General features: G+C 36.0%; 2 protein-coding genes across 3 annotated transcripts; one reads left to right on the top strand and one right to left on the bottom strand.

Moving 5' to 3' along the window:
* Positions 1-30,926: 30,926 nt before the first annotated feature.
* Positions 30,927-32,099, bottom strand: Tent5d (terminal nucleotidyltransferase 5D). Its single transcript, XM_057760445.1, has one exon. The coding sequence runs from the start codon at positions 32,097-32,099 to the stop codon at positions 30,927-30,929; it is 1,173 nt and encodes a 390-aa protein (XP_057616428.1).
* A 36,116-nt stretch (positions 32,100-68,215) lies between these two features.
* On the top strand, positions 68,216-122,448 carry LOC130867802 (charged multivesicular body protein 1B2). Of its 2 annotated transcripts, XM_057759984.1 has the most exons (8): positions 68,216-68,373; positions 78,988-79,085; positions 101,958-102,104; positions 102,439-102,507; positions 102,593-102,700; positions 113,620-113,663; positions 114,882-114,954; positions 115,384-122,446. In XM_057759984.1, the coding sequence occupies exons 1-8, from the start codon at positions 68,358-68,360 to the stop codon at positions 115,426-115,428; spliced, it is 600 nt and encodes a 199-aa protein (XP_057615967.1). In that variant the 5' UTR covers positions 68,216-68,357; the 3' UTR covers positions 115,429-122,446. The 2 variants fall into 2 exon arrangements, with proteins under 2 accessions (XP_057615967.1, XP_057615968.1); XM_057759985.1 differs by lacking the exons at positions 68,216-68,373; positions 78,988-79,085 and adding an exon at positions 73,050-73,100 and having other exon boundaries at positions 115,384-122,448.
* Positions 122,449-144,179: the final 21,731 nt, after the last annotated feature.

Below are 144,179 nucleotides of genomic sequence, written 5' to 3'. Positions count from 1 at the left end.
GAAAGAAAACCATATGTGAAAGCTTTGGGGCAAAGCAAATCATCATCCATTTGTTATAGTTTGGGGCCAGAGGGTTCTCCTATGGTTTACTTGGTTCCAGCCTATGGCCTTACTGAAAGGTAACAGTTGAACCATTTAGACTTGGAGTTTTGAAGTAAATTTTCAGGACAATGAGGGTGTGCTCTTGAACTACATAGTAGGGCCTAGCCTCCTCTTCCTCTTTTTACTTTCTGAACATGAAACAAATGACTTTTTCTGCTTTATGTTTCTTTCCAGAGTAGGTCAACTCACCACAAGAGAAATAGCCAAAGCAACAACCAATCATAGATTGAAACCTTGAAAGTCATGAGTCAAATGAATCTTTACCTGGAAGGTAAAGGTGATTAGGTAGTTATAAGGTAGTTAACAGGTATTTGTTAAAGTTATGAACATAAAAAAACTTGATGGTAAGACCATATTCCTGAAGATGCTACTTATTTGAGTCAGAGAACATAAAGAAATCAACCTGGTATCCACCCAAAATCTTCCTCCATATTGATTAGATTTTGTAATGTTGAAAATTGCTATATAGGCAGCTGGTAGACAAAAATCATCAATTGCCTTTCATAGCTATCAACCTAATGATTTACAAGATACAAGAAGGTCTGGCCTGGCAAGATGTACCCACTGCTGCAACAGTGTAATGAATGCGCTGGGGGTAACCAGTTGCTTTCTGGTTGTATATAATGTCCACCCCATAAGAAAGAACTCATGGCTATTATTATAAACCTGTCTGTAAACCTGTGCTGGAAGGCTTAAAGAAGACCCTCATGCAGAAAATGAACACACTATCAAACTGAGTTGTAAATACTTATCTTTACTGAAGCTCCTATTCTTCATCAGAGAAGCTCATTTTGCAAGGGATGACAGTACAGTCAGTACATCGGTTCATAACTGATTAAAGTGCAAAAAGGTGATAGTGAAATGTTTGACCCTGATTATCTATATTGTATCACCTTCTTATATGGCTCAGGAATGCTGGGGAAGGGGTAAAAAGATTGTAAGAGCTATAGGTTAGGGAGAGTGGGTATGGAACTGTCTTCTGGGTATGACAAGGCCAATGCATTCAGGAATTCATAAAAGCTGTGATTAGCTGCACAAAGATGGCACAAAGTCAAGTGAGCTAACATTTCAGTATGAATGGGGGAGGGCATGTGAAGTTCCACCACCAGGTCAGGAATTGTTGCAAGTTGACGTAGTTGGTGGAAAGTAAGGCTTAGCATCCTTGTACACCTGTCCCTGCTCCTTGAGGGCCTTACAGAGTGTGTCACCCCTGTGTCACACCTGAGTGCAAGACAGGCAGTATCCTGTCCCTTTAAAAGATAAAACTCTGCTGACTTCTACCTCTTCTTCCTCTCCCTGCTTCTCTTCTGCCACTCCTGTCTCCAGAGGCCTGTCTCTTCCCTCCCCTCCCCTTTTTCTTTTTATTTTTTTTATTTTTTTATTCTTTTTAAATTAAAATTTCCAACTGCTCCCCGTTTCCCATTTCCCTCACCCTCCTCCCACACATTGCCCCCTCCCTCCACTCCCCTCCCCCATCCCCACTCCTCTTCTCCTCCCCCCAGTCCATTCCCCCTCCCTCTCGATACTGAAGAGCAGTCCAAATTCCCTGCCCTACAGGAAGACCAAGGTCCTCCCACTTCCATCCAGGCCCAGGAAGGTGAGCATCCAAACAGGCTAAGCTCCCACAAAGCCAGTTCATGTATTAGGATCGAAACCTAGTGCCATTGTCCTTGGCTTCTCATCAGCCTTCATGGTCCGCCATGTTCAGAGAGTCCAGTTTCAACCCATGCTTATTCAGTCCCAGTCCAGCTGGCCTTGGAGAGCTCCCAATAGAACAGTTCCACTGTCACAGTGGGTGGGTGCATGCCTCGTGGTCCTGATTTCCTTGCTCATGTTCTCCCTCCTTCTCCTCCTCATTTGGACCTTAAGAGCTCAGACCGTTGCTCCAAATTGGGTCTCTGTCTCTCTCTCGATCTATCGCCAGATGAAAGTTCCTGTGCCATTCTCCTTGGCCTCTCGTCAGCTCTCATTGTCCGCCACATAGAGAGTCCGGTTTTATCCCATGTTTTTTCAGTAGTAGTCCAGCTGGCCTTGGTGAGCTCCCAATAGATCGGCCCCACTGTCTCAGTGGTTGGGTGCACCCCTCATGGTCCTGACTTCCTTGTTCATGTTCTCTCTCCTTCTGCTCCTCATTATAACCTTGGGAGCTCAGTCCGGTGCTCCAGTGTGGGTCTCTGTCTCTATCTCCATCCATCGCTAGATGAAGGTTCTATGGCGATATGCAAGATATTCATCAGTATGATTATAGGATAGGTTCATTTCAGGTTCCCTATCCTCAGGTGCCCCAATGAACTAACTGGGGACATTGCCCTGGGCATCTGGTAGTCATTCCAAGTTCAAGTCTCTTGCCAACCCTTAGGTGGCTCCCTTACCTAAGGTATGAGTTTCCCTGCTCCCCTATCCAACCTTCCTTTATCCCCAATCACCCCGATTCCCCCAGTTCCCCTCATCTTCTCCTTCACACTTTTCTCTCCCCATCACCCCTCATCCTCATCCCACCCCACCCCCAAGATTCCAATTTTTTGCCCATCAGTCATGTCTATTTCCCATAGCTAGGAGGATATCTATATGTTTTTCCTTGGGTTTACCCTCTTGTTTAGCTTCTTTAAGATCACAAATTATAGACTCAGTGGCCCCTATCCATGGCTAGAAACCAATTATGAGTGAGTACATCCCATGTTCTTCTTTTTGGGTCTGGGTTACCTCACTCAATCAGTCACCCTCTTATACACAAAGGATATGGAAGCAGAGAGAGAAATAAGAGAATCATCACCTTTCACGATAGCCACAAACAGCATAAAATATCTTGGGGTAACTCTAACCAAGGAAGTGAAAGATCTATTTGACAAAAACTTTAAGGCATTGAAGAAAGAAACTGAAGAGGATACCAGAAAGTGGAAGGATCTCCCTTGCTCTTGGATTGGGAGAATCAACATAGTAAAAATGGCAATTCTACCAAGGGCAATTTATAGATTCAATGCAATCCCCATTAAAATCCCATCAAAATTCTTCACAGATCTTGAAAGGACAATAATCAACTTTATATGGAGAAACAAAAAACCCAGGATAGCCAAAACAATCTTATACAATAAAGGAACTTCTGGAGGCATTACCATCCCTGACTTCAAACTCTATTACAGAGCTACAGTAATGAAAACAGCGTGGTACTGGCATAAAAACAGAGAAGTCGACCAATGGAATCATATAGAAGACCCGGATTTTAACCCACAAACCTATGAACAACTAATTTTCGATAAAGGAGCTAAAAGTATACAATGGAAGAAAGAAAGCATCTTCAACAAATGGTGCTGGCACAATTGGATGTCAACCTGTAGAAGAATGAAAATAGACCCATATCTATCACCATGCACAAAACTCAAGTCCAAATGGATCAAAGACCTCAATATCAATCTGAACACACTGAACCTGACAGAACAGAAAATGGGAAGTACCCTACAACATATGGGCACAGGAGATCGCTTCCTATGTATAACCCCAGCAGCACAGACATTAAGGGCAACATTGAATAAATGGGACCTCCTGAAACTGAGAAGCTTCTGTAAAGCAAAGGACACTGTCATTAAGACAAAAAGGCAGCCTACTGACTGGGAGAAGATCTTCACCAACCCCGCAACAGACAAAGGTCTGATCTCCAAAATATATAAAGAACTCAAGAAACTAGACTTTAAAAGGATAATTAACCCAATTAAAAAATGGGGCACTGAACTGAACAGAGAATTCTCATCAGAAGAAGTTAAAATGGCCAAAAGATACTTAAGGTCATGCTCAACCTCCTTAGCGATCAGAGAAATGCAAATCAAAACAACTTTGAGATATCATCTTACACCTGTCAGAATGGCTAAAATCAAAAACACCAAGGATAGCCTTTGCTGGAGAGGTTGTGGAGAAAGGGGTACCCTCATCCATTGCTGGTGGGACTGCAAACTTGTGCAACCACTTTGGAAATCAGTGTGGCGGTTTCTCAAAAAAATTGGGATCAACCTACCCCTGGACCCAGCAATACCACTCTTGGGAATATACCCAAGAGATGCCCTATCATATGACAAAAGCATTTGTCCAACTATGTTCATAGCAGCATTATTTGTAATAGCCAGAACCTGGAAGCAACCTAGATGCCCTTCAATGGAAGAATGGATGAAGAAAGTGTGGAATATATACACATTAGAGTACTACTCTGTGGTAAAAAACAATGACTTCTCGAATTTTGCATGCAAATGGATGGAAATAGAAAATACGATCCCCTCCCCTTTTTCATTCATTTGCTCTTTTTTCTTTGTTTATATTGAGCTGTATATTTTTCTCTGATCCCATCCCTTCCTCCACCTGCACTTCTATCCTTTCCCATGATCCCCATGCTCCCATTTTACTCAAGAGATCTTGTCTTTTTCTACTTCCCATGTATATTAGATCCATGTATGTCTCTCTTAGTGTCCTCTTTGTTGTCTGGGTTCTATGGGATTGTGAACTGTAGCCTGGTTTTACTTTGCTTTATGTCTAGAAGTTACTTATGAATGAATACATTTCATATCTGTCTATCTGGGTCTGGATCACATCACTCATTATAAAACTTCCCATGTAAGCTCTATCTTCCTGGCATCTCTGTCTCTTACCCACTGTGTGGGCCCTTACCTGACAAAGTTTCTCATGCACAGAACCAAATCAGTTTGTTGCAGGGATATGGCCCCTAATAGGTTACCATGCTCCAGTGGATGGCCCTGTACTCGTGGGCATATAGCCAACACTAATGGGCACAGTGGGTTAAAAAAAAGGACAAAAAGAAGTATGATAATGGCATAAAAACTTTGATTTGAATACTAATGATATAAAATAAAACAACCAAGCATGATCACACATAACTACAGATATTTCATATTTGACAAAGATACCAGAAATAGACAATGGAAAAATACAGACAGCATCTTCAACAAATAGTGCTATGAAAACTGTATGTTCATATGTAAAAGAATGAAATTAGACTCTTACACGTTATTTTGCACAAATATTACCTCAAAATGTATAAAAGACTTTAATGTGAAACCTCAAAAACTTAAACTGCCAGAAGAAAACAGGCACCACCCTACAGTATATATATTAGGCAAACATGTTCTAAATAATAGGATCCTTTTGCTCAAGAATTAGACCAACAACTGAAAAGTGGGACCTCAAAAAATGAGCTATGGATCTGAACAAAGTTTTTTCAAAAGGAAAAATAAAAGTGGCTAAAAAATATCTAAAAATGGCTCCCTTAATTAAGATATATTCTTCCCTGCCCCCATATCTGCCCTTCCTCCATCTCAAACATCCCACTCTCTCAAGCTCTCCCCAATCCTCCCCTTCTCCCTTCTCTCTCCCCCTCTCCCCTTCCCCCCACCTACCCCCACCCCCATGCTCCCAACCTTTGCCCGGTGATTTTGTCCGCTTCCAATTTCCAGGAGGATCTATATATGTTTTCCTTTGGGTTTCACCTTCTTATTTAGCTTCTCTAGGATCACAAACTATAGGCTCAATGTCCTTTGTTTATGGCTAGAATCCACTAATGAGTGAGTACATACCGTATTCATCTTTTGGGGTCTGGGTTATCTCACTCAGTATAGTGTTTTCTATTTCCATCCATTTGCATGCAAAATTTAAGATGTCATTGTTTTTTAGCGCTGAGTAGAACTCTAATGTGTATATGTGCCACACTTTCTTTACCCATTCTTCCATTGAGGGGCACCTAGGTTGGCAAGAGACTTGGCTCTAGAGGGGTTCCCACTTGTCCAAGGGGATGTCCCCAGCTAGGTCCTTGGGCAGTAGAGGAGAGGGTGCTTGAACTGGCCTTATCCCATAGCCACACTGATGAATATCTTGAATATCACCTTAGAAACTTTGTCCGGTGATGGATGGAGATAGAGATAGAGACCCACATTGGAGCACCGGACTGAGCTAACAAGGTCCAGTTGAAGAGCAGAAAGAGGGAGAAGATGAGCAAGGATGTCAGGACCATGAGGGGTTTAGCCACCCATTGAGACGGTGTGACTGATCAAAGGGGAGCTCACCAAGGCCAGCTGAACTGGGACTGAATGAGCACGTGATCAAACCAGACTCCCTGAATGTGACAGACAATGGGGGCTGACTGAGAAGCCAATGATAATGACACTGGGATTTGATTCTACCGCATGTACTGGCTTTTTGGGATCCTAGTCTGTTTGGATGCATACCTTCTTAGGCCTGGATGGAGGAGGGAGGGCCTTGGACTTCCCACAGGGCAGGGTACTCTGCCCTCTCTTAGGACTGGAGGGGGGGAGGTGGAGGAGAGGAGTGGGAGGTAAATGGGAGGAGGGAAGGAGGTGGAAATTTTGAATGGTATTATTTATAAAGCAAAATAAAATAAAATAAAATGTTTGAAAAAAATAAATATGTAAAAATTTAATCATCCTCAACAATTAGGGAAATGCAAATCAAAGCATTTTGAGATTTTTATCTTACTCCAGACAGAATAGCTAAAATTAATAAACAATGAAAAAAATATTTTGAAATTGTAGGGAACGTGAGGGGTGAGGGGACATTATTCACTGATGGTGTGATTGCAAACTGGAAGTAAGTGTGGAGAACTCTCAAAGAGATAAAAATAAATCTACCATATGAATCATCTATACAGCTCCTTGGCATATGCCCAAAGTACTTGACCTCCTAGTTCACACATACTTGCTCAGCTATGTTCATTGCTGTTTTATTCACAATAACTAAGAAATAGAAGCATTGTACTTGTTTTTCAACTGGAAAAAATGAATAATGGGGCTTGGTACATATGCATTATAGAATTCTATTCATCTATAAAGAAAAAATGAAATTATGAAATTTGCAGGTAAATGAAAGAAACTGGATAATATTATATTGTGAGGTAACCCAGACCCATAAAGATAAACACTGCATGCTTTCTATCATCTGTGGTTTCTATCTCTAAATCTTCTGTTGTGAATGTATTACCTGGAGCAATTGTAGAAACCAGGAAAGTAAAAACGTACCATTGATGAAGTACTAGAAAGAGGAATAGTGGGATATAAGCTATGTGGAGGAAGAAATGGGAAAATCAGGGGAGATTTTAACTAGGGATAAAGAAGGAGCTCAAGAGAGAAGTACAGGGAAAGGGAAATGAAAATAGCACTAATGATTTTTTTAAAGCCATAAGTCATGCAATAGCAATTTAAAAAGAGGCCTAAAATTGAAAAAGAGTAAGAAGAGATATTTGGGAAGGGTTGAAAAGATGAAAGGGAAGGGAGAAATGTAAGTGTGATCTCAAAAATAAAAAAGTAATAAAAAGTTATAAGTAATCCAATTATTTTTTATTTGTCAAAAGTAATGATAATATGTGTGTGTATTTATACATAAACATATATAGTTGAAATGAAATTATGTCACTCGGGCTCACAGTGCTTCCCCCAAGAATTATAGATTATCTCAAAAAATGCCAATATTAGCCATGAGAAATTCCCATTTGAATTGTTGGTTAGGGGAGTCCAAAAGACTCAAAAATCAATATAGGCTATTGTTGGTGCCCTTGGATGCTTTCCAGAAGTTGAAGGGAAGTTAAGCCCCTATTGCTGAAGACAGAACTGAATGCTAGGAAGAAGGGCAGAGTGGGAGATGTCATGGATCTCCTGCCTGAGATGGACACTGGTTAGAATCTTGCCAGTAAGCCACAGTCATGTGGCAATACACAGATTAATAGAAATGGGTTAAATTAAGATGTAAAAATTAGCCAAAAAGAAATTAGAACTAATGGTCAAGCAGTGTTTTAATTAATATAGTTTCTGTGTAGTTATTTCAGGTGTAAGCTAGCCAGGTGGCTGGGACAAACAAAGGCTCCTTCTCCTTGTAATAACCCAGGAAACATCTGAAAAGTGGGGCTGAAATATTATAAAAGTTAGAGACCCAGAGAATCTTCTGTGAAATTGTGTTGTCTAGAAATGACAAGAAAGACTTACACATGACACCTAAGACATATGACTGCCTAAAGAAGACCCTAACAAGCACATCAGTAGGCATGCTAACATGGATGGGTGAATTTCATTGGGCCCCACCTTAGACAAAGAATTACAGGCAACTAAGGAATGTTGACAGCAAGATAAATAGTCTTTTCCAAGGATGAGCTCCCTAATTTGTTGTCCAATACTAAGTGGTCTGTCTTGACATCATATACATACAAGTAACACTAAATGGACTTAGCAGGTTGCACTTATGTATTTATGCACATATACATATGTGTGTGTATGTCTAACAATAACAAAGAAAGACCATTAATTTGGGATGAATCAAGGGGGCATGTCTACATGGGAGGGCTTGGAAGGAGGAAAGGGAAGGGGATAAGTGATGTAATTATATTTTAATTAAAAATAAAAATAAATGGATGACAAAGTTGAGACAGGGACAAGAGAGGAGTCTGACAGAAATCAAAGGGGGAAACGTGGGCTGCCATAATCAAAATATATTGCACACATATATCAAATTTTCAGTAATAAATAAATTAAAAATTATGTGAGAGAAACCTAAAACAACATTTGAGAATTTAAAAGGAGGGCCTTGGTAGCAGTAATTCTAAGTTTCAGACTAGGATGGAAAGCCAGACAAAGTGTCAGTCTAGAAGAACAGTCAAACTAGAAGGCATAGTAGTGGAGGGGGGGGAGGTTACGGCTTACTCTAAAGAAAACAGGAAGGCTTTGAGTTAAGGTTTACTCCAATAAATGATCAATAGAGAACCACTCTTTGGTGGAGTGGGGGGCACTTTTGGAATTTACTAAGAGCAGACAAGATGCCCCAACTCTGGCCCTATTCCTGCTCTCATAATTTAGTCTCTAGCATGCATGCACATACTATTTTCTGACCCAAAAAATATTTCCCTCTAGTGTGGAATTTCAAGCTGTCTCAACCTTGATGACATTTTATAGCCAAAGGCACATCTGGATGCTGTCATCTGGCAACTGGGGAAGAAAGAATTTTTTCTTAGAAATAGGATAGGACACAGTTTTGGAGGAAGAGAACAAGCAAGCACATGTGATTGATTTGTTGGTGTTAGAATGAAGAGTATGGAGGTGGGAACACACACTTAATCCATTTTACCATCCAAGCATCAACTGCTGGGTGTAGATGTCTATATCTGTACCTCTAAATCTCATTTGGTAGAAATTCACCATGTCAGAAATCTAAAGCACACTAAAAATGCTTTATTCTGTTGATTTACCCTGAAATGTCTATTTGTATTGATTCTGCTAAGAGTTTAAAAGTATGGAATATAAGACACAGCTTTGCTAAAGGTTTCAGGACGTAAACAGCAGACACTGCTTCGTGGCATTGAGAGAGATGTCATTGCTCAGGCACTGGGGATACTAATTGCGGAGTGTTCCAATTTTGACAGAGAACACAGGGCTTTATGTTCAATCAGTACTTTCAGGAAACTGTGGCAGTGGGTCAAAAGGAATTTGAGGCACCAACTGGGAACCTAATCTATTCAGAGATTTTAATTACTTGAATGTTTGAAAAAGCTGAGGGTGTTTTCTTCTCACCATTCCTAGAAATGTTTACTTCTTCACATAGTACTTTGGAGGTGTTATGATAAAAGAAAAAAAGAGGCAATTTCTCTTTTGAGAAGTTCTGTTCCCATCTATATATTCACTCAGGATATTCTCTTACTGAAATGAATCCTCTAAATTGTCAGAAATACAAGTGGTAAGGAGAAAGCCTAAAGAAGGACCAACAATCATAATACAACCTCACTCCTATGTTATTGCTCAGAACTTATTACTGAATCCAGCCTGTAAAAAGCATCACGTGTGTTTATACATTAGTATTCAGGTCTCAGTATCACTTTTAGAAGTCAAAAGCACAGAAATACTGCCATGGAACTGACATGTCACAGGCCCTGTGCTTTAGAATGCTTCCTTTTAAATTATTAAAATTCTTTCTCATTTCTAACTGCTGCAACATATTATCATAAAGTGAGTAGCTTAAACAACAAATACTAATTTATCATTATTATGGATCCTGGGAAGTCCAAATTCAAGGTGTTAGAAGATATGTCAGACAAGGGTTTACCTTTAGGTTTTCAAATGATGTCTTGTCTTGGTATCATTACAGTGAAGAAAGAGGCAGGAGATAGTGTCCTCATCTTGTGAAAGCATTATTCCTATATGTGACGACTGCTGTCATGAATCAATTACTTATGAAAGAACTGATCTCCAAACACCATCACACTGGACATTTGTTTCATTTTTTCCCCTTTTTTTCCTATGAAGATTAACTTACATAACCAATTTTCAACTATAAATTATTTTTTATTATAAGCACTAGAATGTATCAATTTGAGGTATCATAAACAGTCTAATGGGAAATACCTAGGCATCAAGGAAGCAGTAATGTCATCAAAAAGGTTGTCCAAAAGTCAGGCTGATCATACACACATACACACACCCCTAGGACCTAAGAATACTATCTTGAAATTTTTCTAATCCGTTTCTAATGGCTGAGTGAAAGCAGATAGATTGTTGTTGTCATTGAGGCAGTCATCCAAAGCTAGATCAAGACTTGCAGACCCTGGTCTTCTTTTCAAAATACTCTGTGGTACCAAGCTGCTCCACACATGGCATTGTACAGGTACTCAAAAGGTTCCTAGATTTCTGTTCATGAGCACTCTGAGATGTGTACTTATGGGATTCCTTGATCCCAGGATTATTCCAAAGTTCAGAGTGAATGCCTGGTGAGTTCACACTCTAGCAAGTACAGCATTTCTTTTATGGGATCCAGTGACAGCAGGACAACATAAAGGCGATAGCGCTGATTCTGAGATGGTTACTCATATCAGAAATAAGACAAACTTTAACTAGATGTAAGAATATTACATTATTCTGTGTTGCTCCCAAATTTTAGCAGTCTGAATAGTTACTTCAGTCCCTCTCTATGTCCTATATCATATGGTAGGGGATGTTCCAAGACTATTTGCTCCTATACAGGAATAAGGTTTGCCTACTGCTACCCCACTATTAAGTGAGGGATAGACATTCCTTGTACAAATAACACTGCTTTCCTTGTTTTGCTTATATACCCTTGCTAATTCTTCTTACTAGTGGCCATGTGTGACAGGTAGCATTGTGGGCCAACACACAAAAAGTCTCATTTTAGAAATATGATATCAGAAGCATTTAAGAAATTACATAGTAAACATGATGTTCTATATCTGTACAATAAAATTTCAAATTTTTCCATTTGTTAAGGCTACAGTAACAAATGATCAGTATATGAAAATATTATTACAGTTATTTAGAAAAGTGATTTTTAAAAAGTGACTAAGCTAACAAAAGATTAATGTAGTCGGAAGTTCCTGTCCTGCCTGGTCCCACAGCCGTTCAGTCCTGGCAAAACACACAGAGGCTTATATTAATTATCAAGTAACTGGTTGGTTTATTAGCTCAGGCTTATTATTAAGTGACTCTTACAACTTAAATCTACCCATAATTCTTATCTATGTTTAACCACCTGGTTTGGTATCTTTAGCATTTTCATCTTGCGTCCTCTGCATCTGGGTAGCAACTGCAGACTGAGCTGTTCCTCTTCCCAGAATTCTCCTAGTCTGGTTGCCCCATCTGTAGTTACTTCCTGGCTACTGGACAAACAGTATTTTATTAAACCAATATGAATGACAAATCGTTACAGGATACAAGTGCTTTATCCCACAGCTGATTATTATTTATATGCTAAAATATTATGCACTATGAAAATAACTTAAATGATGCTTTAAATACTTAAACATAATAAATGGAAGAGAATCAAAAAACAAAATATGAACTCAATATAAATGAGATATACTGAGAAAAAGGACTAAAAATAATTATCTAAGGGGTTAATACATATGACTTGTGGAATTATTATTGAAATTTACATTCTTTTAAATTCTGTATATTTTATATTTTAGTATTCTCTTGAAAAAAAACTGTAAGGCTGGCCTTGCTCCTTCTAAAAATATAAAATTTTGTCAAGTCCTTGCAATTAAAATTTGAGAAGGAACCTTATTACCTGTTTAGCCTTGAACAAACTATGTACCCGTCGTATTAGGGACCTTAGTTTCTTTGGTGATTACTGAGTTCTGAATTGTTATCCATTGGTGTCCAAACCTGAAATGTGAAAGGGAAGTCATTTGGAGAGAGAACATAATTAAATAAAATCTAAATGAGGTCCTTAACTTTGGCCCTTGAGACATCTGTACACAGACAGAAGTGCTTGTTTTCGTTTTCTCCCTCCATCATGTAAGAGCATAAGAGGGAGGCAGCAATTTAGAAGCCATAAAAAGGCTATCACCAGAATCCTGGTCTTGGCAGCCTGGCCACAGATTTTCAACCTTCAGAACTATGAGAAATACACGTCTGTTGTTTAAGTCAGTCTGTGATATTTTGCTATGGCAACTTGAACAGACTAATATATTTGTAAGTGTAGATATTAGCCTTTTAAGATTGTTATATGATTAAATGAAATGACATTTAAAAACAGCCTATGATAAATTTGGCATATATATATATATATATATATATATATATATATATATATATATTGTGTGTCATGGAAAGGTATCAAAATGAGAAATATGAAAAATAAACATGAGAGAGTAAAGTGTCTGCCATGAGGCTGATAGATGCTGAATTGAAAGTGAAATTGGCAGGCAATATTCAATTAGTTAGTGGTTATTAATGTGCATTGCTAAAGGTAGCCAAAAAGTCTCTCATTCTAGAATTGTAATTTCTAATAGTAATAGACGAAATAAAATAGAATACGGGATTCATAATAATGAAGTTACAGATTTCCAATGGCAAAAGACAAACATAAGCAAGCAAATGATAAAAAATGATTGTAAAGGTGCAGAAAGAATAAAACAGATACTTCGTTTAAAATAAAATCTGTATATTCATCTCTCCATCTGCCCAGAAGTTGAACTAAAATCCCTGTACAATATACATAAAACACCCCTTAGGACTTAGTTGATGGGTAAAACATCTTGGGAGGAACTTGAAACTCGAAGACAAACTTGGTGCTGACTTTCATATTCTGGTTTAATTTTCCTCCATCTTCTCCCAGTTTAGAATTAAAGTAGCTTAAATCCTGAAAATGTTGTCACATATGTACAAACTATATGTCCAAAGCCATAGAATGTCCTATATAACTTTAATGATTTACAATCATTGATTTGAACCTTAAAGTATTATTCTTGTTTTATTCTGGAGTGCTGGAGACAGAAGCCAAGGTCTTGGGTAACCTAGGCAATCCTCTCTTCCAGCTACTGCTAAAGGTAACTAAATAGCTCTATTTTTTCATGAAATGTGTTTTTACTGATTTTTTAAAACTAAATAAGTTTATTTATCATTGGATTTCAGTGTTTAAGTATAACATTGCTTTCTTTTTGCCTTGCTATTTTTATGGTTTCTTTCTCTCCATGGCTAAAGTAATTCACTTTTATGTTTGGGATAGTAATAACTACATTTTCTAAATACACTTTTAAAACATTAAAGAAATCTTTGTTCCATGTTGACTGAGTCCTCAAAGTCTGAGGATTAATCAATTACTGTCAAAATATTTTTCATGGATTCTAAAGTAAAAAAATGCATGAATTATATGCAGAAGAGGCAGCTGGAAACTGGTTTCCCAACCTTTATCTCCATATCCCACCTCTATAGTATACAATAGTTGGTCAAGAGAGATCGATGAATAATTTCTTTGAACAAAGTTGTGCCTATGGGATTTTTTTGATCATTGTTTCATCTCTCAAAATAGGCCTCATAACAGTAATTAAGAAAATTATTTTAAGAATTTGATGTATGTTCCCTTGGGCATGGAGGAAACAGAAACTAGTGCTGATTAACACTTGGAAATTCAATAGAGTGAAAAGCTCCCCCAGGAAACCAGTGTCATTGATATAAGAGCCTGTAAAGGTAGTCAAATATTTTGTTGCATGTAATCAGAAAAAATAAGAGTTTTGATTATTTTTTAGCATATATGGACCCTAAAAATGAGGATTGATCTGAGTCATTTTGGAAAGCAATCCATAAAGTAGGATTTCAAGGGACATCACTAACATACCAATGAAAGCACTTGATCTCTGACATCTATACATGCATGCACACATGAACATGTATACAAACACATGAAAACTAAAAATTAAAGCATTTTTTCTAGAGACTAGGGTAGATGTCATAGTTTCTTTTCCTATGGCTATGCCAAAGTACCCTGACAAAAGCAACTTAAGGGAGAAAGGGTTGATTCTGGCTGCCAGTTTCAGAGGGATCCAATCCATCATGACAAAGAACTCAAGGCAGCAGGAGCTTGAAGTGGCTGCTCATAGGACATCCACAACCAGGAATTGAAGACAGATGAATAATTGTACTCAGTTCATGTCTTCCCCCTTTTCTTCAGTCAAGGACCCAACCCAAGAAAAGGTACTATTCACAAAAGAGAGAGCTTTACAGTTTAATTAATCAAGGTAATCCCCCACAGACCTCCTAGAGGTTAATCTTTATCTAGAGAATGTCACAGGCATGCCCAGATGGAGGCCTGTTCCAAAGGTGATTTTAAATACCATCAGGGATTAACACCAACAATCACAACAGATTTAAATTCTGCACAATCCCAGAAAAAAATTACCAAATGCCACAATTCAGTATCCTAATAATCAAGCTTCAATTCTTACATAGTTTAGAATTTGTATGAAAAAAATATATAGTTTAGTCTATTCCAAAGACTGGAGTATTTAAAAGACTAAAATGATGAAGATTACAAATATGATTTTCAGTTAGACACATGTATTTTTCATCCAGAGATCCATCTCCCACTCCCAGGGCTGGCAATGTGGAGTCAGCTCTTTTTTTTTGTCCTTTAAATCAAATCAAATGTATTTCCAGCAAATGAAATTAGGAAGAGCACAAAGGAAGTGAAGACTTGTGAAGGATCCCATACATGTGCACACAGAGGATAAAACCCTCGGGCTCCTCACATACAGCAAGAGTGCTGGTGAACAGTATGAACAATGCAGAATTGGTTTGTTCTTGCTTCTGACCCAGGCAATAAATAAATAATACATAAATGCAAAAAATTCATCCAGAGTCAAAAAAAAAGGTGAACCATAGAGGAGATTTCAAGGAATAGTAGAAGCTTAAAAATAATACTGTTCCTTCAGCAGATACTCTATAATTTCCTATTAATTCTTTTTGTTTCCGATATTTTTCATAATAAATTACATTTTCCCTTTTATTGAAAATAGTTATCATACAGTATTTCCTAATTACAGTTCTTTCTCTCTCTCAGTTCTTCCTCACTTCTCTTTCCTGCGGATCCACTCTCTTTCTTTCTTTCTTTCATTAGGAAAGAACAGGCTTCTAAGAGATAACAACCAAATGTGACAAAATACAATACAGTAAGATAAAACAAAATCTGTCACTTTCCTGCTGCCTAACTCAAGCTTACAGTACATATTCAGGAAGTGTCTCCAGTAACAGGCTTCATATTCATATTTTTGAGTGAAAACTTTGTGAATAAAAATTTGAAAAACATTATAAATTATAGAAAAATCTCATTTCTCAATTATAGTAAATTTTTTTGAGAAACAACTCCTTGAAGTGTTAACCAGGGTTTTGTCCTATCTTTCCTTTTGTTTGGAATCAGCTGGAGCCTGATTTCCCACATCATTTGATGCATAAGCAAACTGGTTTTGGCAGCAACATTTGATCAGAGGTATTTTTTTAAAAAAAACAAACCTCCTTTACAGCAATAGTAACTAGCATAAAATATTATCTACTGGGAATGGGTATTCATCCAGACAAAAAAATGACTCTTATCTTTTTGTCTTTTATTCATAATATTATAAAAATGAAGAGTTGTTGACTCTATTCAATATAAAATGTGATACAATTAATAGGAACAATTGTTCATTTACATAAGTAGTTGAACCTTATTCAATACTATAATAGAAAAATCAATTTCACCTAGTTCCTGGAAAGTAGAAATAGGCAACATAAGAGATCAATCAACTTTTGATTTATCTATGCTGATAAAAGTTTAAATCAGATTGTAGATGGCTCTGATATCTATAGGAAAACTTAAGGTTTACAGAGGAATTTATAAATAAATACTCCCTATCATATAGCATGATGATTTGTAGGCAATTTCGTTTTGAATTAGACATTCTTTAACCAAATTTATTTTCTTCTTACCGGTTGACAAAATGTTTCTGCTGATTTGAGTCACACAGCTGAAATGTTCTTTGCTATTGTCTATAGAGGGAAAACTGAAGTGGGAGATGTATGCTGTGGGGATATCTCTGGAGTTCCTTCTAATGGAATAATGTTAAGAAGCTTGCCACTTTCCAGACAATTGAATTTTAACAAAAAATGCTTCTTGTTGCTAACAGAAGGAAGTTTCCCTTTATCCCAACATCATCCAATCTCAGACACTTCCTGAAGAGTAAGTTGCAGACTGAAAGAATGAGGGAAAAATCCTATGCTCAGTGTGACTTCTATTGGAAACTAGACATTGTCCTTTGCTTCCGTGCCTACTAGCTTTACAGGACAATTTTGCCCTGTGAGTGAACAAGGGGACTTTTGTGCTGCTGCTTTCTTAGCCAACCTGAAATCCCAACACCTCTTCTTAGGTACCAGGTGTCTAGCACCCTTTTATTTCAAACTAAATGAAGCATACTGGCCCTGAATCCAAGGGGCTTTGCCAAACTACCTTTCATCTTTGCCTTTTAACTGCGAATAGGATATGAGTTATTTATGTTCCTTTCTTACAAAATAATTTATTGTGATGTAATTGGTATATAAATTACACATACTCAGTGTGTACAATTTGTTGTGTACAAGGGAAGTTCCCATGATATAATCACCACAATCAAGGTAATAAACACATCTAACGTATTCTCATAGGTTCCTTTTGTGTCTCTTTTCATTATTGTGGGGCTTTTGTGAATTTAAGTAACATTTAACATGATAACGAATTTTTAACTGCTCATAATACTATATTGCTAACAACAAACATTGTTATATAGCAAATCTCAAGATTTCATTTATATATTTAAAGTTTTGTAATTACTAAATAAGTATTCCCTTTTCCCATCTCCCAGGTCCTGGCAGTCATTCTGTTCTCAGTTTTTGTATAAGGATGACAATTATATTGTTTTTATTGAGCTATATATTTTCTCCACTCCCTCTTCCTCTCCCCTCCCCTTCTACCTTCTCCCATAGTCTCCATTCTCCCAATTTACTCAGAAGATCCTGTCTTTTTCTGCTTTCTATGTAGATTAGATCCATATATGTCTCTCTTAGGGTCCTCTTTGTTGTCTAAGCTCTCTGGGATTGTGAATTGTAGGCTGATTTTCTTTGCTTTATGTCTAAAAGCCACTTATGAGTGAGCACACATGATAATTGTCTTTCTGGAGACAGTCCATAGAAGTAGGAGCACATCAGATTTGTTTATGAACAGATTATTTAACTTTGCACAATCTTCTCAAGGTGCATCAACTCATAAACGAGAGAAATTTCTTCATAAAGTTAAGTAACATACCATCACATTTCTATACATACTGTATTTATGAATTTGTTGATAGCCATGTGCATGGTGGTATAGGTTGCCTATCATAGATAATGCTACAGTAGACATGACAGTGTATATACCTCTTCAAGACCTTCATGTCAGCTAGTTTAAATATGTAGTGAATGTGCTCTGATGAGTCGCAGGAAAACTCTAGTTTTCAGGTTTTGCTAACTGCATTCTCTTTCCCATAGCTGTTGGTCTCTTTTACATTCCCCACCAACACTGGTCAACAGTTTCACTCTCTATATATCATTACCAAGACTTTTTTTTAAAAAAAAAATTCATTTGTTTTGAAACAGTATCAGCACTAGTTAGCCTGAAACTCACTAGGGTAGTACACGCTGGCTTACAATTTAAGATCTTGTCTTACCCTCTTGAGTGCTGGGATTACAGGTATTTGCCACCATGACTAACATTTGCTTAATTTCTAATATTTGTTTTGATAGTACAGGAAGTCCTTATGTCTTTTGAAAATTGACCCCTTATTTGGATATGTGACCCTGATATGTATTATTCCATTACATGGGGTACCTTCTTTTTGGTTGTTTTGCTGTGTGAAAACCCTGTTTTTAAATTTTTATGTAACACACTAACCCAACTTTTTGTTGCCAGCACTTCATGAGACACACTCAAGAAGCCACTGCTAAAGCCACTAACAAGTAAGTCCCCCCCGCTTTTCCTTACAGGTGTTTTGCTGTTTCAAGTTTTATGATCAAATTTTTAAACCATTTTGAGTTAATTTTTACAGATGTTGTAAGGTAAGAATAATTTTTTCTTTCGCTTATTTTTTCCCCTTGTGGAGATATGTGCAAATTTTACTAACACTACAAGTCCATGTCGTCCTGGTAATAATAATTAATTGACAGCAAGAAAAAAAAAACAGGGCTGTTGGGATGGCTTTGTGTAAAGGTGCTTTCTGCCACACTTGACTATCTGAGCTGGATTCTGGGACCCACTCAGAGGAGAGAACTGATTCCCATAAGTTGTACTATGATATTCAGCCCCTCCTCTCCACACACACACACACTAAAAAAATAGGTAAATAAATGCAATAAAAATTTTGAAAGAAAGAAAATCTGTACCATTGCTAGAGAGAATACAGGGTGGGGCACTAACCCTGTGTCACTAATGGTAAGATTGCAACAGTTCATCCTCTATAAAAATCAGCTTGAAGATTCTTCAAAAAAGAAAGGAAGGAAGGAAGGAAGGAAGGAAGGAAGGAAGGAAGGAAGGAAGGAAGGAAGGAAGGAAGGAAGGAAGGAAAGATATACAGATGGCTTAGGCCTGTCCTATGCAAGCTTCCTAGCCATCAGTCCAGAGTCTGAGCGTCTATTAGAAGAGCAGGCTAGTTGGTTCTGTGGGTTCCCTTGTGATGAACCTGACTCCCTTTCTTCAGCATGATTCCCTAAAATCGGCCTAATGTTTGGCTGTGGGTTTCTGCACATTTCAGTCAGTTATTGAATGAAGGCTCTCTGAAGACAATTGTGGTAGTCACCAATCTGACTACAGTAGATGGCAAGTTCAGGCTAACTATCCACTATTGCTAGGAGTCTTAGCTGGGGTCGTCTTTGTAAATTCGTGGCAGTTTCCCTTGTATCAGGTTTCTGCCTGACCTTGAAATGTCCCTTTTACCAAGACATCTCATTCAGTACTCTCCTACTCCATCCACCCTTCAACCATATCCTTCACGTTCTCATCCCCATCTGCCCCCAGGCTAACCAGGCGATTTCTTGATAACCATGCTATAGTCCACATCCACAAAGAGAGTACGTAATAAGGAGGGCCCAAAAGGGGATGCATGGATTTCTCTGGGAAGGTAAAATAGAAGAAAAAGCACTCTTATCAACTGTATGGAAAGTATTCTTAAAGATCAATAACATAGAAACAATTAAATTTTTTAAATAAGTAAAAGAGGTGATAAGATGCCTCACCAAAGAAGATGTACAGATGAACAATCAGCATATTAAAAGATACTCAAGTTCATAAAGCACTAGGGAATTTTAAGTTAAATCAAAAAGAATATCATTATGTTATACACACTCATAGAATGGCAAAAATTCACAAACAATAATAAACTACAGGGGATGTAAAGCAAGAAGAACTCACATTCATTCCTAGTGGAAATAAGAAAAATACAGCTACTTTTGTCATTGTAAATTCCTTTAGAAATAAACAAATACTTACCATACTGCCTAGAAATCATATTTTTAGTATTTACTCAAATGAATAGGAAATGCATGTCCCACAAAAAAACTCTTTGGAGATGTATAGAGCAGTTTTATTCAAAACTGTCCAAATTTGGATGAAATCATGCATTCAGTCAAAGAAATATTCTTCACTGAAAAGCAATCAGTTTTACCAAGCTATGAAAAATCATGGAAGAAACAACAAATTACTCATTGAAAGAAGCCAAATTGAAAAGCTGTGTAATGAATTATTCCCACTACATGAAATTCTGGAAAAGAAAAACTATGGAGATAGTAAAATAGTAATTGCCAGAGGTTAGAAGGGAAAGAGGAATGAATAGGTAGGTTCCCCCTCCCCCAGGGTATTTGGAGTATTCTGCATTATATTATAATGATGGATACATGCCATTTTAAATTTGTCAAAATCCATAAATTACACAGTAAGACCCCAAAATGATCTATGGACTTCAGGTAGCAATGAGTTGCCAATGTAGGTTTATTGAATCTGAACAAACTGATCATTCTGGTGTGTCATACTGATAGGGGATGCTGAATGTAGGAATAGATAAGAAATCTGTGCTTTCTTCCTGAATTTGCTGTGATCTAAAACGTCTGTGAAAAATGAAGCCTTATTGTAGAAGTGTCACACAGTTGGCTATTCTTACTAATAACCGTTTTTCTCCTAACATTGTTTGAGAGTTTTGAAGTCATTAATTCTAATCATGTACACATTCCCCCATTGCCAGTTATTCCAATAATTTACTTTTTGAAACCCCTTACTTTACCATATTCACTGACTTGACTTTGGCTATTTCACAGGATCTCTTAATATTTTAATATAATGATATATACAATACAAACCGAGAGATAAGAAATCACATCAAATTATCAAACACGGTCTTCTGAGTTAACAGAGCGATAGAGTCAACATTTTCCCTGTGGGTTTCCCCCAACAAGTTTGCTTAAAGATATTTCATGTAGACACTGAAGGCTTTGATAGAAACCACTTCTCTAGAAATAATAACCTTGGGGTGATTTTTTAAAGAATGTATCTTTCCAGAGCAAGAGTTGTTCAGGCGAGTTTCAGATAACCTTCAAAATGTACCCAGATATGTGAGCTCTGTAAGTTACCCTCCCATAAAACCACAAATTTCCCTCATTTTCTTTCTTTCTTTTTTTTTAGAATTTTATGCATTTAATAGGGGAAGTGTTTAGAAATGAGAAAGAATGTAAAGACAAATGGACAGGCTCAGCCTATCAGGTACAAGTACATGAGAACTTGTCTTTGGGAACCGAGAAATCAGTGTTTGCTCCTTGAATTAAATATCATCGGGTCAGTCGTTGATTTTTCCAAAATAAGTTAAGGATAGACAGATACCATATTATTCCTTAAAGACACCTCCAGGGTTGCAGTACAAAAGAAAAGGAGCAGTTAACGTAGTATGTGTCATGTACTAGAATATCAGTACCAATTTTGAAACAATGTCTGCAGAAATTAGATGAACTCTGCATCTTAGATGTAGTATTGCATTCTCAGGCAGCTACTATATACAGAATTTTAAGGTAGAGAATGTCAGTTTAAACTTCGATCACGATCAGTGCATATCCTTAGTTTTTTGAGTGTCAACGGTATTTTTGTTGTTTTTGTTGTTGTTGTTGTTATTGTTGTTCTTGTTTTTGCTCTCTTGCTTGATTCTGCTGGTACCTCATATATGAAAAGTCTCCTGGAGAGCAGGTTGATGTCAATTTCTTCTTGGCCCACTTTCTTTTAAATTTTCTTTTTTTTTTTTTTACTTATTTATTTTTATTCTTTTTTAATTAAAATTTCCACCTGCTCCCCATTTCCCATTTCCCTCCCCTCCTCCCAAATATTGCCCTCCCCCCACTTCCCTCCCCCTATCCCCACTCCTCTTCTCCTCCCCCCACTCCATTCCCCCTCCCTCTCGATACTGAAGAGCAGTCCAAATTCCCTGCCCTGCGGGAAGACCAAGGTCCTTCCATCTACGTCCAGAAAGGTGAGCGTCCAAACAGGCTAAGCTCCCACAAAGCCAGTTCATGTATAATGCTAATTAAAATTGTCAGTTCGGCTACTGTTACCTCTATCATAGTGTCCAGAAAAGTGGTTTTATTAAAACATTTTGACTTTAAGATAAGTCATTTTTCAAGTATTTATCTGTATTCAGTCTTTGAAATTGGAAAAATGATTTTCTCCATGAATGTATTTATTATACCTGCCATATTTATGTATCCTTAGAAGAGCTGATGTGGGAGTAATAAGTTAATACCACAGAGCTGAAAGAAGTGTGGGATCCATTTCACTGATATATGTATAATCTAAAGGAGGCTAGGCTTTCCATTTTGTTCATGTCATTGAAATTATAAATTTGGTGTTTTGCTGTTTCAATAGAAACTAATTAAGTGTTCAGAGATGAAGATTGTACAATGATACAGGTTAAAGAGCTATAATAAAGCAACCAGAAAGGCATACATGTATGTTTAATAGTATCTAATGTTAGGAATGATTAGAAATATTGCACTAACTCTTAATAATTTTATGTCTTTACATATAACTTTACTGGTAACTTTTTAAAACATCTGAAATCTATTTAAATTTTAATATAAAACAAAAGATAACCTTCAATAATATACTAGATAATTTTACATAATCTTGCTAAGAACCCGATTTACTTGGCAAGGTATGACAATGTATCTGAATATGTACATGTATGCTTACAAATGCATATATGTATATATACATGTATATTTTACATAATATACATGTGTGTGCTTTTATTTAAATGTTGTAAATAATGTAGAAAGAATCCAAGCATAGCAGTTATTTAGTATAATGAGAAATTAGATTTTATGTAAATAGTTTAACGGCACCATTGTCAGGTTTTAAAAGTTGATGAATCTGACTTCTATTAATGCTAAATAATGAAACAGTGATACTATGTTTGATAAAATATATAAATATGATACATTTTTATATACCAGGCACGATTTAACTAGAAGGTCATCAGCAAAATATTATAGAACCAATATATTAGGAATATATTAGAATTTATGTATATCCATTTATTACTAAATTTAAAGAGGTCTATTTTTGTAAGTATAGAAACTAGGATTCTTGCCATGTTTTAAGGATTACGTAAGTCAGAACTTATCCTTGTATATTAAAAGATTTAAAAATGAATCATTTTGCCTTTTTCTTACAATCATCTATTGATTTGAAAACTTAGTCACTTAGTAATTTACATTATGAAGAGAAGCACACTATTTTTATTAAAGTTATTTACTGCTTCTTTTTAGCCATAATTTAAATCCCTAGAAAGTAGCTAAACAGTTGCTGTGCCTACTTAAACCTCAAGCAAACTACAGTGAGTGACTTTTTTTTCCTTTATTAATTTTTTGTTTATTTTACATACCAACCACACTTTCCCCTCCCACCTCTCTTCCCATTCCCTCCTGCCCACCTCCATTTTAAACCCCATCCACTCATCCTCTGTCTCCATTCAGAAAGGGGCAGGCCTCTCATGGGAGTCAACACAGTAGGGCATATCAGGTTGAGGCAGGACAACCCCCCCCCCCCGCATCAAGGTTGGGCAAGACAACCCAGCTTGGGGATTGAGTTTCCAAAAGTCAGCTCACGTGTCAGGGACAGGTCCTGATCCCCCTGCTAGAAGTCCCACAAACAGACCAAGCTACATAGCTGTCACATATGCAGAGGTCAACCCCATGCAGGCTCCCTAGCTGTTGGTTCAGAGTCCCTGAGCTCCCTCAGGATGAGGACAGCTGTCTCTGTAGATTCCCATCATGACCTTGACCCCCCTTCCTCTGTCTCTTCAACAGGACTCCCAGAGAGCTTGCCTGTGGATCACTGTATCTGCTTCCATCACTTATTGGATGAAGGTTCTATGATGACAATTAGGGTAGTCACCAATCTGATTACAGGGGATGGCCAGTTCAGGCACCCTCTCCACTATTGCTAGCAGTCTTAGCTGGGGTCATCCTTGTGGATTCCTGGGAGTTTCCCTGGCACCAGATTTATGGTACAGCCGTTTTTTCCCTTATTCACATTATTTTTTTTACTAGTTTTCATTATTTTAATGATGGCTCTATTCAAAACCATTTTTCATTCTTTAGTCACTTATCCAAAATACCAAGTTCTGCTAAAGGTATGATGTATGTGTGTAGGGGTACAGATTCAGTATCTCTTATATTAGTGTGGCCCATTTCTCTAAATTATTTTGGTATTTAATTTCATTTTCTGTCAATTATAGGTAATTAATTTGAATGGGAGAAGATAGTAAATAAGGTTTACCAATGAAACAGTCAAATGATGCTAAGGGAAGTAAATGAATACAAATGATTTATGTACTTAGGTTTTGTGGATAGTATGTTGTATTGGATAGTGTTAATCAGTTAATTTGTCATAAATGATGAATGTAGTTCCTGATACAAAACTATAATATACTTAAGGCCAGTAGCTTCTTGTGTTCTATATTTGCCATCTTTAATGAAAGCTGTGATTCTATACAAACCCTATGGAAAAATCTCCAGGTAGTTCTTTTAAAAAGATGTCGTTGCATTTGAAATAATAGGCATTTACCCATTTTGCAGCTGATGACCTGCTGCATGTTCCATGGTCATTTTATTTCAAAACTTATTTTGGTCTAATAACAATATCTTCACTAAAATTTCCACCAACTTTACAAACACACAAAGCAAATGATACAAGTATAAGAGCTATATGGTGAACAGCAAAACATACATTTATACTATTATCAGAATCAAAAATAGTTTCCACAAAAGATACTTCATTCTTCATATATTATTTTTTGTCAAACAGCAAAATACATTTTCCAAAAAAGTAATACAAGTCTTCAAATTGTATAACAATGTAAAAACTATTCTTATTTAAACATTATTAACATTATATTAAACATTAAAGCAAATATGCACGATTCAACAAACTTTGGACATTTCAGACATCTGTTTAAATATACCACTCCTAAAATAGTCCCGAAAATTTTATTTACAGAATTATGGTAAGTTATTACAGCACTTCAAAATGTTTGCACTAAGAGACAAAAAGTGGTGATATAAAATAGAAAAATAGAAAAGGCACCTTAAACATTATAAAGCTATACTTATATTGCCCGCTTTTCTAAAACAGAACACAAACAATTCAGTGTTTAAAAGATCATTCTTCTTGATATAGTAAAGAATACTATTAGCAACCAACTTCATGTGGAGCTGGGCAACTGCAGTTAAATGTTTGTATTTCTTTTCCAAGCCTGACCATTGTTTGTGTTACTGACATTTTCTTTCATGTTAAACAATTAGGTTTAAGTCAAATGAATGCTGAAACATATCTTGTACAGGCATACTAATGGATACAGCTTGCCTAGTTTTGAAGTGAGATGCTAACTTTACTTCTTATCAGATGAATATACTGAAATTGTATTGTAATATTTTTATTGTATTCAGTAGTCATTTTGGATCCTGAATAAGAAAGTAACTCAGATTAGTCTTTCATCATTCATTATTTGTTGACATGTTTATGGTCTGGATTATCTGAGCATTTGCCTTTCTTTGTTTTGCAGGCTAAGCCATTCTCTTAACATCAAGAAGGGCTTTAAAGAAAAATGTTTTGTACTTGCTAATGCTTTTGAACCGGAAGGAAAAGTTAGTAACATTCAGTTCATGTCATCTAAACAGGGCTACGTGAAGTTTAACAAGTCACAAGCTGCCAAAGAGAACACTCCTCAGTTAAATCTAATGGCAGTGTGTAGATGTGAGATGGCAGTAGTATTCAAGGTATATGCGACCTGCTTTAACATAGCAGGAGGTCTTAATTTAAAGAGGAAGTCAGATTTCCATAGTCACCTTTAAATGGCAAATATAGCCAGAAGACAACATTCTCTATCAGCAGTGGGTTGATATCAGAAAATTTCAGCTAATGAAATGGGTTATTTCTAATCTTATTGGGATAGTTAGCTTACTGAATGAAATACATAATATGTACTGAAACAAATTATTCATTGAATGTGATATTGCGATATGATTTATGAATGCAAATTGCCTATAATTATCCTTTAATGTAATGTGCTACAGAAATTTTTATGTAATTTGTAGCCTTATGCTTCTAGATAGTGCCTTTTGATCTTAAACTTTTAGTGTTTTGACTATTAATTTTAATGCAACTACTTAAAAATTCTGCACAAGAGGTCAAGATCACAAAACATTGTGCACAATGGCTCTGAATGGGTCCTACTAAAAAAGCAGTTATCTTATAAATTATACCCATCTGGACATCAAATGACAGAAAAAGTCCAGTGATATCTTTGTCTATTGTCTAGAATTCAAGGATTCTTCAAGAATCAAAAAGTTAACATTTATTCCCAGAATCATAGCCTCTGATTTAAGATTGTTAACATGCCCTAGGCATGAAAAATATTGAAAACCAGAGAGCCTAAATTTGGGTTCTCTACAATGCACACAAGGAAGTTACTTTTCTAGAATTGAAAATCTATAATACCAATCTCATGAAATTAACAGTTCCAGATACCCTCCTTACTAGGAATTAATCTTTTGTAAAAATAAATACTAAAAAATAACCCCTAGTTTTAATTTTTCTATCCTGCCACTGAGAAAAATATAAGCGCTGTTGTAGTAAATGAGGGAAATGTGGAAGAGAAACAGGATGAATTAAAACCTTGCTTGCTCTTCAGCAGGATTACTAGAGAACACTAATGGACTGTAAATTTCTAAAAGCAAGACGACATTCCAAGTTTGCACCAAAAAGAATAGATAAGTGTTTAAGGAAATACTTGTACTAATCAGATTTAAGCATCAGCAATGTCCACATGTATCAAAACACTACATGATACTCTATTAATAAGTACATTGTCCATGTTTTATTATGTATGTTAAACACATTTTAAGTAAAGATAACATCAAAACCTTCCTCCAGCAAAATGTATAAATGCTTTTTTTTTTTTTTTTGGAAACTGTCAAGCTTACCAGGAGCTGTTTATCTTTTATACAAGTATTCCCCTTGTTTTAGTAAACAGCCACTGAAATTAATATAGTTCTATGGCTAGAATGTTTAAATACAGTCCTCGACATGACTAAGTCTTATGAGCTCATGTATATAATTTCTGTTTTGGTACCCAGATGTGGTATTTTATAGAAGGATATTTTGCTTTTGACTTTAAAGATTTATTTGAGTGCTTTTCAAAGAAGACAATTTTACTCTTAACCAGCTTAACTTAAATTCCTAACTTTCAGGGTGAATCTGAAAGATCTGTACATGATAGTGAAAATACAACCTCAGTAGTTAGTGAACAACAGGTATTGGAGTTTACTGCCTGTAAAACTATTGTGTTTTGAAGTCAGGGTACCAAAAATATTTTTTAAAGTCTTAAATCTGTAAGGAGGAGAAGTATGGAGAAATATGCATGCTCAAGAAGGGCACCCACATGGCTTAATGAAAATCACTATTCACAGTTTCTTTGTTCAAATACCTGCTAATATTGGCCGTATTGACTCTAATATTATTGGCGGGAGGCACTAAAATTGTAAAACCTTTTAAAAGTAGAAAATGTACATATCAATGATTTACTAATATTACCTTCTATTTTCAAAGAATTTGGAAGAGACTAAATATATAAGAATTTCCTTTAAATTCTGATTTTAAAATAAGGATTTGATAATATCTTTACCTTTTGTTTTGGAACTAAGCTTTAATTTTATATAGAAAACTTTAAAGTTATTCTACTATAGCAAAAATAAAGGTCTAGTAGTATATTAGTTTGTATCCTCATACTGCTCTATAATATCATTTTCACAAAGATTAGTATCCCCTACTGATTACCTCAAGTTCTTTAAAAACCTTTAAACAAGAATCCAATCCCAGGCTTCTGATTTCCAGAGTTCAGCCTAAGTAATATGCATAAATGGGTCATATCTATAATGTGTAATAGATTAATTAGAATTTTAGAGAGAATAATTTATATTTCTCCATTAGTCTAGAATTATATAAGAAATCACCAAATTAATTGAATTGACATTTAACTTATCATTTTAATTTGGCATAATTTGGAGAAGTAGCTACTCAATATACTATCTCTCTTAAGAAGGGCATTTATTCATTTACAAGGGTTAATGGTTTTATTCTGAGGCATTAAAAGGTGTGTCTATGTGGCACTCCTTTTATAGGACAAGGAGGTCTACCTGTTGGAGGGGACATATAAACCACATGCATTAAAATCATCTATAAAACATCTGTTGTTCTTTAATGGTGTACATTTATAAAAATGAATTTTGTTCTAATTCATTCAAATAATCTTACATCCTTCCATAACAAGGCAAAGTAAAAGAAAATTGGTTATGTTCAAAAATTAGTGACGTAAAATTGGTTTCTAAGTAGTGTATACTCCAGCTAGTATGAAATCACCCCAAACAAGATAATCATTTCTCTTAAAGCAGTAGATTAGTTACTATCAGAAGACTATTTCTGAATTTAAAAGTTTTACATACCCTATTAGATCTTTTGTGGATATTTGGGCACTGAATATTCTAGTTTAAGAGAATATGTGTGTGGCTGAAACCCAATTAATTTAACTAATAGAAATGCTAGAACTATGTTTTCTTTTCTTTCTTTGGTTTAGGTTAGATTACTGAGGTGAAAAATGAAAACAACTTCCAGAATAAAACTTACTACTGGATTTTACCATGGGTTAAAACAGTTAAAGGGCAATCTAGTGTGTATCTGGTAATGGGATGATGTATGCTGGAATGGGGTTTTAAAATAACTGAGTGACTTCAGGTAAAAAAAGTTGGCATCTGTTTACTTATTTTAACAAATCCCATGTATTAAACTAAGGAACAGAAGGAATTAGTACTGCTTCTTTTAAGGCAGTTACACTAGTCCTGGAGAGATGCTGACATGCCATTGAATACACAGTATTTTTCTGGTTAGTAGGCAATAAGGGAAGGCTTAGGGAAACAAAACCATAAAGAGCAGGCTAAAGCTTTCTCTTCTGTGGTATCACTCCCATTCAACATGTTTGGATTCTCTAATCTGAGAAAATATTAGGCATTTATGTTGAGTTTTTTCACAAGAGAACGTGAGCATGATCATTTTAGTTCATTCTCTCTACACTGCAGTTTAAAGCTTTAGGATAATAATATGGAAAAACTGCTTCTTAGGAAATAAAAACTTTGGACTAATACCAGTAAGAAGCAATGGGATTGCAGATGTTATAAAATACTCCAAACATCTTCACAATTCTATTACTGAACTACTATGGGAAATATGAACCTTTAGCAATGACATCACTAACACAATCGTTTTAAGTCTCAAGTAATTTCCCTGTATCTTTTAGAATTACTTTTTCCTGATAATTAAGTTCAGTTTTATGTATATGTAGTCCTACCTTCTGAAAACTAAAGTGTATATATTAAGATACAAAGAAGGATCACTATAATTTAGCCAATAGCCAATACAAGATGTAGAAAGATTTAGTGATCCAATTTCTTAATACAGTGTTCAATACTTTTTTTATTTGTTCTCCACCCAAAGGGGTAAATCCAAATATTTTAAAGCCTTGGGATTCTGTCATACAAATGTAATTATTTGAATATGTCAGTGGTCAGTGATGTATGGGTACACAAATATCAGAAATATTGGCTATTTGACAATCCCACAGAAGCTGTACTTTTGTATTCAATACTATAATGCCAAGAAGAGACTTTAACTACAATCTATAGGTACCACATTCTCAGATTCTGATTGCTGGTTCTTATTGTGATGGAAAAAAAGTAGTTAAGTTTTCTGATGGCCTCATTGACATTCATTGAGAGCAGCTTGTTGTTATCATCCCAGATAAGAGATCAATGGCTCTTTTCATCACATGAGAGAAATTCATTTTAAATCCCATTCATATATTTACTAGTGGACATCTGTTGTTATTGAATAAATATTCAGAATAATGGTAAATATAGACAATTACTGAACAAAATATGGTGTTAACTGAAATTTAACATCAAAGAACATACTAAAAATCAGGTTTTGCAATAGGAAAAGTGAAAGTGCTTCATTTGGTGGTAAGTACTTTCAATTACTAATGATGAAAATTGCCCAGATGTGTTAGAATGTTAATCAAATAAGCCAAAAATCTGAAATGTTATGACAGAATTCTTAACTTTTCGTAGTTGGTGGCAGTATTTCTCTTTTTTGTCCCCTTTAGTTTCTTCTTAGGAGATGATGATAAAATAGTTTCACATTCAGATTTGGTTATTTTTTCTTTTCAACTTATTTAAGTGCCAGAAACTCTGCATAATAAGTTCTCTTGCTGGCTATTCAGATTAAAGGTTTGTTTTCAATCCACAGATCAGCTAAATTCTTACTATATGATGCATAATTACTGTTTTCCAGCGCATTTTTTCCAGTGGTCCTTTAAACTTTAGCAGTATTTTCAACCCAACACATTCTATTGGGAAACGCAGGTTTATAATCTATTGTTTTAACGTCATTTAAATTTGTTATCATTGCAATCAGTTATTTTCAATTTAAGCACTAAAAATTCATGTAATTATTTGCTAATGAAGCAAACAGTGTAACAAGGAACTAACTGGACATAAAAATGTTGCAACATGTCTTCACTATGCATCTCCATTTTAAAACATGTGAAGTGTTCTTTTATCTTTAGCCAAAGATGCAGGCATCTTTAACATACTGGTTGCAGCGAATTTTGTCTTGTGTCAGTAAGATTAGAAAGATCACTGAAAGTATTTACTCCAAAACATTTGAAAGTTTTTGCAGTCCCAACATTTGAAGATCACTTAAAAATGAGTTTAGATTTGATACCTTATCTACTATCATAATTTAAGCTGCATTTGGTGAAAAATAGTTGGCAACTACACAAAAATAGATCTTAACTTTTACAGAATTTGGAAAATTCCTTTTCAGATGTACTGAAGTAATGCTTCTGGTATGCGTACTTCTTAGATCATATCATTTTGTACTGGAAACTGTACTCTGGGACATGGCTGGAAGTAAACAAGTGGCAGCCCAGATGCTACATAATAACTTGGGTACCCTCCCTCAAAAACTAGGTATGGAGCAGGTTGGTAAAAGCAAGTTACATTGTCTGTACTGGGTAGTATATTCTGTTCTCCAAGTACTTTTAAAGCCAAAAGGGTGATCATATTAAGAGTCTGCCTTCTTTCATAACCCATGAGGCAGACAGTGCTTTGGTTCACAACACCATGCAAGGTCATAAGGTACTCATACTTGCTTTTATCTTCACCTATGAAATGGTTGCGGAGGTATGATTCAATTTTCTTTTGCTGTTCTGCTACATCAGGAAAATCAATGAAAAATCTAGAACACATATAACGTTCTAGAGTCTTAATTTCTGTTTGACAAGCTGGTTTGAAGTCACGGACTAACAAATTGCTGTATTTCAAAAGGCCACCACCTCTGATCTCTTCAGGTTTTCTGGTTGATATAAGCTTGTATTTCAAGTGTATCATTGCTTCCTGGAAGTCTCCATACATACTTTCAGCCACCACAACAGGACAGGATTCTTTGGTTAGCTTAGCATTTGGGACACTATAGAAATCTAACATGGAATCCAAAAGAATTTGAAAAGAATCTACACTAAATTCAAATTGTCGTCTGAGTGAATTCACAAATTTTAGTTCTACATTTTTCCCAGTGTTATTTGAAAGAGAGATGAGACTCCAGCGATCATTGTTATCGCAGATTTTGACCATTTTCTGCACATATGCCTCTTTCATTGTCTTTATGGTAATCTTTTCTTTTTTAACACCTTTTGGTAAAAAGTCAAGTAGACAGCCTAAAACTGCGTCCTTAACAACATGAAATTCTTGATCACTTGGCAGATCAACACCAAAAATAATGTCCAGATCTTTATAGCTGATTCCATTATGACTTGCAAGTATGTAACTTGCTGTAGAGCCATTCAATCTGGTATCTTTAACAATAATACCCTGCTTTATTAGTTCATCTTTCACAACATGAACAATATCTTTCGGTTTTACCTCCAGCGTGGGGAAATTGCCCCTTCCATGGATTGGGATTACTTCATCTAACACGCGATCCAGTGTTATGATGTGATCCCAAGTGAGATTGCTGAATCTGATCTCTGACATTATGAAGTCAATAGATTAACTACAGGGCAAGAAGAATATTAGGAAATGTCAGCATCTTAAAACTAAGATTACACCTAAAGCATATGAAAAAATTCAAAACAGATTTACCCTCTATAAGAAACAAAGTGAATACTAGGATGTTATTAATGGATATAATCATTCTTAAATATGGAAAAATAAAAGTCACAAAGATATCAAATCTTTGGTTCATTAGTAACTTCAAACAGATTTCTCAGAGATTAACTGCAATTATGTAATTCATAAGATAAAAATGGTCTTCTTTTCTAATTTTTCCTCATATGAACACGATAATGATGGTGTGTGGTCATATAAATACTTATAGGATAATCATAGTACAACACTGAGGCAAACTGTCAATAACTTAAGTTGAGATGAGATAGCATGAACAAAGTGCAACTAATATACAATAAAGTAACTTTAATTCTATAATGATAAAATCATTCACAAAGTCCATATTGACTTTAGATAAGCATAAGATTCTTGAGTCTTAAAAACATCTAGGGTGTCTGATTTTAAATTTTAAAATTCTTCCTTAATATTCAAATTACTTTTGAAAATGGAAATTTCTATTTTATTAATTTCCTTTCTGAATATTAGTAAAAAATTCAGTGGTTTAATACTAGTCTTACAATCTGTGAGAAGAGATTGTTATTGATATACATACTTTCTTCAATATTAAGAAATATTTTCTGTATAGAAGTCCATGGGAACTTTATATGGAAATAGTCAACCAAATCAAAATTAAATGAACTAACTGCCAGAATAAATGAGCAACTGATCAAAAAGGTATCTTTCACATAAAACAAATTATTAGGATGAGATACTTAATATCCTAGATCTACACATAGATACTATAGGAGAAAGGAAGGGAAAAGCACTTTGTTTCCCAGGCAAAAGCATACTAAGATCTTCCAAAGAAAACAAAGATTAACATTTCTTTTCACTTTATGCTAGAAATGTGGTATTGAGAAACTGCTCATCAGTGTACAGCATTCTACTTTTCACTTGACACCTATGCTAATGATTCTGTCTTCTAGTACATAGACTAGCCTGAAGATGTAAGAATGTATGTGTTTATACATATGTATATTTATGTATATATATGTGTGTGTGCATAATTTATTATTAGCATTTGGTATATATAAACACATGAAGTCAATTTGCTAGGATGTGAGGAAATGCTGTAATTGATCAGTATATGTTTCAACTATCTAAATGATATTTTTAAATAACTGGTTCATATTTTTTTAGTATTCTCTTGCTACAACTAAATAAACTTCTATTTTACATAAACTTTTTATTAAATTAGCTTATTATTATTGAATGAAGAATTTTTATTTATTTTATTTAAAAAAGAAAACAAACTATCTTTTATCATTTTACATACTAATCCCAGTTCCCACTCCCTTCCCTCCTCCCATGCCCTCCACCTAACTCCCCACCCCACTCCCACCCACTCTTCAGAAAGGATAAGGCACATTGCTTTGAGGAAGGTTCAAAGTACTCCCTACTATATCTAGGCTGAGCAAGGTATCCATCCAAAGAAAATAGGTTCCAAAAAGCCAGTACAAGCAGTAGGGTTAAATCATGGTGCCACTTTTTGCCCCAGCCATACAACTGTCATCCACATTCTAACTGAAGAATTTTTTAAATTACCATTTTCTCGCCATCTGTAGTTAAATTATATGCTCAAGAAATGAGTCACAAATTTTTAAAACATCATAATTACCATAACATATCATATGTGTAATACACATATATACACATACACACACATATATACACACATACACAATATATATACACACTTATAGTCACACACTGAATTCTTAAAATATGAGGTTCCTATTAGTTCATTCCTGAAGATCTTGAGTCTCTAACTTCTTCCAATTTATTTATTTTTTACGCTAACACATTTCCTATCTATCTTAATTAATATTGGTGTGTTTATAATAAATAAGATATAATAATATATATGACTCTAGTAGACATTGAAATTGAAACTAAGTTGTTTCCATTATTTAATTGGTTGAATTAATCTGAAATACAAATAAGGCAAGTGAATTGTCGTTCTCTCACAAAGGGTCAGAAACGGTCATTTGTATAATAAATTACAATGTGTTTTCCTTACCACACATTTATTATGCTTCTGACCACAAAAATAAAAGCGAAAACTCACTAATAATTTTCCAGCTCCATTAATATTAGAAGTTATCTTCAAGGAGACAGAAGAATGACTTACAATTTACGTTGTAAAGATAACCTTCAAGAACTCTACAGGGTCAATGTGACGATTGAGTAAATATTTCAGAGAAGATATGAATTTTCATCCTACAGAGTAAAGTCATGAGGCAACCAATCTGAAAAAGAAGAAAAAAAACAAAAGAGCATTTTGATACATATTACACACAAACTGATATTCTAATCGTAATCTTACAAGCTCTATGTACACATGTATAGACAGATACACTAAAGAAATGATGGTAAAAGACTTGCTCTGAAATAGAAGTTCTTATCTTTCATGATGCATCATCACATACAGGTTTTGTGAAATACTTCTTGGTCCCATTTCCAGAGTTTCTGAATAAGCATTAAAAAGGGGAATCTGAATACATGCATTTAAACAACTTCCCAGATGGTGCTTATGCAGCTATAATTTAAGAATCCTATTACTAAAGGAAACTTGGCGCATGCCTTTAATCCCAGCACTTGGGAGGCAGAGGCAGGCGGATCTCTGTGAGTTCAAGACCAGCCTGGTCTACAAGAGCTAGTTCCAGGACAGGCTCCAAAACCACAGAGAAACCCTGTCTCGAAAAACCAAAAAAAAAAAAAAAAAAAAAAAAACAAAAACAAAAAAAAAAAAAGAAAAGAAAAAAAGAAAAAAGGAAACTTAGAAGAAATGATCAAGGACCATTACTATCAACAGGAATACCTCATGTCATGACTTGGCTACTTCCATTTCATTAAAAAACCAAAACCAAAACTAACCCTAAAAGCTGGGCTATGGCTCACTGGGAAAAGTACTGTGTAAACATGAGAATCTGGGTTTTATGTACAGCACCAATATAAGAAGCAGGCATGGCAGTACATGTTTATAACCACAGAGCTGGGAGGATGGCGACATATGAATTCTCAAAGCCTCACTAACCAGCCAGTAGAGCTGAAATGGCAAGCTCTAGATTCAGTGAGAAGATCTTTTCTCAAAAGATTAGATAGAGTGAGAAAGACACTTCATACTGACCTCTTATCACCACAAAATAAATTTTAAAAATTGCAGTGAATAAAACAGAGAATTCCAATTCAAGCAAATTTTAAAATTAGGGTTTTATAAGCATCCTAATAGTCCAATAATATTTTTCAACTAGATGTAAAGTCTAACAAAGTCTAAAACTTGTGCAATGATTCTAATACAAATGTTGCTAGTTACCTTAGTTACAGAAAATGCTTATATGTAGAAGTAGATGTCTCCTATTTTGGAAACCTTCAAGATTGGTATCCACCTGGAGTTAAATAAGGAAATGGACATTAGTTACACTATGCACAATATTTCATAGATTCAAAGAAGTATGAAGTATTATTTAATTACTAGAAAGAGATATTGCATATTTTATTTGATATACTACATCTGTTTCTATAGAGAAGATTAAGGCCTGTGAGAAATGAAACTGGTGTATTTAATTAAAGTATAGTTTATGAATAATTTAATATTATCTCTTTTAAAAATGAAATAAAAACTGAAAGTACTAACTTCAAGAAGAAATTCATATTTATATCATGATGAAAACACTGAATGATTAGGTATTGTCATGGTGTACTGAGTAAAGCAGTAAATAGAATGCCCTGGCTAACATTAATAGTAAAGAGCATCACGAACATCATGAAAATGATAATTATCTCATGGAAATCCATTTCAATGCTTCTGCTCTGCTCAAAGTAAAGGCTGACATATAACTTTAACACAGCAAACCCCAAGGGACTAAGTATATTCCCCGAAGGTAGAATGCTTGTTTGACATATGCAAGGTCATCAAATTATCTTAACCATCAGACTTGACTTTGTCTTTATCTTTAACACTGCAAACAAGCATATTGAAATTAGTATAAGTAATACATATCAAAACAATTGAGTTGTTTTAAATATGGTAAAAGTGATCCCTGTCATAGCAGAGAACTATGGTACTTCTTTAGTTGTTTGATTATAGTGGCAAATAAATTAAAGAAGTAGTCTCTATAATACTAATGTGCAGGAAATCAACAAAAATAAACATAAACCTAATTTGCCTTGTAAAAATCATTGTTATTTGAAGTGACTTTCAACACACCAAAGGTTTCTCTAGTAGCCCAGCTGAACTAAATCCAATGTAATTATCCATATTTTATTTTCTGGATAACTACTATATGACCTATATAATATCAAAGTAATGCTTACAATTCCAACAAATCATAATGTAAGTCTTTTCAAAGGCTACTTCAGATTACAATTAGATCCCTCCTTAAAATAAGATCCGGTCTGGAGCAATGGCTTATCAGTTAAGAGCAGTGGTTGCTCTTCCAGAGGACCAGTTCCATTCCCAGCATCCATATGGTGCCTCATAACTATCTGTAATTTCAGTCCCAGGAGATCTGACACACTTCTAGATTCTGTGGGTACCAGGCATGAATGTGATGCACAAAAACACAGGCAGGCAGAACACTCATACACATAAAAATAAATAAAATTTAAATAAGGAATCTTAGTTGGGACAGCATGAAAAAGACTGATTTTCTGTGGTTATTGTGGCTGTTATAATAAGTTATGATAGAGTCTAAAAACACACACACATACTCACACACACGGAATTAAGATAACTAAAGAACTAATTTTTACTTTAAATTAAATTCATTATCTCTTTGCTTTACTAATTTCAAAGCAGGTTTTGCTTACAAATGAAACAGAAATGATTTTGTGTATGTAGTTTAACTATAGATGCATTATATTTTAAGGATCTCTGTTATCAAATAATACCCTGTTGACAGTCTATACAGATGTCTATAAAAGTCATAATCACAAAGTGTTTACCATTTTTTTTACACAGATGGATATTTTATTATCTGTTCACAAATGATAAAAATGAATTCGTTCCTTCATTCTGGTATTTTTTCTATTAGCTTATTGAATTAAAAACTAATAAAAAAGTAACCCTAAATCCCTTTTTTCTGGTTAAATATAGCAAATGATAAAGATTTTTAATTAAAAATACAAGCCTTTTTAAAAGGTCATTAAGTAACATGTTCATATATTTTCTGGGCATTGTTAAATTTGGAAGTGTAATACAGATGTGCAATATTTTAAAAGTCAAATATATTTAAGTGTGAGGAACTCACAGTAAGGGAAAGACATTTCAAGGCTTATTTTAAGCTTTTAATGCTGTGTACATTAATTTTTTATATTTATTTATTTATTATGTATACAATATTCTGTCTTGTGTGTATGTCTACAGACCAGAAGAGGGCACCAGACTTCATTACAGATGGTTGTGAGCCACCATGTGGTTGCCGGGAATTGAACTCAGGACCTTTGGAAGAGCAGGCAATGCTCTTAAACACTGAGCAATCTCTCCAGCCCCTTAAATTTTTATATAATCAAGATTTCTTCTAAATCTTGAATATGTAAGTCTATAATATATATTAGTATATATTAATCTAATATATAAATCTTCTAAACCTAAGGATAGGTACATCAAAAGTCCTGTGTCTCTTATACCATAATGCCCTGTTAACGTTACAAGTCTGATTAGAGGTTCAAACAGATGTTCTCAACAGTGCTCACTTTTTTTTGCTTTAGTCATTTACAAATTTGATTCTGAAAAATGAAACACCTCACTACTAACACTAAAATAGCTTCAATTTGGCCAATCCACAAACTTACTTTATTTTCATTATGGTCCATATCCCAAAACAGTTACAATAATCTATTTGTCCTGAATTCTCTTAATGAAATGGATAGTCTTTTTCAAAATTTTTAGCTACTAACATATGTATACTAGGATAACTGTGAAGCTTGTATGAAGGGTGTTAAGTTTAAACTGCTTAGTTTTTAAGCAAGATCTTTAATTACATTGTGAATGAAGGTATTTATGCACATTTTAAACAAGTAAAAGTGACATAGTTCTCAAAGATTAAAGAGGCTTATAATAAGAGTTAGAGTCATGCTGGGCAAGGAATAATATCAATTTATTTTCTGCCAAAAAATGATGGAATTCTTAAAGGTTTTAATTCTATTTAGACATATAATAACACAGTAATGTATTTTCCATTCTAATAGTATTTGTATATTTGTCTGTACTTCATTTGTGAACATGTCTTTTCAAATATTATGCTTAAGTTCACTTCTTGGTAAAAGAATCAAAGTATTATCACTGGGTATACTTACACAAACAAACAATGTCCTTTCACTAATGTACAGAGAAGAAACCTCAAAATTTATGTAGGTGGAATAACGCTGCAAGAAGGCCTTTGAGTGGAAAGGCTTAGGCAAAAATATGTATAATAAGAATTAAGAAACATGCCAGGCACCTATTCACCTAAGAAAGGAACACCTTTGGATTTAAAGGCATGGTGCTCATAAAGGAATGCCTTTATATCAGGTTAAACCTATGCCATTAATTCTAGGAAACAAAAACCTTATAACTCCTTTTCTTGCCTAACACACATGCATGCATTTCTTCTGCTTCTTTTTTTTAAATTGTGCTTTAGTTGCTATCTGTTGCTTTAAAATGTTGAAAGTGTGCACTCTACTGAGTAAATCACCTGTGCTTTCTTTCAGGTTTAGCACAGAATCCTTTACAGTGAAAACTATAAGGAGGTGACAATATAGCATCTTTTTTCCTCTTCCTCTTCTTGTATTACCTGGTAGAGGGTGGTCACTATGAAAATTCAATAGCTACTTTTGGGATACTTTTGCTTCTGATATTACCCATTAGAGTTGTTGCCTCTGGAAATTGCTGTAAAATTTACAGAGATTAACTGATCAGATAAAACTCCCGTTTGCTATCAATGGAATTCGTGACTATAGCATTAGTGAGAAGTCTCTAAAGTGTAAAGAGCTTCCTGGACAGAAGTCAAAGCTACATAATGAGACAAAATATCATGCTCTCTGTACTGATTGCTGTTTAACTAATACGACACTCATAATAAATCCAGAAGCCCAAGAAGCAGCTACCAAATCACTTAAGATCTCTAATTCCTCTTCTGTATATGCCTGTCAGTACTCAGGGATTAAAGACTATATGAAGACGGAAGAGGACTCCAGAATTATAGTTAACACGGCATACATGCTCCACATGACGCGCAAATAGTATCTAAAGAAGTAGGAAAGTAGGAACTCACCACAGTAGTCCAAGAAAACAAAACAAAAAACCTCTTAAATGCGTAACAAAACACTCTGTCCATGACTCTCCCCAGCCCCTCTCCATACCCTCTCAGCCCTTCAAACTCACTTCACCACCTGCTGACCTCTTCACAGCGACCAGTCAAGGAGCAGCCGGAGGGAGGGAGGGGTGCTAGAGTCAGGTTTCTGAAGAAGCCTGCTGGAAAGCCCGAAAAAGAAAACGGGGCGGGGGGGGGGGGGGGGTTAAAGAGAAAAACTAAAAGAAATAAAAAAAATGTTGCAAAAGACACAGAAAAATAAGGGAAGAAGGAAGGAAGAAAGAATGAGTTTCAGGAAAAGAGCATAGAAAGCAAGCTCCTGCAAACTGCTGGCAGGGCTGCTAACTGCTGCTGTCCAAGAGCTACTAGGTGCTGAAATGACTTGCCCAACACGCCCCTCTAGTCCCACTCATCCACTCCACAGACTTCCCTTCCTCCCAGGCTCCCCCCGCCCCGTAGCGTAAAACCATTTCCATGGCAACCTGTCGTCATACAATTTAAGGTGGTCCGTACTTCCGAGTTATGTGAGTTTTTCATAGCTTAGGCAGGGCGATCTATTACTTCCAGTCTCCTTTAGCACTGAACTTTCTCTGGTATGATAATATTGCCCTTTCTCCCTCCCCAACCTGCCAATTCTCCCTTTTTTTCTTGCAAATGCTGCCTGGCTTCATGGCTTTTCTATCCACCCCCCGCCATAACCTCTCTCTCTCTCTCTCTCTCTCTCTCTCTCTCTCTCTCTCTCTCTCTCTCTCTCTCTCACACACACACACACACACACACACAAACACACAACGGGGGCGGGGGGGGGAGGCAGGAATGGAGAAGAGACTGATTTTTAGCTTCCCAGTGTTTCTTCAATCCTTACTAACACAAAGCAAACTAAAGTTCTGCCCACAGGCAGTTTTGCTGATACAATTGCCTTGTTTCATTTACAGCAGATTTCTGCATAACTTGCATTACCACAGGAAATCTCCTCCCACACTTCAACACTTTTTGCTCTCCCAGTGGCTAAAAACATTCAGGGCTTCCCTATTTTTTTTCTTTTTTTGTTATTGTTGTTGTTGTTATTGTTGTTTTTTTCCTACATCTGTAGACACAAAAAAAGTAGCACAAACATTCTTAAAAAAAAAAACAACAAAACTTAAAATCCAATCACTGAAAGCTTAAAATAAAGTTTCTTTAATGAAAGCCACTAAGTTTACTATTAATTTGATTCTTGTCTCTAATAATTAATTGCATTAAATTTCTCTGCTACAGGAAATAAATTAACTCACTTTTAAGGTACTTAAAGACTATATTAAAGAAATGACTCATGAATGTTTATTTGGAAGAAAAAAAACTCTAGGCAGGAAATTGAAAAATCTATAAAAAATGTAAATATGCATACTTGCCTATCTTAACTTTCATTCAATGAAATCTGTAGATAAAGACTTCTTGCTATCAAAAAAGAGAGCTAATAATACATTGCTACTTTTATATGCTTCAGGTAAGAAATATCTTAAGATGATTTTGATAAATTATTCACTATCAGTCTATGAACCCAATTACTTTAGGGAAATTTTAATAACTCTTTTAACCTAGAATTATGAATAAAGGAAGTTCTGGGTAATGCCAAAAACATAATTAATATATATCATATCTTCTTCATGAGGTCAGAAAATATATGCAAATAATTGCTGATGGATTTTTCAGTTAATTAATGCCTCAGTTTTTATCACAGTTATGATTATCAACATAATTATTCAGAAAACTACATTTCCCATAATATTCAATATAGAATTTAATTTCAGCTAAATAAAATACATTTTTGAATAAACCAAAAGTTAAACATCAATTTTAGTGTCTACTCACAGTAGAAATTCAAAGTCAGAGAAATGAAATTTCCTTTGTATAGAATCTTACCACAGTTTTGATAATGTACTTTATTGAGTTTGAATTTAACAACATTCCATCTCTGAAGACTAACTTCCTTCTCTAGAGTTCCCCATCAACTTATCTCCCCACAGTTTCTGCACCTCACTCTTCACAACACTATGGATACTGTTTCTAGGAGACAAAGGATATTACTATTGCACCAATAATACTTATAGCTAAAAGAAATGGATAGTCTATATTAAAGAATACTTTAATATAATTTATTCTTTAACAATTTCATAAACCCATTATTACTACCACCATTTCTCCACTTTCACAGAGTCCCCATCCCACTGCCATGTCTTTTAGTCATTTTTTTCTTAGACATAAAAACAATAAAGCTAAATGAAATCATGTAAGTACTCACAGGTTTTTAGATATTTGTGTTCTATGTTTTATAACGGCCACTGTGACTTATGAATTATAAGTTTTGAAATACAAAAATTGGAAGAGTAATGTCCACTTATTTTTTTATTAAACTTCACAAATGAATGCTGTTTAAAATATTCTTAGTCAAAATGAATTCTAATTTACATTTGCAATTTATTTTGAGTTCCAAAATGAAAAATAATGAAATAGCTAAAGACTAACTTCCAAAGGCAAAGTTCCAAATATAATGTCCTATTACCCTATAATTATCTCATAAATGTTCTAATAGGACTATAAAAATTAAAGATAGGCTACTAAGTAATAATATGAGGTAAATTATTTGAAAATGTAAATGATACATTTTGGATAACCCATTTAAAATGCGTTTTCAGTAAAATAGGTAAAGGACTGAGTATATTTTGGAATGACTGAAGATGAGTACAGATACCTGCTTATTTTTTCCTAGAACTGTAGCATACACGCCAAACAGAATAAAGCAATTGTGAATAATTTATAAGACAATAAACCCTATATATAAGGAAAGAAAATATTCATAGGAAAATTGTAAAGAAAAATATGTTTCTAAGTAAAAATATGGGAAATAGTAAAAATATGGGAAATACATTTTATATGTAATATTGAGTAAAGATTTTCAATTTTACATATTTTTAACATATGTTTAAATAATAACTATAATTTTGTTACATATATTCAATACTATAATTCATGTAATTTTCACTCAAAAGAATTTAATCAAAAGAACTCATAAACCAGGTAGAAAAAATAAAATATATAAAGCAATCCATAAATAGAAAACATAAAATAACTAAAAATGAGCTGAGTTAAATAGATAGTCATAGAGTGAAAGAGAAATTTTAAGTAGAATAAAACATCAGGTATTTTGAGTTGTCACTTAATATATAAGGAAAATTGTGCAAAAATCCTAAATTATTACAAAAAGCTTTCATTGGTCAGTAATAACCAATTCAAAAAACTAATATAAAATATCTATCAGGTGTTGCTCAGACATTCATCTATTTTGTTAAAATGGTTTTAATTTTTTCAGTGTATGAATGTGATAACAACATATTAGCATAATATAGTGTAATGTCATTAAAAGCTCAGTAGGAAACTTGGTAGAAGACAAAACAAGTGAACAACAGCTATCACTAAATAGATGCTTAGCAATCTAAATATTTGGCCTCACATCCATCCATTCCAATTTTACTTGATTATCAGTACTGCAAGTCTTTGGATTAAGTACATACATGCACATTAATGTGTTTGTTATTGGCACTCAACCTAAAACACCATACACTCTATAAAATATCTTATTACTGATCTATACCTTCATCTCTCTTTTAACTAAGTTATGATCTACTCTAAAATACAACTTAAGATCATTCTTCAAACAAGAATCATATTAAATTCACTGAGCAACCTCTCACATCTTAGGAAAGAACACTGAATTCCTCTAAGTTGTGAGAAAACAGTAGAGCAATTGTTCTCTGGGGAGTCAGAAAGGTAGAAATCAGGCCAATCAATTGCAAATTAACGTAGACAATGGGAAACCTTGCTAAATGGGTTTCTGATGCTACCAGTAGAGAAAAGAGTTAACTATTTGCATTACAGATTGGATATATACTTGACCAGTAACATCTACTAAACATGACTTGCATTCTCAACTATCTATTTATAGTAGTATTTATTGTTTCACTGGCATAAAAAATCTAAAACAAATAGTAGCAACTGCTTGTCATTACATATCGCTTCATATACGAGTCATAACATACATTTACTGATGGGATAAGTGGAGTGAAGAAAGTGGTGTGTGTGAAAGAAAGAAAACATGGTAGGTGATAGATAAAGGAGTTACAAACATAAATATGTAGAAGGTAGTTTATATCCATAAACATGTGCTGTTCTTATCCTTGCTCAGAGAAGCTTCTTGTGGCAGAGGGTAGTGGATAAGAGAGACTCATAATTGTTCATAATGCTGAGAATAAACAGCTGTGAGTGCTCAGCCAGAGATGGAATATCAATATAAACCTGCCCTCACAATTAGGGCTTTGTGGACCATCTCTGAAGAAGCAGTAGGAAAAATATGACAGCCAGAGGTAGAAAGGAGTGCTACGAGCCGCTGTCTTCCAGACGTGACATAGCACACATGAACTCACAGCACTCGTGCTTGTCTGCATGAGATCCCACAAGATCAAGTTCCTCAGCATTACAGCATGAAGGGGGAGGGGCTCAACAGCATCTACTTCTGAGGAGCCACTGACAGTTGGTTCTCCTAGGGGAGGGGGATTCAATTTTCTTTAAGGGAGTGGCCCCTGGTAGCTCAACTACTATGTTCCATTCATTGGCCCCACACCCATCAATATATGAACAGCATTATAATATAAAAGAAGATACAACATTTTGGGGCTGCAGGGGCAGGGTCTAGAAGTGAGTGGTGAATGTGATTAAAATAACATTGTAAGCATGTATAGGATTCTCAAAAAATAAAAATACTAAATGAGGAGGGATTACTAAATCTCCATCCTTAGCTAAGGAGCTATTGGCAGTTGATGGCTGCTGGTTGCATGACCGTTGTTTTCCTTGACATGAAGGAGGTGGTCAACATTATATTGAGCATGCACCAGTAGATGATCCCACACCCATGTGCAAATGGGTAGTACTAATTAGACTAAGGGATAGTCATTAGAAACAAAAGAAAAGGAAGGAAATGAAAATGGGAGAGAGGCATGGTGCAGAGGGGGAGTTGGAGGAAGGGTATGGTGGATGAACCTGATAAAAATATATTTTATAAATATATGACATTTTCAACGAACAAATAAAATGTTAGAAAAATAATTTTCTAAAAGCAGTAAATATCAAATCATAGTTGTAAAAACTCAAACAACACAAAATACAAAACACATATCTAGACAGATCATGTTCCACCAATTAATTGGATGTTGAATTATTTACAAAGAATCAAAATATTTCTCTTAAATGCTTGCCTCCTTGACTGAGTTTCTTATGGAGTTAGTTACAGATTATCATATTTAATGAATCCCTTTAAAAAACATTCATGCAACTGTAGGAAGCAGAATACAAATTTGGTTTGATGAAGGATAATAAGACAAGTTCTATGTCACCTAAATGATGTGCACCACTGAAATTTTAATTATACTGTAGGATAAAGAAAGAAGCTTTATGATGAGAGCAGTTGCTGAGACCCACAGCCAAACGTTAGGTGGAAAGAGAGCCCAAATTAAAGATCTCCACCAGATCCGGACCTCAGATTCCTCCCCCTTGGAGCTCAAGGAACTGTGGCAGAGGAGAAGAAGAACTGTAGGAGCCAGAGGGTTGAGAACAGTAGGAGAACTTGACCCACAGAATCAACTCAGCAGGACTCAGAGAGGCTCACAGAGCCTGAAGCAACAAACACAGACCCTGTATGTATGGGTCTGAGCTAGGCCTTCTGCATATATTCTGTGGTTGGGTACCTTGGTGATTTTGTGGGACTTCTAACAGTAGGAGTGGGGATTTCTCTGACTCTCTTGCCTGCTCTTGGGATCCTACTGGGTTGCCTCTCCTAGCCTTGATAAGACAGTTTGTGCATAGTTTTATTATATTTTGAGAGCCATGTTCAGTGGATACCCCTAGGAGGACTGCTCTTTCCTGAAGGGAAATGAAGGAAGAATGGATCTTGGGGATAAGGGAGGTGGGGGTACTGGAGGAAAGAGGAGGGAGGGGAAACTGCAGTTGGAATGTAAGTTGCAAACATAGATATATAAAATAAGCTAATACAAGTGAATTCCACTGAAAAACAGTAAGGCTGTAGGGAATATATTTAATGGAGGAAACTAACTGAAATGCAAAAAAGAGACCAAAGGTTACCGAGAAGCATCAAAAGGAAATGATTACAGTGTTTTAACTTAAATCACAGAGCTGCTTTATATTAATTTTAGTAAGATACAAAAATAGTTATTTTGTAAATTTGATAGATAAATCCTCTAAGAATTTAAAGAACATCGAAATATTTGTTTGAAATTATTTCTATATGTTTCATATAAGATGAAGTATATAATTGATTTTAATTTTCTCCTCTTGGAAACCCAGATTAGTGACCATATAGCATCTTCCTCAATTACATTTAAGAAATATACTATTCCTCATAGCTGTTTCCAGATAATATTTTTTATATACTTATTCCTTTCTTAAAAATTACATTTAGGTTTTGATAAGAATAACATTAGCATCATTGTTTGCAATTTAGATAGGTTTGGAAAAATTGTATCTTGTGGAAGCTAATAATGGTTTGACTTTGTCAACCCTTTTTACTTACTTTTCACTCTATTAATTATGACCAGTCACTAAAGTACAGATTTGGAAATATTCATTTCCTATGAATATTTCTGCTTTCTTGTGACAATTTCTTTATTATCCCACACTGTCAAGACTGAAAGCCCCACAGAAATAGACTCTGAATGTTCCCTGACTACTATATTCTACAACACTGAATTCATGTCTAGTATGTTTTAAATGCTTAAAAAACATTGGAGCTGGAGAGATGACTTAGCTGTTAAAAGTACTGGATGGTCCTCCAGAGCACCCAAGTTCAATTCCCAGCACTCATACGGAGGTTTTTACCACTATCTGTAACTTTAGCTATGGGTTATTCACTTCTGGCCTCCATGAACATCCGGAATGCAGATTAGGTACATAGTCATATATGTATTCCTATGGAAAAATATCCATAACATAAGATAAAAATAAAAACAAATTTAATTTTAAAAATGCTCCAGGAGCTGAAGGGATGCCTTTGATAAGAACAATAGTTGCTCTTGAAGTGAATACAGATTTGGTTCCCAGTATTGACATGGAGGCTAAGAACTCTTACTCAGGTTGCAAATGATCCACTGCCGTCTTCTGATCTCTGTGGACACTGCATGGATATGGTGCCCAAGGACACATACAGGTAAAGCACCCATACACATAAACTAAAATAAGTAAATCTTATTAAAACACTCAAAAATTTTGGTGCATGAGGAATAAATTCTAGAACATTAAACTGAATATTTTAATTCAAAATCAATTTCCTTCAGATTAGGTGTCATGTGAAGAAAAAACAACTCTCCCTTTAAAATTAATAAAGACTAATTGCAAGTAAAATTGTATTATAGCCAGATGATCTTATTAAAGCTTCTCAGTTTATTCACACTCCTACATTCCCAAACAACTGCCTATAGTGTCTCTTTTTTCCTTGACCCTTCAATACCTGTCCCTTAGTCCTCACTCTTGAGCACCTTGTTTCCCACCTTAGTAAGAAAACACTTATTCTGTAAGTAACTTTAACTTATTTATATTCCTTTTATGTGTGATTACATAGGTTTACATATCCTCTTCTAGTAATGACTGAATTATCCACATTCATACAAAAGAAATTCCCTGTCCCTGGGTCATAATCTATTCCCTTAAATACACAAGATACTATCTCAATAGTACCCCCATCTCCATTTGATTTTACTAGGTCTTTTTCATTAATAGCATTTCATATTATTTCTTTTAAATTAAACAATTCTACTAATTTAATTTCCCTATTTAATCTTTTGTTTTATTTTTAAAAACAACCTTTTTTCATTTTACAAGCCAATACCAGTTCCCTCTCCCTCTCTTCCTCCTACTCCCCCCACCTTCCCTCCACTCAGAGAAGGTGAGGCCTGTCCTGGGGAGTCAACAAAGTCAGTCACATCACTTGAGACAGGACCAAGGTTGTCCCCCCGTATCTAGACTGAGAAAGGTGTAGCCATATTGATGACTACCTTAAATGCCATCATAGAACCTTTATCTAGTAACTGATGGAAGCAGATGCAGAGATTCGCAGCTAAGCATTGGGCCAAGATCCTAATTAACCATGTCATCACGTGTAGTGAAGAGGCGAGCTGGCCTGCTTTTCGTCTCGTCCAGCCCCTGCATGGTTAGCTTTACACCCGAAATAACAACACACAAATTGTATTCTTTTAAACACTGCCTGGCCCATTAGCTTCAGCCTCTTACTGGCTAACTCTCACATCTTGATTAACCCCTTTCTAATAATTTGTGTAGCACCACGAGGTGGTGGCTTACCAGGAAAGATTGTAGCCTACATCCATCTCGGGTGGAAGAATCATTGCGTCTGCCTCACTTCCCTTCTTCACAGAATTCTGTTCTGTCTACTCCACCTATCTAAATTCTGCCCTATCAGGCCAAGCAGTTTTTTTTTATTAATTAACCAATGAGAGCAACAGATAGATAGAAGACACTACCACATTAATCACAGACTCTAAATTTTTTCACACTTAAATATAAACCATCGAAATGAATTGTTGATTTCTGCCACCACTATATAATCAAATTCCAAGTCATTTCTTGCCACCCATCACTTTCACTCTAATCCAAGCTATCATCTCTTGCACATATTAATACAAGTTTCCTAGTTGGTCTCCATGTACTTGCCTTTAACTCCCAGCAATCTTATCAATAAAGAACCTAGAGTAATCCTTTGAAACTCGAAGACTGAATCCTCTATAAAAGATCCCCACTTGTACTAAGCCAAATAAAATACAAGTAAAAGTAAGCTTGACTATGACCTACAAAGGCCTTATGACTTGACTCCCTTATTATTTACCTAATGTTTCAATTGTTCTTTCCATATCTACTCCAACTATACTGTCCATCTTTGTGCTCCATAAACACACATAGCACACTAAAACTGAAGTTTACCTCGTTTAGAATACCTTTCATATTTTCCTCAGGTCTTAATTTAACATTAACTTTTCAGTATGGCGGGTCTTTTCTCTCTTATTTTCTAACTTCCATATTTAAAACTTTTAGTAATAAATTAGAAGAAATTTAAGAAGAAAAATAACATATTTGAAAATTCCATATGTATGGTATATGCATGTGTACATGTATTTATGTGCTAAGGAAAATATACTTTTAGGTTCAGTGAAACACAGATATGAAAGTTGGATTTTTTTCATCAGTTGCTCTCCATCTGTCTTTTTAAGACAGAGTCTTTCACTGACTTTAGAACTCATCAATTCAACTAGGTGGCCTGCCAGAAAGCCACAAGGAGCTACCTGTCGCTGCTCCTCTGGGCTGAAATTAGACACAGGCTGTAATGGCAAGCCATTCATATGAATGCTGGGTATCTGAAAGGACTTCAGGCTCATGTGGCAAACATTTTACCCCCTATACCATCTCCCCAGTGGCAAGAAGCAAAACGGTATATTCTATTTAATTTTGTTCATTAAAAAATCTTAAAATACAAATAAATTTTTTGTACATTTTTTCATAGAAAACAGAGGGGAAAAATTTATCAGACTATAAAATATAATGATCTATCATAAGTTTACTATATCTTTAGCTATATATTCTATACCTTATCTAACCATCTATCTATTGATAATCCTGAGATCCTGTAAACATTTTAATGTCTGAATTATCATTTCATAATAACTTACATTCTCAAAGAAATGATAAGACATTAAAGGCATCTGTACTGACTTAATCAAAATACCTTTCAATAAACTGAAGTTTATTGCTCACAAATTACACCAGTAAGCTAATTCAAAGATTTCAAATTCATAGTTACTCTACATACATACATACATACATACATACATACATACATACATATGTATATATGTGTATATTGTCATGTCCAACACATATTTTTGTTTGATTATGTGATGGGTAGCCATTACAATATAATGATCAGAGAATGAAAATAGAACCAGAAATTAGTTTGCTAAAAAAAAATTCAATCTATTTTGTAGAAAAAGTACATCACAGGCTGCTTTGAGTTAAGAACAGAGACTAATTTGTCTGACAAGCATGTCACTATGCTGCTTATTCTGATTTTGTCAATTCTTGCTGCAACATAAGCTTAAAAGCTGCATAAAACAAGAACAGAGTCGATGCCACTTTTATGAATATAACTAGCCAGCTTTCAGAATTCTCAAATATTCTTTTTCTTTAAAGATGATATTGTAGTTATCTTAATATTTTGTGAAAAAATGAAGTTTGAATAATAAGTTAATATAAGATATAAGAAGAGAAAAATATGTATTTTAGCCTTTTTGGATATAGTATATATGTCCATGTGGATGCCTGTGGAGGCCAAGGGTTGTGATTATATGTGGAATAAACATTATTACATTTGTTATTTGTATATATGTGTCTGTGCACATGTTCTCATATGCTTTGGGACACATATGGAAGTCAGAGGACAACTCGCAGGAGTTGATTCTGTTTCTACCTTGCAGGTCCTGGTGATCTTACTCAGGTCCTCAGTCTTGTTAGTAAGCACCTTTACCAAGTGAGCCAACTTGCCAATTCTATGTGGATTTTCCCCCAGGGTATCTTACTTTGTTTTGCATGGTCAATTTTTTCAATGGTTAATGTGCTGGCTAATTTTTATGCCAGCTTGACATAGACTAGGATCATTTGGGAGAGTGGAAGCTCAGTTGAGAAACTACTCTTACCACTGGCCTTGTGTGCAAGACTATGGGACATTTTCTTGATTAATGATAGATCTGGGTTGGCCACTAGGTGGGTGGTCTTCAAAGTTATGAGAAAGGAGGCTGAGGAAGCAATGTGGAGTCAGTAAACCGTGTTCCTCCATGGCTTCTGGTAAGTCCTGCCTACTTCTGTTAAGTTCCTGTGTTGTGTTTCTGCTCTGACCTCTCTCAATGACGGACTGTAATCTGTGAGGTGAAACAAACTCATTTCTCCCCAAGTTGTTTTTTGGTCAAAATGTTTCTCACAACAATAGAAACCCTAGCTAAAACAACTTCTAAAGTTTATACCAAAGTTATCAATTTCAGAAGATATGCCGTATCAAATCGTAAACAGTGTAAATATGACCATTTACCTTTATTATATAATAAGGAAAATATTTATCTTGTATTAATCAAGCATTTCCTATTAAAAAACTGAATTTATCCTGTGTGCAAAAGCTGCTTTATTGACAGATATGTAAAATAAAATCCTATACTAAGCAAATTATACATGATAATCTATATAGCTATGATTTAAGCATGACTTAAGGAAGCGTCCTGTCTTTAGATTATGCTCAGGTTATACAGTGTAATACTTCAAAATGATGTTGGCGACAGCAGTAAGCTCATCTGTGTTTATGTATGTGTGTGTGTGTGTGTGTGTGAGTGTGCACATACTTATCTTTAGTGTGTGGGCACACAGTCACATGTGCATGAGACATGCAGGCATGTCCAAGAATGCCAGAAGTGTAATTCTTCAGGATCCAGGAAAAGTTAACAATAAAACATCTTGCAAAATGAACCTGATGTCTGGATGACATAAAAAATATTCTGAAATTGGCTTGCTCTAGAAGTTCTCAGATGACTGCACAGTTTAGTCAATGGTGAGAACCACTATTCTTTATCTAGGATCATCATGTTCTAAGACCACTGGTTTGTGAGAAAAACTGACCATTCCGTTTCTTCATAAAATATGCCATAACACATTCAATCAAACTAAAAATAAACCTATATTATAATTTTTCATCAATATAAGCCAAATGCTCTGTGTAGAACTTCACAGAATATAATATGAATCAATATAATCTATATCTTCCTTATCGACCAAATGCTGACAAAGCAAGTGAATTACTATGTGGTATATTATAAAATGTTTATCTACTCAGTTTCTTTAGTTAGTTCCCCTGTGAACATAAAATAAATTTAACTGTTTTCTCTACATTTGTTAAAGTGAAATATATGAACTGAAAATGAGGCAAAAATTACACCTGGCAATGATATAAATCCAATTTTAAAACAACAGAAATAAAACAAGCAATAAAGCACTAAAACAATATATGAATAAATCATGTAGTATTTAGAATAAGGAGGTATTCATATGCGAATAGTTCCTAGAAAATGAGAATTTTGAGATGATGCTTTATGAAATAAATATTACAAAACAAATGAGAGGCAGGGAATGGTATTAAAGATGCATAAGAAAAGAAAATACAAGTCCTGTTAAAGTGGGTTGTAAGAAGAGTAAGAGGAGTTTAAAATGGGAGGGAGAATTACACAACAGATTTAAGCAATAGATAAAAAATTAACAATCACTAAAGAAGTAATAACCCTGGAGCACAAGTGAATTTTCTTCCAGTTTCTAGTACATGCCACTTGTCTGGCCTTAAAATACTTATTCTGAATTTATCAAGTAAATTAAACACATAAAATGTAGAGCATATTATCTCCATTTCTAGGATTATTGTGAAGATATATGATTGTATTTAAGTTTCTTGGACATTCCATCAAATATACAAGTGTTTTATAAGTTATTAGCTGTATTATATGTACTCATGTTTAAGAAGATATGCATATATGTAAAAACTATGCAACATTTTCAATTCATGTTAGAAAATAAGGTTCAAACTACAAAATCACTTAAAATCAAATAGCTTGGGTAGATTATGCAGTAAAAGAAATTGGGATACATTTTCAAAATTTATTTGGCATGAGTATGGATATGATTGCCTGGAGAAAAACAAACTGATGCAGAAAATGTTTTATGGTATTTAGAGATGAAGATAATATAATTGCAAAGAAATTCAAGCAATCTACTAAATCAAATGTGAAACAAACTAAGTAATTGACAATTTTCTACTTCTGATGAACATTCATTCTGTGACTTTGGAGACCTAAGCTTTTTGCACATATCTGTGATCCTTGGAACATTTGGTAAAATATGCAAAGAAGCCTGGAAGGCCAAACAAATTTTTATCATTACTGACAGTACCCTGTCCCTGACTGAGTTGTTCGGTATATTCTTAGCATACCTTGAATTTTCTACTGTAATTATTTATTATTATCTATGATTACCTGCTGTTACTCAAGATCAATAAAGTATGCAAAGATACAGATGATTCAAAGTAATTGATAATTCCCTCCTAACTGTTTAATCTTAACACGTATGGAAGATTTTTGAAGAAAATTCATGTTTATATGCATTTTTCCGATTAGGAGAAATAGTAAGATTAGATTACATACTTTACATGTACATATATTGGCTACTTAGAAAACCTAAACAACAACAACAAAAACCTATATAATAACATAATGACAGAAGGGAAAAGCCGAAAGTCCAGAAAGGATTTTATTCACAAAACAATAAGAACAGAACATAAAAACTGATATCCTAACATAATATTTACCTAATTTCAAAACACATGTTGAAAAATCATGTGTACCTTAATCCCAGCACTCGGGAGGCAGAGGCAGGCAGATCTCTGTGAGTTCGAGACCAGCCTGGTCTACAAGAGCTAGTTCCAGGACAGGCTCCAAAACCACAGAGAAACCCTGTCTCGAAAAACCAAAAAAAAAAAAAAAAAAAAAAAAAAAAAAAGAAAAGAAAAATCATGTGTACCTAATACGCATTCCATTCCATTTGAAAAGAATGTTTGGGTAAACAATAGACTTGACAGGAATAAATGAAAGGAGAAAATGACTGAAGGATAAATTTTAGCCACCAGTTTGAATAAGTGACTCTCTGATTCTACCTAGTCCTAGAACATAAATTTGTTTACAATCATGGTAGAGAAAAATTAACAATATTTTAAAAATATAAGAAATGCTTTGGTGCTTTATTGACTTTATAAAGAGACATTACTATTATAAAAAAATTAGAACTCAGTATCTAAATTATTTCTTGTTCTTTCAAAGGAGGAAAATTAAAATCAGAAGAAATATACAATTAGAGCATACACTTTAATCATTTACAAGCAGTAAAATATTAAACTATCTCAAAGATTTATCATATAATCCTTCAAAAAGAACTAGCCTTTACATTTCCCATCTAGCCCAATAGTGTAAACATGTTATTTATCATGAAAGATAAAAAAAATCTCTTTCTACCAAATAACATGTAAACCCATATGGCACCTGATGTTTATTGGCTTAGTCAATAAAATCAAGTATTCAATTTTACTATAAATAAGAGGAAATGCAAAATTAACCAGAGCTATTCTCAGTTTGACTTTTTATGATTTATAAGTTTATGGAAGAAGTCTCCATTTCTTTCTCCTTCTCCCCAACCCCTACTAACCTCTAAGTTCACTTTACTTAATGGGTATTTTTAATAGGCATCACATAGTGCACATAGATGTTTAGATTACTATGCATAACTAATTGAGCAACACTGGAAGTTGTTGAGTTATTTACAATTAGTCAGGTTTGGTGGCATACACCTCACATCCCAGTACTAGGGGAAACGAGGCAGAAGGACTGGCATGAGTTTGAAGCAAGAGTTAGCTACACAATGAACTGAAAGACTATATAGCAAAGTCCTGTAATAAAAATAAAATGAAACAAACTATGTTAATTATTAATTATCCTGATTTTTTTTAGGCAAGGCCTTACTCTATAGTCTTGGCAGGCCTAGAACTTGCTATGTCGACTAAGTTATTCTCAAATTTGTGGTAATCCTCCTGGCTCATTGTTCCTGACACAGGAATTGCAGACATGCCCATCTGTAATAAACCAGGTTTTAAATCAAAGAAACCCCTTAATATATTTAACAATAGTTCTGTAACAATTATCATGAGGTATCATGTTCCATATAATACTGAACTGGAAAATATAAAATCATATTTGTAACTTGTATTAATTGTGGTAAAAGATATTGTGTTATGATAGCATACAAACAACTACTGAATTGTGGTCACTTCTCGTTAGTTATTTGAACTAAAAGTGTGGTACGTTTATTAGACTTGAATTGCCATTTTGTTAACAGATTCACATTTCAGTTCTGATTTAATAGCTATGCAACCATGGGTTAATTATTTGAATTACTAAGGCTTCACATCTCTTGTTTACAAAACAGCATGATTAAAATCTCATGAATGCCATGAAAATTAAAACAGTATTTTTTAAAGTGCCCAACATAGTACATCAGACCTTAAATAGTCTTAAATAAATCAGTGCTGCATAGACAAAAGGAAATATGGTCATCTTGAAAGCCAAACATAATTGGGCTTCAATCTGAATATTTGTAACTTGAAATCAATGTTACTATGAGTAAGTTATTTAACATTTGTTCATGTTTTTCATCTGTAAATGGGAATCATAATAATATTCTTCATATGACTATTGATGTTTAAATGGAAAAAAATGAACAATAGACAATTCAATACAAATCCAAACTGTTACCCTTCACTAAAAATAAAAAAGAAGCCAGATGGTGATAGCACACACCTTAAATCCCAGCACTCGGGAGGCAGAGGCAGGTGAATCTCTGAGTTCCAGGCCAGTCTGGTCTATAGAGTGAGTTCCAGGAGAGGCTCCAAAAGCTACAGAGAAACCCTGTCTTGAAAAACAACAACAACAACAAAAGAAATAGAAAGGATTATATGAATGTTTTAATAAACACTGAGAGGCTGAGATAGGAAGACAATTGTAAATTCAAGACCAGCCTCAGATACAAAGTAATTATAAGGCAAGCCTTTGTTAGAGTAAGACCCTATGTTCAAAATACAAACCAAATCATGTCGAACCAAAACAACAGTTACAAGCAGATGTGGTATCTCACATCTATAACCTCAGAATTTGGGCAGCTAAGGTAGGAAGATCACAGGAGTTTGAGGCCAGTGTAGGCTTCATAATGACATTCTATCTCAAAAACCAAGAAAAAAGAAGCAAAGAGAAAAAGAAAGCAATTAGCTTTCATATCCACTGTCAAAGAATAACACTGAAACCCTTACAAGAAATTATAGCAAAAACCTTATTTTTTAAACTTTTTTTGGAATGCTTTCCAATTTTAAGTATACTTTCATAAAACAACATAATCCTAATTGTATTTTATACAATAAATGATGTCCTGATCTATATTAGAGTCAAGGTAACTAGGGAAATAAAACACTTCATTATTTTTTCAGTAATAACATTTAATTATTGGACTTGCAGGCAAATTAAGGATTTCTGATGAATTTGCAAAATGAGTTCCAGAAGAAATATACATACATATATCACTCAGTCAGCACTGTGGCAATCTGTTTAGTGACACAGTAATTTCAATTTGTTTTGGGTTGTAATACAAATCTATTAAATACCACAAGTAAGACTTAAACCAATCAAAGTAACTAAAAGCTGAGTAAATGTTTACATGCTATGGCATAAGAAAGTGTAGCCACAATATACTACTATTATAATTATTCTACTACCATTTTGCTGCTCATAAATGTAAAATAGTCACTCCCAATAGTTATTAAAATTAGTTGTTTTCTTGTATTCTGCTAAATATATTAAATAAATCATCTCATTTAATACTTATGAGATTTTTATGGAAAGGGTATTTCTGACATTTTATGGTTGTATTTCTGTCATTTTATAGCTCAGACAACTGATTTTTCCCAAAGTCATAGGTGGCAGAGTCAGGATATAAAATTCAGGCACATGGGTGTCTGTGAATTCCAGGCCATCCAGGGCTAAGCAGTGAGACCCAGTCTCAAAAAAAATCCACAGGTATCAGGTGCATGACTTAGAACTAGACCATTTGACTAGTATGTATAAAACCCTGGGTTCCATTCCCCACACTACACTAAACACACACACATTTATTTAATTCTAAAATAATATTTTGATCTTTGTTTGCTGATATTAATATATAGTGATATTTTATCTCCTAGAGAAAAATTTGTCCCTGTCTTTTCTAGATGGGAAAGTCCATTTTGAAGTTCAAGGCAAAGATTTGAATGCTTTATGGTACACTTCCTTGTGAGAAAGGGAGAGCACAAAGTACTTCCTCCTATCTTTCAAATTACACCATCTATACATACATTAATTCTCTTGTTTGGGGAAATAACGTGCAATAATTTTCTTTAAAATGAGATAGTAGATTACATATACAAAATATAAAATATATAAATATATATAAAATATATGTTAAATTGAGAATTCAAAACCTTGAATACATTATTCTGTGCTAAGCCCTATATAGTGTTGAGTAATATTTACTTCTACTGCATAAAATGTGAATTACAAATTACACGTTTCTATATAGAGAATCTCCTTCTTTTTCTCTATAATTGCTGACACCCAATCTGTCCCAAACAAGGCAGTCTTTGGTCTTTGTTTGCCTTTATCGAAAATGTGAAGGGAAGCAGAGCTACTGTTTTATATTATCTCTGAAACTGCTATTAAATACAGCGCATCATTGTTCTCCCATATCACAAATACCTAACAAGCTGAAAAATTCCAGTGACCTCTTCATTCCAAGAGCTTAAGAAAAATATTACTATAACTTACTAAAGACTAGTTTCTAGTTCTAATTTAGGGTAAATCCAAAATTAATTTAAATTAATTTTGTTTATGCCATAAATCTTTAACAGTTAACCTGTTTTACACAAACTATTACTATTAATCTCTAAAATGAATGACTCAAAATATAAAAATACTCCAAAAACCAAAAGTAATCTGAAATATATCCCAAGTAATTTGATTCAACACAGGTATCCCTTGGCTCTCTTGACATTAATAAGAATATATACAGAAAACTTTTCTACAAATGAAATTGAGCCTGAAAGTCAGATACAGGTATCTATGTAAACTACTGTGTATAATAAAAATCTGTGCATTCCCCAATGTATGTGATCTAATTTTCTTATGACTGTACACTTTAAAATAGTTTTCCTTATTCCACATAGAAATGACACAATTTTTAAAGTCCTTCCTGTATTTCTATACGTAAAAGTGCTTCATACAGATAAAACAATAAAAAAATAGAACTTGCTTTCTATAGCACCAACATGAAAGAGTGAGAAATTTCTGGCTACTCATAACACAAAGGCTCTTTTGTGTCTGGGTATGGTGCTCTTAAAGAGCAACTGATCAGAAAAGTATTCTAGTAGAAACTTAATAACTGGGAAATTATAGGTTCATTAATCAAATAACATAGTATTAACTCATTCTTAATTATATTTTCATGAAATTATAAACAATTTTGCTAGGAACAAATTTATTTTTTTTCATTATTGGAAAAGACAACTAAAATTCATGAAAATATTTTATATTGTTAATTTTGTTGGAAGATTTATGCCTAGCCCATAAGAGCTATCAAAAGTATATCTTAAATAGAAAGAACCTGCTATCTGGGCCAGTGAGATGGTTCCATAGGTAAAGAAATCTTCTGCCAAGTCTGATGTCCTAAATTCTATCACCAGGAAGACAGATAATTATTGCCTACAATTGTACAACTTCCTCATGCACGAGCAAGAACATCTATGCATACATATATACAGAAAATAAAATAAAAGTTTCAACTGAAAATAATTTGCTATCTATCTTACACTAGTAATCCTCAACTGAATGCATTCACTTCAGTAAAATGATTCAAAAGGGCCATATTAGCCACTGAAAATAGATTATAAACTTTTTAAATGATTGAATTTATCTCTTATTTCTTGGGTATTTACACACTTTTTTCCAGTTATGAAATGAAATGAGATATGAAGGCAGATCTCTGAATAAAAAAGGTAGCTCTAATTTATTATAGCTCTAATTAAACTATGTTAATACCTTATGAATATTAAAACCTATTAAGTTTTGATTATTGGTAAGGAATTATGTTGGTTTGACTGTTCAAAAGCACATGAAAAACAAAATGACTTCATCCTTAAGACAAATATAAACTAACTAAAGAGAAAGGGTACACATAAAGGTATAAATATAATGTATGTAATAACTAATGTTGCTTTTTAGAAGATGTTGCAACGATTGAACCATTCTGAATGTTTGATTTCAAATTTCTAGACAGCACATTGTCAGAAGTTTTAAAGGATCTCAATATATAATAGAAAATATGTACAATCATAATTCTGAGGTAACCCAATCTCAGGGAAAAAAAATACACATATCCTAGCCCATAACAGATACATATGCACATATGTAAACAGGCATAAATATGTGTATAGAATATCATTTAGAAAGGGGACCAAAATGGTAATTAATAGTAAGGGGTGAGGAAAGACTGAATATAGGCAAAAAGACACATGAATAATAAAAGAATGTAAAGGTAATTGTTTTACACACAGACTACAGAACGTCCATGGCCACAGCTATCCTCTGTACAGACTACAGAAAGACACTGAAATTCACTGAATCAGAGAGTTTGGTTACAGGCAAATGTTTTGAGGGGTTACCTTGATGTGGCTGCATGCAAACTTTTGTTTGTGAGTTCATTAAAATAATGTTATTTTTATATAAAATAAATTGCAAAAAAAGAAAAAGAAATGTGAAGCATCTGAACCTTAAAGTACCGTGTACTTGGTTTGAACCTCTTTTGTACACTGTAACAACATTGACTAAATTTTCAAGCTAAATGTATTCCTCCCCAAAATTCCAACAAACCATAATTTGGATCTAAAGTATGGAAAATACATTCAGCTTGAGCTGCCATTTGACTAGTTGGCTTTTAAAGTACCTAAAAGGTGTATAGAGCAGATGATAATTATGGCAGATGATAATAATAATACGGAAAAATTAGAATCATAAGAAAGGAAAAAAGAATAGTGTGCTTGTTAGTTTTTGTCAACTTGACACAAACTAGGTGCACTTAGAAAAAGGGAATCTCCATTGAGGAATTGCCTCCATCAGCTTGACTGTGGGCAAGGCTGTGGGGACATTTTTCTTAATGACTGATGTGAAAGGTTTCAGACCATTGTGAGCTGTGGTATCCCTTGGAAGGCAGTTTTGGGTAGTAATAGAAAGCAAGCCTACAAGCCATGGGAAGCAAATCACTAAGACGCATTCCGCTGTGGTCTCTGCTTTGGTTCCTGGCCAGACTTCCTCCCATGACCTGGAAGTCTAAGATGAAATAAACGCTTTCCTCTCCAAGTAGACTTTGGTCAGTGTTTTATCACAGCAACAGAAACCAACCTTGAATAAATATCACTGTTTTTCAAAATACATGCTCATAATTTTTACAGCTATTTCTCAAAGTGGAACATTCATTTCTTAATGCAACTGTCAGAGATTTCTTAAGATGATCTTTCTATACTGTCCATAAGTACATCTTTTTCTGAAGGCTAACATTTGAAAATTAAAGACTTAATTCATATCAGCATGGCATATGTTCTTGTACAAGTAAAATAACCTGCAATTTTTAGACTTGTCTTACTAAACTTTATATCTTACCTCTGGTTAATGAAACTTCAATGAGATGGACTTGAATCACGGGACAATTTTTCACTAAGAAGTCTGAAAATGAGATAAAACACATGGCTATTATTGTCTCCCTTCTCCCTTCCTTCCCTCCCTCTCTTTCTTCTCATCATCCCTCTCCCCATTCCCTCTCCCTAAATCTGGTGCTGGGGATGGAATTCAGAGGTTATGAATTCCAGGTTAGATAAGCATTATACCACTGAACTATCCCTAGGACCTAAGATTATTGTTTTTCATATAATATGAATCATTGTCTAATTCTTACTAAGTTTTAATTAAGGACTTGCTTTAAAAATACACAGTTGGCCGGGCAGTGGTGGTGCACACCTTTAATCCCAGCACTCGGGAGGCAGAGGCAGGTGGATCTCTGTGAGTTCAAGGCCAGCCTAGTCTACAAGAGCTAGTTCCAGGACAGGAACCAAAAGCTACAGAGAAACCCTGTCTCGAAAATTAAAAAAAAAGAAAAAGAAAAAGAAAAAAAAGTAAAAATACACAGTTGAATTTAGTTATCATATCAACTCACATTTTTGTTTGCTTTCAGACAATATAAGTACACAATTACCTGTGAAATAAGACTGTGAATCTCTATTGACTCAGTATAGAATTTGGGACATTGTATCACAAAAATGATTATCTCAAAATCACTTCTATAGGAAACATAAATACTATTCAAAGAAATAGCTGCTATTTCTGAAAAGGAATACCCATAGCTTGGCTTCTCATACTTCTACATTTTTTCCTAAATTTTCCTATATTCAAGTTATCTTTTAATTGAAAGCCTTTTATTTCAATACTATGGCAATGATATTTAACATTAATGTTTTACCTATATCCCTATTATAGAACAAAATGGTATACATGGAAATATTAACTTGCAGTAAACCTGTGATAGCTACCAACATGGTTTTAAAATTGTGCGATTTAAAGAAGATGAAAAAATATGACAAACTCTTTATATCAAGGATATTTAAATGAAATAGACAATTGGCCTGATAAGCTTACACATTACAAATCTTTGTCTAATACATTAATGTTTCCCAGAGAAAAATCTCTTTCTGGATGAACCAGATCAGAAAAGCCATTATAAAATTTATGTGAAGTTAACTATTTCCTGAATCTTAATTTTTCAGTCAAGAAAACCTTTTTATCATATTAATCAGTATTTGTTTTATTTTCCTTAGTTATTTTTACCCTATGTCTCAATATTCCAGTATATACTTCATAGAAGTCTTGTAAATACAGAGAGAGGCATGTCCCAGTGAGTAACTGCAGCAGTGCTTGCAATTGATAAAAAGGAAAGCAAGCTACATGATCACAAAAAGGTAAACAGATAAATCCAAATTTTAATATCTAGGGTAGATTATACATAAATGTTAATAAATTATATAAGTAGATCTCAAAATAATTTTAAAAAATGGTTTGAAAACTAGACATTCAAGTAAAATATCCATATGTTTTAAATCACAAAGTGTATTGCTTCAAAATACATGCTTGTATAAAGAAAATAATATACAACACTTTATGCAAAAAGCTGTTGTTGAGCTAAAATATTCATGAGTGCAGTCAAACAAAATTTTAACCTCATTATGGTGCTTCATTTTTTAAAGGAAAGTAAATGAAATAAAAAATGTTTAATTTCTTGGAAAGAATTAAAATGGCTTACAAATAATTCTTTATATATTCTATATTTAAAAGTTTTTCCAGACTGGAGAGATGGCTCGGCAATTAAAAGCATTTACTGCTCTCATTAAAGAGAACATCATTCTGGTTTCCAGAACCAACATCAAATGCCATGGGACAATGGTCTTGTACTTTGTAAAGATTTGTCACTTATATTTTAATAAATCACTGATTGTCCAGTAGCCAGGCAGGAAGTAGAGGTGGAGCAACCAGGCAGGAAATAGAGGCAGGGCAAGAAGAACAGGAGAATTCTGGGAAGAGGAAAGCCTCAGTCTGCAGCCTTCACCCAGATGCAGAGGAAGCAAGATGAGAATGCCTCGCTGATAAAGGTACCAAGCCACGTGGCTAACACAGACAAGAATTATGAGTTAAGATGTAGAAATTAGTTAATAAGAAGCCTGAGCTAATAGGCCAACCAGTTATTTATTAAAATACAAGTGACAGAAAGTACAAGACCATTGTCCCACAGCAATCAAGTGGTTCACAATCTGCTGTAATTTCAGCACAGGGGAATCCAATACCATTTGGCCTCATAAGAACTTGCACACACATGGTAAATATATACTTTTGTATACATAAATAATATGCTATAAAATGGACTATGTACTCTTATTTGTAGAGATTGCATAAATATAAATTCAAATATGATCTACACAGGCTTACTAATTTTATTCACCTTAATTCATTAAATTTATATACAGTATTTCTCTCCATATATATATATTATTAATAGTCTATTATATCTAATTAATGCCCTTATAGTACTTGTTTAGCTGGCCTTCTCTAGATACTTTCTAAGTGCTAATGTACCATGTGTTTATATCATATATGTTTTACTTTTATTTACAAGTACCATTATTAATGATGGCTAACTTTTAGATTAGGAGCTACAAAGATTATTATGATTTCTCAGATTTTCTAATTTAATAATTTTAATACTATAGCATCTAATCCTAAAATTAAAACTATCAAAATCAAAATTTTCCATACTTTAGCAAACAAAATCCATACCAGTTAAATAAACTAAGATGATTAACTGTGTATTAAGTGAAACCTAGCTCTGAATTAATGACTCCAAATGTCTTGTTCTTTCCTCAGGCTTCAAAGGGAACAGAAATTAGGAGGACTTTAAAATCTCTTTCCTGGTTTGGGGAGATGGCTCTATGGATCAACTAGAGTTGGATCCCCAGAATCCAACTAAAAGCTGGACAGACATGGTAGCTACCTGTAATCCTAGCAAACAGTAAACAAAAACAGAAGATCTGTGGGGAAAGCTAGCTAGCTAGACTAGCAGAAATTCGTGAGCACTGCTGGCTTAATAAGAAATTCTGCTTCAATAAATTGTGATGAGGAAGAAACCTGAGGCCAAATTTGAGTCTCCATAGTACACATCCACACACAGGTGCATGCACACCCAGACACACACACAAACACACTTGCGTGGACTCTAATTTTACCAACTATAGTATTTCAAAAGTTAGGCCTAATAATATTGCTTGCTTAGCTTTCACTGTGGTATGTTTGGAAAAAACCAGGATAAAATCTATTTTTGTTGCTATTACTGTTGTCAATCTTGATGGCTTAATAGAGAGGTAATGTAAAAAAAATTCTAAAGTGAGATCAAGTCACTCTTAACTAGGACTGATTTCCATCCCAGGGAGAATATTTGGTGATATCTCAAGACATATTTGGCTGTATCATAACTTGGAGGGGGTTACTGGTTTGCAGACTGAGGACAGAAATGATACTGAGCATCCTATGCTGCATATGACAGCCCCATTTCCAAAAGAACTGTCCCACGTCAAATGCCTATAGCAACATATGAGAAATCTTTGGCCAGAGAAAAAAATTGTGATCACACTGTAGAATAATATCCCCAAACCACTGGATATAATTATTGAATATAATATATATTCCAAAATTATTTAATGCAGTAAATACAGAAGACTCAAATTTTTAAAACCATTTTAGGTGTTTCTCTAATTTTACTAGATAAACTAATAAGAGCCATGTTAATGACTTTGATGGAGTTCTGACTTGAAAATCAGTATTGAGTGAAGAGTTGTATGGTCATAACAAAGTAATAAAGAAATTCATTATCTATAGATAAATGTGCAGGTTCAGTGGCCAGTAAAATAGAATGTAAGAATGAATACATGACAGTTTTTTTAGGCACTATCTTTTCTTACTTTGTCTTCATTTGCACTTCTCAAAAAAATCTCTTTACTTCTCCACTTAACAATTTTCTTCAAACAGTGTCTGCATGATAAAATAATAAAGAAAAAGGTTTATTTAATAATGGGTTACTCAGCATATTTATGCCTATATTAAACAATTTGTCAATCATGCAATTTCTAAAATTAATGTGGAACCATTCTCAAGTATAAAGTATCTCTAATGACAGCAAATGCTTTATTCTTTCTTATCATACCATCTTTTAAGAATCAATCACATCTTTTAGTGATAAAGTGTAATTTTATTTTGATTATTAAAGTATTCAAAAGGTTTCCTGACAGAGGGAAAATTTTAAGTCTTGATTGCTCTGTGAAAATCAGATGTTACTGAAAAAATATTCTTCTGATGATTGTAGACACTGTAATCATCAAATATCACCCTTTATTATTTAAATAAGAATGAAACCTAGAGAATAAATATCTACATATTTTTATTTATTTATTTGATTGAGACAGGTTTCTCTGTATAAGAGCCCTGGCTATCCTGGAACTCCTTTGTAGACGAGGCTGGCCTCAAACTCAAAGAGATCTGCCTGCTTCTGCCTCCTGAGTGCTGGAACTACAGACTTGCACCACCATGCCTACGTTTATTTTTATCTCTTTATATATCTTATCTCATAAATTCATTTATCATTTTCTAATCATAAACTGAATGATTTTTAGGACATCAATGTCAATCAGACCTATTCCTTTTGTTTGTATTAGTTTTGTTAGTGTTATTTATTTATTTATGGAGAATAATTTTTTTGAAATCATCTTGCTATGTTCCCTGGCCAAAGTAGACCTCACTATGTAGACCAGGCTGACCTCAACCTTTCAGCAATTCTCTTGCCTCTGACTCCTGAGTGCTAGGTTTCTAAACCTGTCTGTGACACCATGCCTGACCATATTGCTGAGTGCTAGGTTTCTAGGCCTGTGATGCCACACCTGACCATATTGCTTGTGTTTAAACTATGTTTTCATCTGGTCTTCTATTTGCTAGCACAAATAGAGCTTTATCTCTTCAGTAGCTCTAATCTCTTTCATCAGTTACTTCAGTATTTTTTTTCTGGTACAATTTGCAAATGAGATCCGAAATGGCATAACAAAAAGGTTTTCTGTGCTAAACAGGAAAACTTCTCAGTTTATACTTCTCCAGCATTTCTACAACTGAACTTCTTTCCCTAGAGAGCATCTGGAAAGACCTGCAACTTTAACAGGACAGGAAAATCTGAAAAATATTGTATAAAACTACACTATTCTCATTCCTGGAGCATTCCTTTCCTTCCAGTTCAATGGTGCTTAGCTGTAATGAACCATTATACTTTCTAGTCACTTCAAAATCATTAGCTAAAAAGTCACAAAAGCCATTGTCACAAAGCAGTCACATCAAATATTAAAATTTTAGTAGTTATGTTAAGATTATTTTATAAATATTTTCATTTAAAAGGCTTATTCATGTAACTAACTCAATTATAGAACTAACCATGATTAATCATGAAAAACACTCAATTTCCTGAGGAATTATTATAATTTCCAACATTAGCTTTGTTTAGGCCTAGTTTTAACACATGCAATAGCTACAGAATCATCTTACGACAAGGTATTCACTCTTTCTTGAGATCTTCATCATTACTGCAGAAAGCCATAGAAATTACAGTTCATCCTTCCAAGTACAAGCAGATGAAAATAATCATATTTTACTGGCCCACATGGGACTTAGACTGCTGTATTTAAATCTTCATAGATAGCTTGGCCCCAAAAGAAGCTATGGATAACCATAGTAAAAAGGAAAAGGAAGCAACCTATTTGATGAGATAAGGTAGTAGGTTTTTGCTACACCCAGTAGAAAGGCATAGGCAAAAAACAAGATTATCCCAAACAAAAAGGAAATATGATTATAATAAAAATGAGTAAATAAATTTGCCTAAGTTTACAAAATTGTTTTTTATTTTTACAAATATCACAGGGCATTTTGAAAGTTACTCTTCATCAAAATATATGTTAAGCACATATATTTCTAGAGGTTACATCAACCTAGAAAGAATCCAAATACTATCATTAGGAAAATGGATAAATTAATGATAAATTCATACAGTGGAATACTTTAGAGCAGCATAATAAATCCATCAGCACTGTATATTTTAACACAGTTTAGCAACTATATGATGAGCTACAAAAGCAGGAAAGGAGCACAAAGCAGTATGATTTCATTTATAAAAGAAAATTCAAAAGCTGGCTACTCTAATATATTGATTCGAAATGCAAACACTACAGCAAAACTATTTTTTAAAAGTGGGGAGATTATACATGAATTCAAACAAGAGGCTGCTTCTGAAAAGAGGCCTGGAGTTAGGAACGTCCTGCTAAGTGAACACAGGTGAATTCAGAGAAAATAGGATTATTTCCTGAAATTGGGTGACAGATTACTAATGAACTACTTTGTATGCCATACACAGAAAACTGTGGTGCATATATTTTAGAAATACTGTTTAAATGTATCAAACACTTACTACATAATTCAAGCTGTACTCTGTTTTCTGTACTTTTCTAATCTGCTTTGTAATTTTAACAGGGAGCCACTTTTTTCTACAGCAGCCATTCTAACGCAACACACACACAGTTTAAGCAGTTTCAATTTTCCTAGCTAAATTAATTTTTTCATAAAACTCACTTTAAAAACTCAGATATTCGAGGAAAGTATGAGGATAACTTTGGCATTCAAAACATTAAAGACCTCATTAAAAATAAAAAAAGACTATTAAGTTTAGTGCAGGCTATACAACAGGGTTTTTTTTTTTTTAACTTAAGACGGACAGCAAGAGCAAATACTCTCTTTAAACAAGTATCTTATTTAATAAATGATCTTATTCCAAGAAGATGCCTCTTGGGAAATTCTATAATTTGAAAAAAAATAAGATTTAATATTTATTTTTATACATTATATACATGTAACTCTAACAACCTCACAGCTTTTAAAGCCTAGAAGTGTTTAAGTTTTGGTAGATTGTCCTATGGTTTTACTGACAGAATGATGTTAAAATTAGTAAATGCTAAGGGAAAAATCTTTTAAAACATACCTTTACCTTTATCCCCAAACTTAGTTTTCCAGCAGTGAATACAACTGTGGAACTCACAAGGAAAACTGATAAAAACTTCCAAAGTTTTACTTTTTATAACCTAAGTTTTGTTCTTCAACTATAAAGTGAGACACAAAACTAAAAATAATCTTTACACTGTTCCGTCTATTGAAATGATTTCTAGATTGCACTTCCTCAGAGCCTTGTCTTGAGGATTTTCCCCCCTTTTTTCCTTTAAAGAAGCACTGACAGTTCAGTTCCTAGTTAAAAGACAGTCTGAAACTTATTGCCAACCACCATCAGCACAAAATAATAAAATATTCCCTTTTAGAGCCAGCTTTTTTTAAAGAAATAATCCTAAGGATAAAAATATGTCATTTCCACAGGTTGAATTTAAAGATGCAATAAATGACGAACTTCTGAGACTCATCAATTACGATAATTATACCAACTTTTAAAGTTATATCTTAGTATATGTAATTTCTATCATAACAAAATTGAAACCTCTCAATAATGCTTAAGATTCCCTCTTCTCCTAAGTCCAGAGAGGACATCGAATACATTCAACTCTGGACATTTTCGTAAGTTGCATGTGAAAAACGCCAAGCACTATCTACTGCTTATAATAACGCACTCCCACCCATTATAAAGATTTTATATTAATTTTACATCACACATCTATTCTAAAGAAAAGGTATTTTGCAGCAACATTACCTTGTAAGCGGAGCCTCACTTTCCCCCTTCCCCTTCTAGCCCCTAATTCGGAGGATCAGAGCCTTTAGAAAACCTGAACATTAACAGCCGCACTAACCCCTCAAGCACTGTTAGAATTTTTTTAAAAAGTACTTTAAAAGTCCTATACCTTTGTCTTCATCCTTTAAGACTTAAGTTCTGAGAAAAAGGGATGGGGGACGCCAAAGACAGTGTGAAATCTGAGGTTCGAGGTGGGGCAGGACGTTAAGCGGAGTCCCGGTTGACAAAAGAAAGAACTAGAAGGCTGGTGGGATGCCGGACCAGGTTGAGCGCAGTTATCCTGAGCGCACGTGAAGCTGCTGAGGGGGGGGAGGGACCTCGGCGGCTGCGGCTCTCGGATCTCCACTGCCCCCAAGCGACGGAGCCCGTCCTAACCGAGGCGACTCACAGCAGCCATTTTGGCGTCATCCCAGACCCGCCTCTGTGGCTCACGGGACTCCACCCACCACTGCTTCCCGAACCGAAACAGGAAGTGGGCTCGGAACCCCAGAAGCCGGGAGCAGCGACTGCCTCCCCGCGCCCTAGCGACCCGCCACCGGTCCGGTCCCTGTCCCGAGTGTTAGAGCCCCCTCCCCTCCTCCGAGCCCCGCGAACTCGTGAGATCATGTCGAACATGGAGAGTATCCTTTCCAACGGTTGGGGGTGCTGCCCTGGGAACCGGGAAAGGGCAAAGGCAGGGGCGGGAGACACGCCCAGGGTTTGACCTTTTTGGTCTGCGGGTGGCGTGCGGGCGCTCGAGCGCGAGCAGGGAGCAGCGGGGGGGGGGGGGGGGGGGTTGACTTTTTTTCCCCTCCTCGCTGCTGCTGCAGCCGCCGCCTCCATCCTAGAATGTGGGGAGGGTCAGGGAAGCCTGTGGACAGATGGAGATAATTGAGCCCGTCCCGCTTCTTGTTGAGCACTTCTGTCACCTGCCTTATCAGTGAATTTTGTCATCTTTGAAATTGACAGGGAATGGTGCCAGAACAGAGGGGAGGCAGCTGGAGTTTGCCTATGCTTGCTGTGAGGCGGAGATGTTGGGTTTGGGGTTTGAGTGCTTTGCGTGGACGAATAGCTTCTAGCGAGCTGCCCTTTTTCGACTGCAGGTGACTGAGGTGATAAGGTTGAGCAATTGCCAGGAGCCCTCCGCACTAACTCTTGATTGCTTTTTGAACCTGCTGCATGCTAATTTAACACTCGAGGAAACTGAGGTCATTCCTGAAGCCTTGAAATCTCATCAGCCATACCTGTGTGGACACTTAGGGGCTAAGAATAAAGCTGCCTCGTGATGTCATGAGTATGAATGTTTTTTTTTCACTACTAAAATTCCATCACAGCAACTCCATGTTGCTGTAATTCTTACTTCTTCCTGAAGTTGGCATTAGAGGTAGAATAATTGGCTTTTTCTTTCCAGGCCTTTTTTTCCAGGCCAAAGTGGCAACAGGGTAAAATGTATCTTAACTGTTCAATAACTCATTTTAGAAGGTGTTTTGGTTCATTAGTTTATAAGCCTGAAATACAGGCAAACTTTTTGATGAATTAAATTTTATGTCACACATAAAATTTTGCTAACATAACTTGTGTAGCACTAGCCAAAATATGTCGAAAATTAAAATGTTATCCTTTGAGGAAGGATGCCGATAGGTCATTTCATTGAAAAGAATAGATGATTAAGAAAGACCCAGTTTCTACTGCACTTTAGAAAAAGTAATGAATGTAGTGTACTTTTAATAATACAGTAAAGTGAAGGGCTCAGAATTATGAGTCAGAAGATAAGTTTTCTTTCACCCATGTCCAAAGGGGAAAAAACCGAGTTAAGGCATGGTATCCATCCTCTGTCACCCACTTGACTCATTCGGAAAGCGTATTAACTGACCTTTCAACCCTAGGAAGGTATTCTTAAGGTAAAAGGAAATGGTAGTGCCTACCAAATTGTATTTTTGACCAAACACTGATGTGTGAGTTATTTGAATAGCTTAAAATTGTTAATTCTTTTCCTAGAAATTTGGAAAGGATCAGAGCTAGTTGACTAAACCATATACCTATATAGTGGATACATGTGCGTAAACATACATACTACTTCCAACTTTTAGCAGCTTTGGATCTGAGGGCCAGAAGTCACATATATATGAACTATATATATGAACATATATATATGAACATATATATATGAACATATATATACTAATGCAAAGTAACTCCTACTGAATCAGATGAATGATGATGTGTGGAGTTATACTAAATGGTTTAAAATTGTGTGCACAGTTTTGAATATTACTATGTGCCTTTTTTTGCTAGGGATACTGTCTGTAGCCATGATTATTTCTATGCATTCTAACTTGAAGGAGGTTATGAACCAATGAAGTTGATGATAAGTACTGGACTTACTCTGAGTTCAAAAAGGGAATTCTGGACAGCTATCACCCGGGGCTGTGTGTACACAAAAATAGCTAGCTCCTTAAAAATAGGTGTTAGTCATTGCAGATCTTATGAATCACTTTAAATCCTAAAACAGAACGAGTTACATACTGGTACCAGACTTGCGAGACTTGATAAAATACACTATGATGTGTTTTTTATCAAGATACTGTCAACATAAATAACCATTCTCACTTGAAAGGGGCGGCCTAGTTAAATATGAGTGAAATATGAGTAATCACGGCCTAAGGACATAGATTCAGGATTCCCCAAACTCCATGTTCCAATGTGGTGATAGTTTAATGCATTTTGATAATAATAGAATAAAGTTGTAATTCGAGAATCTTTCTTAACATATCAGTGGAGACATCAGCTAGATGGGTCACAGCAAAGAGGGAAAATCCCAGCCTCAGATATATCTGAGAACAGTCAGCCTTTTGCTTGGTGGAAGCTGCTGATCTGTTAATATATTTCAGAACGTTTTATCTGTTAGTCACAGGATATTAGGTCAGCCAGGTGGCCAAGGAATGGCTGTTAAGGGGGCTAAAGATAGCCCAAGAGAAATTGTAAAGCAGGGCCCGGACCTGCAAAATTCCAAGCTCTCCACAGTCAAGGAAACTCTAATCAGTTAAGTCAACCTTTCTGAAGGGTCAGTGGGAGGCATAGTCTCTTTACTGGAATTAGTTCCAGTGTTTACAGTATCATTAAATTGGTTCCTTGCTAATATGTACATAATTTATGGCTTATGGGATCAACAGAATGCTGTCATTTACAAGAAGTATTAAACGTTATTTTGGGTCTTCCTTTCCATACCATTTAAAGAACAATTTGAACAATTCCCTGTAATTGTTAAAATACAATGTATGACCTAAGAGATAAGCTGCTTTTGAGTTCCTCTCTGTTTCTATATTCATTATTTATTCCATGCTTATCCATCTGTAAGTTTATGTTTTCAAATTAGTAAAATTATCTCTAAAGTTGCTTTTAGTTCAGATGACCTCACCTGATTCTTTGATTCCAAATTTACCTCCTTAAAACATACACAGGAGTACTTAAAGTGCTTACAATGCCAGAAAGGTAAAAGGATAATGCCACTTATCAAATAAATGGCCTGTGATATTGGTACCACTATTTTTATCCTAGGACAGCTATTAGTGGAACAACTAAATAAAGATTCATTTCTAATTATTTTAATGTGTGTTTATGTGTATGTCTGGGTCTGAGCACATGAATGCAGAGACCAAAGGAGTGTCTGATCCTGGAAGAGCTGTAGCTAGAGATGATTTTGACTTACCTGGCATGGGTACTGGGAAACTCTGGTCCTCTGCAGGACTGGCAAATGCTAACCATAACTGAGCCATCTCTCACGAGAGCCCAGCACTCTCCTGGAAACTCTTTTTTACCTCTCACCTGTATTTTTTTTTCAACTTCTACTTCTGTTCATGAGGAATCGTATAATGTAGTTGGTGGCATTTGTAATAAAATAGCTTCTGAACTATTGTATTTAGAAATCTTACTATCAGCTTATAGTGAACTGTCACAAATTTTCTATAGTAAGGAGATGAATGCTATTTTAAACTAAGTCTTCTTTATATACAATGAATTCTTGGAATCCTAATGATTTTTGAAAAGCTGTAATGGAGAAAAACAGTGTAATAGCACATACTAGTTTTATATAATGCTCTAAAGACAAACGAACTTTTGATATACTTTCTAAATTAATTTCTTTATTAAAAATTGAGATTTAGTAAATGATAATATAACTTACTGAATGCATACTCTATGCCAAACACACACTAACTTTTTATTCTAAATTGATTTTTTAAAACGTGTAATGTTAATCCTTCCCTCTTAAGAAAGTTAAGAAAAAGAGTAAAACGTTCCTGAGAGCCTTCTATTTGACTTAAGATACTATAAAACTATCAGTTAAATTCCTCTTTTCTTTTACTGCAGATGTCACTATCTAAAAGTTGACATTAATGATTTCAGGTCATTTCTTTATATATTACATCATACATGTATACTCTTAAGGTATATTGATATATTTCATGGTTTTAAATGGTATATATGCAGTATCATTGCTATTTTTTAAAATATTGGTTATGATTCATCAGTATATTTAAAAAGCATTTTCATTCTTATGTAGTTTTCCAGTATATTATTTTATCACAATTTACTTATTTAATTTTTTAGTAATGGGCTTTGAGATTAGCTTCCCTTTCATTACAAAAAATACTATGGCTGGGCGGTGGTGGCGCACGCCTTTAATCCCAGCACTTGGGAGGCAGAGGCAGGCGGATCTCTGTGAGTTCGATACCAGCCTGGTCTACAAGAGCTAGTTCCAGGACAGGCTCCAAAACCACAGAGAAACCCTGTCTCGAAAAACCAAAACAAAAAAAAACAAAAAAAAACAAAAAACAAACAAACAAACAAACAAAAAATACTATGATCATCTTTTGAGCATATATTCTGTGTAGACTGGCAAAAATTGGCAAAAATCATATATATATGATTACTGTTGTTGTGCTTGAGAATATATGCACTTTAAATGTTCTTTGGATACATGTATATTATCTGAAAATAAAGGTTTGATTATTTCTTTTATAACCAGTACTTTTCATTCCTTTATCTTGTATGCATGGAAATACTCCAGAATACTGTTATAATTTAAGAAAAATTAGAGTAAGATCACTTTCTTATTTTAAGAAAAATTCTAACTAGTCATGATTAGCCTGATGATTGTGATAGATTTTTTGTTAGATACACATTCATTTTTAAAGCTTCACCATGAATAGCCTGTCTCTGTGTATATTTGATTATTGGTTGAATGTTTGGTCTTTATGGTCCTTCTTTGTGTACTGAGATTTTTACTTATATTTTCCTTAACTGAATGAATAAAATGCATGGATAGTTTTAAGTTTCTAAAATGTTAAACTGTCTTTGGAGTCTTAAGGTAAACTCATCACAATTATGAAGCATCTATAATATATTGCCCATCTATAATGATTGCCAATATTGTGTTTAATATTTTTGAATCTTTGCTGACTTCGGCCTTTAATTAAAGTCTGGTTTCAAGGTTCAAGTGTTCTTTCCTTTTGCTAGTTCTTCGAGAAGTTTGTGCATGGTAAGAATTTCATTTTCTTAAAAATTTGAAAACTCTACCAGTAATACATACCATCACCTCTGTTCTTATGTTTCTTATTTAAATGTGAAAATATTTTAAAGTGTTGCATCAGAAATTCTGAATTATTGAGACTTTTTTATTTCATTTCTTTCACTGATCTAGTATTATCCATTTTGAAGTATTTTACAAACAGCTTCCAAGTGTTTTGGCTAAATGCCCTAATGTATTATTTTAAAGTATCTTTATCTATAGTTATATTCCTTTCCTTATTCTATTTATGCCTCCTCTTTTTGCTTGATTAGTTACTACACAGCAAAAAATGTCAGATTTTTCAAGAATCTCAGGAGCCTACTATATCTTATTCCTGATTTTACATGGTAAATGTTTACACCATTAATTTTCAGTCTTCCTTTGTGTCAGAGTCCTAATTAACTATATTTCATAAGTCACAATTCAGTCTTTTGTTGTTATTCAATACTACAGAAAACATTTTTTCTTTTTAGTTTTATATAGATAAATTTTTAAGATTTCAAACAAAAGTTCTTAATTTTTTTTATTTTAGCTATAGGTTAATACAGAAAGGCATAAAGAAATCAAATATATTAACTCCTAAGTTATGTTCAGATGAAAGATTTCTTTGGTATTTATTTCAGTTTTTGTTTATGGCCCAATGAATAAGTTTTCTATATCTAATATGCTTGAAGCATGTGTTCTCAAACTATTGGGGCAAGGTTATTAGATTTTCTCCATGTCATTTTTTCTTTCAAGTTTTTTATTTGGTTGGTCTGCAAAACAATGCATTTCATTCTATCATATCAATACATACATACATATATATAATTATATATTATTCATATGCTTTTCCACTAGCCTCTCTTCTCCTTCCTCTTCCTGTTGCCTTCCTTTCTTCCCCTGAATAGTCCTTCTATTTTCATGTGTTAATTTTATATACTTAAAACCAAATTACATCTTTTATTTACTTATGAGTGAGTCCTTACAGTGCTCATCTTTCTGGGTCTGGGTTCCACCCTTAATATGTTTTTTTTTTTCTGGATTCATCCATTTGCCTGCAAATTTCAAGATGTCATTTTTTTACTACTGAGTAGTACTCTCTTGTGTAAATGGACCACATTTTCTTTATCCATTCTTCAGTCGAGGGGCATCTAGGTTATTTCCAGGTTCTGGCTCTTATGCTGCTATGAACATAGTTGAGCAAATGTCCTTGTGGTATGATTGAGCATACTTTGGGTATATGCCCAAGAGTGGTATTACTCAGCCTAGATATAGTGTCGGGGGGGAACCTTGGTTCTGCCTCAAAGTAATATACTATATATGGTGACTTCCCATGAGAAGCCTTACTCTTTCTGAGGAGTGTATTGGGGGTGAAGAGGAGCAAGGTAGAAGGTGTGTGTGTGGGGGGGAATGGGAAGTGGGATTGGTATGTAAGATGAGAAAAGACTGTTATTTATTTATTTATTAAAAATTTCCACCTCCTCCCATTTCCATCCCCCTCCCCCCAATCCTCTTCCCCCCCTCCCTCTTCAGTCCTTAGAGAAGTCAGGGTGCCCTGCCCTGTGGGAAGTCTAAGGCCCTCCCCACTCCATCCAGGTCTAGGAAGGTGTACATCCAAACAGACTAGGCTCCCAAAAAGCTAGTCCATGCAGTAGAATCAAAACCCAGTGCCATTATCATTGGCTTCTCAGTCATTCCCCATTGTCAGTCACATTCAGAGAGTCCAGTCTGATCACATGCACATTCAGTCCCAGTCCAACTGGCCTTGGTGAGCTCCCATTAGATCAGTCACACCATCTCACTGGGTGGACACACCTCTGGTGGTCCTGACTTCCTTGCTTATCTTCTTCCTCCTTCTGCTCTTCATCTGGACCTTGGGAGCTCAGTCCAGTGCTCCAATGTGGGTCTCTGTCACATGAGTGAAAATACATAATGTTTACCTGTTTCCCATTACTTTTTCGTTCTCCTTTTTAGTTCCCTTCTGACTTTTATGTACTATATGTATACATGTGTTGGCATGTCTATGTGTAGAAAAAGAGAAAGTCCACAGAACATAAAATATATAATATTCATCTTAATCTGGCTTGTTATATTTAACAAGCTATGATTGATAATTTTCATTTTATTTTATGCATATGTATATTTTGCCTGTATTATGTCCATGAACTAAATATGTGCAGCACCTGCAGAAGCCAGAATGGGACATCAGATCCCCTAAAACTGTTGATAACAATAGTTATCAACATATATAAAAATGGTTTTGACCTTCCATGTGGATGCTGGGAATTTAACCCAGTTCCTCTGAAAGAGCAGACAGTTCAGTTAAACACTGAGCCATCTCTTTAGCCTCTTAAACCTAGTTTTTAATCGGCGTCTTTCATAGCTTCTATGTCCCCATTTTGTCTTGTTAGTTGAGTTTTGTTAATATTGTCCAAGGTTTTTGTGTTTGTCAGTTTGTGAGCACGCATATAGTTTGCAGCTATGCTATAGGTGTATTTCCTATATCTTTATTAGTTCAGCTTGTGATTTTTATGATGAGCCCTCTTTCTTGATTCCAGATACTTTACTGACTTTTTGTATTGTTTTAATTGATACTAATAAACTCGTGGCTTCTTATTTTAAAATATTGTTTGATTATTTTTCTTGTGTTTTGCCATCTTATCATTCAATGTCCTTGCATTGTAAAGTCCTGTATATCATTTGGTTTATTATTTTTTAATCCATCATAATTTTTGAATGTTTCTTTTTGTTGAATTTTATTTATCTTCACTCATTTGTGTTTGCACTACAGTACACATGTACAGGACAGCCTTTGGGACTCAGTTCTCTTCTTCTTCCTTATACAGACATAGTCTTTCTTAATGTTTCTCCTGCACTGTGTATTCCTGCCTAGCTGCCCAAGAACTTCTGGGCAGTTCACTAGTCTTCTCTTCCTATTTATCAGTAAGAGTTTTGAGATTACAGTTGCATGCATACAACCCCGTGAAGCTTTTTAAAGTATGTTCTGGGAGTGGAACTCCTTTTTTATATGGGTTCTGGGGATAAAACTCAGGCCTATTAAGCAAGCACTTTTCCCACTGGGCTATTTGGCCAACCCACATTTGAAGGAAGTTTCTACTTAATGTATAATTTCTGTTTGGCCTTTTATCTCTAGATTTGTTACTCTTTTGTTGCTTTCTTTTGAGTCTGTAAATGGTTCACATGATTTTTTCCTTTGTCTTAGGTATTTTCCTCTGCTTGTGTTCTGCATTTTTAATCTTAAAATTGGACATCGTGATTCTCTAATGTAAACAGCATTTCCTGGATAAAATTCTGTGCTCATTAAGCCTTTTGTTAGATCTAGTTTAGTTTCTTGAGAAGCTAAGTTTATTATTATTGAAATATTCTGTATTTGCAAATTTACTTATGTGGCAAAACTTACAGAAAACTAGCACAAATAATGTTTTTAACTTGCCTAGATTAGTAAACTTTGGACTCATCCAATGTTCCTATTTCCCACTTAGGAAAGGGAATGAATGCCTCTACTGTAAATGAGTATGTTCTCCTCTCTGTTTAATACCATATTTTCTGTATTTCTGTGCCTTATGTTTATAATTCCACTATTTAAAATACTCCCCAACTATAGCTATAGGTCTTGATGTGCTATTTAGTGTTTTTAGTATGAGAAGGCTGTGGTGTGCCTTGTAGATAAAATTATTATTTTATGTAAGTTTTCAGTCATGAATTATAGCTAAAGAATTACTTAATAATTTTTAGCTAAGAATTTGCTATTACTGAATCAACAATATGTACTAAAAAGTTGTTAAAACAGAAATACACATAAAATACATCAATTGGTGAAAATGTAACACATAAGAACCAAACTCTAGATTCTCTTTAGAAGCAATACTTCAGTGTTTGCCACTAGTATTTATGGCAGTTTGATAGACTATTACTACTTTGAATAGTGTACAACCATGAATCCTTTGGTAATTACGAGTTTTATTTGGAAATTGTACTCTGTTTGGCTATATCATTTATAAATTGTCTGAACTTTGACTGTGGTTCTTTCAAAGTTATTTTAGTCTTTGATGTTTGTAGGTTTATTATGATGCATCTAGATAGGAGTTATGTTTATTTGGCTTGTTTGTAATTATCTTATTATGCTCATTAGTTACAGAATAGTCACACATTCTCATATTAAGTATCATCATTCACACACTGTTATTATCTTTTCCCATAGGATTCCAGATTTTTAAATTTTTTATTCTTAATTTATTGTTATATGTGTAGGAGTGTTTTACCTGCATGTGTATCTGTATTCTACATACGTGCCTGTTGTCTGTGGAAGCCAAAGAAGAACACTAAATTGATGGAGGAAGGTCATTGGCTAATAAAGAAACTGCCTTGGCCCATTTGATTGGCCAGCCTTTAGGTGGGTGGAATAAACAGAACAGAATGCTGGGAGGAAGAGGAAGTGAGCTCATACGCCTTAGCTCTGCTCTCTAGGGCAGACGTGATGCAGCCAGCCGCCAGGTCAGACATGCTGAATCTTTCCCGGTAAGCGCACTTAGCGGTGCTACACAGATTATCAGAAATGGGCTAAATTAATACGTGAGAATTAGCCTAGAAGAGGCTAGATATATTGGGCCAGGAAGTGTTTAAAAGAATATAGTTTGTGTGTCATTATTTTGGGGCATGAGCTAGCCAGGTGGCCAGGAGCCGGGTGGGAATGCTGCCCGCAGCTCCTTCAACACTAAATCTCATGAAACTGGAGTTATAGGCAATTTGAGCTCCTTTATGAGTGCTAGGAATTAAACTCGGGTCTTCTAGAAGAGCCAGCAGTGCTTTTACCCACAGATTCAGTCCTCTAGCCCAAGTACTCCAGATACTATAAAACCATCTTAGTCTACTTCTGTTGCTCTTTGTCTTCTCCCTGTAATTCAGATCTGTGTTCCAGGTAGCTCATCTTCTCCTCAGCTTTCTTGAGTTTTCTGTTTTACTTGTAGTGCTTGGTTTTATTGTTCAACTTGACACAAGCTAGTCATCTGGGAAGAGAGAACACCTGTAGGCAGCTCCCTGAGGCATTTCTTGATTAATGATTTAATGTTTGCTCTCTTGTCCCTGGGCACGTTGCCCTAGGTGATAATAAGAAAGCAAGGCAAGCGGAGCAAGCTAGTAAGCAGTTACTCCATGCTCTCTGCTTTAGTTCTGCCTCCACATTCTTGCTTTGGCTTCATATTGGTAAAGTTTCTCAGAGCTTTCCAGTAGAGTTTCATTTAGTCAACCACCTTGTCTCTGTAGTCTCCAATTTGTGACACTTATTGAGTTGTTCCTTGCTCTTCATGAATTTGACTCTTGAAAGGTTACAACAAATGAGGTTGTTTATAGCAACAGTGCCATGACGATGATGCCTTCCTCTCTTTCAGAAAGATAATAATATGGACATGCTTTCTTACTGATGACACTAAACGCCTAAAATGCAGTCTACCCAGTTTCTTTAGAATAGTTATTTTCCTTTGTAATTAATATTTTAATTTTTTTGATTTTGGATGAAAGGAAGTTTAAAAGAAATAGTTTGTTCTCTTTCTGAAATTTTATGGTTAGTTAACTTAAATTATAATACTATCTGATCATTTTTTTGATGATTTTTAATATCAAGTTTGTGGGTCTTTTTGCTGGAAAAATGACTTTTTGACTAGCTGGCCTTAACCTATATTTTCAGAACACTTATTTAGCTTGAAGTTTGCTGCAAAAGAACTTAATAGGAATGCCAAGAAATGTGATAAAGAAGAAAAAGCTGAAAAGGCCAAGATAAAAAAGGTAGACTACTTTTAATATTTTTACTTTTTTGATTTAAATATTTTACCATAACAATGTACATTGATATTACTTATTTACTCTATTAAGAGATCTAACAAACATGGTCTCTCTTGAAATGAATAACTCTGATCAAACAATTATTCTATATAATCAAAATAGTTCCATGTATATCTTAGTGGAGGTTTAAGGATCATGAGTTAAAATTTTAATAAATTAGAAGTTTTGGTAATGCCGGGCGGTGGTGACGCATGCCTTTAATTCCAGCACTTGTGAGGCAGAGGCAGGCGGATCTTTGTGAGTTTGAGGCCAGCCTGGTCCACCAGAGCTAGTTCCAGGATGGGCTTCAGAGCTACAGAGAAACTCTGTCTCAAAAATCCAAAAAGAAAAAAAAAATGTTTCAGTAACTTTTCTCAGCATTTCTTCTTTGTCTAAAATAGTCTGTTTTAAGCTCCAAATAGCATCTTGAAATTCAGGATTGAGGTCTAGTGCTTTCTTGAAATCTTCCAAAGCTTTGTCAAAATATTCCAGCCTAAAGCATATCAAGCCCCTGTTGTAATATGGAACTTCAGAGTTGGGCAGGGTTTCTATAGCGGATGTGTAGTTTTCCATGTCTTCATAAAAATCGACGCTGAGGTACTTGGTTTGTCCCCTGTTGTTATATGTGATGACCAAATCCTCAGGGCTGCATTTCCTCCTGCAACTCCTGCACTGGCCAGTGAAAGCCAAGTACAGTGCCTGCGCCTAGAAAACTTGCCGCTGGCGAAGCTAGCCTGGGCCAGCACCAGAGTGGCTGGTCTCTGGACTCTCTCAATCCGGCGACTGGGCCATGACCACCTTGCTCAGGTGGAAGCAGAACCACCAATATTTTTACTTTTTAATTCACAAGAGAAGTACAAATAGATATGGAAGGGGTAGTTAATTGTATATGTCATTCTACATAGTAAATAATGCCTCCTTTACTTAAATGTTTTTGTTATTCAAATATAGTTTACAAAATTTTGTAATTCTTGTGTTAGTAAAAGCTGTCCTTAGCTAATTTCATTCTTCTTGAGAAGCTGGTATATAAAATAATATTTCTTCTTTCGGCTGATTTTAATGTCTATACTTTCTAAGATGTTTATCTAAACATTGCACATAATTAATGTATATAGTGTTTTCATATTTACTAGCAGGAGTCACAGGGCACTGCAGGTAGTTTCCCTAGGAATCTAGTAAAAGTATTCAAAGCAGACTCAACAAATAGGAAAATAGGCTTACACTGAGTCTGATTTATTTCACTTACTATTATGCTCTTCAATCCCATACATTTTGTTGTTGTTTTGTGAGACAGGGTTTCTCTGTGTAGCCTTAGCTGTCCTGGAACTCACTCTGTAGACCAGGCTAGCCTCCAACTCACAGATATCCGCCTGCATCTGCCATCTTAGTACTGAGATTAAAGGTGTGCACCACTGTCCCACTGCCTGGATGCACAATTTCATTCTCCTCTGTGGCTAAATAAACTCCATTTTGTGTGTGTGGAAAATAGTTTTTGTCATCTGTTTGTGGATACCTAACCTGATTCAGTAACTTGTTGATTGTGTATACTGCTGAGGTAAATATGAGTATGCACTTTACTGTGTTATATGTTGATTTAGAGTCATTTGAATATATCACCAGGGATAGAGTGACTCCGTTTATATTCCTACCAGCAGTAGTATATGAGGGTTCCATTTTCTCCACATCCTATTATTAATGATGTTTGGTTAATGATAGCAATTCTGAGCAGCTAAGGTGGAAATCTCAGTTTTGTTTTAATTTTTATTTCCCTAGTGACTAAGGATGTTGAACATTTTTTCTTAATGATCTGCACGTTTTTAATTTATCTTTTGAAACCTGTTTGCTTATTTTATTATGTCATTTATTGCTTGGAGTATAAGCCATTTTTAGAATTTCTGGATATTATCCCTAAATCAAAGTTACTAAGGCAAGTACTAGATTTAGAATTAAAAATTTTGAAGGATAATATTTTAAGCATGCTGTGTTACTTAGGTTGTGTGCATATGTATTTACATGATATTCTTTTTATTGTTTGAGAATTCCATACATACACACATATAATGTGTTTGGTTAAATCCACTCCCATTCCTTGCTCTTCAGTTCTTCCCATATCCCCTCCACTATTCCCTCTGAATTTCTTCTGCTTTCTCTTTAAACCCACGAAGTCTACTTGGTGATGCCCATATGTACATTAAGTATAGGGCTGTCTACTGGTACATAGTGGGCCACATCCCTGAAGAAATCTGCCTCTTCTTTACCAGAAGCCATCAGTGGTGTATAGCTGCTCAATTAGAGGTGGGAGATTTTCTTCCTTGATCTTGTGCAGGTGTTGCACATGCAGTCAGTAGCATCTGTGAGTTCATGTGGCCCTGTCATATCAAGATAGTTGTGTTTCACTGTACTCACTTGCTACCTCTGGCTCTTAATCTTTTTGCCCACTCTTTCACAATGATCCTGGAACCTTGGATTGTGGGTGTGTGATGTGATGTGATATATATATATATATATATATATATATATATATATATATATATATATATATAATTTAGGGCTGAGCACACCATGGTCTCTCATTATCTTCATACTGATTAGTTGTGTCCTTGTATTAATCACTATTGTAGAATATTACTTTAACTGTATAAAAGTGTGTTACAGTTGTTTATGCTGCATTTGTTTAACTAGGCAAAGATGTGTTGCTGTTTTACCTTGCCAGCCAAAGGCACCTAATTGATCCAATAAAAAGCTGAATGGCCAATAGCTGGGAAGTAGAGGGATAGGTGGGGTTGGCAGGCAGAGAGAATAAGTAGTGGATGAATCTAGGCTCCAGAGAGAATGATGGAGAAAGCCAGGGAGACGCCTGGAGCCAGTCAGCCAGGCAGCTGCCAGCCAGCCAGTCATGGAGGAGAACATGCAGAATGAATGAAAGGTAAAAAGCCTCAAGGCAAAACATAGATGAAGAAAAACAGGCTAATTTAAGGTATAAGAACTAGTGGAACAAGCATACGTTAAGACTGAGCATTCATAACTAACAATTCTCTGTGTCATGATTTGGCGCTGACAGTTTGAGAAAGCTATCTTCTGAGAAAGAAAGCTTTCCTGAAGAAAGTTGACAGTTGCACTGATCACTGATTATAAATAAAAGTATCATTAGAATAAGTTTAATACTGTATCCATTTAGCAGAGTAATAGTAGTAGTTTCTCCATTTGCGACTTTGGTTTACCCAGCTATAGGCTCCTGGTCCCATTAAAGGTGCCAGGTGACAGGCATGAGTTCCACCTGGTGGAACAATCTTCAATCTAATCATAAACTGATTGCTTACTCCCATATTGTTCATACCACTATTGCACTGGCAGGCATCTCTTGCCAGGCCACTCACTGACAGCTTGAAGGGCTCACAGCTGGCTAAGACTATTAATTACTTAAGTCCCTCCATAGCATGAATAATACCTTTCTACAATGAAAGCTAACCAGTAGAAATGATACTTCTTCAAGTGACTTAAGTGTGTGGTATCTTCAGCAATAAGGTCTTACCATCAAGGTCAAGAGCAGTGACTATAGCTTGTAATTTTGCGGTGGTGGGGGTGGCGGAGGAGAGTATCTATATCCTAAGCGCCTTTTGAATATTTTGTCCTTTCTTGAGAGAATTATAATGGAATAAAATGGAGAAAGAGATGGAAACACTTATGTGGACTTTGAATTTAAAGTAAAGAGTGAGGATAAAGGAAAATGCAGGACATAAATATGATCAAAATACATGATATACTTGTTTGAAAATACCTTGAGACCAATCATTATATGTAATGAATATATGCCAGTTACTATCTCTGAACTCTGTGCAAACAATGGTATTTTTGTGTCAGATTTTATTATAGGTTCAACCTTTCCTAAAATTCATTTTCAACTCTAATAAGAAAACCCCCATAGATTTTTGATCAAGTATTTTTATATGCTGAGAATTTCAATAAGAATAAACCATGATTTTCTTAAGGTATCAAGTCCCAGGCAAGCACCATCATATTAATTGTATAAAATATTCTACCTTATACCATTCTTCAGTTTACCTTTTATTTTCATGGATCTTCTTGTCCTTTACTCCATCCTTAGTTTTCTGTTCCTCATCCTTCCTTGTTTATGTTCCAACTCATTGTTTATATTTTTATAGTTAAAATGTGTCAAAATAATTTTCCATGGACATTTAAACATAGATTGTTTATACAAACCTGTATTCAAAAAACATTTTGTGTATATTAAAATGCAAACTCTTTCCATTTTTTGTATGTGGTGTGCATATATGTAGGCATATATATTTGCTTGTGTGTGTGTACATGCGTGCTTACATACATGTATGTGCAGGTATGCATGTATGTGGAAGTGTAAAATCGATGTCAGGAATCATCCTAGAGCTGTCTTGCACTTTATTCATTAAGGTAGAGTCTTTCAGTCAAATATTGACATGAATGTGTTCTAGCAGAAGTCAGCAAGCATACTGTGTAGTCTACACTTTTTATTTACTTTGCACTCTTTTATAAAAGAAGTTTTACAAGAAAAGTTAGAGAAAGGAAAAAGAACACTGTAGTTGTTGATTTATCAAAGAGGCTGACACATAATTGCCATTCGGGAATTAGCTTTAGAGTGAGGACCTTGGAGCTGTGATCAGACCTCAAGGGAGGAGAACATGAAAAAGGAACAGTACATTGCATTAAAAACAAAGCTTTCCTTTAAAACCAGTAGAGAAGTTTCCTTTAAAAGTATGGTTGAAAGCAGAAGAGAGGGTAGGGTGCCTTCATGGACAGGATGATACGTGAGGGAATGTTCAGAAAAGAGTTTTCAGAGAATTCCCCAAACAAATGGGGATGTCTAATTTCTACAATAATAACATTTGATTTAGCATTATTGTGGGATAGCCTACATGGTAAGAATATTGGAGGAGCCAGGTCCTGGGGGTGGGGGGGCTATAAATTTGGTGTAAAGCAACTCAGCACAACCACAGAGAAAGTTTTTAACTCTGTCCCCAGGGGAGAGAGAGAGAGAGAGAGTGAGAGAGAGAGAGAGAGAGAGAGAGAGTGAGAGAGAGAGAGAGAGAGAGAGAGAGAGAGAGAGAGAGATTGATTCATGGCCTGCTTTCTTTAGACTATGAAAACTGGCCTCTTATGTGACCAGTATCATAAAGGGCCAGGCATATGACAGAGCATATGACAGGCATAATAAGAACATGGAACATTAATTCCTGCATATATTTTGTGCTGCAGTTAAGAGTTGAGTAGTTGCTGGCAAGGTCATATTACTGCATAACTGGGAAGTCCCCCGAGTTTTTGAATAAAGCAGTCTAAGTTTAGGGACTCATGCCCTACCATATATTCCCACACAAAAACTAGAATAAGCTAGAAAGGTGGAGAATTTTTTTTTTTTTCACAAAACCAGAGGTCAAAGATCTGAGAAGGGAAATAATGTTACCTGACTAATTAGGAAGTGCAATCAAACAACTTCCAAAACATGCAGCAAATCACAGAGACAACTAGCTACCTGGGCAATCACCCAAGGTCACGTTTGCAGCGCTGAAGCAACCAACTTTGGCTAAGGCCTAACATAACTGACATACCATTTTCAAAGGCAAGAAACTTGTCAAAACTATCTTACCCGTCTTGGCAGGATATGACAGTCCTGTTTTTTCCATTCACGGATACTCTGTATCTCTGTCAGTGGTTGAGATATGGGCATTTCTTTGCCCAAAGGCCAGTTCAGCCAAGAAGAAAGGCTCCAGGTGGAGTGTCTTTGGTGCTCAACATTCTCTCGGGAATAGAGCGGTGTTGCCAGGAGCAATTGTGTCTCACTACCACAAAACTCTGAGTTAGATTAAAGGCCATTTTCTACAGCTCTTTGAAGAGGTTGAAGATTATCTATCTACACTGAGTATAATCTCTATGTATCTAAAGAACCTGATTAGTCTAATTATAAATGACAAACTCAGCTGTAGAAAATGGCCTTTAATCTATAAGACTTAAGCTAGTTAGAATAGGATATTTGTACTTATTGTATATAATTTCATAATAGGTTTAGAACTCTCTTACTTAAACAAAAGGGGGAGGTGTTGCGGGAGCTCCTTCTGCTCCTCCAGCCAATAGCTGCTGAGATACCAGCCCATTGGGGTGTGGTCTCTCTCCCTTTAAAAAAGCGGCTACTTCCCTCTCCTCTCTCTCTTACTTCCTGCTCCGCTTCCAGCGACTAGACTCCCTTCCTGATTGCGCAGAGGGCTGTTGTCTGGGACAGTGATCTGTAAGTTTTTTCCCCTTTAAATAAACAACCATTCTATTAATCATAAAAAAAAAACCAGAGGTCAGAGAAAGGATTGTTTAAAAAGGAGCAAATTTGGTAAACTAACTGAGAAAGGAATGGAAAACCAATTACCCTAAGTCTTTGTTAATGCTTTTTTTAAAATGGGCATGAAACTTGTGTCTTGCCTGGTTGACATGAGGGTTAGGTGTGAAAACTGCTTACCTCTTGGGCCATTTGAGGAAGAAATAACTACATCCCATTATACTTGATTTTAACATTGTACTCAATCACTTATCTTTCATTTTCTAAAATTCATAATAGATGTTTGAGATAGGAAATCGCTAACCAGATGGAATACTGTGAGTTTGCCTTTTAGTTTTCATTAGCTTTATGCAGAAATGAATAAATAGTACCATCTGTTCTCAGTTGCTCTTTTAGTTTTGTGGCCAGGTTTTGGACCTAAGCAGCTCTTTGGGTCATTTTTAACAAAACAGTGATGAGTAGGTTTTCTTTTTTTTTTGAATTATTTATTTTTAAAATTCTTTTGAAAAAGAAAAGCTATCTTTTTTTATTTACATGCCAATCCAAGTTTCTACTCCCGCCCCTCCTTCTATTCCCTCTAACTCACCCCCCCACCTCCTTCCATTCTTCAGAGAGGGTAAGGCACATTGCTTTGGAGAAGGTCTAAGGCCCTCTGATGGAGGAAGGTCATTGGCTAATAAAGAAACTGCCTTGGCCCATTTGATTGGCCAGCCTTTAGGTGGGTGGAGTAAACAAAACAGAATTCTGGGAGAAAGAAGCCGAGTGAGTGAGTCGCCATGATTCTCCCACTCCAGACAGACGCAGGTTAAGATCTTTCCTGGTAAGCCAGCTCGTGGTACTACACAGAATATTAGAAATGGGTTAGATCAATATGTAAGAGCTAGCCAATAAGAGGCCAGAACTAATGGGCCAGGCAGTGATTAAAAGAATACAGTTTCCGTGTAATTATTTCGGGGCATAAGCTAGCCATGTGGGCGGCCGGGTGCCGGGGACGCAGCCCTGCCGCTCTTATTACAACAGAGTGGCGCCCAGCGTGATAATGAACTCCACGTCAAACCTGAGAGGGCTTGAAAAGGAAAGAGAGAGAATTTAAGACAGCTTTTTGCTGTTTATGGGTTGCGTGCGGCAAAGAAATTGTCCTGACTCAGCAGCAGGAAAAAACTGGCTGTTTTAAAATGCCGGCTTTCTGGGCTGTGCCGCCATCGCGATCTCTGTCTGGCTCCTGCGGGTGACAGAGCTTTTGAATGGAGCATTTGGAGTAAAGTGCTACGGCTTGCTTGATGGCAATGTGGACTGCTGTGTGCCTGGAACTGTGTGTGACTCACGGGCACCAAATGTTTCTGATGCAGGAGCAGCTCAGCTCCGCCATGTGGAACTGTGCTGGTCTCAGGCAGGAACTACCATAATTACCGTAATAACAGCGCAGTTAAGGTTTAGACTGGCTGTAAACAGGCAGTACCGTATTACCCATACATGGTGCAACTTAAGTTTTTAAAAAATGCTTAACATTTTAAGAAATGCTCCTGGATAGTAAAAAAATTACAGATTCACAATAAAACAGATTCAGACATAAAAGACCTCTATGGGTCACAGTGTAGGATGAATGTACGTAGGCTTGAGAGAGAAAAAAAATATATATAGAGAGAATAAAGTTAATGCCCTTAAAAAAGGGGGATAAAGTCTTTAAAGAGACAGAGTACAGATAGTTATAGATTAAAAGAAATAAAGAAAAATAAGCCACGTAAAAATGGAAAATTCACAGAGAGTCTGGATTCTTTGTATTATTGTGTTTTCTTTAAAATTTTTGACTGTAAAGGAGCTAAGTACAGAGAGACATTTCATTATATGGGCTGCCAAGCTAATCCAGAATGGATATAAGGGTATTATGTTTTCAGAATATGGGTCTAAGGATATAATGCTTTGGAGAGGGTCTTCTTTTGTTTTCACAGAGGATAAGACTCTGTGGATTGCGTCTATCCCGATATGGTATGATAGACCACGCCCTCCTGAAAGGTTGCTGTGAACACCTTCAGAAAATTACTTCACTCAACTGCCGACTGAGATGACCCTGACACACAGGTTACACCATGAAAGATCTGAATACAGCGCCCCCATTCAGCAGGAAGCAGTTTGGAGAGAAAAACTGCGCCCATGTTCCCAAATATGGTTTATAAATGTTCTTTTACATTTAAAGGGGGATATGATATAGATATAAATAATTTGCATTGGTATGGATTATAAGGTCAATTTTGTTATATGTATATGTATTTCTGATCTGGATTAAGGTATTGTGATTATGTAGTTCATTTAAAAATGTAATGTATAATTAGGAAATATAGGTTGCTAATGGATAATTATAAATAATAGTCAAGCTTGTAGTCATGTTAGTTAGATTTTCTAGATGTGCATAGATATATTTCAGATAGGCATTCTTCATATCTTTCAAAGGCTACAGAATATGGCATTTAATGTTTTAATAACTTAGGGCTTTTTATGACAATGAGACACATCTGCTCCTGACAGCACCAATCTACTTCAAGAGGAAGATGGGCATCGAAGAGGCTCCTTATGGAGTTTGATAGCCATTTGGGCAAGAAACTGCTCTTGCATGGACTGATGCATAAACTGGATGCAAAGAACCCGCAGAGAGAGGACTGCTGAACTTGCCTAAAGGTGAGATGGTCTTTCGGAGTTCCTGACTCATGAAAGAGTCTGCAAGACATTCTGCAGGACACAGCAAAAAGTGACTAAACTGTCTTTGGAATTTCCTGCTTGATGAAAATGTCTGCTGGATACTATGGGCCTGTAGGCTGAAGACAGATGCCCCAACGGTACAGAGAAACTTTGGGTGACTGTCCAGGCAGCGAGATGTCTCTGTCATTTCTAGAGTTTGAAGTTTCTTACTTCTTGTTTACTTAGGTAATATTATATCCTTCTGGAGTCTTTGATGGAGTTGAAGAATGGTTAGTTATAGTTATAGTTTTCCTTAGTTATGATAAAATAGATATAAATATTATAACTAATTCTTGCTTGATAACTGTTTTGCTATATGTAATCTTACTATGTTAAAGTGAAAGCCTTTCTTTTTTGTTTAAACAGAAAAAGGGGAAATGATGGAGGAAGGTCATTGGCTAATAAAGAAACTGCCTTGGCCCATTTGATTGGCCAGCCTTTAGGTGGGTGGAGTAAACAAAACAGAATTCTGGGAGAAAGAAGCCGAGTGAGTGAGTCGCCATGATTCTCCCACTCCAGACAGACGCAGGTTAAGATCTTTCCTGGTAAGCCAGCTCGTGGTACTACACAGAATATTAGAAATGGGTTAGATCAATATGTAAGAGCTAGCCAATAAGAGGCCGGAACTAATGGGCCAGGCAGTGATTAAAAGAATACAGTTTCCGTGTAATTATTTCGGGGCATAAGCTAGCCATGTGGGCGGCCGGGTGCCGGGGACGCAGCCCTGCCGCTCCTATTACAACAGCCCTCCCTACTATATCTAGGTTGAGCTACGTATACATCCAAAGAGAATAGTTTCCCAAAAAGCCAGTATATGCAGTAGAGATAAATCCTGGTGCCACTGCCAGTGGCCCCTCAGTCTGCCCCAGCCATGCAACTGTCAACCACATTCAGAAGGACTAGTTTGGTCCTATGCTTGTTCCTTCCCAGTCCGGCTGGTGTTGGTGAACTAGCTCAGGTAGACTGTTTCAGTGGGTGAACCCCTCATGGTCTTGACCTCTTTGCTCATATTCTCATTCCTCCCAATCTTCAAATGGACTTTGGGGGCTCAATGTAGGTCTTTGCCTCTGTTTCCATCATTTGCTAGATGAATGTTCTATGGAGATATTTAAGATATTCATCAATCTGACTACAGGGCAAGGCCAGTTCAGGCACCCTCTTCACTATTGCTTAGGGTCTTAGCTGAGGTCATCCTTGTAGATTCCTGGGAATTTCTCTAGAGCCAGGTTTCTTGCTAACCCCCTAATGACTCCCTCAGTCAAGATGGCTCTTTCCTTGCTCTCATCTTTGTCCTTCCACCACCTCAACTATCCCATTCCCTCAAGATTCCCTTCCTCCCTTTCTCCCTTCCTCTTCCCATTCCAACCTCCCTTCTACATCCACCCCTATATTCACAATTTTGTCACGTGATCTAGTCTATTTCGACATTCCAGGTGGATGTATATATGTTTTTCTTAGGGTTCACCTTGTTACTTAGCTTTTCTATGATCAATATCCTTTGTTCATGGCTAGTATCCACTTATGAGTGAGTACATATCATCTCATGTTTTTGGGTCTGGGTTACCTCACTCAGGGTGGTGTTTTCTGGTTCCATCAATTTGCATGCAAAATTCAAGATATCATTTTTTTTTTTACCACAGACTAGTACCACATTTTCTTTATCCATTGTTTGGTTGAGGGGCATCTAGTTTGTTTCCAGGTTCTGGCTATTATAAATAATGCTGCTATGAACATATTTGAACAAATGTCTTTATAGTATTATTGAGCATCTTTTGGTTATAGCCCAAGATCTGTGGGTCCTGAGGTAGGTTGATTCCCAATTTTCTGAGAAGCTGCCATACTGATTTCCAAAGTGGTTGTACTAGTTTGCATTCCTACCAGCAATGGATGAGTGTTTTCCTTACTCCATATCCTCTCCAGCATTGCTGTTTTTGATCTTAGCCATTCTGACTGCTATAAGATTGTATCTCAGTTGTTTTGATTTGCATTTCCCTGGTGGTAAAGGATATCAAACATTTCCTTAAATGTCTTTCAGGCATTTGAGATTCTTCTATTGAGTATTCTCTGTTTAGTTCTGTACCCTGTTTTTTTAAATTGGGTTATTTAAATTTTGATGTCTAATTTCTTGAGTTCTTTATATATTTTGGAGATCAGTCCTCTGTCTGATGTGGGGTTGGTAAAGATATTTTCCCATTCAATAGGCTGCCTCTTTGTCTTATTGATTGTGTCCTTTATTTTACAGGAGCTTCTCAGTTTCAGGATGTCTCATTTATTTATTGTTGCCCTCAGTGTCTGTGCTACTGGGGTTATATTTAGGAAGTGGTCTCCTATGCCCCTCCCCCATGCATTGAAGGCTACTTCCCACTTTCTCTTCTATCAGGTTCAGTGTGGTAAGACTTATATTGAGTTCTTTAATCCATTCGGACTTGAGTTTTGGACATGGGGATAGATATGGATCTATTTTCATTCTTCTACATGTTGACATCCAGTTATGCCAGCTCCATTTGTTGAAGATGCTTTCTTTTTTCCATTGTATAATTTTAGCTTCTTTATCAAAAATCAGGTGTTCGTAGGTATATGGATTAATATTCGGGTCTTCGATTCGATTCCATTGGTCAGCCTCTGTTGTTTATGCCAGTACCAAGCTGTTTTCATTACTGTAGCTCTTTAACAGAACTTGATGTCAGGGATGGTGAGGCCTCCGTAAGTTCCTTTATTAGAGGATTATTTTGGCTATCCTGGGTTTTTTGTTTTTTCATATGAAGTTGATTATTGTTCTTTCAAAGTCTGTGAAGAACTGTGTTGGGATTTTCATGTGGATTGCATTGAATCTATATATTGCATTTGGTAGGATTGCCATTTTTATTATGTTGATGCTACCTATCCAAGAGCATGGGAGATCTTTCCAGTTCCTGTAATCTTCTTCAGTTTCTTTCTTCAAAGACAAAGTTTTTGTCCAATAGGTCTTTCACTTCTTTGATTAGTGTTACCCAAAGATATTTTATGTTATTTGTGGCTATTGTGAAAGGTGATTTCTTTGCTAGCTTCTTTATCAATTGTATATAGGAGGGCTACTGAATTTTTTTGAGTTGATGTTATATCAAGCCACATTACTGAAGGTATTATTCAGCTGTAGGAGTTCCCTGGTGGAGTTTTTGGGGTCACTTGTATATATTGTCATATCATCTGCAAATAACGAAAGTTTGACTTCTTCCTTTCCAATTTGAGTTCCCTTTATCTCCTTTTGTTGTCTTATTGCTATAGCCAGACCTTCAAGAACTATGTTGAAGAGATATGGAGAGAGTGGACAACCTTGTCCTGTTCCTGATTTTAGTGGAATTGCTTTGAGTTTCTGTCCACTTAATTTGATGTTGGCTGTTGGCTTCCTGTATATTGTTTTTATTATGTTTAGATATATTCCTTGTATCTCTGATCTCTCCTTTATCATGAAGGGGTTTTGGATTTTGTCAAATCTTTTTCAGTGTCTGATGTGATGATCATATGGTTTGTTTCTTTCAGTTTATTTATATGATGGATTACATTGATAGATTTTCACATGTTGAACCATCCCTGCATCTCTGGGATGAAGCTAACTTGATCATGGTGGATGATTTTTTGATGTGTTCTTTGATTCATTTTGCCAGTATTTTATTGAATATTTTTGCATCCATGTTCATGAGGGATATTGGTCTGTAATTCTCTTTCTTGGTTGAGTCTTTATGTGGTTTTGGTATCATGATAACTACAACTTCATAAAAAAGAATTTGGCAATGTTCCTTCTGTTTATATTATGTGGAACACTTTGAGGAGTATAGGTATTAGCTCTTCTTGGAAGTTATGGTAGATTCTGCACTGAATCCATTTGGCTGGCCCTAGGTTTTTTTTTGTTGTTGTTGTTTCTTTGTTTTGTTTTTGTTTGTTTTGTTTTGTCTTGTTTTTGTTTGGGAGTCTTCTATTTCCTTGCAGGTTATAGGTCTATTTAAATTGTTCACCTGGTTTTGATTTAATTTTGGAATATGGTATATATCTAGAAAATTGCCCATTTCTTTTATGTTTTCCAGTTTTGTGGCGTACAGGTTTTTGTATTATGACCTAATAATTCTTTTGTGGAGTACAGGTTTTTGTATTATGACCTAATGATTCTCTGAATTTCCTCAGTGTCTGTTATGTTTTCCTTTTCATTTCTGATTTTGTTAATTTTGATTTTCTGCCTTTGCCTTTTGATTAGTTTGGATAAGGATTTGTCTGTCTTTTTGATTTTTTCAAAGAACCAGCTCTTTGTCTTTATTGATTCTTTGTATTGTTTTCTTTGTATCTATTTTTGAGTTCAGCCCTCAATTTGATTATTTTCTGTCATCTACTCTCCTGGATGTGTCTGCTTCTTTTTGTTCTAGAGCTTTTACGTGTGCTGTTAAGTCAGTCACTAATGTGAGCTTTCTCCGTTTCCCTTATGTGGGCACTTAGTACTATGATCTTTCCTCTTAACCCTGCTTTCATAGTGTCCCATAGGTTTGGGTACATTGTGTATTCATTTTTGTTGAATTCTAGGAAGTCTTTAATTTCTTTATTTCTTCCTTGACCCAATCGTGGTTCATTAGTTCACTCTTCACTTTCCATGCACTTGTAGGCTTTCTGAGAGTAGTACTGTTGTTAATTTCTAACTTTAAACCATGGTGATCTGATAATATTTAGGGATTACTCCAATTTTTTTGTTCCTGTGGAGGTTTACTTCATTACCGAGTATGTGGTCAGTTTTAGAGAAGGTTCCATGAGGTGCTGAGGAGGTATATTCTTTTCTGTTTGAGTGGAATGTTCTATAGATGTCTGTTACATCCATTTGATTCATTACATCTGTTAGTTCTCTTATTTCTCTGTTAAGTTTCTGTCTGGTTGACCTGTCCATTGGCAAGAGTGAAGTATTGAAGTCTCTTCCTATTATTGTGTGGGGGTTTGATGTGCAATTTAAGCTTTCGTAATGCTTCTTTTACATGTGTGCATGCTCTTGTATTAGGGACATAGATGTTCAGAATTGAGACTTCATCTTGATGGATTGTTCCTGTTATGAGTATAAAATGTCCTTCTCCATTTCTTCCAATTCTGATTGAATACAGTTTGAAGTCTATTTTGTTAGATATTAGGATAGCTACACCCACTTGCTTCTTGGGTCCATATGATTGGAAACCCTTTTCCCAACCCTTTACTTTGAGGTAATGTATCTGTCTTTGAGGTTGAGGTGTGTTTCATATATACAACAGAAGGTTGAATCAGGTTTTTGTATCCATTCTCTTAGCCTGTGTCTTTTTATAGGTGAATTGAGTCCATTGATATTAAGAGATATTAATGAGCATATTTTGTTAATTCCTGTTATTTTTCGGTAGTAGTGTTTGTGTGTTTCCCTTCTTTGGGTTTTGTTGGTGGGAGATTGATGTGGGAGTGTCATATCAATCTGTTGATTTCATTGGTTAAGTAATAAAGAAACTGCTTGGCCCTCATAGGTTAAAACATAGGTGGGTGGAGTAAACAGAATAGAATGCTGGGAGGAAGAGGAAGTGAGAGCAGATGCAGGGCAGCTCCTCTCAGAGCAGACACCATGCTCCCCTCTCCCCGGCTGACACGATGAAGCTCCGACCCAGGATGGACGTAGGCTAGAATCTTCCTGGTAAGCGCTCCATGGGGTGCTACACACATGAATAGAAATGGGCCAGGCAGTGTTTAAAAGAATACCGTTTTTGTGTCATTATTTTAGGGCATAAGCTAGCTAGGCAGCCATGAGCCTGGCTGTGGGAAGAGGCCCGCAGCCCCTACTACAGGAGATTATCTGTTGCCTGAGTTTTTGTAAGTGTAGTTAGCTTCCTTGGGTTGGGGTTTTCCTTCTAGTATTTTCTGTAGGCTGGGTTTGTGGATTTGTATTGTTTAAATCTGGTTTTGTTATGGAATATCTTGTTTTTGCCATCAATGGTGATTGAAAGCTTTGCTGGGAATAATAGTATGTGCTTGCATCTGTGGTCTCTTAGTGTCTGCATCACATCTATCCAGGACCTTCTGGCTTTAATAGTTTCTATTGAGAAGTCAGGTATACTTCTGATAGGTCTATCTCTATACGTTACGTGACCTTTTTTTCTTTGTAACTCTTAATATTCTTTCTTTATTCTGTATGTTTTGTGTTTTGATTATTATATGGCATTTTGATCCAGTCTAGTTGGTGTTCTGTAAGCTTTTTCTACCGTCATAGGTGTGTCCTTTTTTAAGTTAGGAAAGTTTTCTTCTATGATCTTGTTGAGTATATTTTCTGTGCTTTTGAGCTGGAGTTCTTCTCCTTCTTCTATTCCTATTATTCTTAGGTTTGGTCTTTTCGTGGTGTCCCAGATTTCCTGAATGTTTTTGTGCTGAGAGCAGTGTGCAGTTGATGGAGGTGAGCTAATAAGGAGATGGAGGATAAATAGCCTGAGTGCTTGTGTCACCATGGAAACTGGAGTACATGAGGGCATAGCCCAAGCTAAAGAGCCTCTGACATGCGTGGACCAGTGGGCTGTAGAGAAGGCATTCTCTCACCAAGGGCCTTTCAGCAAGGCTTGCCTGTGCTTGCCATGCGCTCACTCACTCGACCCCCAAAAGGTTTCTTAAGAGAAGCACCTGTTTGTTACTTTTGGTTATTTTGCATATATATATGTAATTATAAAGAAACAGCCAGATATATTGTTTTTATATTCATGTAATATTCTGAAATTAAATTTTTTTCCTATCTGTGAGAAAAAAAGAAAGAATTTCTTGGATTTAATGCTTTCTATGACCAATGAATCTATTTCCTCTATAGTATCTTTAACACCTGAAATTCTTTCTTTTATTTCTTGTATTCTGTTGGTTATACTTGTCTCTGTAGTTCCTGTTCATTTACCCAGATTTTTCATATCCAGAATTCCCTTGGTTTGTGTTTTCTTTATTGCCTTTATTTCAGTCTTCAAGTCTTGAACTATTTGCTTCATCTGTTTGATTATTTTTTTTCTTGTTTTTTTTGAGGGATTTATTAATTTCTTCCAATTTTTTGTCTTTTTCTCCATTTCTTTAAGGAAGGTTTCACTTCCTCTTTAAATGTCTCCATCATCTTCATAAAGTTACGTTTAAAGTCATTTTCTTATGTTTCTTCTGGGTTAGGATGATCAAGTCTTCCTGTTGTGTGACCACTGGGTTCTGATGTTACCATGTTGCTTTTTAGGTTGTTGGATGAATTCTTGCATTGGCGCCTACCCATCTCTTCTTTCACATGAGACCGGCAGTGTCTTTGAGTCTTGGCCCAGTCCTTGCAGTAGCTGTGTGAGTCTTTGGGAACTGTTCTTGGTCTGCTCGATACTGTCAATGTCTGTGTCTCAGGGAGTCATTGAGGTCTCTCTAAGCCTGCTCTCTTGATCTTCTCTCCTGGTTCACACTTGTGGTCCTCTCACTTGGTCTCCTTAGTGTTGCAGTAAGCTCTTGGTCCCCTCAGTATTGTAGCAAGCTGTGTTTTAGAGTTCCACTGAGGTTGCAGCAATGAATAGGTTTTAAAACTTCCTTGAATGAAAGTGTTTTTGTTTGGTTATTTATTAATTCATTTATTATTAGCTTAAAATGGAATGTTTACTTATGGCATTTTCATGTTTTAGTTTCGATTGTGTCTCTTCCCCCCCATTCCTCCATCATCTCCCATTCCTTGATGGACTCTCTTCTTAGCCACGTCTCTCTAAGCCTCTTGTTATCTCCTTTATGGACACCTTTCTGGTTTCCTGGTCTCTACCCATATTTAACCCAACCTAAAGACACATACTTAACTATTAGAAGCTAAAACGATATAAGGTGTTTATCTGTCTCAGCTTTAATATATTTCCCTGTTCTAGTCACACTTTGTAGCATTTAAATGTTTTAAGTTGTCTGAGAGGAAATGAGGAGGGCACAGGAGTAGCTGGATGAAGGGAGAAGTTTCTATTATAGTATACATGTATGAAAATTTTAAAATAAATTTCAAAAAGCTTTCAGAAACAAAATAATACAGACAGATAAAGGGGAAATTTTGAGCTAACATTTTCTCATCTTGCTCAAAATATGGATGGTGATTGCTAAACAACAAACAATGAGCTGCCTTTGCTAGGGAAGTAGTGATGGAAACAGATACAGTGCGGAATTGAGGGACTGAGATACAGCTCAGTTGTTGAGTATTTGCCTAGTATGTGTAAGACCCTAGGTTCAATCCCCAGTACTTCAAACAAACAAAATACTCAAAGAGCCATTAATTAAATATCCAAAGATAGCAGAATAATGGAACTAATTTTAATATATCCACATGACAGAATAGTGTTTTATAAATAGAAAAAGACTGCAGATAACTAACTAATGGCATGGGCAGGCAAGCTCACAATTTAATAACAGTAGGAATACATAAGCCATTTTTTAAAATCTCTTCCAAGTACTAACTGCTGAGTGGATATTGTGGATCCAGTACAAATGCTAAAATATTTAGCAAGAGATATTCCCTACAGGTATAAGGAAACAAAAGAGTAAGTGAAACATATACCAAGCATAATAAGTGCCTTAATGAAAATAAAATGGTGATCTAATGGGGTAACAGGGTGGACTAAAGTACTTTCAGCTCCATAGTTAAGGACAATCCTTTGAAAATAAATGCCATTTAAAGTGACTGACTAAGAGGAACCAGCCCTGCAAATACATGGGAGAAAATTATGTCCAGTAAAAGGACATAGTTAAACCTGAAGGTAAGGGTGAGCTATTTGTGCTGAGAAACTCACTGTATTCTGGACCACAGTAAGGAGATGAAGCTGGATGTAGGCAGAATCCATCAGATAGGGGCCTTCAAGGACTCTAGGTGGGCTTTATGCACTTACATTAGGTGTTCTGTAAGGGCACTTGGAAACTTTCAACCAAAGGACACAATCATATTATACTGTTTAAAATGACCGCTATGATTAGATACCCAGGGAGAAATGGCCGAAGTGTACAATGGTAGAATACAAATAAACTAGTTGAGAGGTAGGGTAAGAGTGGCAGCAGCTGAGAAGGCAGACAAAAAATGATGTGGTCTGATTTAGGGTATGAGTGACAGAAGTGGTAAGACCTAGTCGAGTTCAGGATATATTTTGCATGTAGACCAGTTGTGGACAACAAGTGAGCTGAAACATTAAGGAACAGTGACTCTGGCTTCTGGCTTGTACAAGAACATGAGTTCTTTACTGAAATAAAAAGAATAATGGATCAGAACCAGGTAATATTTTGTGTATACAAAAAGTTCAAATAAAGTATTTAACTAGGGAGAATTGAGAAGTGGGTTAAGTAGAAACGATACATTCATAAGCAAATACACAAGTCTGGAGCAGAGGGCAGAACTTTAGTCAAGAGGACACATATCTTCATATTCTTTCTTACTCATAGCTCAACTTGATGTAACCAGGACTTCATTTCTATTCCACTAAAATTGTTCTTACTAAAATTATTATTTTCTTCCTGCTGGTCATATTCAGCAGATAATTTTGAATTCTATATTTTGCCTTGGGTTGTTTTCTATTTTTGTTTTTGTTTTTGTTTTGTCAAGTCAGGGTCTCTGTGTAACAGCCCTTGTTGTCCTAGAACTCATTCTGTAGATCATGCTGACCTTGAATTCAGAGGTCCATCTGCCTCTGCCTGGCAAAGTTTTTTGTTTTGTTTTTGTTTTTGTTTGTTAATTTGAGACGTGGTTTCTCTGTATAACTTTGACTGTCCTGGAACTTGTTCTATTGACCAAGCTAGCCTTGAACTCACAGAGATCTGCCTGCTTCTGCCTCCTAAGTGCTGGGATTAAAAATACATGACTCCACTACCCAGCTCTTCTGACATTTTAAATACTCTATTATTGCATATAAACCTTTGTGGAGTTCTATCCTTAGGATAGATTTTAGCAGTAAAAATACTACATAAAAATATGCTTGATTTTTTTACATCTTTCCAAATTATTAGATATGAAAAGACTTAATTTACATCTTTCCAAATTATTAGATGTGAAAAGACTTAAGAGAATCACCATGATATGACAATGGGTCATTTCTTTAATCCATTTTTTCTAACTTTCACTTCAGTAACATCATGCCCTCTTTCTTTGTAAACTTCGATCCCCCCTTTCTCATTCTCAAATTTGACTGATGCTCTTCCTTTCTAATTCATTAAGAAATATTTGATCACTATAAATAGCTGCTTCGGTTGACATAGTCTGTCTTTTTCCTCCTTTAAAAATAGATGAACCAACTATGATTCTGAAAATTAAGAGTCTTCTCCTCTTTTCTGCTAAGGCCTATTCCAGGTATCATTACTCAGATAACACTCTGTTTTACATTATCAGTTTTGTGTGAGAGCCTCTTCTGTCTCTCGGTACTCTTGTGGTTTTTGCTGTTGTTTGCATGAGGGTTGTTTTGGGGGTAAGGGAGATGTTTTGTTTATTTGGTTTTTCTACGGGGCAAACAATTAGCAACCAGTTTCTGTCACCAATACTTTTCTTGCTTTGTTGTCATTATTTGCAAAACCCCTTCAAATAGCCCCCTAATTTTGTTAACTCTAATTCTTTCCACTTCAATTTTTGCTGTTTTTTGTTTTGTTGTTCATTTATACTTCTCACCAGCAGTGAGAAGACTCTGTATAAACAGGTTACTACTAACACACCAGGAACGTCAAGACAACTGAAGACTACAAAAGGAGAAATCAGAAATTTAAAGTTCAGTAATAAATCGGATATGGCTTTGGAGCCATTTTAAAACCCTGACTTTTTACTTAGAGGGAAGAGATAAAGATATAGTTCTGAGCAGTGCACTGATATGCTATGACTTCTCTTAAAACACTTCGACCTCTATCTCAATAGAAACCAAAGATGTTTATACTGTTCAGTCCAGTCAGTTCTGAATCCATATTTTATTAGAACCATCAGTAGTACTTGTCAGTGTTCAGTACTCCTTCCTTCAAACACTTCTGTGCTTTGGCTTTTAGGAAACCACACTTACCACAGCCCATCCAAGCACATTTTACTATTGTTTTCTTTTGTGATTTCTGACCTATACTGACTCCAGAAGTGAGTTAATCTAGTATTCTAGCTTTATTTGCATGGTGATAGATAATTCTAGCTTAGCCTATATATCTGACCTGAACATTCCTGTTTTCAACTGCTTTATTCTTTCTACTTGGATGGTCAAACTTGAAACAGGGTTCCTTATTGGACATCCTTCAGTACAGCATTCCTGGTGTACCTGTAATTCCTGGTGTGCCTTTCAGACAAAGCAAATAGTCTTAGACTGGCATTATGTTTAACCTCTTGTTTCATACACTACATCTGAGCCTTGCAAAATCTTTCAAAGGTATTTAAAATCGGATCACTTCTTACCAAGTCCAGTGTGCCCATCCCCACCCAGGCCATATCCCCACCCAGGTTATCTTAACCTCACTTATTACAAACAAGCTTCCAATTAGCCTCTTTGTTTTGACCCTGTTCCCATAATTCTTTTGCTTTTTAGGTGTTTTTTTCCCCAGTGCTAGGAATCAAGCCCAATAAACATTACTCCTGTTAGATAAGGACTCTACCACTGAACTACAGAACTCCACCCCTAGACCCCATAAAAGTAATCTTAACCCAGCAGCCGGAGGAAGTGTTTTAAGAGAAGTCATAGCATGTCAGTGCTCTGCTCAGAACTATATCTTTATCTCTTCCCTCTAAGTAAAAAGTCAGGGTTTTAAAATGGCTCCAAAGCCATATCCGATTTATTACTGAACTTTTAATTTCTGATTTCTCCTTTTGTAGTCTTCAGTTGTCTTGACGTTCCTGGTGTGTTAGTAGTAACCTGTTTATACAGAGTCTTCTCACTGCTGGTTTTACACCTTCTGTGCTTTATATCCACATGACTGGTTTCTTTTTCTATAACTAAGATAGGAACCATTTTATATTTTACATGTTCACTCATGTCTCTCTCACTATGGTAAATATCCCTATCGGGTCTGAAAATTCAAGAACCAGATTCCTAACAGCCCACCCTCCCTTAAGAGTGTTTTTCTTTCCCCAATGAGATTTCCTTGGAGAATACTAATTTTTCATTTGCAAGTGGATATCAATTGGCACTAAGTTCTGATTGGACCTGGTGGGGGGGCTGTCTACTTCTGTCTGCTCTAGGACCCCATCTGGTACAGACCCATGCAGACCTTGTATTTGCTGCCACAGTCTCTGTGAGTTCATATGTAAGTCAGTCCTATTGTGTTTAGAAGGTCTTGTTTCTTTGGTGTCTGGCATTTCGTATGGGTCTTACATGCTTTCTACCTCCTCTTCTGTGGAATTCTCTATGCGCTAGAGAGATTTGATGGAGACATCGTGTTTAGGGCCAAGTATACCAAAATCTGTCGCTCTGAATAATATCTGGCTGTGGGTCTTTGTATTTGTTCCCATCCGCAGCAGGAAGAAACTTCTCTGATGATGGCTGGGCAAGGCACTGATTAATGATTATAGCAGAATATTATTGGCAGACATTTTATTGCTACATTCCTCTAGTAGTATTTGGTTTTCCCCTAGGTCATCGGTCTATCTATTCTTAGGTTTTTGGTTACCCAAGAAATGTGAGGTATGGGTTCCATCTCATGGAAAGGTACTACATTTTACTTCTTAGATCATAATGGACTACAATAATATTATGCCTATGTTGATTACCTGTGAATAAAGCAATAGCACTATTCTGGAAGGTGAAACTTGTTATAAGCATCATAGGGAGTATAAATAAATTTAAATATACATCTACATCCAGTAATCAATATCCAGATATTTGTCTTATAGAAACATTTGGAAAGTGTGTAAAGTTATATATACTAGGAGAGTTTTTAAATTGCTGTTTATTTTATTGAAAAATTAGGATCTCACTCTTGAATTTCTGTAGTTTCTATAATATTTCACTTTGTTGTGTTTTCTGAACTATTTATTTAATGCTTTTTTTCTTTAAATTAATTTTATTTTCTTTTAACTGTATACCTGATCTGATTGTTATACCAGGAAAAGGCTGGATTCCTGTTACACAGCACTTTCATATGCCTATTCAGTAAAATCATATAGAAACTACCTAATGTCTGTATAACATCTAGAATCATTTTATGTATGACTAATAATTCTTTTACTACAGTGACCTTTGTGTGATGCAACCCTTAAGAAACAATGATGTAGATAAGTATGCTTTTAACTTAAATTGATATTTTTAGCATGAAAGAAAACAAGATTTGAAAATATATTCTATGTGTTTGCTTTGGTTACAAACTATACAGTAATAAATGTATTTATATATTAAGATCATTTGTACTAAAATAATAACAACGAAAAGAGCATCATAATATAACTAGGAACAATTTTACCTTTTAGTTTCTTTCTATTGTATTTTTTAGGCAAAGTCTCACTGTGTAGCCCTGGCTTGCCTGGAACTTGCTATGTAGACAAGGTTGGTCTCAAACTCAGAATTAGCTTTCCTCTGCATTCCAAATGCTAGGATTAAAAGCATGTGACATGTCCAGCATTTTCTAATTTCTTAAACTGTTAATACATGTGTATTTTCTAATCATGAGATTAAAAGAGAATAGGATTATAAATTATTATTTAGCTACTATAATAATTAGCTGCCAAGAGGCTAATTACAACCTCTTATAGACTATAGTTAATTTAGTAGCATTTAATTTTTAAAAATAGCTGTACTTTGCTCTTTGCCTTCACCAGTGTCTTGGTTTGCTATTTTTCTTCAACACTATTTTACTTCTGCTTAAAACAGGCCATTCAGAAAGGCAATACAGAAGTTGCAAGAATTCATGCTGAAAATGCAATCCGTCAGAAAAACCAGGCAATCAATTTCTTGAGAATGAGTGCTAGGGTTGATGCTGTGGCAGCCAGAGTTCAAACTGCAGTAACAATGGGCAAGGTAAGAGTTGACTGGCATTTAATGAGAGTAGGAAGACTTACAAAAATAGCAAATTTGAGTATTGCAAGGTATTATATGGCGTTAATAAAGGACTTCATGGAAAATTAGACTTAGTAAGGAAAAAGATTTTGACAGTGGACTTTTCAACTCTTTTATTTGCTGTCTACTAAGAAATATCAATAATCTAAAATAGACAGTACCTAGCCCTAGACACAGAATGTGATTTTACTGCTAAAGACAGTAATAGACAAGTTTCCTAAGTTGACATATAGATAATATATTTAAAAGTTTATAAAATTTTCATGTTACTAAATCACTTTTATTTTCTAAATAGGTGACAAAATCCATGGCAGGTGTAGTTAAATCTATGGATGCTACATTGAGGAGTATGAACCTTGAAAAGGTAAAAACAAACAATTATCATTATTACTTGATGTTCAGATAGCATCTTTTCAAGGTACATTTTTCTTATGATCATATCTTTATAGATTTCTGCCTTAATGGACAAATTTGAACATCAATTTGAAACATTGGATGTTCAAACACAACAAATGGAAGATACAATGAGTAGCACTACAACCCTAACAACACCACAGGTAAGAATCATTTCTTTACTTAAAATGGTTTCTTAAAATGACTTGATCTTTTTTAAAAAACAAAAATGTTTTTGGTCTTTTATAATTCTCATTAAAAGATTATCTGGCAAATTAAAAAAAAATGACTTGATCTGGCCATAATGACACATGCTTTTAATCCAAGCACTCAGTTTCCTAGTGCTTGGGAGCTGAAGCAAGATTTCTTTTTGTTTTTTGTTTGTTTTATTTATTTATTTATTTTTTATTTATTTAATTATTAAAGATTTCTGCCTCTTCCCTGCCACCACCTCCCATTTCGCCCCCCCTCCCCCAATCAAGTCTTCCTCCCTCCTCAGTCCAAAGAGCAATCAGGTTTCCCTGCCCTGTGGGAGGTCCAAGGACCACCCACCTCCATCCAGGTCTATTAAGGTGAGCATCCAAACTACCTAGGCTCCCACAAAGCCATTATGTGCAATAGGATCAAAAACCCATTGCCATTGTTCTTCAGATCTCAGCAGTCCTCCTTGTCCGCTATGTTCAGCGAGTCCGGTTTTGTCCCATGCTTTTTCAGACCCCAGCCAGCTGGCCTTGGTGAGTTCCCGATAGAACATCCCCATTGCCTCAGTGTGTGGGTGCACCCCTCGCAGTCCTGAGTTCCTTGCTCGTGCTCTCTCTCCTTCTGCTCCTCCTTTGGATCATGAGACTTCAGTCCAGTGCTCCAATGTTGGTCTCTGTCTCTGTCTTCTTTCATTGCCTGATGAAGGTTAATATTCAGGAGGATGCTTATATGTTTTTCTTTGGGTTCACCTTCTTATTTAGCTTCTCTAGGATCACGAATTATAGTCTCAATGTCCTTTATTTATGGCTAGAAGCCAAATATGAGCGAGTACATCCCATGTTCCTCTTTTTGGGTCTGGCTTAACTCACTCAGGATAAGATCGTGCTCAACTTCCTTAGCAATCAGGGAAATGCAAATCAAGACAACATTAAGATACCATCTTACACCTGTCAGAATGGCTAAAATCAAAAACACCAATGATAGCCTCTGCTGGAGAGGTTGTGGAGAAAAGGGCACACTCATCCATTGCTGGTGGGAATGCAAACTTTGCAACCACTTTGGAAAGCAGTGTGGCGGTTTCTCAGGAAAGTCGGGTTCAACCTACCTCTCGACCCAGCAATACCACTATTGGGAATATACCCAAGAGATGCCCTAACATACAACAAAAGTATCTGTTCAACTATGTTCATAGCAGCATTGTTTGTAATAGCCAGAACCTGGAAACAACCTAGATGCCCTTCAATGGAAGAATGAAGAAAGTATGGAATATATATATATTAGAGTACTACTCAGCAGTAAAAAACAATGACTTCTTGAATTTTGCATACAAATGGACGGAAATTGAAAACACTATCCTGAAGCAAGATTTCTATGAAGTCAAGACTAACCTGTCTATGGAGTAAATTCCAGGTCAGCCTGAGTTACATAGTGGGAACCTGTCTCAAAGCAACAAATGACTTGCTTTCAAAATGTAATGGCTTTATGAATATAAATCTCTTACCTTGTGTGAGTACAGAGGGAAGGAAGTAGGCAGGCAGCTTGCTACTGCTCTGCCCAAAGATTGTGGGGAATGTTTTAGAGGATAATGTTACCTAGCACCTAGCGTACTTTGGAATTCTAATTATTTTATTGGATCACACATGTAGAATCTAGAGCCTGTTTCTACATGTTTCCTAATGCTCTTATTAATAACATTAAACTTTAAAAGTACATAGTATTTGGATAGTATGATATTGCTACATGAATTGTTTAATGTTTAAATCAATGTCATTATATATATATATATATATACACAAACATTGATGTATTAATGATCTAAAAATTGGAAAACCCTTTTAGTGTTTAGAAGTAAACAATACATTACTGTTGCTATAGTTACTCCTTTGTGCTATAGCACACCAGAAATTCTTGCTCCAGCCTTACTGTTATTTAATACTAATTTATCAACCTTTTCTGTAACCCAATCTTATTCAGTCTCTGATAACCATTTGCATATATAACTGATATTATACAGTACCTGACTTTCTCTGCCTAGCTTATTTCACTTATTATTTTGTATTTCACCCATCTTGTGACAATAGAATTTTATTCTTTGGGTGGGATAAATAGTATTTTGTATGTAGTACATGGTCTTCTTCTGATCATTGGTTGATAAACAGGTCTTCTTCTGTTCATTGAAGAAGTTTCTATTTCATGGCTCTCCTGATTATTCAATCAGTGTGAGAGTACCTATGTCTCTTTAAAATACTATTTTCATTTCCTGGGATTGTATAACTCATAGTGAAATTACTCAGTCAAATAGTAGTTTAAGATTTTGAGGAACTATTATTCTGTTTTCCAAGATGGCCATGCAATCTATATTCCACCAATAGTATATACAAGTCTCTTTTTTTTTCTACATTTCCTTATGAAGGTACGTTATGTCACTCAGAGCTGATTTTATCGCTAGTCCGATTTTAGAAACACAATTAATTGGGAAGATGACCTGGATTAAAGAAACATATTTTGAATTTCCATTCCTGTTCTGCTGCTACTTAACTTTGAGAACTGGATTAAAATACTACCCTGAGGTTCTAAAGCTGTAGCTCAGTAGGTAGAATGCATGTGTAGCATACATGCATTATCCACATTACTCTTTCATGGCTACTTTTCTGTTATGAACAGTGTTTCTTATTTATGACTTTTAAAACCTAAATTCTTCCTGAGAAAAATGGTGTATGTGTCTTTTGATTCTAGTGTATTTCACCTAACACAGAGATCTCCATTCCTATTAATTTTCCTGAAAATTATTATAACTGTGTTCTTTTTGTATTTGAATATTCTCTATTGTGTATTTTGCACTACATTTTCTTTGTTCATGCATCTGTTAATGGAAATAGAGGCTAATTCTATAACATAGCTATTGTGGATGGTGCTGAAATAAAATGATGTGCTAGTATTTATGTTGTGTTTTGATGTAAATTCCTTGTGCTATATACCCAGGAATAGTATAACTGTATTATATGCTAGTTGTAACTTTAGGGTTTTTTAAGAACATCCATAATGGACGCAATAAGGACTATAACTAATATATATCCTTACCAATGATGAATAATTGTTTTTTCTCAAAAATTCTGGCTATCATTTGTTTTTGTTTGATTTCTTTTTTCTGAAAATAGATTTTTTTTAATGCAATATATTTTGGTCATGGTTTTCCCTTCCTCATCTCTTCCCAGTTCCCTCCCACTTCCCCACCCATCAAATTCCATGCCTCCATCTTTCTACCTTCCTCCCCCTCTCCTCTTTAAAAAAACAAACAGGCAAATAAAAAAGAGAACAAACCATAATAGGATAAAACAAGCAAATGAACAGAGAGAAATAAAAAGGCACACAAGAAACACATATACACAGATACACATACAAAGAGAGAGAGAGAGAGAGAGAGAGAGAGAGAGAGAGAGAGAGAGACAACTCCCCATGCCCACAAAATTGGAAACCATAATATATAATCAAAAAATGTCTAGGCAAAGCATTATGAGACAAAAACAATCTTCAGAAATACAAGTAAGTTCATTTAGTGTTGGGGGATGTTTCTGTCCTGTCCGGTCCTGCAGTGAACACCCAGAAACTATATTATTTGCAATACTCTTTGGCCAATAGCTTAAGCATATTTCTGGCTAACTCTTATATCTTAAATTAACCCATTTCTATTAATCTTTGTGTCTCCATGTGACTGTGACTTACTGGCAAGGTTCCAGTGTGTCTGTCTCCTGCGAATGGTTTCTTTCCATGTTTTATTGCCATTGGTTAATAAAGAAGCTGCTTTTGGCCATTGGATTAACAGAATATAACAGAATATATAAACAGCCTGACTATTTTCTCCTCAGACTTACCCTTAGTCCCGCTGCCTCCCACCCCACCTCCATTCCCTTGGGACTCCACCACTTGCTGCAGGACCCAGGGTCCCCTTAGCTCTTTCCCACTGTTCCTTCCAGCCTTACCTTCTATCCCATCTCCATTTCTTTATGTCACCTGCCAAGCCACGGGCACACTTTCTACTGAGGCACACAGGGCTGAAACACAGGCAATTTGTATTATCCTCTTCTGATTTCTCTAGAATTATTGTTCATCCTAAAGCAGCCTGGAGAGACCCTCCCCACCTAGCTTCACTCCCTGAGAACAACACTTCTTCATGAGGCCCCTGATTCCCCTAGCTCTTTCCAGCTACTCTTCTCAGCCTTTTCTCCTAGCCTGCCTTCATTCCTTTGAGTTACCCTCCAACCCATAAAACTTCTTTTCTATCAGGAACCCAAAATCCACTGCACATGGATAGGACCTAGAATAGGCAATAGCAATCAAATAACAGAACATCCACACAACAAAGAGGAGACCAGTTATCTACTCCAAGATACACTTCAGATATCATAACTCTAGATATCTAGATCCTAGTGCATATCACAAATATGAACAGTAGGACATTTCTACACCAGAAGCCAGTAACCCTATTGCAATATGCCCTGAGAAAAGCTATTTAGTTGAAGCACAGCAAGGACTTCAAAATCACAACAATGAATATGTTCAAGGATCTTAGAGTTTGAATAAATGCCTTTATGAAAATACAAATAGTTGAATGAAAAAATTTTAAGACATGAAAGTAAAATTTAACAAAGAAATAGAAACACCAAAGAAACCAAAACTGAAATAAAACCCAGAGTGGAAATTTAAAAATGTAGACTGTAAAACAAAAATCTCAGCGGAAAGCCTCATCAACATATATATTACAAGACATATCAGAGATAATTTCAGTTGTTGAAGACTGTAAACAGGCACAACAAAAAACTACTCAACAAAGCTCCTCCATGAAAAGAAAAGCAGTTTATTGGGGCAGACTGCCAGGCTGTATCAAGTAGCACAGTACAGCACCCAGCCACAAAAGCTTATTCAGTTTTATATGGGTAGATAACAGGGGAAACAGCTTGGGGGCCAGAACAGCCAGTTGGTGAGTATAGGAACTGTTTTAGAAAGATGAGGCCCTAACAATTGCAGTTAGGAAAGATCAGGCAACTTTTAAAGGCTTCTGAGATATATTTAAGGTTTCTGTTTCCTAGCAAAATCTAGGTGACATGGTGGTCCAGCCTTCATCTTAAAACATTATCCCGGGGCCGGGCGGTGGTGGTGCACGCCTTTAATCCCAGCACTCGAGAGGCAGAGACAGACGGATCTCTGGGAGTTCGAGTCCAGCCTGGTCTACAAGAGCTAGTTCCAGGACAGGAACCAAAAGCTACGGAGAAACCCTGTCTCGAAAATCAAAAAAAAAAGAAAAAAAAAACATTATCCCCAGGACTGCCATTTAGGGCCAGTTTGTGAACTAATGAAGATAAAAAGTAGAAGAAATGGATAGTTGAGTTAAAGTGGTAAATCATTTCTGTTGGTCTGTGTGCTGTGCTGTTTTGTTAATATGGATGTTTGATACACTTTGAAATCAGTTGCTTTTTCCAGTCAGGGTCTTGTGTACATCTAAATCCCCCATTTAGTATATATTGACATAGATTAATATAGCCTTTGTTGCATTGGTATATATTCCTTTTATTCCTAGTATCCATAGAATTTTTGTCATGAAGTGATGTTGAACTTTGTCAAGGCATTTTCTGCATCTGTTTAGGTTATCATGTAATTTCTAGTCCTTAATTTGTGTGCTATGTTACATTTGTTGATTTGTTGTGTAAGTTGAGCTATTCTTGGTATCTCTGGAATGAAACTCACTTAATTAGGTATAGAGTCTTTTTAATATATCACTTAATTTCAGGAGCCATTGGTGGCCAGCCACATTTAGCTTTCTGAATATGTGTCCTTAATAGGTTCTTACTCACCAAGAGATTCCTTAAGACTTTTCATCCTGGGGTAGCTAATGTGTAGGCCATAAGTTGTCCCCCAAGTCCACAGAAAGTGGGAGAAGCAAACAGCACAGAAATCTATACTGGATGGGAATTGCTCAGGGAACCTGGTACTTTACTTGAGTGTCTCGGTGTTTCATATCCCACTCAGGGACTAACTATCCTGTGAAAGATGAAAGAGGAAATACAGGAATTCACTGGACTTGCCCTCAGAGCTCTGGCTCTTGTTTGTCAGCAAATAACACAGTGGGGAAGCAGCTCCAAAGTCCCTCCACCATGGACTCAGGCCTATCAGTGTCTACTGTGACCTTAACTTGAAGAAATTTACACCAGTAAATGTGGCTCTGAAGCCACCATAGGCCATACCTTCTATTGCCTAAATGTGATGCACAGAGTGTTCGTAGGATTCATGAATTGTGGTTGTCCTTTGTTTTCAGGTCTCCCTAGAATAGTTCAGTCTCAAACAATAACCCTTTATATAATTTTTGGAGAGGCCTCCTTACTGTTTTTTATAGTACCTGTGCTAATTTACATTCTCACTAACAGTTGTTCAAGGCGTCCATTTCTTCAACCACAACAGCATTTGAACTCTTTTTTTGATATGAGCCATTCTTACTGGGTTGTGATGATACCTCATTCTGATTTTGATTTGCTTTTACCCTGGTTGGTGACACTGAGCATTTTTCAAATGTCTATTGGAGATTTGTATGTCTTCTATTGAGGTGTGCCTATTTAGATCTATTGCCCATTTTATTTGGTCTATTTAGGATTATTTGTTGTGGGTTTTTTTTTTTTTTTTTTTTGTAGCTCCTGGTATATTCTAGTATGGATAAGCATCTAACAAATGTTTTCTCCTAGTCTCCTGTTTCTTCACTCTGCCAGTTGTTTCCTGTATAGATGTTTTCAGTATGATGGAAAGTATTTCTCCTGTGTTTTCAAATATTCTCACAACTTCATGTCTTATATTTATGTTTTTTCCCACTTTGAGTTGACTTTCATATAGCATGAAAGAAGGTCAAGTTTCTGTATTTTGAATGCAGCTTTCTTAGCATCATGTTTTGAAGTGACTGATATTTCTCCAGTGTATAATTCCAGTGCCTTTGTCAAAAAATATTTTTAATGTAGTAGTTGCTTATAAAACGAGGTTCTGCTTATTGGAGTTTCTGTCCTGCCCAGTTCCCACAGACAATAAATCCCAAAGAAAATACACAGAAGTCTATATTAATCATAAGCTGATTGGCCCGTTAGCTCAGGCTTTGTATTAGTTCTTGTCAGTTATATTAACCCATTATTCTTATCTATGTTAGCCACATGGCTTGGTACCTTTCTCATCAGGGCAGGTTACATCTTGCTTCTTCATTGGATGGGCCAGGACTGCTCAAAGAGCTTCCTTCTTCCCAGAATACTCCTGTTCTCATTGCTCCACCTCTACTTCCTGTCTGGTTTTCCCGCCTATACTTCCTGCCTGTCTACCGACCAATCAGCATTTATTTAAAATATAATTGATAGAATATAGAATTGTCCTGCACCAATTGCTTAAGTTTATTTCTATATGCCTATTCAGTTCCATTGGTCTTGGTGTCTTTCTTTTTGGCCAGTACCTTAATGCTACTTTAGTTACTAAATTTTAGATGTATGTCTTGGAAGATGCTATTATCCTTCCAGCTTTGATCTTTTATGTCTCACTTCTTTGACTATATGCATTGGTTTGCATATTCATATAGATTTCAGGATCCTTTGCCTGGTTCTATGAATGTAGCCATTACAATTTTGATGAGGATTGCTATACAATGCCTATGCCTCTGTAGTAGGAGCTGCTGGCTGTGTTCCTGCCGCCCCAGCTCCTGGTCGCTTGGCTAGCTTATGCCCCGAAGTAACAACACACAAACTGTATTCTTTTAAACACTGCTTGGCCCATTATATCTAGCCTCTTCTCGGCTAACTCTCGCACCTGGACTAGCCCATTTCTAATAATGTGTGTAGCACCCTAAGGTGCGCTTACCGGGAAGATTCTAGCCTACATCCATCCTGGGTCAGAGCTTCATCGCATCTGCCCTGGCGATGAGCTGCTTTGCATCTGTCTCTGAGAGGAGCTGCCCTGCATCTAAGCTTACTTCCTCATCCTCCCAGCATTCTGTTCTGTTCACTCCACCCACCTATGTTCTAACCTATGAGGACCAAGCAGTTTCTTTATTATTTAACCAATGACTTTCCTCCATCATGCCTCCTCTTCTATGTAAAATCTTTCCCCATCTTTTTTAAGCTATTTTAAATATAATATTTATAGCATTACAAATAAATCATCCAGCAATGTTTTTTTTTAAGTTTTCCTGGACCTAGGGAGATGGCTCTGTGGGTAAAAGCAGCTGTCATGCAAGCAAGAGGACTTGAGTTCAAGTCTCCTGAACCAGTGTAAAATGTTAGATATGGCAGAAGCATTGTGTAACCCCAGTGTTGCAGTAGACAGAGTCAGGAAAGATGCCTGGGGCTTACTGACCTCCAGTCTAAGTCCAGGTTCGATGAGAAGCCCTGTGTCCAGTGAAGAAGGTGGAGAGACATACCACAGGGCACCTGATGGCCTCCTCTGCCCTCTAACTTGTATGCGACTACACATGTCCCCCCCACACACACACAAAGCATAGGTACACGTTTACATAGGCAACACAAATGCTTTTCTTCTTTTATCTCCTCCCTACCCTCTCTTAGGCCTAATGTGTTTCTTATCAACAGCTCAATAGTGTATACAATAATATGAGCAGGTGTTTACTTCTTGGACAGAGTGTTACACCTAGCCTGTTAGGTGTCTTGAGGAAGGAGAGAGACAACACCTATGGGATCCAAAGATTTTATTGAGTCACCACATAAGTGGGTCACTGATCAATCAGGGCTGCAGGATAAGGACTCAGGAGCTTTGTTTCTCCTGACAGCCCCAAGCTAGGGAAAAAATGGGGTTTATAAGCACAAAAATCACAAACATTTGGTGCCGGGCTATGGTTACAATTTCCACCAGTCTGGAATTAGAGACAAGGGGCATCTTTGAGTGTCCCATCATTGTCAACCAATATACAATGCAGGTCTTTAAGTTCAACCAATCAGATTCATTTGTTCCTTTTGTGTTAGGAACAGCTTTAAAGAATTAAATATGCATAATTATGATTTCTGTGGTTTAGGGAAGAGGTTGATCAGCCATTAGAAAGTTCTTAGCTCCCCTAGGACTTGGGAACCTGAACTTTACTTCACCCTGCAGGTAAAATGTAATCTGAAGTAAAATGGCAGTACTCAGATCAAGGTCCTTTGCCTACTCCCTTCAATAGCTGGGTAAATGGAAATATACATACCCTATAATCCAGGAGTTCCACCTTCAAGTTCATGCACCGAGAATTTCCTGGCATGTGAATAAAGATGCACACGCACACACACACACACACCCACACACACACACACGAATATTTAACCATTGCCTGTGATAGAAATTAATAAAAAAGTAAATGTCCAGAAATTAAGTATTTTGCTAAATTTAATGTATTTAGATTTTCCAAGTGTCCAGCAAAGAGTTATATTGAGTGAATTAAATATATAGATAGCAAAAATTTAAATCTTACAAGATTAAGGAAGGTAAACTGTAGAATACTACAATATAATATTTAAATTTCAGGACACAGTAATACTTTAGATATGGAGTTTTAAAAATGACAGAGCTTGTGTTTTTATTATTTTTTGAAACTTTTCTACATTTGGAAACATTTCTGAAGTAGTTGAAAGAACAAGAGAAAGGAAAGTCCCAACAGGAATATTTATCTTTTGCTTTAAACTGTGACCACATTTTAGAATTTCTTCTTGCATGTTCAAAATATTTTTAATAACTGTGTTAAAATAAGAGGTTTCTGATTAAGCATACTGTATTTCTTGAGAACTCCTCAACCACAGTAAATCTTTTATAATCGGACTGGCTTTGATGGTGTGTACTTGTAAGCCCCGTGCTTGGAAGCTGGAAACCAGTGAGCTTCAAGTTTCAGGAATTACAGACCACGCTAAGTTACATAGTGAAATCCCTATCTCACGAAAGCAACAGCAGCAACAAAATAACCCGAAATTCGTATGTGATTAGCTCCACTATCTCTATTAGACATCAAAACCCAATGATGCTCAGTTTCCCTGTTTATAGTTCTGTTGTCTATATGTAGCATATGTAGATCTCATATCATTTAAATCACCTCTTGATTACATGTAATGTCTAGCACAATGTAAGTGCTAAGTAAACAGCTTTCTGGGTTGTAGTAATGATAACAAGGTGAACAGTCAGTTTCTACTCACAATGCTTTTGTTCTGCAATTAATTAAGCCCACAATTGAACCCTCATAGGGTTCTGTGCCATAGGTACAGACTTTAGGTATATTTTGTCTACTGATATTTTTTTCTGAAAAGTCATTTTAATGTCTTATTTGTGGTTTTTCAGAATAATAAATCTAAGCTAAATTTAAATCTATTGCACATAACTAAAATGGATTATTGGGATTTCTAAGTTCTATCACTTCCTTAGAGTATTATATTACTCAGATGTGAATTATATATGAATCTGTCTGCTAGTTTTGTTCAGACAACTTAAGTTAAAATACTTCAAGTTCAGAATGTGGCTCTCTGAAATGGTTCAGCGCCCTCTTGTGGCAGGAAAGTATTTTTCAAAGGTTTGTTTAAAAGTTTTGCAGAACATTGAGTTGGGCTTTTTTCCAAACGATTTGTTAATTTTACCTTTAATTATGTTGGGAGTTGTGTACTAGTGAATACGTGTGTCTGTGGAAGACAGAGGTATTATCCCCCCCACCCCGTGTTTGGGAATTAAAGGCAGACGTGAGCCTCTGGACATGGCTACTAGAAACTGAACTACTGAGCCATCTCTGTAGCCCCTATTTTAAAAATTGTAGATCAGTTTCCAAAGCCAAACTACACACACCCAAAACCCACCCAAAAGGTAATAATACAATAATATGAATTCATTTTTTTAATTTCAGAACCAAGTGGATATGCTGCTTCAGGAAATGGCAGATGAAGCTGGGGTAAGGTGTTGTTAGTCTAGTGCTTTTGAATAATCTTGATTTAATAGAGGTTCTAAAATTTGATGAAACAATGTTAGAGTGTGGCTAAGTGTTTTTGCCTAATATATGTGAGGTCCTGGACTGGAGCATAGTACTACTAAGCACTACTATGGATTGGAAATTTTGTCTTTAAAACCTTCCTGTAGCAGTAAACAAACAAATCTCTTTCACTGGGGTGATGTGAACTTGGAGAGCTGCATTAAATTTTTTAAACCTCAGCTGTGTAGTTGGTTGAAATCCTTGGTTCCTCAAGGACCTCTGAATCAACTGAACAGGGCCTGTATAACCTCACAGAGACTGAAACAGCAACAACACAGCCTACACGGGTCTCCAAAAGGTCCTCTGTGTTTATTATAATAGCTCTCAGCTAAATGTCTTTATGGGATTCCTGGGTGTGTGAATGAGCTCTGATCTTTGTACCTTCTCTTAGGGCTCTTTTTCTTCTGTCGGAAGCCTATTCTTTTCTAATGAGAGACAGAAAAGGAAGGGATGCAGAGGAGAGGGGAAGTGGGAAGGAGAGAGGAACTGGGAGGAGTGGACCATGGGGAAACTACAATCAAAGTATATTGTATGAGAAACTCTATTTTCAATAAGTGAAAAGTTATACTTAACATTTAAAGCATAAAAAACTAAATCTAAAATAAATAAAACGAAAAAAATCTTTAAAAATTTTAATTCAAAGAAGAAGAAAGAAATTCCTGGTTCCTACTAAAAGAATTCAGGAACTGAATATTAAAATGGAAATAAAACAAAAATACTAAATCTGGGTGTTAAGGCTACATTTATCTTTGAATTTTTTGACAGTTTATTAATTTGCCTTCACAGTAAAGGAGACAAATAATATCCAGAAAATAAAATACAACAGATGATGATCGTTTTGCTCTTTTGTTTAGTGCATTAGATTATGTCTCAGTCATAATGTCTTTAGTCAGCTTTTCTATTCCAATATTATACCACCTCTATGGATCACTATTTGAACTCAAGAAAAATACTTTAAAATCATCATTAAAGTATCCAAAGTTGTTCTGAAGACATTCAAGTTCTATTTACATGTAAACACAATTTTTATTTAAAGTGATAAAAGGATATAGTAGCCAAATTTGCAGTACCTATTTGATTATTATAAAATGTCTATATTAACATTCATTTGATATGATTATTTGTAAATTCATCTTTAGCCTTGATCTCAATATGGAGCTCCCACAGGGGCAGACAGGCTCTGTTGGTGCAAGTGTTGCTTCTACGGAGCAGGTAAAGGTTGAATTTTTTTATTAATATACTTATTCATATTTAAATTAAAAATTTGGGAAATGTATGATTTATAAGATATGTATATATTTGTATACAAGGAAATATATATTCACTTTTTATAAACAGGATTTTTCTACTATGACACATCATTAAAATGAACAAAACCTGAGCAGCCAGTAGCTGTGTAATAGTGGGCGTTTTCAATTTGCATGCACATTTCATTTTTTAGATTGTTTTGATAACCTTTATAGTTGCTGTTCTAAGTTCTTAAGATTCTTTTTAGCTGTTTAAGAAAACTAAATGCCTAATGTTTATATAAATTTTATAAACAAGATTTTAAATTGTATTTAAAATGTTAAGGGGGTTACACGTTTTAATGGTTCATATTTGTTACAGCCTTCGATGATTTGTAAATTTGGCTTTCTCTAGGATGAACTGTCACAGAGGCTTGCTCGTCTTCGTGATCAAGTGTAACTTAAATAACTGGTGCTTCTGTTTCCTCCACGTGTGTCTGAAACAGCCTCTGTGTTTGTATATAAAGTTGCACTCTAGTGAGAAAAACATTATACATGCCAGAATGTTTGAACATTATTTATATATGATGCTTTATTTTGCCTTGTGTAATTTGCAGTGCATTAAGAAATTCCAGGGAATTTCCACATTGGCAGATTTTATAATTCAGAATATTATGTGTAAAGGTGTAAGGGACATATTTTTGTAGATGTCTTTGACAAAGCTAGCATTAATTTTCTTTATATTATACGTCTTCCTCAAATAGTAGAGAAAACATCTAGCATCTACTAACTAAAGTAATTTTGTCAGAATAAAGGCTTTGTTTTCAGGGAATTTTCCGTCATTGTGATGAAATGTGATTTTGTAAAAATAAAAACAAGGAAAGCATGTTTATTTAATATGTTTACATAGCCCCAAGCATCACAAAATAGGCTGTATCATTTTCTATAGGACGTTTAAAAATTATTTTTACTTTGTATGTGATTGTTTTGCCTGCATGTATAACTGTAATACTTGTGTGCCTGGTGCCCACAGAGGCCAGAAGAAGACATTGAATCCCCTGGAACTGGAGTTACAGACAGTTGTGAGCCAACATGTGGAAGCTGGGAACTGAACTCAGCCCTTCCAGAAGAATAGCCAATGCTCTTAACTCTTGGGACATATACCCAGCCCATTTTGTTTAGTTTTGTTGTAGGGTTGTTTTTTAAAGTCAGTGTGGGAATATGTAATGCAGAGTAGTCTCAGACCCAGTGATCCTTCAGCCATGGTCTCTTGGTGTATGCTATCACACCCAGCTCATTTGCTATGATTCATGGGTTTTTCACTATGTGCATTAGTTATTTTTCTATTGCTTTGATAAAATAACATCTCCCAAAAATGACTTACAGAAGCAAGGAGTTATTTTACTTTATGATTCCAGAGGGATGCGGGTTCATCGTAGTGGAGAGGCATGGCAGCAGGAACAGGACGCTGAGCGGTCACATCTTCACTGGTAAATACAAAGCAGAGCAAACAGACTGGAATTGGGACAGGGCTATAAGCTCTCAAAACCCACCCCAGTGCCATATTTTGTTCAGCAAATTCTTAAATTCGCATAACTTCCCCAAACCTCACCACTAACTGAGAAACAAGTATTCAGATGCATGGACCTGTGGAAAAGATTTCTCATTCACACCACCACAATCCTCTCCTTGGCTCCCATAGGCCTGTGGCCATATCATAATGTAAAATATGTTTATTTCAACTTTAAAGGTGACCATAGTCTTTCTCAGTATGAACACCATTTCAGATTTCAAAGTCCAACATCTCTTGTGAGACTCAAGGCAATCCCTTAACTGTAGCCACCTATAAATCTAAAAGCAATTAGCAGACTTCTAACATTCAATGGCACAAAATAAACATTATCATTTTAAAGGGGGGGGGATGGGAGCATAGTGAGGAAGTACTGGACTGCAGAAAGACTGAAACTTAGCAGGGAAAACAAGCAAAACCTGTAGCTCCATGTCTGATATCTAGACCTATAGGAAGTTAAGGCTTACCAGGCTAAAAGGAGCCAACCTGGAGTCTGCCTGGTGCTGTCAGAGGTCCTGATAGTGCCTGGCCAATGAGGGGCGGCCCCACATTGTCAATGGATTGGAAAGCCTGGGTGCTAGGAGGGTATATAAGGTTCTCCCCATTGCTAAATAAACAAGTCTGCTGTGTCCCTTTCACTGGACTCCTTGAGTCTGTGTTGTTGACATCGAGCCTTCTCGCCCTCTCCCCCAAGGAAGACTTTAGGGCTCAGTTACATGGGACTTTACTTTCAAAGACTTAGGTGGTTTAACCTCTGAGCTGTGCTGCGAACAACTACAGCGCGCTCTCTAGTACCAATTTCTGTATTAGTTACTTTTCCCGTTCTGTGATTAAGCACCATGACCAGCAGCAATTTATAAAGTTTATTTTGGCTTACCATTCCAGAGAGATAAGAAAGAGTCCAATAAGGCAGGGCGAGACTTGGAAACAAGAGCAGGAAGCTGAGAGATCACATCTTCCATGACAAACATGAAGCAGACCCAGCAAAATGAAAGTGGAACTAGGCTATACACTCCCAATGCCTGTCCCTGGTGATGTAATTCTCCCAGCAAAGTTGTACAGTGACCTGTACCATAACCTTTCCAAACAGCACCACCAACTGGTGATCATAGTTTCAAATATGGAGGACCTTTCTCATTCAAACCACCACATTATGTAAGGAGAAACACGGTAAATGTTTACTTTGTTTTTGTCAGCTGTTAAGTTTAAATTATTACAGTTTTATCCACCAATAGTTTAAGTCATCATCCACCAATGATGACTATTGGTTAAACTGTTGTTTTTTTGTTTGTTTGTTTGTTTTGTTTTCTTTTGTTTTTTTTTTTTAGACAAGATTTTTCCGTAGCTTTTGGAGCCTGTTGTGGAACTAGCTCTTTAGACCAGACTAGCCTAGAACTCACAGAGATCCACCTGCCTCTGCCTCCCAAGTGCTGGGATTAAAGGCATGTGCTACCACCACCTGGCTATTCATTCAAGTTTTAAGACCTTTTCATTGACAATTTGTTACATTACTAGGAAAATTCTGCAAAACTAATCTGAAGAAATTAAGGCATGTTCCTTTTTAAATTTTCTGTTTGCAACATATTATTGTTACAGTCCCCAAGAAGCTCTTTTTTTCTGGAAATTCCTAGGTGATTGGCCATGTCAAGGTGAAGTTGAATGTCTCCTTAACCGCCAGCTATCAGAAACTCATGGAAGTAGACAGTGACCATGAACATTGTACTTTTTATGAGAAGTACTTGGCCACAGATGTTGCTGCTGATGCTCTGGGTGAAGAAGAGTGGAGAGGTTATGTAGTCTGGATCTGTGATGAGAAGGACAAACAAGGTTTTCCAATGAAGCAAGGCATCTTGACCTTTGCCAGAGTGCACCTGCTGTTGAGTAAAGGTTATTCTTGTTGTAGCCAGGACGAACTAGAGAAAGAAAGCACAAATCTGTTCAGGGATGCATTATACGTTGTTGTGAGATATTTTGATCACACTTTACACTCCTGGGACTGACAATAACGTATACCTTGAATTGGAGGGCAGATCTAGCTGCTAGCTGACCAAATTATCCATAGAGATTTTTGGAAGACAGAGGACATATGGAGAGACACAGGAAGTAGTAGGGAGAGGCTTAGATTCAAAGATCCTTTTGGATTGAGGAAAGAGAGAGGGGAAGTCACTGGTCACTTCTCCATCAATTTTTGATCAATCAAACTTTTACTCCAATATCTGACTCCCAAGTTTTATTGATGAGATAGTAATGTAGATAAACACTTCGTCTGGCACTCATTCAAGTGAAATTCTTTAACATATTTAAGAGTTCATTTATTTATACCCAATTATTGCTGTGTTTTATTTTAAAAAGAGGTTAGTTTACATGATATTAATGTCACAGTTTTCCATGTGATTAATGATTTGTTTCCCAGAGCCATTCTTTTAAGGCAATAACCTTTAACAAAAACAACAAAATGAGTAGAAGTAGATATGATAAGATGTTTTGTTCAAGTCCATCATGCAAACATCTTCCATCCTAGTGGAAGTTGGAAAAATAAGATAGAATTAAGGGCCACCAAAGGCAGGCGTATACATAGTACAGACTGATAAACCAAGGCCCTTAGGAGAATGCCTTTGAACACCTGCTGTACTACTTGTAATATCCTCAGGAATATTTATATTCTACCAAGCAGAAATAAACACTTTAACACTTATTTGCACTTTTTGATGTTCCAGTAACAACTGTGGAAAAGTAACAAAAATATATGTTAGCAAGTATAGCACTACTCTGGGTTCAGCATATGCCTTCTCTTATTTACTGAAAGACCAATCCATGAAGAAAAGTTCTAGTATATCTTGAAAATCAGTTAAAGAATTAAGACCCTGTATTCCATCCCCAGCACCACAAAATGTTGTCTCCCTCATAAGTCATAAAGATATTCAAAATAATACCATAGAGATACTTTTTCCCTAAGGTCTCAACTGTTCATACGTGCCTTATCTTATGCACAAGAGCGTATGTAAGTGAAAATTATGTTTACTGGTTACCAGCTGAAGAACTTCTCTTTATAATTTTTGTTAGATTTTTTAACTTCCATAGTGCTTGATTATATGATTGTGGCCATAATATATATTTTCATTTTGTTTGTAATTGATTTGTCCTTTTTTAGGTGAATAAAACATTTCTTTAATAAGACAATAATAATCCAACAATAAAAACTTTATTATATATATATATATATATCACTACAGTATTATTAGTATTTTATATCTTTATTTGGAAGCTCAGAAACAGTGATTAAATTTTATTACAAATCAAATATATCACGTTTTAAAAATAATCTATCACATTACATAATGTAAACTGACTATATAATAATTTCTTTTTTTCTTAAAGACAAAGTTTGTTTTGGAACACAGTAGATAACCTTAGAAGAGATTCTGATGGCCTAAAATATTTATGATATAAAAAACTTGGTTTCCTTTCACATAAAGTGCTTAAGGTCGACAATATCTGATGCAGCAATGCAAACTACTGATGAAGATTTTCCAGACTAATACAAAGCAAGCTCAAGTATACTGAAAATGTTTATTTGATGGCTTTCAGCTTTCAAGAAGACAAAATAAATTAACAAATGTGTTAGAGAATAATGCCACAGTAAAGAAGTAATGCATCCTGTATTGCTTACAGAAATGTGATGACATTTCAACAATGATAAGAAAATATGTGAATTCTTTATTGAGTTATTTCACTTTGAATATAAATTACTATAAAACTCTCATTAGGCATACCTTTTGGTAATTTCCATGGACACACCTCTATTGTGTAGATTCAAAGTTGCTTAAGGCCAAATTTTCTCTCTCTAGGGTACATAACTAGGAAAAGGCAGGATACCAGATATGGTACAAAGCTGAAATTTCCAGAAACCATGTACTAAAATCAGAAATTGAATCCAGTAAATTATGGAGGTGTAGAAAAGGCCTAAATCTAAATGTTTTGTCTGACCCTTGATGAATGGAAAAAATTGCTAATTAGAAAACAGGAACACATATTAGAATAGGGGATATAAGAAACAGGCTATCTGCTGTACTTTAATAAGTGTGACAGCAGATTGAGCAATTTATATGAATAAAAACAAAATGACATATTAGTCTAGTAAATATAATACTAAATGTATTTTGCTTTAGTGTTAATATCATAGCTGTAGGAAACAAAATAAAACTGTTTAGAATACAAAAAAAAAAAAACTTGGTTTCCACTGGTGTGAATTAAGTAGCTTCTTTTAACTGGAATAAAGGTTTTAGATTTCTTACTACCACTTAACTTCACAGCTAACTGCTCATCCTTTTATGTTGCAACTATGTCAGATTTGCCTTTTAAAAGTATTGATATTGGGGCTGGAGAGTGAAGAGCTCATAGTACTGTTACAAGTATACTGTTACTGTTACAGTACCCCAAGTTACTGGGTTCTGTCCCAGCAGCTACATCAGTAAGCTCACAGCCACCTGTAACTAGCTCCAGGGGATCTAGTGGCCTTTCTTGTTCCCCTGCACTCATATATACAGATGCATTACATACACATAGACATTATTTTAAAATAAAAACATACCAGGCATGGTGGCACATATCTTTAATCCCTGCACTCAGGAGACAGGCTGTGAGTTCCAGGCCTACCTGGTCAACATAGTGAACTCCAGGCCAGGCAGAGATACATTATGAGGCCATATCTCAAAAAACTATTTGGAAAATATCGGTAAGGCAGCTAAGATAGTTTAATAGGTATAGCCACTTGGTACCAAGCCTGATGCCATAACTTCAGTTCCTGTGACCCACACTGTGGACGTAGAGATGCAGCTCCTAACTGTCCTCTGACCTCCACACATCCCATTGCATGCATGCATCCACTTACGTACACACAAATACACTTTTGAAAGGGAAAAATACATTGGTAAGCACTAAGGTTTTCTTTTATTCATTTTTATTAATGTAATAAAAACACACCTCTTAGACTTTTTTTCCTAAACCAATAACCTCAGAGACTCCAGTATAATTTTGCTTCTAATTTGATGACTTCAAAAATGTATAAGTAACGTATCAGACTCTACTTTCATGAAAAGTAGAATAGTAGTTTTTTGCATTTGCTTCCAGTTTTAGTTCCCTGCCAATCTTATTTTCTTCTGATGTGTGTCCTAAGCATTTGATGATTATCATTTGGTTGAACATACATACTCAAGTGTTCAGAACATCCTGTTACCCTTTCACCCATTGGCTAAAGAGGCTAATGATAGTTCTCATTTGTTCATTTGTCTTAATGCTTAAAGTTCATCTTCTTGCCGGTGAACCATTTTAGGTAGCATTATGGACTAGGTTATTTTACCTGGTTAGTTGATTTCTCAGGAGTACCACATGGAGAAGAAGGAATGGGAAATGGAAAAGGTAACTGAGAATAAGGGAGTTTGCTGTGGAGTTTAATTCTCAGGAAGGAGCATATGAATTATTTGGAGAAAGCCAAAAAAAATGACAGACTAACAGAAGCAATCTCGACAGCTTCCTGTGGATTAATGAGGCTTGTTGCTAATAATTTCAAGATAAACTGAAAAATGGTCCCTTTTTAAAATCCTAATGGGACCTGGAGAGATGGTTCAGCAGTAAAGAGCGCTGGCAGCTCTTTCAGAGAACGTGGGTTTGGTTTTTAGCACCCACATAAGCCTTCTGTAACTCCAGTCTCAGAGTAACCAAGCTGCTCTTAATGTCTGTGGGCTTCTGCACGCATGGTGCATGAACATGCTTGAACATGTACACTCAGAATAAATGTGAATAAATGTTTTTGAAGTTATATTAACTCATCCTATTTTTTCATGACAAGGATTTCTTGTGCTTATTTTTTCACCATCCTAATTATTATTCAGCTATTCAAAACTCAGATTTCTCTAACACGATCTGAGAGTGTGCTTGCCATGTGCTACGACTGTTGTTTTTTTAAGCTGAAGAAAAAGGAGGGGCGGGATATTATTATTCTCATTTTCTAGATGACAGGACCAAGTCCAACTCACCTGTGGATTTTCACTATGTCTGTTGCAGATAATAATGACTCCCTTGCCCACATGCCTCCTAGAAATTTCCTAGTGTTACTTAGACTATGTGGTAAACTATATAGTGTATCTTAGTTATTATGACTAGATCCATGATTTTCCATCACAAGAAACAGTAACATTACTTGAGGCTAGTAATCCCAGCACTTCAGAGGCAGAGCCAGATGTAGCTCTGAGTTCAAGACTGGCCTGGACAACATAGTTCCAGGCCAACCAGTCTACATAGCAGGACTTTGTCTCATAAATAATTAATGAAAAATCACAAAAGTCAAAGTTACACCCTAGACCAATTGCTACAAAATTTTCTGGAAGTTGGACACTGCTAACCTTTAAAAGTTCTCATGATTTCAGGCTCTGGACTGAAAATATTTGTTCTGAAGCTTGGCTACACATTACAGTTAGGAGGCTGAAAAACTCTGTTGGAGGTGGAGATTCCTAAAAATACAAGTACATATGTATATGTATTCCTAAAAACACAAGCACAATGTATGTGTGTCTATAAATTCCTAAAATCGTAAGAACAGTGCGTGTGTGTATGTGCATTCCTAAATACGTAAGTCCAGAAGCTGTGTCTGTATAATATCACTTGTATGTATGTTTTCAGGGCTGATCATTTACTATTGGATAACCAGTTGGTGTGCTCTTCCCTGGGGAAGACTATTACTCCTGTTCTTAGCATTCTTTTGTTAGTTAACAACAATTAATTAAAAATAGAGGCCATGAATTTGAAAGAGAGCAAGGAGGGGCACATGGGAGGGTTTGGAGGTAGGAAGGAGAAATTATGTGATTATAATATATAAAATAATTTAAAACAACATTCTCAATCAAAATTGCACCCATTAAATATAATTCTCAAGAGCGACACGTTTTAAATGTTCACCCCTGACCAGTAGGTGCTGGTCTGACCAGTAGGTTTCTGCTCCAGAAACTTCTTTTCTACCTCTTTGCATTGCAGAGAGTAGAACCTTTAGCAATAAGTCCAGCTTCATTGTTTTATTTTGTGTGTGTGTGTGTGTGACTTAGTAGAAATGGAGATGCCAGGGGACAATGAAATTTATAACATATGTTCACAATATTGCCAAGTATGTGCCTTCCCAGAATATGTTTAGGTTTTCCTTAAACAAGATGCACTGGGGCAATGGTGATTCAGAGCTTGTGGGGGTGGCCAACCAATGACTTGTCTAACTTGAGGCCCAATCCACCAGAGGGAGCCCATGCCTGACACAGCCTGGAATGGATGGCCAGGATCCAGAAGCTGGGGGTAGGGGAGGCTCCAAGGACTAGGGTAGAACCAAACAAGACCAAGGCAGAAGAGTCAGAGATACCTCCATTCCCACTGTAAGGAGTCCAACAAAAAAATTCAACACCCATAGCATATATGCAGAAAGCCTAGTGCAGATACATGTAGGCTCCGTGGGTGCTAATTCAGTCTGAGTCCCTTGTGAGCTATGCTCAGTTGATTCTATGGGCTGTGTTCCCCTGATATCCTTGAACCGTATGGTTCCTACATTCCTTCCTCTTTGTCCACACAGTTCCCCAAATGCCATCCTAATATTTGGCTGTGGGTCTCTATCTGTTTCCATCAGTTGATGACATCTGGGCTAGGCACCAATCTATGAGTGTAGCAGAATATCATTAAGAGTCTTTTTGTTGTTGTTTTCATTAAGAAAATGCCTCCTTATGACTGGGTACAGTTTCCTCCTCTTCCTAGTCTTCCTCCCCCTCCTCCTCTTCTTTTTACATCCCAACAGCAGTTTCCCCTCCTCTCCTCCTCTCACTTCCCCTTACCCCACCCCCACTCACTCTATTTCTCATTAGAAAAGGGCAGACTTCCCATGGGTGTCAGCCAGCCGTGGTATACCAAGTTGCAGTGAGACTAGGCACCTTCTCTCCTATTAACACTGGACGCGGCAACCCAGTATGAGAAATAGGGTTCCAAACCCCAGCAAAAAAAAAAAAAAGTTACCACTGCCCACACTGTTAGTAGTCCCATTGAAAGGCCACGCTATACAACTGTCACATATATGTAGAGGGCCTAGGTCAGTTTCCTGCAGGCTCCCTGGTTGTCAGTTCAGTCTCTGTGAGCCCCTACGAGCCCAAGTTAGTTGATTCTGTGAGTTTTCTTGTGGTGCCCTTGACCCCTCTGGCTATTACACTCCTTTCTCCCCCTCTCCCCAAGGATTTCCCAAGCTCCACCTAATGTTTGGCTGTGGGTCTCTGCATCTGTTTCCATCAGTTGCTGGATGAAGGATCTCTTATGACAGTTGAGCTAGGCACCAATCTATAGGTATAGCAAAAATATAAATTTGCATAATTTAGAATCATTTCATTGACTTTTTTTGCCAGTTATGTTTGGTTCTGTCCTGCCTTTAGGTCCTGGCCCTCAGGCACCAGTTCCCTCTCAAGCATTTTCTTAGTTAGTGTTTGATGGAGAAGGGCCCAGCCCATTGTGGATGGTATCATCCCTGAGCTGGTGGTCCTTAATTCTATAAGAAAGCAGGCTGAGTAAGTCATGAGGAGTGAACCAGTAAGCAGCACCCTTCCAAGGCCTCTGCATCAGCTCCTGCCTCCAGGTTCCTGCCCCGTTTGAGTTCCTGTCCTGATTTCCTTTGATAACAAATAGTGATGTCAAAGTATAGCCAAATAAACCCTTCCCTCCATAGCTTATGTAGCATGAATAATAAAAACACAGAGACAGATATTGAGGTTCAACCTGAAGATGAAAAAAGCAAATCAGCCAAGGCACTAGAGAGTTCTTTTATGAAATCTTCAGACTTACAAAAAGCAAATTTCTGTCTCATCCCGCCTTATATTCCTCTCTAGTGCTGGGATTTAAGGCATGCACCATCACCGCCCAGCCTCTGTGGCTAACTAGTGTGTCTTCTAGGATTAAAGGTGTGTGTGCCACCACTGCTTGGCCTGTATGGCTAGCTAGTGTGGCTGTTTTGTGTTCTGATCTTCAGGCCAGCTTTATTTATTAAAATACAAATGAAATATCACTACAACTTGCTTTTTAGTCATGGTATTTCTTTTTATATTGTATAGTACTTTATTGTTTACATACCAATCCCAATTCCCCCTCCCTCCTCTCCTCCCAGTCCCCTAAACTTTCCCTCACCCTATCTCCCATCTGCTCCTCAGAGAGGGTCATGGTATTTCTTAACAGCAATAGAAACCCCAAGTGAATTTCTTTGTGCATTGACATCTTCTCTATTAACGCATAAATTATTACATTACCCAACATAAAAGTTCTTAAAGGAACAGTTTGAGGACATATTCTCATTGAGTATTGAGGTGTCAAAGTGTTAATTGATGAGTGTCAGACTCTGAGCCTCACTTTCTTCACCTGCCAACTCAGAACAAAGATACTCTGTTTCTAAGAATACTTTTTCTAGAATCAAATAATATAAAATCCAAGTGTATGCTTTGAAGCATGAATTAAACCCTGTATCTAAAAGGGGTTAGGAAATCTTATTCTCTCGAAGGTAAAGATAAAGGGTCACCGTTAGAATTAAAGGAATTCCTGGAGTTCTTGAATCTGTGGGCTAGAAAGTCTTTAGCTGTCATTCCTCTAACACCTTTATTGTTTATACGGTACAAATGGAAGTTATAGAGGAAATACCATACTTGATGTCACCAGGAAATAGTGATGTAGCTACGAGGTGATTTGAATATAAGAGCTGATCTTGAGTCCCAGGCTTTTGCTGCCTTTTCCCGTTCTGTACCCTCCTCTGTCCCTGTTTGCTCCATTATTCAAACTCTCTATGTCTCAGACTGTAAACAAAGAGCTTGACTTGGCATGAGCCATTAAACAGCAGGAACTGCTTTTTAGCAGCCATGGAGTTCATGTGATCAGTTAAAATTTCCCTGTGTGCTATACAGATTGTGTGCATCAGAAGTGTGGGGATCGTGAAGATGTGGATTGGGGCATAGTTCTTACAGTTTGTGCTGAGGGTCATTTCTCATGTAGTTCAAACTGTGACTCATTTCCTAACACCAAACATAAAATTTGCATCCTAGAACAAGCCATCAATTATTTAGCTTCCAGATAAAAAATATAGTTTTTGTGTGTGATTGTTTTAACATTAGTTTAAAGGATTAAATTTGGGGATTAATAAAGCAGGAATAAACAGTGAGGTAGCTCAGCAGATACACAAAACTTAATAGTGCAAGCTTGATGACCTGAATTTGGTCCCTGGAACTCACATAATGGAAGGAGAGAAACAACACCTCAGAATTGTTGTCATCTCTACACACACACACATACACACACACACACATCTTGGTGCTAAGAATAATGTAGTAAGAAGAATGGACTGGATGGGGAATAGTATATTTAGTCTTAAAAGTTAAGCATTATGTCAAAGAAACAGATAAAGTTCATGCCCATGGAGAGGTTGTGTGTGAACACGTCGAAATTTTATTTATGAGAAATGATCTTGATTTTTAAGATATGGTTCTGGAAAGTCATCATTATCTTCAAGTGTCATTACCTCATATCACACATGAAATTAATAATTTCAAAAGAAAAAAGTCACCTACATCTTTCTCCCTGCCCTACATACTAAAAATTGCAAAGCAATTAACAAATAATTGAAGAGTTAACAGCTATCAAGATTTCCTTTAACATATATCATGGGAAACCTTAATTTGCCCTCCATCAGTATTATACATTAGTTCCAGCCTGTTAGAAAAGACTGCGACGAATTCATATGACCTGGAAATTGATAAAAACCCATGACAGTTAAACACTAACTTTTTCTTCAAACACTTAACAGAGAATTGCTTTGAACATCCCAAAAGTCCTACACTCACATTTTCTGCAGGCAAACATAGTTTTCATGATTAAATGTTAATGTTATAGCAAATTTTAATTGCTCAGACAGCAAACCCTAGTATTTATTATATTAATGCCAACAGACTAAATTGTTCAATAAATCAAAGGAGATTATAGAATGTTGGTAGAAAGAAACTTTTTTTTTCAAAGTTATAACATACTACTTTTTCTCTGCTCTGGATCCTTTGACCTTTAATTTTTCATTATTTAAACTGTAAACTTCAGTTTTAAGTGTGCTTGCTTCCAGAGAGCCACTTAACTGAAATATAATGAATACCGAGATCACATGGCATCAGTGAGATGCAAAATTGGCTTGGAAGATCCTTCTGATTAAATAGTCAGCAAATTTGTGACCTAGTTGACTTTAAGTAGCTTGTAATTGGCCATGCTAAGAACACACACAAGAATATATATATTGGATTTTTCAAGACAGGGTTTCTCCGTAGCTTTTGGTTCCTGTCCTGGAACTAGCTCTTATAGACCAGGCTGGCCTCGAACTCACAGAGATCCGCCTGCCTCTGCCTCCCGAGTGCTGGGATTAAAGGCGTGCGCCACCACTGCCCGGCACACACAAGAATATATTAACACTTTTTGAAATTTAATTTGCTTTCAGTAAATTGTTAGAACTTTATCAGCTTTGACAACTGCTTACTTTCAAAATGGGCCACTTGTTTATTGACATCTGCAAGTGGCTGTTATGAGGACAGCACTTCGGCTCCATTTTAACCATCGCTTGTTTGATAGTAATTACCTTGGTTTTTATTTGACTAATATATTATTGTATTTCTACAATACATCATTTTATAGCTTACTTTATTTATTATTACATATGTGAGGTGAATATTTTATAGGTAGTATCAACTTATGTCCTACTTCTCTGGACAGTCTCTCTTTTAATTGGGGCAATTAGACTATTCTTAATCGTATGACTAATGTTACTAAAAAAGTGGCAGGTTTTGAAAGTTAGCAATATATTTTGCCTTAAATTGATCCTCTTATTTTCCATTTGTTTCCAATTTTGAGAATTTTTTTGCAATAATGTCTTAGACGCTTTGAAGGCTTATTAGCTATAGTTTGAACCTACCTGAAACATATATCACTTTATGTATAGTATAACTCCCATTTCTCCTTGCATCTTACATTTTGCCATCTTTTAAGCATATTGTTTTAATCATTTTTCTAAATGAGTTACCATATTTTAAAGAGACTTAAACAATTTTAATGATAGTTGTTATAATTGTTGATGGAGGAAGGTCATTGGTTAAATAATAAAGAAACTGCCTAGGCTCATTTATAGGCCAGCCCTTAGGTGGGTGGAGTAAACAGGCAGGATGCTGGGAGAAAGAAGCCGAGTAAGGAGTCGCCATGATTCTCCCACTCCAGACAGACGCAGGTTAAGATCCTCCCTGGTAAGCCAGCTCGTGGGGCTACACAGAATATTAGAAATGGGTTAGATCAATATGTAAGAGCTAGCCAATAAGAGGCCAGAACTAATGGGCCAGGCAGTGTTTAAAAGAATACAGTTTCCGTGTAATTATTTCGGGGCATAAGCTAGCCATGCGGGCGGCCAGGTGCCGGGGATGCAGCCCGGCCGCTCATATTACAACAGAGTGGCACCCAACGTGCTAATGAACTCCACGTAAAACTTGAGAGGGCTTAAAAAGGACACAGAGAGAATTTAAGACAGATTTTTGCTGTTTGTGGGTTGCGTGCGGCAAAGAAATTGTCCTGACTCAGCAACAGGAAAAAACTGGCTGTTTTAAAATGCCGGCTTTCTGCACTGTGCCGCCATTGCGATCTCTGTCTGGCTCCTGCGGGAGAAAGAGTCTTTGAATGGAGCATTTGGAATAAAGTGCTACGATTTGTTTGATGGCAACTAGACTCGCTGTGTGCCTAAAAGGAAGTCATTGCGTGCTATGGCTCAGGGGCACCAAATGGCTCTGAGGCAGGAGCAGCTCAGCTCATAGTGCTGAACTCCATGCTGGTCTCAGGCAGGAACTACCGTAATTACCATAATAACAGCGCAGTTAAGGTTTGGACTGAGCAGGACACAGGCGGTACTGTATTATCTGTACATGGTGCAACTTAAGTTTTTAAGAAGTGCTTAACATTTTAAGAAATGCTCCTGGATAGTAAAAAAATTACAGATTCACAATAGAACTGATTCAGACACTGTTGGATGAATGTACGTAGGCTAGAGAGAGAAGAAACAAATATAGAGAATAAAGTTAATGGTTTAAAAAAAGGGTAAAGTCTTTAAAGAGACAGAGTACAGATAGTTGTAGATTAAAAGAAATAAAGAAAAATAAGCCACGTAAAAATGGAAAATTCACAGCGAGTCTGGATTCTTTGTATTATTGTGTTTTCTTTAAAATATTTGACTGTAAAGGAGCTAAGTACAGAGAGACATTTCATTATATGGGCTGCCAAGCTAAACCAGAATGGATACAAGGGTATTATGATTTCAGAATATGGGTCTAAGGATATGATGCTTTGGAGAGGGTCTTCTTTTGTTTTCACAGAGGACGAGACCCTGTTAATTGCTTCTATCCCAATATGGTATGATAGACGACGCCCTCCTGAAAGGTTGCTGTGAACACCCTCAAAAAATTGCTTCACTCAACTGCCCACTGAGATGAACCTGGAACACAGGTTATACCGTGAAAGACCTGAATAACAGCGCCCCCATTCAGCAGGAAGCAGTTTGGAGAGAAAAAACTGCGCCCATATTCCCAAATATTGTTTATGAATATTCTTTTACATTTAAAGGGGGAAATGATATAGGTATGAATAATTTGCATTGGTATGGATTTTAAGGTCAATTTTGTTATGTGTATATGTATTTCTGATCTTGATTAAAGTATTGTGATTGTGTAGTTCATTTAAAAATGTAATGTATAATTAGGAAATATAGGTTGCTAATGGATAATCATCAATAATAGTCAAATTTGTAGTCATGTTAGTTAGATTTTCTAGATATATAGAGATATATTTCAGTTAGATAGGCATTCTTCATATCTTTCAAAGACTGCAGAATATGGCATTTAATGTTTTAATAACTTAGGGCTTTTTATGACAATGAGACACATCTGCTCCTAATAGCACCAATCAAGAGGAAGATGGGCATCGAAGAGGCTCCTTATGGAGTTTGATAGCCATTTGGGCAAGAAACTACTCTTGCCTGGACTGTTGCGTAAACTGGACACAGAGAACCCGCAGAAAAAGGACTGCTGAACTTGCCTAAAGGTGAGATGGATTTTCGGGGTTCCTGACTCATGAAAGAGTCTGCAAGACATTCTGCAGGACACATCAAAAAGTGACTAAACTGTCTTTGGAATTTCCTGCTTGATGAAAATGTCTGCTGGATACTATGGGCCTGAAGGCTGAAGATGGATGCCCCAACGGTACAAAAGAACTTTGGGTGACTGTCCAGGCAGTGAGATGTCTCTGTCATTTCTAGAGTTTTCTTATTTCTTGTTTACTTAGGTAATATTATATCCTTCTGGAGTCTTTGATGGAGTTGAAGAATAAATAGATAGTTATAGTTTTCCTTAGTTATGATAAAAGATAGATATAAATATTGTAACTATAATTCTTGCTTGACAACTGTCTTGTTATATGTAATTTTACTATGTTAAAGTTAAAGCCTTTCTTTTTTTGTTTAAACAGAAAAAGGGGAAATGATGGAGGAAGGTCATTGGTTAAATAATAAAGAAACTGCCTAGGCTCATTTATAGGCCAGCCCTTAGGTGGGTGGAGTAAACAGGCAGGATGCTGGGAGAAAGAAGCCGAGTAAGGAGTCGCCATGATTCTCCCACTCCAGACAGACGCAGGTTAAGATCCTCCCTGGTAAGCCAGCTCGTGGGGCTACACAGAATATTAGAAATGGGTTAGATCAATATGTAAGAGCTAGCCAATAAGAGGCCGGAACTAATGGGCCAGGCAGTGTTTAAAAGAATACAGTTTCCGTGTAATTATTTCGGGGCATAAGCTAGCCATGCGGGTGGCCAGGTGCCGGGGACGCAGCCCGGCCGCTCTTATTACAACAAATTGTAAATCTTGTGCGCACACACACATACTTGCATGTATATATAATCTTAGTGTGACTAACTTTATAAACGGTTTGTACTTGTGCACATATAGATTTTCTTTGGATACTATTTTCCTGCTAATTCAAGTACTCCCATTAGCATTGCTTGTAACATTAATCTTCTGATGGTGGAGTGTTTCCATTATTTTATGGCTTAAAGTCTTGTATCTTTAATCCTCAAAAATATTTTCATTTGGTATGGTATTACAGATTGACAGTGTTTCTGCTTTTCTACTCTAAAGGTTTTGCTACAGTGTGATCCTGTTTGTGTGTTGCTCCTGAGAAGAAAAACATTGTTATCCTCATCTTTTGCCTCTGGATATAGAGTCTTTTGTTCTCTGACTGATTTTAAGACTTATGTCTTTATTATATATATTTATTATTCAGAATGTTTATGTTTCTTGTGGTTGGATTTCTTGAACAACTTACATAGTAATCTAAATTTATAATTTCATCAGATTAAGAAAATTTTCAGATTAAGAAACAACTTTCCTCAAGAACCAGCAATACCAGTTTGGGATATATGTCCAAAGTGCTCAGTCGTGCCACAAGGACATGTACTCAACTATGTTCATAGCAGCATTGTTTGTCATTGCCAGAACTTGTAAACAACCTGAATTCCCTTGACCAAAGAATGGATAAGGAAAATGTGGTACATTTACACAATGGAGTACTACATAGCACAGAAAAATAATGACATCTTGAAATCTGCAGGCAAATGGATGGAGTTAGAAAACATCATTTTGAGTGAGGCAACTCAGACCCAGGAAGACAGTTATCACATGTACTCACTCATAAGTGGTTTTTAAACATAAAGCAAAGAAAACCAGACTACAAATCATAATCCCAGAGAACCTAGACAGCAATGAGGACTCAAATAGAGAGATACATGGATCTAATCTACATGGGAAGGAGAAAAAGACAAGATCTCCTGAGTAAGTTGGGAGCATGAGAACCTGGGGGAGGGTTGAAGGGGAGGGGAGAGGCAGGGAGGGGAGCAGAGAAAAATGTAGAGCTCAATAAAAAAAATCAATACAAAATTAACTTAAAAAAAGAAAAAATTCCAGACATTATGCCTCTGAAATACAGGAAGATGAGCAGCTGACACCTACAGCTTGTTCCCACCCATATATAGACATGCTCCTATGATATATCCTCCCTTGTCTTCTTTGGTTTATAAACACGTCCATAGATATATCAAGGATTTTCAGAGCCTAACTAGGATTTAACAAGGCTAGCAGTCAATCTGTTCCTAAGATCCTATCCACACTAACTCTTTATAATAGCACCAGGCAGTGTTGATTTGTTAAGAAATGTAACTATTGTGTAAATATTCCTCTCAGTTTTTTTTCTTTCTAGTAACTTGCATTTATGAAGGACTGACAGCCATTGCATTTGAAGCATTCATTCTTTGCTGTTTAACAAAAAGGAATCTGTGTTGTCTATCTTTGTTCATTTATTGTGTTATGGTTGGACTCTGTGGGTGGTGCTCTTAGGGGTCTTATATGAGTCCAGGTACACATGTGCCATGGCGTGAGTTTGGAGGGCAAAAGAAAACCACAGGTTTTGGTCCTCACCTTGCACCTTATTTGAAACAGGGTCGCTTTGTTGTCTTGTATGCCTCTGCATAGGTCATACTAGCTAGCTTGTTAGCCCTGGGACTCTCCTGATTCTGCCTACTGCCTCTTTTCTACTCCTTCCTTCCTTGCTTGCTTGCTTGCTTCCTTCCTTCCTTTCTGTAATTTTTCCTTTTATTATATTTTTGAGAAAAATATTTTTCAACTCCACGTCTTCCCTCCAACCCCCCCTCATGTACCCCCTCACTGCTCTCCTTAAAATTCATGACCTCTTTTATATGAATTTTTGCTGCATGCATACATATATGTATATGTACGTGCATATGCCAGAACATAACCTGCTCAGTCCATATAATGATACATGCATGTGTGTTCTCAGGGCTGACCATTTGGCACTGAACAACCAATTGATGTGCTTTTCCCTGGGGAATATCATCTCTCGTGTTCCCAGCTTTTCTCAGTTACCCATAGTTCTTTGTGTAGGATTGAGGCCTCGTGGGCATTTCCCCATCCACTTTGACATGTCCTTGATGTCTTCATGGTTCAACGCACATTTGGGCGGTCATGTTGGTAAGGCTTTATAGGTGTAGCTTCTGATATTACTATAAAACACAATCTCACAGCAAATTTCCTGATTCTTTGGCTCTTACTTTTTTCCACTTCCTCTTCTGTAATGTCCCCTGAGCCTTCAGTGTAGAAATGTTTTGTGGATGTATCCATTGGAACTGGGCTCCACAACTCCGCATTTTGATTGGCTGTTGTTTTCTGTAGTGTTCTCCATCTGTTGTAAGAGAAAATTTCCTTGACGAGGGGTAAAGATTACTCTTATCTATGGATATAAGGATAGAGGTTTATAGATTGCCATTAGGGATTATGCTGGTTTAGTAAATTAGTCATTGTAGATTCTCCTCCAAGATCCATGACTTCACTGTCTCTGGATAATTGTCTAGGTTCCCAGTACCATGAATGTTTTCGCTCTTGTTGAAAATGCCTTAGGTTCAATTAGAGAAATGTTAGTTACCACCAAGATATGTGTGACCCTGGTTATTATGCCATGCTGGTAACTGATGTGCTGCATTGGTGTCATAGCTTGGTGGGACCGTTGGTTTCTCCTCCCCCATCTTTGGAAGCTTGCGTGGTGCTTTCTGATGGTTGCATGCTGGTAGAATATGCTGAAGCAGCAGGGCCAGGAGGTTTATGTGTTCAAGGTCAGCTTGGGTTACTATCTTTTTTAAATGATTTTTTTTTATTCCTATAGTGTGAGTACTAGCGTTACAGTTTTGACATGGATTCTAGGGTCCTCATGATTGATTAGCAAGTGCTTTATCCACTGAGCCATCTCCCCATTTCTGCTGCAATATTTTTTCAATTACATATATTAATTCTCTGAAAATGTCCTGCAAATTTGAGCATATTCATTTATCACGACTTCTCCATTTATCACCATTCCAACCTTCCAATTCCTTCCCAACCAACTTCGAGATTATTTCTTTTCTTTTCTTCTTTTTTCTTTTTATTTTCTTGCCCCTCAAGTCTAATTTGTGTTTCCAAACTCAATTTGTCATTGGAGTCTGCTCTGATATGTGGTCAGCCTACCAAAGGTCATGTCATTTAATGAAACAAAACAAAACAAAAACAAATGCAACAAAAAGCCGCTTCTTTTACAACTATTGAATGTTAAAAGCTCTTCAGCTAGATTCTTAAGACCATTCTACTCTATGTTTCAGCAATAACAATTTCATCTGCTCAAGTTCCTTTGAGAACAGTTGCCCCTTTGCTTCCTAAAGAATCATGCTCCAGTTGGTGAGGAAGGGGGATAAAGACAGGAAAGGAGAGAAAGCAGCAGCTGTCCAGGTAATCATATTGTAGGGAACATTTGAGCTGAGGAGTAACTGAGACGAAACTGAAGGTCTTGAATTGCAGCAAATCCTCGCAATGGCTTTGTCTCCTCCTCTACCTTCAACCTGTCTCTCTTTCACTCTAGGACATTAAAAAATGCTTATCCTTCCTGCAGTTTGCAGGTTTTGAAAATGAACTGTACATGAAATAATAGAATTATATCGGTGTTTCAAGTTCTCAGTCTGATAACTGTGCCATTGTTTCATAAAATTCTGTGATTACTCTTTGGAAATACCCACTATGATATTTAGAGTCAGTGAGTCATAATTTGCAGCCTCCTGCAAGTGGTTCAGAAAGGAAAGCAGAAAGATAATTAAATTTTGTTTTTAGTTTATCTGAAAGAGGAAAAAGTGTCAGATTTCCATCTCTAACTTCAGGGCCAAGCTAGAGCAACAAGTCACATTTCCCTGCCCCAAGGCCATACAGATGGAAGCTGCCAGGGCTGGGACAGAAACCTGTGGCTCAGGCTTCCAGTCTCCCTTTTTTAACATGTAAACTTACATGTCTTTTTTAGCATGTAAACTTACATGTCTTCCAGCTGATGGCTTGTGGAAAAACCAGTCTTAAGAGTTAAGTGAAAATATTGATGGCATCTTTTTCTTTATTATTATTATTATTATTATTATTATTATTATTATTATTTTGTATTTTCGAGACAGGGTTTCTCTGTAGCTTTGGTTCCTGTCCTGGAACTAGCTCCTGTAGACCAGGCTGGCCTCGAACTCCCAGAGATCCGCCTGCCTCTGCCTCCCGAGTGCTGGGATTAAAGGCGTGCACCACCACCGCCCGGCCATCTTTTTCTTTAAACTCAGTTTTTGTTAACAAAATAACTCAGATGATGAAGGCTTCAGCTCATCTATAGTGCGTCTTCTTCTTGAGGATGTGTGAGATGCCGTACGTGCTTACAGACAGGAACTGATAAAATGTGCTGATCTGCATCAGGGAGTCAAAACTGGTTCTTAACCTTTCCTTTCTCTTAAGTATTATTATTACCTTTGTTTGTCCATAAAATGCACAGGCTGCTGTTTGAACAAACACTCCTTTTTTTTAAAGGAAATATTGAGAATTTCAGATGTAGGTAGCCAAAACATGTAGTTTTTACAATGCATTTTTATTTGAAAATCTACTTGGATACATTGCAAATATGTATAACCTTTATTAATTGTAGAGAGCCTTGGAAATAGGAAGAAAGAGTTCTATGAATTGTTTTTGGCAGCAAGCAACCAGAAAACATAAATATGTGTATCAGTATTCAGACACAAATTGTTTTGGTCACTGTTTGAGGATAATGTAGCATTCTCTGAGTTGTTTTCAGAGTTTTGTTTTTGCTTTAATGAGAAAGGAACTCAGTATTTCCTCATTTTGATCAATTACTGTATTGATCTGATTCATATGTATATATGCATTATTTCTTTATATATATACATATATACATGCATATTTTTTCTCTGAATAAATCATGTTTCTATTAGATAGGTGAATAACCAAAATTGAGAGGAAAGGAAAAACTTGGAAGAGTCTTCCCAGTATCAGTGAGCACGCTGACGACTAGAGATTTCCAGACAGCCGGTAACTGTATTGCACAGTGGAAACACACTTGTGGTGTGTTAATTGAAATCTCTTCAGTGGGAAGCAGAAACTCTAGTAGGTGACCTAAACAGAACTGAACATAGGGCTCCTACAAATCAATTACCATCTTCCTGTTGGTGAGCAGAAACATCCTGCAAGTCTGTGAAGACAGGCAGCTGAGGACTGACAGCAACAAATGGGAGCTGCAGTGAGCGCTCCTCATAGCTCCTGGGCCAACTGACCTCTTTAACCCCATGTGACACACAAACAAAGGAAAACAAGAGCTGAAAGAATCAGACAGGAAATCACCAAACTGAATTATGCAGTACTGATACAGGATGCCTCCAAACATTGATTAATGTCAGGTAGTAGATTAACGTGAGACAGAGAGGTAGGACAGTCATGAAATCCATCTAGCTCGGACCTGTGAAGGTCAACATCTGCTTGTTGTCTTTCCCTTGATGCTGGGAAACAGAGAAAAAAAGGGTTATCTGCTTTCTATTGCTATCCTGTTAGATAATTGATTATTTAAAAGTTTTCTCTCTTTAGTGATTATTTTCTGAAAATTATCTATCACAACCCACTTGATTTCACCCATTTTTAAAAAGAATGAACGAAAAAAAAGTGCTTTGACCTCTGTTTCATTGCAATATAATTTCACATGCCTGAGAAGAAAACCATATAATGAGGCACATATGCTGTTAATAGAAAAAATGGGTACCCCCAAATCTTGTCTAGAATAATGTTTAAGAACTTTAAGACTGTTTTAACTGACAAGTCAGGAAACTCAAAAGTTTGGCATCACTGGTACTTTTGAAGAGAGAAAAAGGTAGGGGGAGGAAGGGAAAGAACTAAAAAGGAAATGACAAACTCTTTCTTCCTTTCTACTACATTTTACCTGCTGAATACAGGTCATTTTCTTCCTGGATAGTCTGCTTATGTTCTCTCCCTCTGAACTGCTTCCTGGTAGAGACTTGTGTATGCATGTAGAGACTGTCACTTCTTGACAACTTGATCTGGTGAAGATAGTGGATATCAAAGTGGCTAGCAAATTTGTCACTTGTATTTTGTTACAGGACCAAACAGGAAGGTCATTGTTTTTTAAAAGTATATATGGTTAAGAAACTAAATGAGAGTCAGTTGGTCATGGAACATGCCTTTAATCCTAGTATTCAGGAGACAGAGACAGACAGATCCCTGAGGTTGAGGCCAGCCTGGTCTACAGAGTGAGTTCCAGGACAGTCAGAGCTATACAACAACACCAAAAACAGGAAGGAAGAAAGGAAGGAAGGAAGGAAGGAAGGAAGGAAGGAAGGAAGGAAGGAAGGAAGGAAGGAAGGAAGGAAGGAAGGAAGGAAGAAAGGAAAGAACAGGAGGGGAGGGGAGGGGAGGTAGGGAGAGAGGGAGGAAGGAAGGAAGGAAGGAAGGAAGAAAGAAAAGAAAGGAAGAAAGAAAGAAAGAAAGAAAGAAAGAAAGAAAGAAAGAAAGAAAGAAAGAAAGAACAGTAAGCAGGATATTTGACAACTGTGAGAATTCCCATCTCAATCTTTTATTATTAATTTGGTGAAGAAGAATAAATATATGGAATGGAGAGTGAGTTTGACATGCTCATTAGTCATTGAAAGTGCAATCAGGAATAAGTCTAGACCTTTTGTAAGTGTCCTCAGTCCTTCATACATACAATAGGTATAAACTTTTCATTACAATTCTGTATAAAAGAAAATATTTATAAACTCTATTAAAAACAAAACCATGCAGATGTCAGGAGGATTGTTTCCACAAAGATAAAGTTTCCTTTATGAAGGCAAGGGACTTCCTGCACTGGGGCCAACAGAATTCGAAACAAAATAGCTAATATTGTTTAAGTACCTGCCCTGTTAAGCCATGTGAGAGCATCATTTTATTACTGTAGCTTTAAATTTTTACTTTTTGGCTGATATATTGTATTTTTACATATTTATGAGTCACAATATCATGTTTTGATTCATATCTATTGAGTAGTGATCATCTGAGAGTAAAAATAAAACTTTTTGATTTTTCGAGACAGGGTTTCTCTGTAGCTTTGGAGCCTATTTTTGGAACTCGCTCTAGCCTTGAACTCACATAGATCTGCCTCGGGAGTGCGTGTGCCACCACCACCCAGCAAAAATAAAACTTTTATTTTCATTTAATAGATAAGGAAATAGTGTTAGTGATTTGCCCAGGGTGCTCTGATTAGGAAGTGACATAGTTGGGGTGTGAAAGCCTATCATACTTACGCCAGTCTGGATGTTTTCACGTCGAGGTGTGAAGCAATCTAAAGTTAGAGTGGGTTGGAACAGATTTTCTGAGCGGAGTGTAATATAGCAGAGTTTGTTTGAGGGAAAACAGGAGCCCTTTGGAGATTTCGCTTTCAAGCATTCTTACTGATGTTATGGATTGGTTAAAAGCTCGTTTATGCTAAGTTGTTTATTCCTTCCAAGAGTGAAAAGACAAGTCTTAACTCACAAAAGGAAGGAATGACAATGATACTAACATGTAGCACGGAAGTATGTAAAAGGAGTTTGTAGCAAGATCTCCTTCAAATCTATTTTGTGGGCAGCTTATTCTTTATTTTTTATTTTTTTCTTATTTCAAATGTATTTTTAATTGAAATAGACCTACATGACTTTCCCCACCCCTAGCTACCCTCCCTCTAATTGCTCCTATGTTTCTCCACTCTCAAGTTGGTGATAAGGTTTTTTTCTTTAATTATTATTTTTACATATCTGTGTATTCAAAAATACATATAAAGATAACCCACTGAGTCGGTTTTGTTTGAGTTTGTATGGTTTCAGGACTGACCACTTTGCAATGGACAAACAATAAAGGGGCTCATGTCTGGGAGAGGCTAATTATCCTCCAGCAGTCAACAGTTGCCTGTAGTTCTTTGTCTAGGGGTGAGACCCTATGACATTCCCCCACTTGCATGTTAACATGTCAATTGATATTGCCACGATCTCATCTCATTCATGCAGCCAATTTTAGGAGAGGCTGTTTCACAGCAGACTTCCTGGTATTCTGGCTCTTATAAATCTATTGTCCCCATTTTCCACTATATACGCTGAGCTATGGATACAGGACTTTGATATAGATGTATCCATTAGGACCGAGCGCCCCATGATTTACAGATGTTCTTAGGTCTCTAGATTTTTAGTGTGCTCCCTGTGTACCTGGATTTGAATTTTCTTCTGGCCCTGCTGCTGTGTGCTCTTAGAATACGAAATTTCTTAAACTTTTGACTTCCTGCTAGGAAAACAAACATAATAATAATAAATCTAACTTCTCTGAGTCATTTTGAGAATTGAATAAAAAACTGTTTGGATGCCTGTTTATTCTGTAAATAACTACAGCTACCAAATTTATAATGTTTGTTGCTTCAGATATTGTTATATGTCTTTACATTAATTTGCATAATCACAAGGACCCTGTTAAATAGATTTTTTTTGTTTTGGATTTTTGAGATAGGGTTTCTCTGTAGCTTTGTGACCTGTCCTGAAACTAGTTCTTGTAGACCAGTCTGGCCTTGAACTCACAGAGATCTGCCTAATAGATAGATTATTAATCCCACTATGTAGATGAGGAAACTGAAGCAGACATAGGTTAATATACCCAAAGTCATATAGCTGAGGATTGATAAAGCCAGAATTGACAGAATGGCTAATTGTTACTGTCTTCCAAGTGGGATTTTTTTTTCAAAAGAAGTTAATTACAAAAAAAAAAAAAATTAAAAAGTATATGGCTAAGGAAACATTTGGAGAATTGAACTTCTAAAATTAAATATTTTTGAAACAACACTGGACATTTGAGAGTGTATTAAATGAAGAGAAACAACAGTAGAAGTAATAACCATTAGTCAGCCACTACTACACAGTAGATCCTATAGTACCCTAAAAAAACTCTGGCCTGTTACTGCTGTCCAATAAATTATTCACACTTGCTATTGTGATTATGAAGCTCAGAACATAGGAGTTGTAACAGAGTATGCAGACAAATAACAGGTTACAAAGCAGAAAACAGAAAGTAAAAAGGCATTAAGAAAAGAATGCTGACAAACCAGGCTTCAGAGGAAAAGCAGTTAGTCCCCAAGTGTGTGACCAGGATCAACTCTGCAAAGTGCAGAACAGAAAGTGGAGCGACTCAGCTCTGAATCTAAGGTACAGAGACAGGGAAGTGAACATGTATTGGGGGTAGGCAATTCATTTTGATTGTGAAGGTTACGTACGAGATATGAAATAAGTAAATTAGGACATGTTCAGATTTAAAGGAGAAGGAATGCTGAAAGACAAAGGATGGTTTTGAACTTTATTCTGGGACTTCCTGGAGTCAGTGGAGACTTTTCAAAATGTTTTAATATCAACAATGAGCTCAACTTCAAGAAAATTAAGCTAGCAGCCAATGGGAAATGACTTAGAGAGCAAGCTATTACAGACAGGCATTGCTTTGGGCCGTTATTGGCATAGCCAGTCAACATTGATGGGAACAAAAAGGGAACATTTCTTCTGAGTCAAGGGGACAGTTCCAAAAACATTTACTCAAACACACTCATTAAATTCTTCCTGTGGGAAAAGCACTTTGGTGAATTGGCTTGGATTCCCTCCCCTCTCGGTGAGGCTTACTAAAATTATAATTTGATAACTGTAGTCAAAACTCCCCCAGCTGTTTATTCTATGGAAATTACCTTTGACAAACAAGTCTAACCTTGTCAGGAAACACTTTGAGCTGTGACATCCAAGGCTGGAATCTCCTCTCAGGGATGTACAATAAACAAGCTTTCTGGTTCACAGTCATAGCCTGTACTAAAATCCTGTGACCAGCAGATGGCGATTACAAGCTTTTACCGATGCAACAAGTAGAAAAAAAAAAAAAAAACCTGGAGGAAATTGAAGTCCTGACCAGGGGAGACTGCAATGACAAGAGAAGGGACAAGTGTGAGACATCAAGGCCACGAAAGCTGGGCTTACAGTTCAACATACTCCTAGCGAAGTCACACAACTCAGAGCTATCTTTCAAAACATGTACCTCTATCTGTTGGTGAGGAAGGAATTTGTACTGGCCTACAGCAAATACTGATAGTAATTGTTCTGTCCTACAATCCCTCCAAGTCAGTTTACAGTCGAGGTTGTAGCTGTGCTTCGACAGAGCTGAACAGACCCTCTGGGCCGAGTGTAACAACAAGGCAACTTGAAAATCTCAAACATTCTTCAACATGCCCTCTGTCAACTTTCATATCATAAGACACATAATTTTTATCACATAGATTTAGATATAATAGAGAAAGCTTAGGGGTAAATAAAGCAAAAAAGATCATGCAGTCATGAAGACATAAGCCTGTAATCACAGTGCTTGCGAGCCTAAGGCAAGAGGTTAATGAGTAATGAGTTTGAGGACAGTGGGTCTACATAGTGGGACTCTTTCTCAAAAATTAAATTTTATTTATTATTTAAATTTATAAATTTAATTTAATTTTAAATAAAAATGCATTAATTTTTAAATTTAATTTAAAATTAAAGCAGAGCTAGAGAGGTATCTCAGAGGTTAAAATAATTACCTGCTTTGCCCCATAATCTGCTTTTATTCCCCTGGTTTCTGTAATTAGTCCAGGTTATATACTCACATCTGATGATTTAAAACTATAGCCATATATGAGAATACGCATGCATTCATCTTTCTGAGTCTCGATTACCTCACCCATTATAATATCCATTTACCTGCCAATGTCATGATTTCACTTTTACATTGGGTTTGCTCCAACTAAACAGCCCAGAAATTAGTTACTATTTTTATAAATTTGGTTCTAGGCATTGTGAATCTTGAAATTTTCTGAGCTTCCTTAGTCTTATAAGTGTCTTACCTTACTGAGCCTTATAAGACTTCCTCTTCCCTGCAGGAGGGAATGCTTGGATTTTTAAGAAATTTATACAAAAGAAAGATGAAAAACTAAGGTGACATTGTATCACAAAAAGGGTACATTATACTCTCCCAGAGAAGAGCACAAATACAATTGTTATATAGAAACGTTGAAACAAAGAATTCTAAAATAATAATTAGGGAAATGTTTAGCAACTTTCACAAGAACTTAAAGAAACTTCAGTGGGAAGAACCAACTATCAGAGAAACAAACAAAGCTTTTAAACTCAGCAAAAGATAGAAATCATATAAAAATCCAAACAAGCCACAGCACTGAAAAACACAAAATAAACATCAAAAGAAATCGAAAAAAAAATTCAGTTGCTGGTTGATCAGGCAAAATAATCCATGAACTCAAATACAAATCATTTGAAAATGTAGGGTCAAGAGGAAAAAAGAAAAAAATGAAGAGGAAAAAGACAAAGCACTTTTGCTAGAACATCAGGAGAGCAAATGTGATGAAAAGAACTTGGAAAGAAGAATAAAGTAGACATGAAAAAAGATAGAAAAGATGAAAAAATATGAAGTTTAAAAAATAAAAAGCAGCCAGGCGGTGGTGGCGCACACTGTTAATCCCAGCACTCGGGAGGCAGAGGCAGGCAGATCTCTGTGAGTTAGAGGCCAACCTGGTCTACAAGAGTTAGTACCAGGACAGGTTCCAAAGCTACAGAGAAACCCTGTCTCGAAAAAACAAAAATGGATAAATAAATAAAATTAAAAAATAAAATGCAAATTACACTGAGTGTGACAAATACAGATTACTCAAATAACTGAAATACAGTAAGTTAATATCTATGTATTTGCTCTCTCACTTCAATTTGTTTCTTTCAGCTCCTGGCTTTCAAAATATTCATTGCTCACATATTCAAGGTGAATACAGAGATAAAGTTTGATACCTTTAAAATCATTATGCAATTAATTATATAGAGAGGAAGAAATTCAGGACACCCTTTGGATGACATGGTACTTATATGCAATTACAATGTATTTTTATTCTTAAAAAATCCTAAGTGCCAAAAATCTTATATTAATTCATATAGAATTCAAAATGCATACATACTTAGAAATATCAGATTATATTAGAAATAGTTAGGAAGCATTAGAAACTGTTAAGAAATCTTAGAAACAGAAACTGTTAGTCTCGCAAAACAATAAACAAACCAACAAAAAAGAAATAGTTAAAAACTGTTGGTAACTCTTAGGAACTGTTAGAAACTGTTGGTAATTCTCAGGAACTCTTAGGAACTGTTCAGAAATATTAGAACTTATTAGGTACTGTTAGGAATGTTAAGAACCATTAGTAAGTTAGGTATTGTTAGGAACTGCCACTGACCATTAACGGCAGGAGAAAAACAGCCTAGCTCAAAATGAAATTAAGATGGAATTGAAAAACACAATAGCTCAACTCTAAACTTTAAAGGAAAACATTATAAGTAGAATGAATCAAGCTAAAGACAGGATAATAGATCTTGAAGATAAATGATCTAGAATAAATAAGCAAGGAACATGAAAACTTTTTTTAAAAACATAGGAAAGGAACACACAGAAAATGTGTGATACCATGAAAAACCAAACCTTTGAAATTATAGACAAAGATGAAGGAAAAGAATCCAAAGTCATGGCATAGACCAGATCTTCAACAAGACTATAGAAGAAAATTTCCTCAA

The sequence above is a fragment of the Chionomys nivalis genome, chromosome X (assembly GCF_950005125.1).
Source record: "Chionomys nivalis chromosome X, mChiNiv1.1, whole genome shotgun sequence".
Taxonomy (NCBI): Eukaryota; Metazoa; Chordata; class Mammalia; order Rodentia; family Cricetidae; genus Chionomys; species Chionomys nivalis.
The sequence above is the reverse complement of the archived record's forward strand: the minus strand, read 5'-3'. Positions and strand labels throughout refer to the sequence as shown.

Bases quoted from the DNA above. Each gene is read 5' to 3' on its own strand.
- Tent5d (XM_057760445.1), bottom strand. From the start codon at position 32,099: ATGTCAGAGATCAGATTCAGCAATCTCACTTGGGATCACATCATAACA.
- LOC130867802 (XM_057759984.1), top strand. The intron at 102,701-113,619 runs GTAAGAATCATT...TTTTAATTTCAG, and splicing joins CAACCCTAACAACACCACAG to AACCAAGTGGATATGCTGCT. The intron at 114,955-115,383 runs GTAAAGGTTGAA...GGCTTTCTCTAG, and splicing joins GTGTTGCTTCTACGGAGCAG to GATGAACTGTCACAGAGGCT.